The sequence below is a fragment of the Diprion similis genome, chromosome 4 (genome assembly GCF_021155765.1).
Source record: "Diprion similis isolate iyDipSimi1 chromosome 4, iyDipSimi1.1, whole genome shotgun sequence".
Classification (NCBI taxonomy): Eukaryota; Metazoa; Arthropoda; class Insecta; order Hymenoptera; family Diprionidae; genus Diprion; species Diprion similis.
The window spans coordinates 26,168,282-26,290,177 of record NC_060108.1 but is presented as its reverse complement, the minus strand read 5'-3'; the positions used below and the strand labels follow the sequence as shown (position 1 = coordinate 26,290,177).

At 40.6% G+C, this 121,896-nt stretch overlaps 1 protein-coding gene across 1 annotated transcript; it reads right to left on the bottom strand.

Annotated features, from left to right (window-relative positions):
• Positions 1-252: 252 nt before the first annotated feature.
• Positions 253-62,402, bottom strand: LOC124405858 (serine/threonine-protein kinase 17B-like). The gene is made up of 6 exons (XM_046881114.1): positions 61,916-62,402; positions 14,509-14,721; positions 14,065-14,203; positions 4,638-4,764; positions 4,264-4,492; positions 253-2,379 (listed from the first exon to the last, which is right to left on the bottom strand). Exons 1-6 carry the CDS (start codon positions 62,047-62,049, stop codon positions 1,299-1,301), a joined length of 1,923 nt encoding a protein of 640 aa, XP_046737070.1. The 5' UTR covers positions 62,050-62,402; the 3' UTR covers positions 253-1,298.
• Between the last annotated feature and the right edge of the window lie 59,494 nt (positions 62,403-121,896).

Here is a 121,896-nt window from a genome sequence, read left to right as displayed (position 1 = left end):
CCATTTATGAAAAGTTTCTACAATATATATATATTTTTTTTTTTTTAATCAATTAGTAATTTTAGTTGACTCGGAGAAAAAAAAAAAAAAAAGAAAAAGAAAACAAAAAATAAATATAATCACAAGCTCCAAAAAGTAAGCTTTTTTCCAAAAATGGATCTAAAATCGTTATCAAAAGATGATTTTGAGAATGGCCGTTCTTCCCCTTGTCAAATCACATACGCTTGCAATTTTTGTTATTCTTTTTTTTCCCTTTAATTAGGTTTTATCTTATTTGGATGTTTTTTCCAGGTGACAACCTTGATAATTGACTGACCACGGAGTTTTGTCACTTTCCTTCCAAGTGAATCATTTGTTCGTGTTTTTTTTTTTTTTTTTGTTTTCGTTTCTTCGATATTTCTATTTTCATTTTTCCTCTACTGCGTGCATCTTTTCACTATATAATATTCATCGTATAAATTTTCATCTATTTACACATCTTACAGAATCAGCGATTTAAATATATATGTGTTATAGAAAAATCGAACTTTATTTATAGTATGTATTATATATCTATGTATATAAATATATATCTAGGAGCATTTGATATTTACATTAAATCGTTCCGACCGATACACCTTCGTTATAAATCATTACGGTCTATTCTCGGAGTCTCTAGCTTTCCTCCTCTTTCTCCTAGATGTACACTTCGTTTACAACTAATTTATACTCTCTTTCTCCAAATGTCGTTTTAGCACGTTGTTAATGAAAATATCCCGGTGTAATAACGTATCTTGGAGCCAATAAGCTGCCACGACTTACGTCGTAAGTAAACCAGAGAAATTCGTTTGTATTCATATCCTCAATCTCTCTTTTTACAGCTACACAAACCTATCCTCACACCATAGAAAATCGACGATAGCTAAAGCGACCTCAAACTCTCCTATACATATTGTATATAATATATATGTATCTCTTTTTTCTTTCAACAAAACGCAATTTATACAAACAAAGAAAGCATAAGAAGAAGAAGAAGAAGAAGAAGAAGAAAAAGAATAGAACAAGGTAGAGAAAGAATCGAATACCGAGAGATAAATGACAACAAACTGGATATGCGGTAGATCCCCTTTCAAACGAACCCGGCAAGCAAGTATATAAAAATACTCGTCATCTACCGACGATCGTTTGGCGCCGAAATAGAGACACATCGGCGCCTTTTCCACCGGGAAATAAACTCCTCGCGAGCGCTCGTCTTAGCGCGAAGGCTTTCGCGTATTTATGTACAGATCCTGTCAGGAAGAGCCCTCCGTTTTCGTATTCTACGAGGCCCCGTGAACCTGGAACCGGCGGATCCTCGCCTGAACGGACTCGCACTGTACCTCGCTGTACCTGGTGTACCGTCCGGCCCTGACGGGTTCCCTGATGACGACAAGTTCTCCACCCCTCTCCCTCATCGCCTCGAGACTCGCCCTGCCTCTGATGCTCGCCGACGGCGTCGCCCTCGCCGAGTGTTTACTCCCGGTGGTTCCGGGCTCGGAGGAAAACCGGCTCAGAGCCTTGCTGACGACGCCGCTACACTCGCGGGGCCAAATTCTCGGGTGCTTCTGCTCCCAGCGGTCGGTGTCGGCGCCGACGAAGGGGAAGCTCGCCCTGCTCTGGGTCTTGCCGTATAGAATAAAGTCGAGAGAGTCGTCCGAGTAGATGCTGCTTCTGTCGCTCGAGCTGTCCGTCGACATTTCGGACACCGTGTCGCTACCGCTGTCGCAGCACTGCTGCTCCTCCCCGAGAATGAAGACCGGGGTGCACTTGAATATCTCGCCGGCCGGCATCGTGTGCGTCGCTGTAGCTCGTCGGTTGCTTTGCCCGCCGGAAGTTGGCTCGATTATCACGATTTCGGTGCTGGATGAGAACCGCTGTGCCAGGCTGTCCATGTTCTTTTTGAAGGTGTCCCGCCGGTCCGGACTCAAACCGATCCGCACCGGCATCGAGAGTCCCGCGTTTCCGCTTCCCGTCACCGTCGACGAGCCGCTCTTCTTCTTGGCGTAGACGTTCTCGCAGGTGTAAGACGACACCGCCCGCTGGACAATTGTCGATGACTTCGTCGAAGCTTCCGGCTGAGATTGGGATTTCTGCGTCCCCGTTTCCGCCGCGTTCTTCGGGCTTTTTCGATCCTTCGCTGCGTCCTCCGTCGGCTCCGAGGAACTCGGTGCGAACTCTGGTTTATCGCTCGACGGACTTGGGCTCGTCGGTTCCGAGGAACAAACGGAGGAGGAGGAGGAGGAGGAGGAAGAGGAGGAGGATGATGATGATGAGGTCGTTGTCAAGGCCAGAGGAGTTTCGGGGCCGTCATGCGCCGAGAACCACGGATGCTGGAGGCATTCCGTGACCGTTAGGCGTTCACTGAAAGATAAACAATAGAAAGAGGATTAGAATACGGATGTTTACTGAAAACAGTTACATACCTACAATCTTCTAAAATCATACTTATATACTCATTTGCTTTTCATACAAAACACGTACATCCTTACAAGTATATTAACCGCCTGACCCAACTTCCGGTTACCACATGTAATCATACAACAAAACTGGATGGCAAATTTTTCCAAAATTCTATTATTTTAATCACGAAATTCAAAATTAAAGAATTACTTTATATACATACTACTACTATTCTATAAATTTTTTCATTTTTTTTCCTATTTGTAGACTAACGCATTTTCTGGAAAAAATTTTAAATTTAATATCTACATGCGGTTGACCTCACCCAATTATCTTAGTTGCTTCGATAATTTCTTTTTTATTTCCCGAATAAATGTTAATAAATAAGATCTGTAATGCGTATGTCACGCACTTCCTGTTGATGCATATAAGCGCAATATTATGCGTATATACGAAATATAAGCGTCCGTTTTATATAGGACGACGAAGAGTTGCGCAACATTTGCTTGCGCGTGACCGTGTTCCGTGGACTCCGACGCATTTTCGATAGCGTCGAAAAAAAAAAAACGCCTTTGAATAATACGTACTGCGTTATAGTATACGGACCATTGAGAGATAAGGACCCCCAGACTTTTAAAGGGACTAAGAGATTGTCATTTCCTTTCAGCTGTTGATAACGATTTCAAAATCTCTGTATGCATATTACGTCCACGCATGTACACATGTCATGCTTATTACTGCACCTACATCCGCGAATTCGTCACTTTGATACTCGTTGCAGGATTTTAGCTATTCAATTATACACGATCTTCTTCTTGTTTTTTTATTAATTTTAGAAAGTAGAGGAAAGTGATGAAGAATTAACAAACTTTTTGCCTAACGTATGGAAAAATCATCCAAGAAGTGGTCAATTCCGTTAGTCAATATATATGAATATATATACAATATATGTACGTATAATACTTTTGTCACAAATATTGTAAGAAATCGTTAATACGAGTTCGTCGCTCCGTCAATCCTACAATAATTACATCTATGTCGACAGACAGGAAGTACGCGATGACGTAGGTACCTACAACGGGTCCATAAATAGTTGAAAATTCGTCAAGAGAGCTTGAGACGGTATTGCGACACGAAGTGCGACTGTGAACGCTTGTTTGTTATCATCTCCTCGAAAGCTCTATGTATAAAGCATGCATCATACTTGTCCACCGATAAGTGAGTACGTGATAAAAAAGAAAACTCACCAAAAAAAAAAGAAAAAAAACTAATAGATTCGACGAACAATCGAACTGCCCAAAGTTCCTCTGCGCTACACATGATTTATAATATCAAAGTGATGACGATATGTGTGTTTAAAATCGAACGTTAACGATTACGCATCGATAATTACGCAAGCATATATGTGAACGACGATGTAATGCCTGTATCTTGCATTGTCAGTGAGTCAGATGTGTGCGAATTACCGTTGTGCTAGAGAAAATTTTTTATTTGTATATATGTGTGTGTGTTAATTCGATGGTATATTGAATAAACATCATCGACATCATCGTCGTCGTTCTTATCCCGCATACAAGACGTTTAAATTTTCATTTATTTGTCACGCGAGCGTCTACCTATAGATTTCAAGGTTAACAATCAACCTCCGACTAGATGCAAAAATTTATACATCACGTTTTGAAAACACGTGCAAGACAGACAGAGATGATGATGATTTATTTATTATCCCATAGCATGCCTTTGGCAAAAACGAAAAAGCAAATATTACAAGAGAGATAGAGAGAGGCATCCCGACGAAGTGGATGGTTGATTAATTCGATGGGCGGATGTCTGGTCGCTACTCACCTCGGATCTTTAACCATGAGCTTGCGCATGAGGTCGCGAGCCTCCTCCGAAACATCCTCGAATAGGTCGTCAGGGAAGTCGAGTCTGCATCGGCTTATGTTGCAGAAAGTCTCCTGCTTCGAGTCGCCGCCGAATGGCGAACATCCCGTCAAAAGGACGTAGAGCAGGACACCGACGGACCACATGTCCGTCGCCAGGCTTATCGGCTCGTAGTTGAGCACCTCCGGGGCTGTCGGGATCGATCGAATTAACAAATTAGCACTCGGCTCTCGAGCTTGTAAACTATTATCCTTGGGTCGCGAATTGAATGCATGAATATTTGCGCACGCTGCGAATATATCGAGATGCGATGCTGCGGTTAGGTAGGTACTCACCGACATAATCGGGCGTCCCCAGGATCTCTCGGATGTCTGCTCCTCGGCTGATGTATCTCGAAATACCGAAGTCGCAAAGCTTCACGTCGCATTCGGGAAACTCGCCGGTTAGGACCAAATTTTGTGGCTAAAAATAGAAATTTAATCGATCCTGTGAGCGTTGTGTGAATATAGAATATATACAAACATTTTTTTTTTTTTTTTTTTTTTTTTTTTTTTTTTTTTTTTTTTTTACAAAAATTTCTTTACAGAATCGTTACTGATATTTTTGTGCAAAATATTTTTTCATTCAGATCCGTTGAATTAAACCTGATGATCAGTAAAGAAATTATATACGCTCTTTGAGCTATAAAATAATGGCGGAAGTTTATTTCGTATTCTTTACGAGGGCCTCTGATTCGTTGTAAAGAAACCAAAAAAAAAAAAAATGAGAACACGCCGAACCGCTTCTCGAGGTTTCGAATCCCATGACCGCGTTAAAGTGAAACAAATGTGTTTTCGAAGGCTATATAACACACGAAGTGGAGCAAAAAACCGTTTTACGTCAAACTCCGAAAGGGATCGTTTTGGGAGGAAAAAAAAGGAGGCGAAAAAATAACTTCTCATTAAGGGTGCCGGTTCTTTTCTCCCGGTAGCCCACCGTTACGTATTGTAATGCTTTTATAACCGCAAACGGAGTACAGTGGCCGAAGGGGAAAAGAATATAAATGAAATTTTTGTACACAGATACAAAGTGATGTTGGGAAAGAAGAAGAGAAGAGAAAAGAGAAGAAAAAAAAAACTAACCTCTCAATAATAAAGCCTTGTTAACGGGAAATTTTCTTTCCAAGAGTCACGATTTTGTAATCGTAGCATCTCGTTCGTCAGCATATTTTTATTGTTCGAAATTAAATAAAAACAAATTTGAAAAATTTATTATTCTAATTTTTGCAATAAACCGAGTAAATGAATATGTGTTAACGCGTACCGAATGAATGAATGAATTGTTGTAAAAAAAAAAAAAAAAAAAAAACTAAAAATAAAATAAACAGTAATAAAATATTTTAATCAGTCTTGATCGATAATAATAATCAGTTGTATATAGATAGACGTAAAGAAAAACGTTGAAAAGTGATGAAAACGCGTGATTGATTCGCTGTACAAAGCAAAGGCGAATTAAATACTGAAAAACTAGGACAGCCGAACTGTCTGGATACATTTCTACCAGCTTTGCTCAATTTCGCATGGTGCTCGCGTTCGCGTAAAATCAGTGTAGTGAGGTAACGTAACCACGCAGCTGCAGCAGCGGTGGAAAGTCGATGTGCAAACTCTAGCTATATGCATATATTTCCTCTCGAACCAGCAATGCGTGAAAATTAGAACTCGATATTTTTAATACAAATACGTGATCAGAAATAATACGTGTCTTGAAGGCGTTGGGTGCTCCCCCCCCCCCCCCCAACCACTTTCCTCTTCGATATTTAGCCAATTTTCCAGAAGTTAATTCTATCGACGAATTTTCTAATATATATGTATATATATATATATATATATATACTTGAATTTTTTTTCGTTTTTTGCTCCGTTTCAGAGATTTCTTTCAAGTCTGCGCGAGACTGCAGAGCGATACAGCTTTCGAAAGTTTAAATTCGCTTTTGTCTTGATGCTTTTCAACTGAATTGTGTGAGTTTTTAAAATTTGTAATTGATGGTTAAAACGAATATATGTATATATATATATATATATATAGTTCGTGTGTAGGTGAAAATACGCGAAGATAAGAGAGAGAGAAAAAGAGAGAGAGTGCTATGGAAATGGTCGAAAGTGGTTAGTTGGGTTGAAGGAGGTTCGAATCAGTTGAGGATTCAGTTTGTGAGTTGCATTTCGCTGTATATCGAGTTACGAGCAAGACGTGACCGGGGTTCTGCATGAGGCGAGCGAGACGCCGAGCCGAGGAGGAAGGAGTTTCAGGACCGGACGCGCTAATGGCTAGATTCGAGCAAGAGGCATTGCACACCCACCCACCCACACCGGAGGCGTCGGTGAGGCGAATACTAAACCCAAAACCTGCATTACGAACGCGAGAGACCTTCCCCCACAGCATTCCGGACGAAAAACAAACCGTTACGCGAATTAAGCTTAAATCCGGGATTATCATCCTCGAGACCACTTCCATCGAACAATTCTGCTGCTTCATCGACAATAAGTGCAAGTGGATAAAATTTCTAAGCTGTTATAGCTGTGTCACAACTATTTCACACAAAATTCATGCCAATTCTTAAATTATATGTACTTTTAAGGGTGGCGGAAAAAAACCGGCTATTTTTTTTTTCTTTTTTTTGAGTCTCGTGTGACAAAATGTTAGTTTTTGATGTTTTAAGAGCCCACTCCAAAGGACAGCTCAAAAAAAAAAAATTTTAAGAGGTCGCTCTGAATTTTTTAAAATGTGAAAAATCGTCAAAAAATTAAATTAAAAAAATTGTATTTTCAGTATTTCGTTTGATTTGTAATTCATGTCGTGGTGTATTGTTATCGATTCTTTCTTACTAAATTAAAGAAAAAAAATTTATGAAATTTTAATATAAATATTAAAAGGTCGCTCGAAAAGATCTAAAGAAATGCACCAAAAAAATGAAAAAAAAATTATGTGCGGCCTTTCAAAATTCAAATTTTGAACTGAAACCTTCGGAAACTTATTTTTTTTTTTTGTCTATAAAATTATACCGTAACGAGAAAAAAAAATTAAACCTAAAAAAAAACATCGATTTTTGACGATTTCTGACGTTTTAAAAAATGTGGAGCGATCTCTTGAAAATTTTTTTTTGAACTGTCCTTTGGAGTGGGCTCTTAAAACATCAAAAACTAACATTTTGTCACACGAGACTCGAAAAAAAAAATAGTCGGTTTTTTTGCGCCACCCTAATATATATGTATATATACCGTTACAGTAAATTCGTCACGACGATTATACGTGCAAGTTTGTACAATAATGTGTGTAATTCACTCGCTGTCTCTACTTTATGACAAAGCAGATGTTATACATATATGTACAATATCCTCTTTGCGCGGCCGGTGAGCCGGAAGTTAGAGGATAAGGACGGGAAACAGATAGAGAAAGAGAGAAAGAGAGAGAGAGAGAGAGAGAGTAAAGCGGAGTGGAGATAAAGAGGGAGAAAAGTGAGATAAGGAATATAGGTATACCTACGTATAACATAAACAAGACTTCTCGGGGAGACGACAGCCTGAAGTAAAATAATTGAGAAAACTTGTGGTGTTGGGCGGGGTGGAGGAGGATGCGGAGTGCGTTTGCGGCCATACTCGAAGCGTGTCGGTTACCGCAACTTGTGAGACACACTCCGATGAGCTGGCTCAACGTACTTTTCTTGCAGCGAACATGAGTAGTCGGATTGCGTGGGTACGCGCATTAATGTAAAAAGCAGAATACAAGCAAGACTGACGAAGAAGCGGTAAAATTTAGAAATGGAAATGCGAGTTTCTTATACACAAAACAATCTATTGTTTACATAGTCCAAGGAGAAGAACATAGGTATATAGTTATACACAAAGAGCATTGGAATTGGTTGATTTTTTTTTGTTTTTTTTTTTTTTGTTTTTTGTTTTCAGGAAAAATTCAACACTCATCACTCTTGTAAATCAAGAGATAGCGGTAATCGGACGAGATGCATATGTGACGTGAATAAGCTGGAACGATGCTCCGGCAAGTGTGCAACGGTGCACAATAAACAGGAAAACTGGCTGAAACCCGGCGACGCACGTGCGTAGAACAAGGAGTAAAGAGCGAAGTGCTGAGGAGAGGAGAGGAGAGGAGAGGAGAGGAGAGGAGAGGAGAGAAAAGAGATTCGAGAATGAAACGGAGCGACGGGAGGGGGTGGATGACCGGACCTCGTGCTCATGTTCATTCAAGAGAAGCCCGTTGCCAGGACAACGAGTGCATTCACTAGCGAAGCTGCTGCATTCAAAAATATATGCATCCTACATCTACATTATAAATAATATACATATACATACATAATGTATAGTATATATATATATATGTATACTATATATACTGTATTTCAAAGAGAGGTTCAGCGACTTTCCGACGCCCAGATCTTTTAAACTAGTATAGGCTGTATAAAAATAAGTGAAATAAGTTTTTTCCCTTTCTTTCTTTCTTCCTTTCTTAAAGTAAAGAAATATCGACGACGACCATTGACCAGTTTGAACATTGAGAAAGAGGAATGAATTCAGATTCGGACGTCAGGTCACGATGTGGACTTCATTAGTTGAAGGAACACGTAATCCTCTTCTCCGGGAAAGGTTATCAATTTTCTAGCGACGTTTGCGTAGATCAGATTTTTGGCCCACCGTCGTGAAGTCGGTAAAGAAATAAACTAATAGCTCTTGATTTTTTTTATTTTTATTTTTTTTTTGTTTTTTTCCAGATAAGTTTTACGAAGATCCGTTCATCTCTCGGTACAGTATATATACATACATATATCATTGCAACTTCCGGCGGGACTAATTCAACACTTAATCGTTTATAATATGCACGTATATATAGTAATGCAGCAACGCCTCTGCAGTTATTCCATTCGTCGACGACTGTGATATGTACACTTACGTTTAAAGTTTGATTTAAATGATACTTGAAATGAATTGGATAAAAAAAAAAGAAGAAGAAAGAAAGAAAGAAAGAAAGAAAAAATAAATAAAATAAATAAATAATCCGGCTCAAGGAATAAATCGTGACTCCGCATGCTGATTGCGAGTAATTTCCTTACACGCGTCTATAAATATTCGATCATTTACCCTCGTAAGTACGTAGCGTCTTCTCGACACTTTGCTCCACTTAAGTGCGATGGAGTTGCTCGTACGAGGTTACGAGTTTACACGTCTTGTCGTGACTAATGGGATGATATCGATTAACGACCTCTTGGAATATAATTTCGCGCCGATTTAGCTTCCGGGAAAGTTTGTTCCACATATACCATGAATTGATAATCACACACCGTGAGAGTATGACTACAAGTATCCGGACTTACGCGACAGACGGAAGCTTTTCGTTGTGTACATACAACAAGGTAGGTAGGCAGCTATATACACGGTGTCGCATTGAATTATACACGAGCAGGATATGCGCGGGTAAAAAAGAGAAGAAAAAAAAAAAAAAAAAAGAAGTTCACTTCAACTCGTTTTTTGTCCAAAGAGAAAGCCAAATTTTATGTCTCGAGTTTGCGATTCGTTTACAGTAACTTAATCGTATATATATAATATATATATATATATATATATATATATATATACGTATACCGCACCGATTTAGTTTGCTCGAAAGAAAAAAAAAAAAAAAAAAATTCTGACGGCGAATACCGCGGTTCGGAAAATCTACTTTTCGAATAACATTCCTAACCGAGAACGATCGTCGCAGAATGTTGCGTAACATCGCGTTTAATGGTGTACAAGAATAATTAGCTGCACCGGTGACTCGAGCTCAAGAATAAATAGAAGAGTAAACGTTATTTAGCGTTGGATTAGATTATGACTGGCTTGCGCTAATCCCCCCGAGCACCGCGGGGAGAGTTCTATTTTCGAACGAACGGCATTCTTCGACCAAAAATATCCCCCCTGCAACCTGCAACTACGGTGCAGTTGACCAGATAAATCGCGAGAATAAGAAGAGGCACATTGGCACTGGTCAGTGCGGAAACCACTGGCCGCGGGGCCTCGAAAACGGATTAAACACGTGAAACTACAAGTCGAACAAATATTTCGCGGCGGGGGGGGGGGGGGGGGGGGGGGGGGAGGTAAGGATTTTCTCACGCTCGCATAATTGAATTGGAAATAAATTTATGCATCATAGAGTGGGAAATGAGAAAAGAAAAAAAAAAGAATCGATGATTCGTACGATATATATATTCTCTGATTTTAAAAGTAAGTCATGAGAAAAGAAAATGTGAAAATATTGATGGTAGAGAAAAATTGTATAAAATTCGACAAATCAAATGATCGAGTCACCCGTTAGACGTTGATGGGCGAGGGCCAAAAACCGCGTTTGGATTTTAGCCAGGAAATTTGCCACTGCATTTTTCCATTCATAATATAGTTTCACGGAGAGAGAGAGAGAGAGAGAGAGAGAGAAGATAAAAATTGTGGAGGATCTATATTTAGATCAGCGTATATTATCGGAGGTATTTATCATAGTTATTATTATTATTATTATTATTATTATTATTATTATTATTATTATTATTATCATCATCATCATCATCATCTTCTTTTATACAAAGTTTTTATCTCGAAATTCGGAGACTTTTCGTTCAACGTTATACATACTCGTAGTTACTCGAAATAACTCTCGAAATTAGAATCGTATAATAACAGGTTAGGTTCGCTTGCACACGACTATAAACAACCGCAAAGGCAAAGGCAAAGGCAAAGGCGAAGGCTAAGACGAAAAGGCTATCTCAGTGTGAAGTTACGTTTTTTTCTTTTCTTTCATTTCTTTTTCTTTCTATTTTTTATTTTTATTTGTTTCTTTTTTGCTTTTTGCTTTTTCATACCGATGTCGACCTTTCCCGTGAACTGTAATCAACTCGTTCCCTTGTACTCCAAACAAGAAAGCAACACCGCGGAGGCTAAACGCGTCATGAGAGGCGCCGAATATAACCCGACCGGCTATTTTTCCTTTGTTAAAATTCTTCTTTCCCCGCAACGCGAATTGCATATGTGCGAAACGATGAGATGACCCGCGCGAACTTACCGGTATACATACATATATACTTTCGTGCTTTGCTCTCTGTTGCGTCTATAGTACAACCGTGTGTAATAAATGACGGTAATTGTTTGCACGGAAATGTTAAACGCTCGATTTCCAAGGGAAATTAATAATAGCAATTCAAGGCATCTTATATATAATCTATATAGACGCAGTTTTTTTTATCCTTCTTTTTCGTTATCGCAATTGTATTTCCATCGCGTGTGTATATGGAATAATAATAACAACGACAAAAACAACAACAACAATAATAATCATAATAATAATAATAATAATAATAATAATGATAATAATAATAATATAAAGTAATGATATTAGCAATAGAGAATAGAATGGCAACTACTCTTATTAGTCTAATATTATTGTCAGTATTAATATTATTCTTGACTATTGTTCGGAAAGACAACGAGTCTGTATAACCTATAATTCTTAAGAAGTTGATTTTCTATACGTATATTAAAATACCGGCAATAGAAATGAAGAGAATAAATCGAAGTAAGGTTTCGTCAGTTTGGTTTTGTTCGCGGATGAAAGAATAATTTCAAGAATGAAAAGTATGGCCTGGTTTTTCGTTTGAAAAAAAAAAAGTAACATCTGTACGACGTCTATATACACAAGTACATATAGTATATACACAATTATATTTATACACGTTGTATACACCGTGAGATAATTAATTAACGGGAAGAAAATGAGAAGAGATGAGAAGAGAAGAGAAGAGAAGAATCAAAGATCACGTTGCGTTTCCGCTTGGCTTGAAATCTGCGAATCATCATTCATTCGGATAACCAGCGATTGCAGGATGAGAAGGAGCAAAGCAAAGGGTTTTAAGAAACGCGCGAAGAAACCATCGAAACCGCGTTGTAACAAAGTAATGAAATACTACGTGCGGTTGAAACAAAGTTGCCGTTACTTTTACCCGGAATAAGAAAGAGAAAAAAGAAAGAACGATATTGAGAGAAGAAGAACTGACATGCAGCAAACGAACAAACAAATAAATGAGTAAAAATCCGTAGAAACAACGAAGACGCGTTTATTACTCAATACATCTGTGGTTTTCAATTCTGTTCTCTATACCTACAGGTATTACAGTTATAGCGCGTATTTCAATTCCAATTCCAATTTTCGACTTGTTAAGACATACATAAAAAAAATCATACGAATAATAAACTTAAATAAGAAAAATCATACAACATTATACACAAATATCTTGAATTTGCAAATTCTTCAGCGAATTCTCTAAACTCTACACCAAAGTTAACAAATTCGTACAATGTAATCTAGTAATTACTCATCCTTTAAAATTCTCAATATTCTATTTATTTTTTATTTCCATTTCAACGCTTTTTCGTTTAGACTATACACACCTGTGATGGCGTCCTTAAAACCCCTAAAATACATACAATAAAAGCTCCGTGATGATGATAACGAATTATAAATCCAGCTGCTGCTGCTTTATAAACAAGCGTAAAGCTTTTACCACGTACCGGTACCGGTATATGTATATAGAATGTAATACATATAACAACTGAATACGCCGGCGTTGATAGCAATTTGCGAAATGTGTCGGTAATTGGGTTACGTAACGTCGTCGCTCGGTGCGGATTACAATCTGAAACGCGCGTGAGGCGAGGCGAGGCGAGGCGAGGCGAGGCGAGGCGAGGCTGAACTACCGAGAGTTCCATGAGAGGAGAGTCACAAGGATCTTATAGCTACACATATATAGGTATAAGGTATAAGGTGTAAGGTATAACACAGTGTGAAACGAGGCGAGGCACGATGCAAGGTAAGTCAAGCGAACGACGTTATAGACGTCGCGACGCGTCGCGTCGCCCCGACTATTCATCAGTATGAATATTATTATGATATATATGTAGTCATAAGGCAAATACGAATAACCGGCTTACCTTGATTCGCCAGTATCGATTACCCGGCTCCTCGTAATCGGTAAACACCGGCGCTTGTTCATATCATAGTTATTTCTATTTTTATTTATTGCCCTGTTTATACTTGCAAGATTTCGCATTTACACGATCTGTGTACTGAAATTGTCTGTAGAAAATTGATCGATGAATAAAAAAAAAAAAAAACACGTTAGAAAGAAATTAAACCATGAAACCCATGAATTTTCCTCGCTGATTCGTAATCTGATTAATACAATTCATTAAATATAAATATGAATATATGAAAACAAAAGTTTTTTCGCGTGTTAATATTACTCCTCCGCGAATTTGATCGTCGTCGCAAGTATGCCTCTATCGATATCTTCACGACTCGGCGCTAATCCGTTCTAATCTATATACCTAAGAGTTGGCAGTGCCTAACCGCGTATTTACATAACAATCTGGGTCGTTCGTTCCGTAGTTTGCTCTAAGGCAGTGCCTCTGTACCTGTGAATACCCGGCGCTACAAACAGCGACGTTCGTAATCAGTGCCAGAAATGTCGCTCAACCGACGAGTTCTGGTATTTCACGAAGCCAAATCGCGTCCTGCACAAACAGCATGCCAAAATTTCCAACAAATCTCGCACGCCGTCGACGGATGAACTTTATAATTAAATCCCCTCTAGGAAGACGGAGATTGTTTTTCATCAATTTCGTTATAAGTGGGATGGTATTGTTGTGAGAAAATGAGATTTCGATACGGATGATTAACATTGTCGCAGCTTACCTTGATGTCGAGGTGGGCGACGTTCAGGGAATGGAGGAAGGCAATGCCGTCTAAAATCTGTTTCATCAGTCTGGCTACTTGTCTCTCCTCTGGTACTTCGTCCTTGTCCAGGATCATCTGAAGTTCGCCACCTGGCGCGCTGAAAATCCAAAATGAAAACCATTCCCTTGAATAATTGGCGAATAATAAGAGAAAACATAAAAAGCTTTGCAAATTTTTCGAGACTACGAATTTAAAGATATACCCTCAAAAACTCTCGACTTTAAAAATTCTGCTTCAAACTTCAAGTGTAGATTATTGTTGGACAAAAAAGGAAAGAAGAAGAAAAGTTGGGGAATAGAAGTGAAAAATTTCTATGATTAACAGCTTTGACTACTATTGTGGTTTGAGGTGGTTTAAAATGGACATTTCCAGAAGTCCTGATCGCAGGTTTGTTATACTTACAACTCGAGGACTAGGACCATTTCAGTCTTCGTCTCGAAGACTTGGTGGAGGGAAACGAGGCGGGAACATGTTGCTGCGGCGTCCAGCACCGCGACTTCGTGAAGTGCTTCGGCGCGAAGTTCCTGCGCCCTCCGTCTCTTCTTCAGGAATTTTGCCGCCCATTGTCTGCCGCTTGACTTCTCCCGGCATCTTTTTACCGCCGCGTATTTTCCACTGTGTAACCGAAAACAGAACAAAAAAAGAAAAGAGAAAAAATTAGTATCATTCGTTGCATTCGTCTATTTATTTTTTGCTCCTCAAAGTTTCATATATATATATATATATATATATATATATATACACACATACAAAGAATATTACGCTAAATTGCAAAACGAATACATGAGAAGAAAAAATCCACAAAAAAGTTTACAATTCCTATCAGCATAAAAATTCAAATATAAATAAAGAACGTTTCAATCGACGAGGCATCTAGATGATCAGTAAAATCCTCGATTCTTCGTAATCATCTCGAGATAATAAGACGTGTATATACCTATTCTAGCATCGAGAAAAACGTAGCAAATAATTTAATCAGAGCTTCTAAATTGTTCGTATACATTTTCAACACCGTTTGATATTCCAGTTTAATCTATGACATCCGCGCGTCCTATCAGATAAGGGAATTAAATTGAACGAGTTATATACGGTACTGATTAGATCGTTCTTTTCTTTGCTCAATAGTATAAGAAAATCTATTAACCCGTAGGGTAATAGTAATAGTATGTTGAATCCAGTGAAAGCGTATGGACTATAGATATATACAATAATAATACATTAAATTATAACGATACGCAACGTGCGTATACATATTATATACGTGAATCTATTGCGCAAGCGAAACGCACGCAAAGAGAAATTGAATTGATTTTTATTGATTCATTGCCCCCCCTCCCCCCCCCCAACATGGGGTTGCATTCCTGTGACAAATGATTCTTTTTCGGGTTATAAAACGGTCGCATTATTAAAAAACTGCGTGTAATAAAAAATGTCAAAAAAAGAAACGAAGAAAAAAAAAAAACACGGATACAAATTGCAAAACCAGGAGAAGAAGATTCCAATGTATTTTAGACAGAAACGGTACATGCATAATCGTTCGGTCAGCTATCGTGCAAAGCTAGAGAAAAAACCAGGGTTCTGTTCGTCGCAGGTTATTCTTTATTCTAGCATTTATAGCTTAGAGAATAGCCACCGGACAGCGACCGACCGCATACCGGAGCGTAATTTGGGCAGATCGAAATGTGTGAGAGAGAGAGAGAGATAGAGAAAGAAACTAGAGTTTGACGGCGGTATTCGCGAGGATCGGATGAGAAGGAAGTAAAAAAAAAATATTGGCATCGAGTTTCATTCTCGTTTCTTTATCCCGATGTTTTTTCACACAGTTTCATAGAGGTGCGGATAGGTATTTAAGATTCATGAAGCATCCTCAGGAACAACGCTGTTGAGCTGGTCAAGGCCCGTGCCATTTGACACCGATCATGCAGCGCACTATCGGTATATAATAACGCCTGATCCTCTCCTTCCGAACGCGAGGGTTTAAGGTTTAAGGTTTAAGGTCATCTTCCCCCGACACGATCTAACGGTACCTCCTTCAATCCAGCAACGAGATTTAGTTTAAGCTAGCCAAGGATCGCGATCGAATCTCTTCTCTCCGATCGAGCAAAGGTTATAACGTATCAGCATGGAGCGATTCCGTTTCCTCATTGTACTCCCAGGAGACTCGAGGGTATGACGGACACTCTAGGTATAAGTGGGTATGAATGTAGGTACGTATACTACGTAGGCATCCTTGTATCATCGCGAATTCGTTTATTTTCTCATGAATTTAGTCGTTGATCGCAAGTGTGAAAAAAGAAAAGGGATCGTTACACGACGTCTCGGTAATTGATTACAACATCATTCAATTACAGTTGCTGGGGGAGGGGGATTTCTGATCGCTTAATGTCGCCTCGGACCAACGAGAAGAAGAAGAAAGAAGAATTGACCGGCGGTTCTGTTCCTTGGCACTGACAACCGGATTGGCGAACGCCCGATTCAAGACCGGACTTACCGAGAGGAAAGGAGAGGAGAGGAGATGAGAGGAGAGGAGGACGTAGGCGTGGGTTGGGGTCTATTCAATGTGGTGAAGTAGTTATCTACGTTCTAATTACGTGTTGTTAAATAGATATAACCAGGGTTCGGTTTGACAGCTCTCTATACATTATCGACGACCTCATTCCCCATCGCACACGTTATAAGTGTAATGGTACTGCGTAATGCGCCTCGTGAATGCAGGTATACAACAGAAGGTATCGCACATCGGAGGATCATCGTTCAACGTGGCGAAGTGGTCTTGAATTTAATTTCTCGAACGTTAATCGTCGTCCAATCGACGATTCCATGTGACCAACACCTGGAGACTGGTACGTCAGTCCTGCTCATCTTCAAAGCACATGCAGCACTAAAGAACACATCAATTGACGTGTCGAGAGGTCACGTGAAAAGATACTTGATCTGTGAGAAGAAAGTTGAGGAAATAGCGGGTGATTAGGAAAAGTTGAAAAAGGTGGTTCGAACGTATTCGAAGTAGGAGAATCGACTACCGTCAGAAACGCTCTCGACGTCCGAGGTCAAACTCCCACGTTTCCATATCCGTGCAGAGGCTAGAAGATTGCGAACCGCAAATGCAATCGACTTGTCTTTGACCCCCTCGTCGTCGCAGCAACACCACCACCACCATTACCATCACCAGCAGCAAGTCGAGAGCCGCACATGCAAAGTCCTGGCAGAGCATGAGAAAGAGAGGATTGGGTCTCTTTGTAGGCCTGCACGGAGCACTGCGGCACAGCTGAACTTTCAGCGTTTATAAACTTGGTGGAAAGGTAGCGCCGTATTTCTCCGCCATCTCCATCTCCATCTCCATCTCGTTCCAGTCTAATGGTCGGCTAATCGATCGATAAACTGAGCGCTAAAGGGTCTCTTAGGGAGTTTGATCACCTGTTTATCCCTCACTGCAATCATTTCCAAAGACTCAATAAGAAAGGCGGTTAACCGCGGTTACTTGGAGGCATGTTTGCAATCCAACACCCGCGTTGCAGTGGATACTTCGACTGACTTGTACCGCGGCAAAGGTCAACCTCGGTTGGGTATCAACAGGGTCACAGATCACCGTTAAAACCGGTGAAAAGAGTGAAGAGAAAGAGAAAGAGAAAGAGAGAGAGATCGTAATGTCAGCTAGTCACGCCTGTCGAGTGTTTCACGAAGATGTGAAAAGATGATGAGAATTCTTTCCAATATTATCTCAACCTCTACATTACTACTTCGTTTTTATCCACATTCGTCAGATTCAAAGATCAGGATATAATGAGTTCAAAAGTTACACAGAAATTTCCACCAAGTCCATGACAACGATCTCTTAATCTTTTAAGCTCAAAGACCGATCGTAATCCAATTCTTTGAACTGCTTCAAGCTTGTAGATACATATGTTAACTATCTTAGCAGTTTAAAATTCCGACCATAACCAAGGAACCGAATTTTTTTCTATAAGATCGATCAGACTCTGATTACAAGGCGATTAATACTACCAGTATACTTCAGACGATCGGCTAGACCCGGTAGTGAATTGCGGTGATCAATGAGGAGATCTATGCATAGTTACAGCGACGTAAATTCCGTCAAGATACTTTAAGATAATGTTTGACGTAGCGACGCTAATCGTCGATGATTATCAAGCCTCCAGGCGGAATGTGACGATCGAACATTCGCCGAATCATCGTGGTTTCTATAAGCGCTGCTATTTTCGATTTCGATTGGACAGGTTTTCGGTCTACCGAACTTGACGTGAGACACTCGTTTGTACGGGACGAAAGTTTTCAACAAATTCAATCATAATCATGGGCTAAACCTGGATGAGTACGAGGTGCGCAAGAACGGACAACGATTCGAATATCGTCAAGGGTTGGTGCACAGTTTGATCGATAATAACACAATATAAACGTTCCGCATTGGTGCGTACGTGAAGAGAAGGGTTGACCACTTGAATGGTTGAATATTATATCTGAACACAAAGAACGAGTGTAAGACAAGTTGCTTGTTGGAGGTGATATGATTTCGCGGCCTAACGACGTCTGGAGGGTGCCAAGGAGTGCCATGATTGCATCATTAGGGAACATAGAAGGATAATCAGGCAGGCAGATGCTGGCGGATCTTCGACATGAATCGAACACTTGCTGGAGCTCAAGATCCTCCGCGTTGAGTGTCGAATAAGAATGGTAATAACCGATAATCGATATCGTAAATTACCACTCGCCTGAAATACAGACGAAGAGGAAAAAGTAGAAGAAACCAAAAGAGAAGAAGAACCAAGCGATAGATCCGTAGTATAAAAATCGCTCGGCAAGGATCTCCGGCAATTAGTTCATTTATATTTATATACCTACTCTAGTTATTTCTCGGGGCGGTATACCGACAAAAAGTTCCTCTCATACCAGCTAGGTCGCAATATTCCCTTTGATTTTGCCGATGCATTGCAGCAAGGTTATCGAAGCTCGTCGGCGATGTTCGCCAATAAGCGTAAAAAAAAGGGGAAAAAAAACAAACGTTTAGAAGGAAGAATAAAAAAAAGGGTAACGTCGAAGCGGGCAGAAAATCGCGGCAAAGAACCGCGAGGTTTTCTGCGATTTGACCACCGGAAATCATCGCTATATATACATATAATATACATACTGCTTCTGGGAAGATCCGAAGTAAGAGAAAGAAAAGATAAAAAATTTTCCCGCACTACTATATATATGTATATATGTATATATGTATATACCAGGTGGGGGAGGGGAGGGTCGTCTTTTTCCCTTCCATGAGCATTTTCTCTAGCTCATCGCTCAGCTGCTGCGGTCTATGGTGTATAGGTGTAATAACGCGAGAACGATTTTATGCACCGCGAGACTTCCGAGCGTGCACCTGTGCCTGCACAGAAAAGATCGTAACCGTTGCGTTGTTGCGTTTTGATGAGATAACGCGCGATTGTTATGTTCCTTTGTTCATGGGCAGAGGAATATAAGAGAACCAATAGCAGCTACCGCCGCTGCTGCTGCTGACCGAGAAGATCTCTTTCCTCCTATTCGCTCTTCTTACTCCCCTCGTCGTCTTTCGAGCGCGGGAATCCACTTTTATGGCTATTTTGTACGGAATTTCTCTCAGCTATTTACCCTGGGAAAATATATTCGGTACATCGCGCTTAGTTATTACAAATTTTCATCAATTTTCCAATATTCTCTCAACTCTATAAAGATCGTCAGAATTGTTAAAAAAAAACTTTCGGAAATATTTCAAAGTGTAGTCCGTCAATTTTTCCGTTCTACAAATTTCCTCCAACGGTTCAAAAAAGCAGTTCATTCATAAAAAATTTCGTTTCAATTTACAAATTCTCTCGTCTATAGGGCTCGAGAAGACGAGAAACTAATCCTCAGGTCCTAACAGTGACTTAAACTTAACACTCGATCTTCGGTCGGTTCTCGCGCGGATGGTGTGGAGTCTCGAGTGAGTTTGTCGTCATCGCGATGCAGATGCCGTAGAAAGCAGCCGCAGCCGCAGCCGCAGTGCAGGTATCCGTATCTATACCGCGCGCACTTTCTCCGCGAGATTCGAGGCGGAGCGCGGGAGGAAAATACCGTCGCGTTTAACAGCCCCGTAGTCAGGTGTGCAAACCTGTAACGTATGTATCCTCAAACACCTCCACCTCCACCTCCACCCCCACCCCCACGAAGATGCCGCGTTTACGACGCGATGCATCGATACGTTCGCTCGCTACACGCGGTATTTATACGGGCATAGAAGTCAGACCGGATGGATAGGCGCAGTTCGAGGGCGGAAGCACGTGCAGGTGTAGTGACGAGCCGCTGCGGTTCGAACACCATGACTATCGCTGTAGGATCTTCCGCGACCTTTGCCTCCTCCTCCTCCTCCTCTCTTCCTTTCAGAATCCTGCACAGGTTCTCTACGAGATGCGATTAGAAAATATTCTGGGATCAATGGACTCTCGAGAAGAAAATTTTCACGCATTTGCATTAATTAATATATTATATTATATGATGTATAGGTCTCTTATTTTGACCAACGAGTATAAAAGAGAAAAACACAAATCGTTAAAGTTTATTTATTTATTTAATTTTCTTCTCAATCTTTATTTTTGTTCTTATAACTATTCAGGCATAGGTGTAGAATGTATGTATGTATATAGTATATATCCCAGTGAAATGTCTAGATACACCCGTTTCTTCAATCGAGAGAAATTTATACCTACCTAAGGTTTGGAAAACTTTCAAACCATGCACGAACGAATTTCATCTCTCACGTGTATATACATCATCTTATGTAAAACTAGTAGAAAGAAAAATAAATTTAATACGTTTACTAGATGAGAACGAAGCAAAGACCGTGAGTTGCAGAATATTGATTAAAATCACCAATCCAACCTGCAGGTAATCAAATTCCCACTGATTAATTGGATTCTTATGAAACATACAATATCATGACAATATAATCGGAGAAAAGTTTTTCCAACGCAAAAATTGCGTATATATCAAAAGAAAGAAAATTAAAAGCAAATATCGTCGTAGTTCAAAACGATTATTAAGATCCGCAAAAAGATGATAATAAAATATCCAAAGAAGAACCTCGAGTCATCGTCGCAGTTCGTTAATGACCGTTACGCACGGGACTCGCGAGGTTCATTCAATGACTTCAATGTCGTGATAATATAATTTCACTGTTATAACGAACGCATGTCGACAAGTTGTAGTCAGTTTGTCGTCGAGGTCCGGGGTTTCGTCGTCGCCTCGTTACTGCGTAGGAAATATAAGATAATTTCGTCCGATCTCTGGCCAGTCTGATAATCATCCGTCGACGAGGAGGATCCTTGCTGCCGCCTTTTATTGTTAGCCTGCCTGCAGAGTTTTTCGCCGCTCTGAGTGAGTTCAGTTCGAGGGTCATTGACTCATACACCTCTGGCTGTTTGTCGGTTTGCCTGGCTGCCTGCCTTTGCCTCTACCTAGCAATTATGCACGCCGTTTCGGTAGGCCACTTCTGCTACGTCTGCCACTTTCAAAGATAAAACAAAACTGACTAATACATGTATATATATATATATATATAACCTGCTGGCAAAATGTAAAAATATTTTTTTTTGCAAATTGAATAATTTTATTTCCTGTAATTCCTAAGCTTGAACTATTAGTCATTTACATTATTGTTATATTTGTATTATAAATACTACTATTTACCTTGTATTTGATACAACTTTTTCCATTCAAAATATTCCATGATGTAAGAAATTTCAAAGAATTGCTACAATTAGTAATTATTTCATGAATAAATATTGCTATTGCTACATCATATGTGGTGGTGGTGGTTCACGGTTGAACAACTGATTAAAATGTATTTTATACCGGATGTGCGACGAGGCGAGTCATAAATTTTACTGATGTTTGCGGTACGAGCATATGGATCATATATGTTTCCACGAATCTTTGTATCTCCCCGATTCATTAATCAAATCCGAATAAACAAGAATGCCGAGGTAAAAAAAAAAAGAAGAAAGAATGCGACTCGCACTGCAATGGAGTTTTATAATTGATATACTATGTATAAAACATAATATTATTACACGTATAATGCACATACCGCGAAACGTTGAAAAACAGGATGACTAACCCGAGGAAAAAAAAAAAAAAAATCCTTCGGAATTTTTCCCTAAAAATATTCTTCTTTCCCTGTTTTTTTTTTTTCTCCTATTTTTTACTTTCAAATGCTCTGCGCATAAAGATCATGGTGAAAATCTGCACATTGCTAATACACAATTGACTAGAGATCGATTGAAATATTGCTAGAAAAAAACGGGAAAAAAAAAAATTGAATTATCCATGACAAAAAAAAAAAAGAACGCACAAATTACCGAGTCACCGTTAAAAGATTGTCGAAAAAAACTACTCAATTAGGTTTCCCCCTTATGTCTACGCATTTACAATACCGAGGTATACATACACTGTATGTGTTACATACTTAATTAGACTTGGAGACGCATCAACGCGAGATAATTCCATTCTCGCGCTTATTAGCTATGTAATAATTTAAATTTAGCCCATGTACCCATTATTGCATGTGTGTGTGTGTGTGTGTGTGTGTGTGATACGTAGCAGCACGGTACGTTAATTCATCTTCGTCGTTCGTGGTTCGCACTATAATAAAATGACGAAATGATATTTAGGATATTTCGTTTGTCGCGTACCTAATATAAGCTCGTTTATTTTTAATCAATTTATCTTTTCTTCTTCGTTTCAGATTTGCTTGTGTACCTGCATGTGAGTTTGTATATTTATTGAACATTTTCAATGTCTCTATGAGGAGTCGTGGTCACGTTCATTCGGACAAAAAGTAGCATTCCATTGTCTCCGGTATACTTACACAGCTTTCGATTCGCCTCGTTTATATCGGAGAGCATGATATTATTGTTCGTGTTAAATCGGTTTCTCGCTGCGGTACGCAGCTGGCAGGAAAAAAATCTCAAGAACCAGAAAACAAGGATGGACAAATAAGGCTGAAAGAGGAAAAAGAGGAGGCGAATGTGAACGGAGTGAAAATAAAATCGATAAATATATATAACTATATACATATATATATATATATATATATATATATATATATAACTGGGAATGTGAGAAAATAAAAATAATATACAAAAAATCATAAATTTTTGCAAAACTTGATCAATTTAAACGATTCAAACGATTCTCTGTTATATAAATATCTCGTTTATCGATATCCTGCACCGGTTCTGGATCGTTGCTGCGATGTATATAACATAAATTTACTCCGTGCACTTAGTCGCGTGGACATTATATGCATATGCATGTGGGGGAATAGAAATACAGATATACATACGTATATACATATAATACCGCCGAGTTATTTGACCTCCGTATTCTGTATTTTATTTGCAAAAGCTATTCGAACCGTTGGAGCAGAGCCGTCAGGTTCGTTTCTCTGTTTACATTTCTGGGAGAAAATATATGTCGCATTTCGCAGCTCAGTTCGGAGCTGTCGCTGCAGTCTAGACTGCAGACCATTATCGTCAATTTAATAAAACCGCGAATAGCATGCATAAAATAAAAAAATTAAACCAAAAGAATTCTCCAGAGGACGAAGAAAGATTTCTTTTTCGATAAAAATTTGACGTCTTTTTCTTATCTTAGTTTGAAAACTGAAAGATTTTTCAAAATTTCTCTATACCCACTACCCGAATCTGTTTTCGAAATATAAAATAAGTAGTTTACAGAGTGTTAAAACAAGGATGCATTTCACGGGGACTGTTAGAAGTAGTACCATCTCAAAAAAAGAGCTCGCGTGAAAGTTTCGCGTTGTTATAGGATAATGGACGGATAAACACTGTGCTTATTGAACAGATACGAAGAGATTCGCTGATTTAAAAAGAAGTTAACGGGAAGCTGGAAAAGTATAAATAAATTGAGTAAACGGAAAGATACAAGAAAAAAAGAAGAAACCAATCGACGTAGCGCTTGTGAAAACGAAGAAAACAAATATTAATAAATAATCAGGAACTTGAGTAAAAAATAAAAGATAAAAAAAAATCATATATAGTCTGATATTATGCGGAATCGGTGAAAGATTATATACCTCCACAATGTCGATATATATATATACGAATCAACTATCCACGTTTCAACACACGCTGCATATCGTGCCGGTTTGCCCCACTTTTGCTTTACCTACAACTGCTGCGCTACGTTATAATGCAAGTTGGTACGTACACGTATGGAGAGACAGATAGATAGATAGATAGATATTATATGTCTGTCCGCACCCGATGTGCAGGTGTTCATACGCGTGCAACGAGCACTGGTAGGGTAATGTCGCAAATCATTGTGTAGATATATACGCACTTTTGTGTCTTGAAACGAATACGCTGGAAGTTAATAGCTGCAGCGTACAAAAATCAGTACATATCATGAATCGGGGTTACGCTACTGCTGTGTACCTACGACAACTATATGCCGTAGATTGAAAAGTACACTCGTGATAAATAAATCGTATAGCAGAATTTCATTTGAAAAGTTTGAATAATACAGTTATTCTAGCCGATATTTACATTATACGGATTGAAACGGGTAATTATAAGCGATGCAAGAAAAAAATAAAAATTACTTGAGATAAGGACGAGAAAAACGAAACGAAAACAACAATAAAAGTGCATATTTGAAGAACAAATGTGAAAATGGCAATATGGCGAGGAGATACCCTTGACGCTTGTCGAATTTCGATACTAATTTTCGGGTCATCGACTCCACCAGTCCCGTACACTGGATCACTACCGCCGGCTCTCCGTCCTCGAAAGTCCAAAGAAGAAGAAGAAGAAGAAGAATAACTCGCGGTGGAGTGCATTACATACGTGGGTATATCGAAGGCCCAACAACCGGGCCCCGACAGGGTGCTGCTGCCCGCCTGAAAACCCCGTTGACAAGCAAATAAAGCCGTGCGGAAAGAGGACCTCCCCCCCTCCTTTCCTCTCCTCTTCGCTCTTGGCTCTTGGCTCTTGGCTCTTGGCTCTTCGCGATTAGGTCCGCGATGGCCGCAAGGAAGGAAGGAAGGCAGGCAGAGACCGGTCCCCTCGGTCACTTCTCGACGCCGCCGATCCGACAGCACGCGGCAACGCGAATCGAAACTGCACGGCATGGCAGAAGCGTGACCAGCGTGTACAACGAGATCGCGATCCGATCCCCACCCCGTCTTCACCGCGTGTGGCACGGGAGTCATCCATCGTTTTCGAAATATCAAACGCTCGATGGCGATATAATTCCGCTCGTTAGGGATACGAGCCTTGCAAGAAAAATCGCTGAAACCAGAATCCCGCGGAAGTCGTTCGATATCGAAATGCGAGTGTCACCCGGTTTCCCAGGTTATTTTTTACTTTCTGGTTTGTTGCGTGCTCCGCACCAAACCGGGCAGCCGGGTCAGCAAACTTTGGCGGCCGCCGAAGGACGCCGCGACGCGAGGGCGAGAGTCCGGTCGTCGGTTTAGTGCTCCCTTTTTAAAGTTCGAATTTTCGAGTGATCGGCCCCGCTGAATCCGAGCGACGCCTCCGACGTTTTTACCCCTCTTGTTCGGTTATTTTTAGATACCTGGAGGGCATCTCCGATTGATCCTCTCGCGAAAAGAATCTCGTCCCCGAGAAGCTGTCGGTGATTTCAATCGATTTTAATCGATTCAATCGGCCAATACCCAACGTATATCGGATTCAGCGATCGAAAATTTGACCGACACGATTCGATATAAATGTCCCCCTCCCCCCCCCCTCCCCTTTTTACACAAAGAACAAATAAATTATTTCTCCATGACTTTGCAGACTCGATCGTTGCGGATAATTCTCGGGCTCATGTATTTCCGTAAATGTAATCATGATCGTCTCGGAACTTTGCCTCGCAGTCATTTTCAGCCCTGTATAGTCTATGGCTGTATAAAAGCTAACAATCTGCGCCAGCGCTGCATGGGTTCTCTCATAGTTGATGATGAATCATAATTAACTAAAGAATATGTTGAATTAAATTAAGGTGTGCCCCCGCAGGATAATTCCCGCGTGTTACAGGCAGAGCAGGCGTTCGCACAAACCAAATCAAGTCAGTGTGTGAGTCACGTCGCGGGGTCGCGGTAGCGTTGCAAACCGCAAACTTGACTTATGAAAATTTCTCGCGCATGAGCGTTCGCGTAGACTTTACATTTACGTATTATAAATGTACGGACGTGGGCGAAATGAGAAAAAAAATTGCGCAAAAACCGACGATGGTTTAAATGCCTGCAGTGTACCTTATAACTTGTCGTTTGAGACAATGATGATTCATTTGCTCGAATGTGTGTCTGCGGTCAAACAACGACTGTCTGTATCGAGTCAATAATTCTCATTCGTCGGAAACTCTATGAATATCAATTAATAGAGCCAAAAAAATGTATTTCTAATATACATATATATGTATATGTATTTACTACAAAATCAAGGTTAAAACTTATGCATCCGAATGACGCAAAGTACGCAATTTCTCGACAGATTTCTAAAAAAAAAAAAAAAAAAAAGAGTCACCGAATATCGTCGGGTAAAATGAAAACGTTTATCCTTTGATTGTATCTTTATTTTTGCAAACTCTCCTGGATTAGTCCAACCAAGTTAGATGCCTAAGGTTGATAAAAAATTGAAAAATAATAATAATAATAATAAGAATAGAGAAAATAATTTAAAAAAAACCACCTCGCGACTGCACTTGTAAATAAATTTTTTGCCAAATAAAAATTTGCATATATATATATATACAGACGCGTTTCAAAATAGCGACAATTTTTTTGTACGAAAGAATAAGAGTAATAAAATTTTGCGGCAAATGCTGACATACAAACACACAAGCACTCACACGCACACATTTAAGTGGGTAGAACCTGACCTGAGAATTGCAGTAAGGAAATCGACGGAATTCCAAGCGAATGAATAAGAATCTCGTGTCTCTCTCTCTTTTTTTCTATACATATACTGTCACGCTACGATATATAAATATAACCACACATACACACACACACACACACACACACACATACATGCAGGTGATAATCCGTTCTGATTATAGATTGCGTCACGGATCGACAACGACGAGCCGTATTTGGCCGGAGCATAGAGATAGGTAAGTAGGTATATATAATCTGTGGAAAACCTGCTGAAGTGACAAACCGACCGCCATGCACGATCGTCTGTTATATATGTATACATTACATATGTATATATGTATGTATGTATATGCATGGAATAACGGTACAAATAGTTAATTATCATCGTCAGATCGACTCTTTACATTTTTATTTTTCATCTATTTGCGTATATTTCTTTTAAACTCATAATGGCATCAGCTTGCGATAAAGATGAGAATTCTATACGTCTACATGAGATAAGGTAAACTAGAGCAGCGGTTTTAATTTGCATTAAAGATCATCGCGATTACTGATAGAAGGAATAAAACTTTCGCCAATTGAACACGAATTGAGACAATTAATGCACGGATTTTACGTACGTGAATTAACGATTTTGACGCATAGAAATAAAAAAACATCGTTTTTTAGTCAATTTTCATTTGAAACAACGTATTCGTCTCAGTACTATCAATTTCGTGATTGAGAAACATCTAAATTTTTATCATTTTGCAGTTACGACTTGATTGCGGCAATCGTTAATCAGGTCAAATTTCTCAAGAATGTTGAAAATTTCTTATCATGATTTATATCACAGCTAGTTTAACGATAATAATAATTATTATTTTGATATCGTAAATTCACCTGCTACGAGAAAAAGAGAGAAAAAAAAAAAAAAAAAAAAAAAAATTGTCAATTTATCTTTTTCACAATTACTATCTGTATTCGATACTCTTTCTACAAATAATATTAACGAATTTCAATTTGATTCGCAGAGTTCTTAGTTCGTATAATAATTCAATATATTGAAATACGGTATAAATTTTCGTTACATGTAATACTTTACTCGTATATTGTATAATCCCTGAATCTCCGCAAAACCTCCGAAACAACCTGTAGACCGAAATAATGTCAGCCTACACGAAGAGGATATAAGCGATCAACGTACCTGAAACAGAAATAAGAGAAACGACTAATTAGTTTCATTTTCTATAGCTTGAAAATAAGAAGAAAACAAAAAAAATCAAAATCAATTGAAACACTTTGTCATCTTCGAGTAACTTCGAGCAACAGTAAATATTAGTAATAGTCGTTGGCGACAGGTAGGTATACGAAACAGGTATTTGTACATCTAATGCGTCTGCGATTGCCCGGGCGTTTATCGACCTCGTGTATAGTATATTGCATTAGAAGGTTAGAAGTACACACAAAGACAAAGAGACACGCATGCGCAAATTCACAAACGATCATCTTACGATCCTTGCGACGGCGGCGTGTGTGTATGGAGAGAAAAGGAAAGAAGAAAATATATTCATAATACTACACGGTATATGAAAAACATCGTCGCGGTTTACACATGTTTATTATTTAGAATTATTCGAGACACGTGGGTTGGTATCCACAGCCGTGTGGATAGACGCAAATCGTGTAGAATCCACCACGTCGGTGTCGCGTGTGGCCGTGCAGCAACATATAGATAGCCTCTCTGACGAGGACGAGCTATCGAAAATCTCAAATCCCACTAACCTCGTTGGCAGCGTACCAACGAAGGTTGCCACTTATGTATTTATTCAGAATAAAAAAAGGAAAGACAAAAAAAAAAAAAAAAAAAAAAATCAGACAAACTGGGAATGCGATTTATCGTACAAATTTCTACCTCAAGTTTACAAGCATACGATATCAGTCGTTGGTTACTTCGAAATCTCTTTCTCGCTTGGTTAAAATTTTTTTTTAATCTTTACAGGACAATTTTCTCCTTTATCCTTCAAGACCACCTATACATATACACCAATAGGTATATATTACTATCATTGGAGAGGAAGATGAACTGGAGGATAAATTAATAAAATTACCATAAGAGCAAAGGTCAAATTTTGTGAAACCGAAACGCGTGTCTCTCGTGAACGTTTGCGTAGAATATAAGGTGTGCCAGTGCAGTATTGAGAGCGCAAAACACGAGAGAATACTGCTGCAGGTATGTACATTAAAAGCCTTACAGAAGCGGTGGGAGTAGTAAAAGCAGCAAGCGATTCGTGAGAGTTTCACCCAATTCCTCGGTCAACTTCGTTCATGCCAAAGGCGATAAGGCGAACCTCGTATACACACGGGAATATAACATAGAAACGTTGTGTTTGTAGTTATTTTCGATACATCGGTAGTGAGACGTATGTACATACGTGTTCGTTTGACGCCTGTACCTTGACGTTAAACGGATAGCCAGAAGCGAGCAGTCATTCAAGTATATCGAGTTTGTTGTGCTGAGAGTATGCACAAGGTATACTTAGTACAAATACCGCAGAGAGCTTTCGAGTATTCATCCATAGCGTTCATTCGGTCGGTGGTCAAAGAGCTCTAAGTGTGCAGGTATTGGTGGCTACACGTATACATTAGTGATAGGTTCGCGACGCGACGACACGTTGGACCGGTGACCTCAAATCTAGACGTCGAGTGTCTCTTGTGGCTGTAATGCATGGTAGATAGCGTGAACCACGTGGTCACCAAGCCATAGGAAATCCCACAAGACCGATGAATCTTCAGGGACTCGTTGGAACTTGGAAGTTGTTTGCAAATCACGAGTTTAGATCATGTAGTATTATTAAAACCATTTTGAAGCAATGAACTGGATCATCGTCAAGTCCGGTAGTGTAAGTGAAAAATAAATGAATAATTAGGTAGTCTAATAAGTCTACAATCTGAGACTAAATGTAACAAGAGTTCGATTTGTCTAAAGACGACTATTCCACGATTTGAATTGACTTGAGGTTGATGTCGCGAGGTGAATAGCCCCGAATCTAAGCCCCGGTTTGAAGTACCAGTAAGTCGATGCGAAGCGCGCTCAAAAGTCTCGACGTGTGTAAGTAAGTCTAAGAGTATGTATAGTGTTATACGTATAGGCATGAATACAGCGCGCGTCGAAGCAGGAATAAATAAGTATAAAGGAGAGAAGAGAGGATCATAACCTAAGGTTTGTAGGATGGAATATAAGGGTCAGTAAGGTACCGAGCGGCAAGCGGTGTATATGAATGGTCGCGCAAGTCCTTTGTCGGTGGCGTGACTAATCGTTAGAAAAGGAGAAGTAAGGAAGAAAAGGAGAATGAGAAGGAGCGGCAGACGGCGGCGTTTCGACTGTCATGATCGAGGCGCATTTTTACGGCTCTCTTTCTCCGAGATCCCGAGAATCATCATCATAATCATCATCATCATCATCACACGAGAGGTCGCGTCATACGTATATGCATACGTATATATATCCCTAAAAGCGTCTCTTTGCGGCGTTCAACGCCGTTCTACGTCACTTTTCTATTTCTTGTTCCCAGTTTTATCTCTCTCCACGCTGTTGCAGGACGTGTGAATGTATGCGTTTATACATGTACGTTACACAGAGTTACCAACGATTCACCGTCATCGACGAGGTCATTGACGGGACCCAAAGCGCGGCACGGCACGTTCGTCCTCGTTTCATCGCGGTTTGTCAGAACCACGAAACCCCTACGTATATATGTACGTACAACGTGTAGAAGTCGAATCGTTGAAAGACATTGATGGATTCGCAGAAGGTTGTGAGGAGAGTGTCACGCGTCGTTTTTGCAAGACGAGATACCACTTTTTCGCTTGCTTGATGTATGTGTCTCATGTGACGCGACGTCCAGCTTCACCTACGCCTTGGCACATATGCGCAACCGTACGTACCTAGAAGACACCGCGTTCACGGTGACGACGTCGATAAGTGGGTCACCGGGCAAAGGTCTCGAATCGTACTCAATCAACTCGTCGGGTTTGTATCGTAGGAGAAATATACTCTCAAATGTGACCATCGTCAGGCATGACGTCATTAAAACGTTGCACGGCATCGGCATCCTTTCGTAAAACATCGTCTCGGCTATAGCTGTGTGTACGCATGATCATGATCCGAGGTACGAGTATATAGTAGAATAAGCTTCTACTAATACAGACTAGCGTCGTTAAACGAATTATCTAACAATCCTCCATGATGCAGGCTCTTCCACCCGTGGGTGGGTCGGTGTGTCAAGTCCGTTGCGTGGTTACTCGGTCATAGCCTCATCGTCTACGTAACGATCATAATCTCGATTACGCGGTTCGTTTCTATCCCCTCGGGTATCTGCATTTAAATTCATCGACGGACGGATGAATTATATAGGGTGCAGTTACATGAACGGTGGGTACCCAGACGTTTGTGGTTTCAATGTCGTTATCGTTATCAGGGGGGAGGGGGGGGGGGGGGGGGGGGAATACCCTCACAGGACATTCGTGTTCAACAAGATTATAACGATGATCGATTTTTCCAACTCCGCGGGACCAGGATTGCGAGCAGGACGAGGATCAGGATGATTCGCATCTGAATTTAAGCCGCGTGAGGCGAGGATGTTCAATTAAAGAAGTTCGTTAAAGCCCGAAGCGGGCTTCTTATCTTTGATTGATACGCTACTCGGTTGGAAATTTCGTGATACTCACAGCGGTATTTGCGGACCGGTTTTATATCGCGACAAGAGGAAAAAGAAAAAGAAGAAAAGAAGAGAGTCGAGCTTTACATGATCGGCCAAGCGGGTCCGTGGTTCATGGTGGCATTTCTGCGACAATATGCATTGAGTTGCGATTAATTCTCATCCATAGGATTATTCGGTTCACCTTGACTTTGGCAAAGCTAAAAATCCTAGACACCGCAACCTGTGTGATTTGAAATGCGAATCAGGACCAAATATACCAGGTGAAAAGGACGATGACGTCAACCGAGAGTTTGGCGAGTCGAAGAAGCAGAAGCAAATCGATGAACGGAATAAATTGAATTGAAAAAGAAAGGAAGAAAAAAAAAAAGAAAAATTTCGGCGTCACTGCGAATTCTGCGGCAAGAAAGGAATCGGAATGGCGCATGAAAGAAACGACCAACGACGAGAATGTCTCGTCTGGGGTAGGTAAACGTTGGCGTCTATGAAGACAGACGCGGGTTTTTCCTTAGACTCAGGAGAGCTCGAGGCCTCTGCAATTCTTGAGGATAAACAGGCATTCATGGATGAGTGAGAATTCTCGGTGGGAACGGGAGCGCGTTATGTGGAAACTGGTGTTGCGAATAGGTTTGCAGTTGGATGAGGATTGCGCGGCAACGCAACATTCCTCAAGGAGTTGGCCGCCAGGAGGACGCACTATTCCAGGAACATTGATCGACGGCCCGTTACCTGAACGCGATCTTTTCTTCTACATCTGCCCCTCCGCTTCGCCCCGTAGACTCTGTGTGCAAGACCGACTGCACCTTTGGCAAGAGTTAGAAGACTCGAATGCAATAGAAGAAGAACCGATGAGGACTGCTGCAGAAAGGAGACCAACCGGCACTAGGCGTCCACCGGAAAGTGGTCTTTTCCATTCGCATGTACGTACCTAGGTAGGTACATTACGACAAGCTTCTTTGCAACATTCCAGCTACTGACACGTACATTAAAAATCATAACAACGATCACTGTAACGGATGATAAAGTTTACAGTCCTTCTTTTCACTTCGTTTAAAAACTAGGATAGTTTCAGAAGCAAGGATACCCGAAGACTTTGGAACCATCTTTAAGACACTTCAAAGTCTTTTGAGAAAGTTTCGAAACTGTCCGTGAAATCAAATGCACGGACTGATTCGTCGGTCTTTGACCCGTTGACCTGACCTAAGTCAATTCGTTTCGAGTACTGTCCATCGATCTATGTCCACTTATCCTGAATCCCTCCAATCTCGTTGTCCATCTAATTTTTCTTCTTGATCTTCTTCTTCTGTTTCGACGTGTACCTGCGATGATGTAGTCAAGTTTGGTAAGAGAAGCAGCGTGCAACGAAGCACACGATTGGAATTAGAGATAGAAAAGTACATTTCCGTGAATGGTACGTTGCTCATTGTCAGAGTTCGCCGCGAATTCCTCGGGCGGAATATCATATACCGTACAAGCAAATCAGTTTTAAACCAGTCGTCTCTTTCTCGTCGTCTATCCGTCGGCGTTTCTTTGAAAGGCCACCAGCACCACCACCTCGTCCTTTTATGTCTTATTATTCCACACCGATTGAACCAGGTCGTTCCTTCGTCTCGAACTCGTCGCGATTAGTTCTCTCTCGAGTCTCACAGCAGCGCCAACACCGTCGTTGCAATTATATTTTCGCCTGCAGCACGAAGTTCGCTTATCTTGGGGCCTCAAGTTAAGACAGCTTGGATCAGTATGAACGAACTAACCAACTTTGGTCAGGATGTGGAACTGAAAGGTTCGCCGCACTTTTCTTATTTGTGGGTATCGAGATTCGATAATAAGTCTACACGATTCTCTTTCGTATCGAGCGATCCAAGAACTTTTCCCATGCATTCCCACCACTCCTCCACACACACCATAGCGTAAATCCCTGTTTTCTCTCCACCTCGATAGAGCCACGATCGGTTTTCGAGCATCAGTGGACGAACCGATCGTTAATGCCGCCTTCGTCGCGGAGCTAGAACTCGGTGTGGAACAACTGGCGCGAGGAGAAACAACTTCCGGTGCGAGACAGGCCTTGCTTCCGGTCGAACGTCGAGGGGTTCTCGGTAAGTACGGGCAGCTGGAGTGCAAGGAATGATATCGTTGTACACCCGGCCCGTCAGTTTTCACGCGGTGTACAAACGAGTTCTAAAAAGTAATTCCCTGTACTCAACATTATATTCATAACACCAGCATATTGCAAAAATTATACGTATTATACACCAAAAGAACGTTTATAATTCATAAATAATTTATTATTCGTAGTATACAGAGTAACAAGTTAGGGTCTGGTTCTGTGTTTCCCTTTCTCTCTCTCTCTCTCTTTCTCTTTCTTCACCCCTTTTTTATCTCGCGGCTATTTTTACCCTGCATCCATTCCCTTTTCCTTCTTCTACTTGGTATACACGAATCATCGTCGGCTGGGAACTGCTCGCGGACACGTGTAAAACACGCACCCACACAAAAGTCAGAACAATACACATCGATCCAGTGTTAGAATCTCCGTATATCCTCCTGAGAGTTGGACCGACTAGAAGAGTCTGGACAAACTTAGGCGTGTCTTCGAAACGGTATACACAACACGTTGTTTACTCCCTAGGTTAGAGAGTAGCAGCTCGAAGAACGGGCACTTCTCATCCCCGCTGCGCTGCATGTCTGCACTTATGCAGCAGGCGGACCACGGGACCGTTTTAAAAATCCCACGCCTCTTTCGCCCGAGCAGGGCCGACTTCAGGACTCGCCAGGTCGTCGGGTATAACCATTTCGGTAAACAAGTTCATCCAACCTTTCCCTTCCCATTATACGTGTAATATGGTGTACATATATATATATATATATATACATATGTGTGTGTGTTTGTGTACATATATCCTACGCTGCGCAATTTATATCATAACTGTTGATTTGAGGATAAATTGTATTTGCAGTCATAACGACAAGTAAAGAGTAAAAAAATCATATTATTTATCTAAAATTATTATCATCATAATCTGTAGTAATTTCTTTTCATTTATCTACCGTTTCTAATCATATTCTGATTTCGTCGAACTTGAACGATGCACATAATTTAAGAAACTCAAATGCTTGCACAGCTGCTCGTTAAAATCCACATTTTCCCGAATCGAGATAATTTTACATCTCAACTATACTGACACTCGTGTGATTTAATCATTATTCCCCAAGTCGTGTCTATATATATACACTATATACTGTGTGTGTATATATATAAATACCCACATGCCATGTATAAGCAGACACGCTCCGAAGATGATAACGCCGGAATTTCATTGATGCTTCTTAGCTACTCAACGGTTTGCTCGATGCAACGCTGCAGCTGCAGCTGCATCATCAGACTTCTCAGATGAATAAATACCGCATCTCTGAATGAATACGCGGGAAATCGTCGCCGTTCATCTCCAACGACGTACTACATATACAATTTTAAATCAGCATTTTCGTAATATATCGCTGTTGCAAATTCGCTGCACTTCGTCATCCCTATTTGAAAAAGCTTGAATAAAATTCACGCTCATTATATATACAATATAAACTGTTTACCGTAATATTCTATAACAGAACAGTTCATTTCTCCTAATTTAATTCTTCTTCGGTACAACATACTAATACAGAAATTGAGAATTAACTATTCAAGAGTAAAAAATCCAGAAAAAAAATGGACAAAAATCACGACAACCGTCACCGAATACGATGATAATGATGATGATGATGATGATGATGATGGCAGCGTGTCGAACACCTTTCGGGTGACTCACCCAGTATGCAAGGATCTTTCCGATTGTGAGCACGATGCGAGAGGGCTGCCTTTCAAGCAAGAAGCAGGTTGAACTCTGTGCAGCACAGAGAGGAATGAGGGAATGAGGGAATGAGGGGGAGGGGGAGGGGGAGGGAGAGGAAACGAAGGCAGAACCCGGAACGCGTGCATGTAGGTACCTACGTCTGGTTCGGCGCGCCGCGTGCCTAGTCGGTGAATTCGTGACTCAACCACCGCGGGAGTCAGTAACCTGTCGTTGGTACTCATTACGTGTATGTATATAGAGGTACACGCATCATTATACATACACCTATGTGCACACGGTATATATATATATTTATATATATATATATATATATGTTACACCTGGTCGTCCCAACCTGCGTATATCATTACAAAGGCATTTCGTCTTCTATGCATGAGCACATGAATTTCAAACAGGCTACGCGTGAACCTGGAAAATGGAGGAAAAATTAAACGATCAAGAATAATGATAAAGAAAACCAAATTTTGTCGATCTACTGATTTTGGACTTTCGTTGCAAGAATTTCTTTCGCCATCTCTGCACTTCGTCCCCGTGGATATCCTTATTCGCAAAGTAACAAGCTTCGAAAACGAGTTTAGAATAATCTTCGCAGTGATTTTACGACGACTCGTTTATAACTAGCGTTAATATTCGGGTGTCGTTGGATAGCCGTGAAGCGTTGAAGTCTATCCCACGTATAGTTATATACACCTATACACATTCTACGTGTAGCGTACATAAAATACCTTAGTTCGTAAATAACTCGAAGGTTTTGACAGGGGGGGGGTTTCACCGAAGACCGCCTTGTATAGGGATCTTAAATCCTTAAATCTTTTGGCGGTGCAGGCGGCTTATTTCGAAGTTGATCGTTTTAAAGACTCTGAAGCAAAATTTGACGACCCATGCAGTAGAAGAAAAAAAACGCGCGCCCCGATTGACCATCGCAATATATACATATATGTATAACGATACGTATATATACACATACAACAAAGGGTCATCGTCGATCAAGTGTGTTGAAAATCCATCCATATGTGAGCTTTTCGCGAACACATACAAATGCTTGTAACGAACAACCACAATCCGCATGGGAAACGGGCATGTGTCGTGAGATATGTGACGGTTAAACTTGGCCCCTTACGTAAAGAGCATATATCTGCTGTGTTGCACCGGATACTACTGCAGACGTACGTGGATACACGTACACGGATCCACACAAATGCATGGATATGCGGCGAGATACCGAGATACCGAAGAACGTGGAACGTGGAACGTGGAACGAGGACTCGCGATGCCCCAGGCCAAGATGACCCAGCTGCTGACACAAATTTCTACGTCTACATACTCATTCAAGATGTTTGGCGGCGGCCTCTCGATGCACGAAATATGACATATATTCTCAGGCATTGTATAAATACATTGTGAGATGCCGTTTCGTCGACCCTTAAACACGAGTGCGACGGTAAATTGAAAACGAAAAATGTAATAAATTTGATTAGAAGAAGAAGAAAAAAAAAAAAAACAACAACAACAACAAGCAGGAAATTAAGCGGAAGTGAGATGTGAAAGGAATGATTTTTAGGTTTATAATTTTTTTTTTCCCTCTTTAATTCGGTGAAATTTTTATTGCCTCACTCGTAGGCACAATCATTTTTCATTCAATATCGAATAATAATTTATCAACACCATTCTGTGGTGTATTTATTTATTATTACAAATCCGAACTTATAGTACATATTATATTACATTGAAAATAAATGAAAAGAGTTTTAAAAATAAGTAGCAGTTTGTTTTTTTTTCTCTCTCTCTGTCTCTCTCTTGCGATTCTCGAGTCGAGTTTGATGATTCATATGATCAAATCTCGCCAATTTCTCGACGCGCATCTCATTATAATATGTGTCGGAAACTAAAAGAGTCATTCGGTGTAATAACGGTGTAATATTCCGGTACGTATATGTATGAGTTGTAACGTGTAAAATAAAATTTTTAAAGCCGTTATAGGCTCAATGAGTAAACTGTGAGGATTCAAAGGTGGCAAAAAAGCGTGGCAATCGCAATGGCGATGGGGTTGTAATTACATAATGCGAGAGGTGATTCGCTTAGGGCGTGAGAAAGAACGTTCCATCGCATGCACGCGTATAATTATCGGTAAACTGAACTTGGTAAATTCTTTGTAAATTTTCTTGCTTGAACCCTTTTCTCTCTCTCCTTCTTTTTTTTTTTTTTTTTTTGTTCCTTTCTTTATTTCTTTAAAAAATAGCAGGCGAGTTACCGATCGGTAAATAACAATAATGGTGGATAAATAAATCTAGCTCGGTATTATTTTCATTTTTTTTTTTTTTTTTTTTTCGGTCAAATTGAAATGACATTGATCAAGAGAAATGTGACCATATACCGAAAACTGTAAAACGTAATTAGAGTTTCACGTAGGTAATTAGTGAATACGGAGTCTCCGAAGAACGTACGCATAAGGATCCAGATATCGATCTTCGTCGTTAAATTTCAATCGCGATCGTCGGGTATAACGAAAAGTGCTAATAGCATGCTGACCAAAGAATACCTAATTAACAGCTGATGTTGAAGAGTGACAAAAATTAACGACTAAGTAAATAGCGATTTATCAGAATGCAATGTTTAATATATGTCTACATACCGTCGCAGAAGAATTGCGTTATGTTACATATTACAACCGGGTCAAAATTGCGTGCTGTTACACAGACAAAACAGGCGATAAACCTATATACATGAAATACATATATATATAAAAATACGCATATAGATACATACAAACGTATCATTGCATACAAATGCATGTACATATAATTGCTGGCAGGAAGACCCACTTAACCCGCAGTAACTGCACCGCAAAGTCCGCGCCTCCGTTTCGCGCAATTTCATGTCCGTTAAGTCATAAACCGTTGTTGTATTTGACGGACTAAGTATTGCAGACGTAGCTGTTGTTCTTACGGCTGAAGTGCAATTTCAGAATGAATTTTTCAAGGAGTTGACGTTTCAAAATAGATATATGAACGGACAGAAGACAATCCTGAAAGGTGCGAGGTAACGACTTTACCTAAATATATATTGTTACAGTAATCGGTCAGTGATTTAATAATTGATTCCTTGCTATGACTTATCTCGCACAGCGTGACGTTGGCTAATCGTGCGAAAGTCAAGGCTCGAGATATTTTACGCGTACAAAGGAAGCATCGCCATTTCTTGGATATCATCCAGACTCAAGGTGTATATACTCATTCATAATTCATCAAGTTTGGATGGTTCTCTGACCGATTTTTGGTTAAACCGTTTAAGCTCTGTCAGTTTTCATCGATAATTGTATTAGCTGATCCGCAAATATGTCAAATTAATTTTACCAATTTTCCATAGTTTAAAAAATGAATTTTTGTCCACTTGGACCGATATTTCTAATAGATTTTCAACGATTCTTTGTACCATTTTTTCCAACAATTTTTAAACAATGTTCAACGATTATTCTCAAAATCTGCTAACTTTCAACCATTCTTAAAAAATTTCTACCGATTTTCATACAAAATTATCCAATTCTTCTCGATTTCAGCCGATTTCGAAAATAATATCCGACAATTTTATTGCATCGATCGAGAAGCGAACGGAAAAAAAAAAAAATTGCTTGCTCCAAAAAATAAATCGAAAACGAAGAAGCATTATTAGATACGTGTATAAATAGGTAGACGAGTGAACCGAGGGTGGTGAGAACGGGAGATTCGCATGGCGCAATAATGTTTCCTGGGTCTCTTTCCCATCATCGGCGTCAGCGTCAGCATCAGCATCGTCGTCGTCGTCGGGGACCCAGAGACCTGGATAACCGTAGCCGGCGGGCCCCACGGGGCAGAGTAACGGTCCCCAGATCAAGGTTAGCGCTTATAACCACCGCCGCTGCCCAGCGCGCTGGTTCAAAGCTGGGCAAAAGATTGTAACTCCATATTTCTCTCTTCTCGTCGTCACTCGATGATCGCGATGAATAGGAGGAGGAGAAGGAGGAGGAGAAGAAGAGGAAAAAGGAGGGACCAAGACGACGGACTGCAAAGCGATCGAGAATCGGCGCGGCGACACAATTGCGGAATCACCTTACATCGATCAAGATAATGATTTTACGATGACGAAAACGAAGAGACAAAGACGCGGACAAAGATGACGATGATTAAGCTTAGGATGATGAAAATTATTACAGCCGATTACACGGACACCCGGTTTTTGCAACTCGAACCGTTGAATTTACCTGAGTTTCGGTAAAAGACCGGTCACGATTCATTCGCTGATTCATTTGTATTCCATTCGATAAATTCGTTCCTCCATATATATATATATATAATCGCTCGATTACACCTCGTTTAATTAATTTCTCGCGATGATATTCTTCTGCTTCTATACTTATATAGACACACACACACATATATTTATTATATATATACATTTATTATACATCTGGTATAACTGGATTACAGATTACAGCGATGCCAAGTGTGGCCCCGTTATATCTTCACCAGGTGTTCATAGGTATGCATACATACATACGTACGTACCTGTGCATCCGCAGGCGTATGCATGCATGCATCTATGTATAGTGCGTGTACGTAAATATCGACCATCGACGAAGCTTGTAACCAGTAATTAATCAGTAACGGAGACATTTTTTTTTTTTTTTTCTACACATATGAACATTTATAATAAACTTTTGTTTTAACGGAAAAATCCTTCAATGAATTACACCCGTAAATCGAACAAACTTGTACGAAAATGATGAATTGTTCTATCTTTCATTTTTGTACAATTCAAACCCAAATCCGTAGAGATATTCAATTTAAATATATCGACCGACGATGTAAGCGATGATGTATAAATTTCACTCTTGACTTTTGCACACGACGATTTTATACAGTTGAACAATCTATTGTTCGACAAATTAAACCTGTACATACTTTCTGTTTTAAAATTTTTTTATATACGATTGAAAACATTGCATAAAAAATTTCTTGTTTCATTTCTGTGCACACGCATGTGAAATTGTGCAAAATTAGTATAATCGCATTATGCATTATCGAACGATGTGCATAAATGATGAATGAACGATGCTGATGAATGAAAGCGTAATTAATCAGCGACCCGAAGTAGGTGATCCGAGCATTACGATCGACGTTTCTGACCCAAATTCGATCTAATTCACTCCTCGCGATCCCTCAGAAGCCTAGATCATTAGATACCAATCTGACGAAAGATAGAAAGAGAGAGAAAGAAAGAGAAAAAGAGAGAAAGAAGGCTGTGTCCACACATTATAGTCACGTACCCACACTCGCGCGTACAATACGAGTCAGGATCGAGGCTACGATAAGATCTACGATAGATGTCTGCAAGTTTCAGGTATGCATACATGTATATATGTATATGTATACATCTGTGCATACCTGCGTGTATTTCTAGGTACGGGAAAAGGTCTAGATGAAAACGGTTTCGCCCGAGCCGCGTGGGTGGCCGAGATGCCGCTGAGAGAGACAAGTTCCGAGATCGCGAGAAGGGAGGAGGGAGGGTGTGCATATAATATACTTGTGCAGTTGTGCACACACACACACACACGCAAGCACGCAGGATGTCACGCAACTTCGTCGTCGATCCATATAAGCGAATTTTTCGTCCAACGTTTGATAGGGATACGTGTGAGGGGTTCCTAAGGGGGCGATGGCCACTAAAGATAAGCTGAAAATAATCGATGAATCGATTAATCGAGTGGAGAAAAAAAGAAACACAGTCGAACACGACTAGATTGAATCGGTAAAAATTAAACGATTAATCGATTACTTTGTATTTTCTTTTAGTAAGGATGCATTGGGAAAAGTATATAATTATAATTTATATAGTTTCATTGGAAATATTCTTCTTCAATTTTAGGTGAAAATATTCATTCATCTTTCACTTGTTACATAAAACGAGTACTTAGTAAGTAAGACAACGATAACAATCGATACTTTAATCGCATTGCGATGTTCATGGAATTAAAAAAGAAGAAAAAAAAAAAAAAAAAAAAAAAAAACCGATTGTAATGAAAAAGAATGGAGTTTGAAAAATAATTGATTAGATTCGATTAATCGGGGAAGAAAAAATAATCGACTTAATCAAAAATCGGTTATTTTTGGTCATTCTTAGTTTGCACGAACGAGGAAAGTAAAAAAATTCGTTTCACGTCGCGAATAAGTGAAAAATGAGTAAAAAAAAAAGTATGAAATTTATTCCTGAGCCTTGAGTTTAAGGTACAATTTAAGTAAACTCGTATATCCACTGGGCGTTTAGCGAGTGTTTAATTTGCGTCGAGCAACGAATGCACGCAGCTTGTTTGCTCGCCTTCCTCGTATACCGTTATCAATCATCGTACTGATAGCGAAAGGTGTCCACTGATAAACGCGCGGATAATAAACCGTTTCAGGAAAGTAATCGTGTGGGTTTTCCGCTACTATATGCTATATACATATATTATACACGCCTCGACCGATGTGTTCAAATTATACCGGCATGGCTCATTAATGTTACAGAGATTACCAACCCACCAACCACGAAGCAACATTTCTTGCCATACGTAAATTCAATATAACGTGTGTCCATGAGAGAAGTAAGTGCGTACCTTATGCGCGTGCGTCAAATCGTTCGAATTTTATTGGCCGACAGTTACCGCTTGATTGAGGAGAAAATGTCCCTAGGAGTCCACCATTAGCTGTGGGCTCCTAGGGACATTTTCTGCGCACTCAAGCGGTAACTGTCGGTCAATAAAATTCGAATTTTGCATTTTCCACATGGACACAGGTTATATAGAGATATAAGAATCGAGTCGGTTTCCGAAATAAATTTCAAACTGTATATTTTATGTTTTGAAATAGAAAATCGATAGAGAAGGTAGATAGGTACGATCGGAAAATTTTTTATTTCGTTACAGCTAACGCGGAAGTTTTCAAGTGAAATTGGTATCGTTAAAATAACGTTTAAGTGCTGTCGAAATTGCAAGAAACTTACACGGTACAAGTATATAGCTAGCTACTCAGCGTGATTATCGTAGTCGATAATAAATTTTTTATCAATTACAATATTATTATTAATATGTTTGTTTAATTTACCACATTTTTTTTTTTCTCTTTTAAATAAGCACTAAAATAATGTTATTGTAACAGTTAACTCGTAAGGAAATATAATAAGAGCTATGCACAAGTGCCTCGAGAAACGAATACACGGTACAGTAAAAGCAAAAATAGTATTTAGATTTTCTGCAATTATAGCAAAAACAAAAAAAGAAATGAAAAAAGAAGAAACTATAAATTTTTCATTTCGGTTATAATTAACACAAAAATAAAAGCGTTCGCAAAGTGTGCGCTAGATTTTCTCATAGTTTTTTTTCTTTTTCTATGTAAAATGACTGCAGACATTGTCGCCTGTGACTGCAACTCAAAGTATAGTACCAAGTGTATGAAAAAAAAAAAAGAAAAAAAAAAGATGCTTTCGCCTTTAAAATTACCTCGCCAATGCGAATGGGTGGCAATAAATTCCGAAACGAAGTAGGCAGCCATGAGGCAGGCATGCACAGGCAGCTGAGGTAAGTCTGTCTTCCGTTGTGCCGATGCGCAACACATGGCCGCCACCTTTCTCCGTCCGTCTGTCTATACTCTATACTCTATGTATTCTATGTTTCTATGGTGTGTAGGTAAAACGGCCGCTGCCTTAGGGCATGGTCAAAAGCTGTGTGCCAACCGTTGGAGACGTTGCTTGCTGCCAATGTGGTGGGGAATTCGGTGTGCAGGTAAGGCAAGATGGTGGTGGTGGTGGTGGTGGTGGTGGTGGTGGTGGATGCCGGGTAGAATATAATATATTTCGAGGCGAAATTCCTCGAGGATTACTCACGGCACAGAGCAGCGTCAGAGGTTCGGAAATTGCCCGAAGCCGTTTCTCAGGTAAGTACGTTACGAATATTCGACGTCTGTCCTTCTCTCGTTCCCCGGGTTTATCTCCTCTCTGTAATATACGTCTTTTATCTGACGTCTGCGGTAAGGAGGAACAGACGTAAAAGAGGATGTTTCTCACTGTAATGCTGGCGTGAATAAAACGGCTTACGACCCAGTCGGAAGTCAGAAAAATTATATATTTTTATTTATTATTTATTTTTGCAATTTCTAGAAACTCCGGATTCAGGAACACGTTGACCACAAATTTTTGGAAATAATTACATGACATTTCCAGATTTTTCCAGGACCTAAAACCTGGTTTTCCTTGACATTTTCCCAGTCTAGTTAGTTACTAAAACCTCAATTGTTCACAGCTAACTAACTCTGTATTCGGTTAAATTTCAATTGGAATTAAGGAAAAGTATAACGTAAAAAAAGTCAATTTGAACGAATTTGTTTTCTCGATGAAAAAAAATAAACTTCTTACGACAGAAAAGCAACATTTTCAGTTTTGTTTCCATGAGGAAATTAAAAATCCTCTGAAAATTCTTCAGGTTTTTTATAACCGCTTTTAAATTTCCTGAAATTTCCAGATTTTCCAAGTATTCGGCCACCCTGGGGGAAAAACCGTGTAAGCAACATTGGCAAAGTCCAATTCATCGTTTCAATTGTCTGCACAAAAAGATGTATGTGTATAATGTAATGTATATAATGTAATTGAAGTACGATTCTGCGAAATGTGTAGCATAATTGTTATCTAAGTCAGACGATCTTCCTTCCTTCGCACCGCAACCGGCATTTAATCCCCTCCGCGTATATACACGAGGAGATAAGATATTATCTTGATATTTTACCACGTGATTACACACGTCATTGCATACGATGTTCGTTATTGTATTCGATTATAATAATGCGAGAGTAGCGAAATTTAGTTTACGTTTTACTAAATTAGATTGTACTTTTATTATTTTTATCTATCAATCGATTCAACGAAATTGCAATAATGTGCAAAAATACTAAACGTTTGATTGAAACAATTAACGCAAGAAATATTGCGAGAAAAATCGTTGCAGCAATTAGGTGTAAATTTAATCGACTCGTTACGATGTGTGAGTATCAAATTAGCTATGCAAAGCTTGTGAAAGACACGTAGAGAAAGAGAAATGTGAGATATATAAATAAACAAAGTAAAGAATTTTATGTCTCGTAATCCATTGGGAGATATTTAAAAATATCTTATTGAAATTCATGTCATCTACCATAAAATAGCGGATTGTTATTACGAATAAAAGTAAATAAAAATTTCAATCGTCACGTAAAAATTTAAGAATCGAAAACTAATTTGAGAGTTTGAATAAATTTTTGTCTCATTGACTCCTCGGGCAGATTTTTACCTTCTTTTTCCTTTTCACGATCGAAAACCTGATTCCTCAATCGATTTTCAACCGAACCGGTTAGAATTATTAATCGGGTCTCCCGCTGTTCGACGGTTCGCCAAGCTCGGACAAATACTTGGTTATAAAATCGTGTCGAATGACTAAGGAATCGATGATATCTGCCGAATTAATAACAACATAATAACTGCGAATTCGAATCAATTCAATTCGAGCAAATCATAGCGGCGACATTAATCGTAACTCCGAGGAATATAAATAAATATATCATACCAGCGAGTTTCAAACAAGGTTTAACGCTCCTTATAAGTTTCTTCCTTCCTCCTTTGTCTCTTTTCTTAACCTGACGACTCAACTGTTCACTTATCACCACATTTCTTTTCTCCTCGTTTTAATCCTCTCTTAACAATTAATTCGCCTGCGCACAAGAGACTCTGTACAATATTGTCACGCACTTAATCCGTGTTACTCATATACATTTTGCAACATATCCTTTCCTCATGCGTCTTTTTTTTGTCACATTGTATTATTTTATCATTCTTTGACATAATTTTATTCTTATATTAATTTAAATTAATTTTCTCTTCATCTTTTTCATCTCGATTTTCCAGTTCAGACCAAAGAGTGTATGTGGCAAAAAAAATAAGCAAATTTTCGCGTCTTTCTCTTACGATACCGACGTTTCTCGACATATCTCGACGACGAGTGGAAAGTGATCCGGCCCTCGCACGTCCTTGTCTAAAGCGCCTCCTTTTTCTCGCTCTACTGACTCTCCACTACTGATCGCTATATATCGTGTACCGTTAAAGACGGGTAAAAAAACGACGGAACACGCCACCGCAATCAATTTGTTAAACAATTACCATCATCATCGCCATATTGCCGTGCCACAAATTATACTTTTCATAATTCTAGCATAAACAATTGTTTAAATTTATTATTTTCATCAGTCCTGAAAAATCAGAAATATCAATTTTTCAAAATTGTTTACAACGAAAAAGCGAAGTAAAATATCGGTTAAAAATCATTATTATATTCCCAAAATTTTGTACATTCTTTTTTTTTTTTTTTTTTGCAATTTTCGCTCAAACTGTAAAATATTTCAATCTGAAAAAAAAAAAAAGAAAACTATGTCAAGTCAAGTCTGCGTCGTAGTTAAAATTGGCAATGTACAAAATGCTTTGTTGTGTTATCAAAATCGATATCGTTTTTCAGATGGCATAGATAATAATCGTAAGTGGCGTTTGTTATCCGCGTTTTCTGTCTGAATCATCGTCTCACGTTTAGCAATTATACATCATATATATATATATATATATATATATATATGAGTGACGACGTTCAGATGGCTAACGGAAAAAAGTCTTGAGAACGGAAAAAATATCGACGCGCGGTGAGTAAGGGGGCGAGGAATTCGTGCCTCGCAAAGTGTAAACGCCTACCTATGTAAACACGCACAACGAACGCAACCTGTTGTGACTATGAAAACTTGGGCGGTCGGTGCAACCGGAAACGCACACCTTCTAAAAAAGATTTGGAAAATGAAGAATAACAGAGATCCTAGAGAAGCGGCCAGTTTTCGCCTAATTTTCGAATTCGAAGAAATGAAAAAGAAGAAACTAATTTTTTCGCAAAATTCATCAGTTTGAATTCGGCGATAATCGCGGGTTAAAAAATAAAAAAATTGTTTCAGTAGATTTATATTATACACAACAAAATATCAACGAATGCAGAATTGCTGGCTAGCGGTTATTTTAATAAAGCGAGTTAGTTTCTCCGCAAAACCACGATTTTTCTCAACGGAAAATCCGAAGACTACACGATGACGATGATGATGATGATGACGATGATGATAATGATGATGATGACGATGCACTCGTTATACGCGACTGGCGCCACAGCGGTAATGTACCGTGCATGCTGTGCAAGATGAAGAAGGAATGCGATTTCCGCGGCGCGGCGTCGCAGCTTCTGCCTGCATTCGTCTTCATCTTAATTTCATCGCGATGAGATATATTCAGAGTAAATTATAACGACGCGCGTCAATTCATTTAAATTATTGTAATTTTTCTATTTCATTGGTTTTTTCGTTGCTTTTCAATCAAAGATCAAAGAAGAAAGAAATATTTTTACTTCAAGATACCTTTCGTTGAATTCAAGAAAATTATACTTCCTTTTTACAAATTCGATTTAACTCAATTATTCTTACTTACATACACAAAGAAATATACAGTTGTAATAACACAAATAATTGAATACAAACAACAAATATGATGAATAAAAACTTGACTATACGGAGAGAAATTTTTTACTGTTTAGCAAAAGTGTGGAAAAAACTTGCCTAAAATCGGAAATAAAAATTATTATTTCTTCTTTGAATGTAATGACAAATTATAATTCTTGTTTTTTTTGTTTTTTTTTTCCCCCTTTTACCCACAACATTATAGTTCCAGTATGTATTTAATTAAATTTTGGTGATTGGTAGTAAAAATTTTGAAAAGTAGGTTACGAGGTTTGTTTTAAGTACATACATATATATATAAGATAAGTAGCAGCGAAAACACGTGCGAAAAGAATGTATTTCTAAGTTTCTTTTTCTTATCCACGAACAGTATAGATGAATTTCGATTTTTGTAAATATTGATTAAATATAAATTTCAAGTAATATATGTGTATAAAAAAAAAAGAAAAAAGAACGAAAGAAATAGCATACATTTATAACGGTCTGTGAATCGGTGTCGTGCCACGAATTTCTCAAGTTTCTAAATCTAAAAATTCTCAAAGTCAAGATCGTACTCCAGACATTACAGGGCAGCGCGGCGCGGCGGAGGGTTGAATGAATGCAGCGGTGCAATAAACAGGATATCCGAGAAAAATAAAATGGCAAATATGAAAATAAACAGGCGGCGTTGCAGGGTTCCGAGTTGTTCCATAAATAGCGTTCAACGAGTGATTTGGTGGTAGCAGCAGCGACCGAGCGACCAACAAACCAACCAACCAACCAACCGGCGAAGAAGGCGGCGTCGCGACGCCACAGCCGCGGTACCATGATCATCGCGTTGTCACGTGTTGGATTCGGGATATGCACCTAAAATGCACAGGCTATATACGAATATAACGCCGCATATCCGGCTGCTAGTTTTTACAACGAAGAACGTTGCGATCTATGACCCCTCCGCAGCTGCGACGCGCGTGAGGATTCATAAAAGCGAGCCGAGTTAAAAAAAAAAAAAAATGTAAAAATAAGAAATTCCCGCGAATTAAGACGAATGAAAATCTTTGCCGAAAGAAGAGAAGAGAAAGAAAGATTATAAAAAAACAAAAGTTTCCAAATGAATTTCGAGAATAAATAATTGTATATGTACATCAATCTGAAGGATCGATATTAATCTATATATGATATATATATCGTATTATGAGGGAGGAAAAATTCACATAGCTTAGTTTTGAATAGAGATTTTACTTTTACGATAGACGAAAGTCAGCTGTTAAACTATATGTATGTATGTATGTATGTATGTATGTATGTATGTATAAACATCGCGTTAGTAGTCAACTCTCTCGAGTAGATATTTATAAACGAAATCAGCCGATGCTGTTCGCTCGGTTTCACATTAATCAGGGCCATCGACTAACTAGGATCGATGCAGAAGTAACTTGCAGACTTACTTGCCTACTACCTACATAAACGCTTGCATCGAACTGCTTGGATATATCCAAGTTGACCTGATGCCAGTTTGAAAAGCTTCCCCTTTCAATCGAGTTTTATTTTCTAGGTGAATCTCACCACCGTTTCTATATGAAAACAAGGTATGCAAGAAGGTACCTACCTACCTACCTACTTATATAGCGTACTTCCATAAAAAAAGCAACATTCAATTCCGCTACGTTTCGCAATTTAATTACTCGAGAGAAAAAAAATAATATAGACTACTATTTTCGACGCAAAGTGTTAATTAATTAATTAATTAATTGATTGATTACAAACGCGTTCTAGAATCGTATCGAAAAGATTTTCTATTTCACGTCATGCAGAATGGGTTTAATAAACTATCCCACAAAGTTTCCGAACGTTCGTGTAAAAGTATATATGGTATACGTAGTATATATATATATATATATATATATATACATATTAGACTGTATCAAAAAAATTGACTATTTTTTTTTTTTAATGCTATACTGAAAATATTGTTCAAGATGACGAAAAAGAAATACCATAAAAATTTCAGATTTTAATATTGATATTTAGATGTGCCTCATCGCGATTTTCTACTTTCCATAAGAATAACATGGCAAAAATGGTTTTTGCTCCTTGCGATTTTTATAACTAGATAACGACGCGTCGTACAGAAAATTCATGAACATGTTTTTGTATGAAATTGAACGTTCCACAAAAAAGGTCTCCTGTCATTTTACGATAAATCTACTCCTTCAAAAGTTATTTGAGGTCCTTTGTTGATGTTTGACTGTATATATATATATACACAGATGTGGTGATGTTACGTGTAAGAAAAGTTCAGTGTGCATATGATGTGCAATAAAGAGAATGCGAGCGAGGGTAACGGAAGAAACGTCGAGCGGCGCCACGTCTGCGTTCGTTCCTTCGATAATCGTGCCCGTTTAACGCGCGAATATACGTATATAAGTTACACATAAATACATATATACAAACATATATATATATATATATATATATATATTAATACACATGCAATGCGTACGTTATTTACTAAAGCAATGTATGGAGCAGCGCGTTATGTGCATGCGTAAAATGCACTCACTCGCTACTATACTCGAGGAGGAGGAGGAGGAGGAGGATGAGGAGGAGAAGAGCTGCTGGATGGATAGAAGAGAAATCCTGTGCTTATAACGCGATTTCCTCCGTTCGTCTGAGCCGCGTTAATCATCCAGCTGCTCTGCAGGCGCCAGATTCTGTGTCTTAACGAAATTCGAGAGCATATATATATATATATATATATATATATATATATATATATATATGTATTTATACGTGTGTATGTATGTGTATATATTATATATTAGATTTAGAAATTGAATCTCGGGATTCAAAAATTGTGAATTTCACTGCACAATTTGAAGAAAATTAGTATTCAGAGGTAAGAAATTATCGGCGTGATAATCGAGATCTCTTTCTATCATTATTATTGTTGTTATTTTCATTTAACGAGCAATAATTATTGTCACATTATAATAAAAGAAAAGAATAATTGGAATTGTTGCAATCGTTAGTTTTTTTTTTTTTTTTTCCATTGTTATAATAATAACTGCCGATTACAACAATGGCATTTACTCTTACAGTTGCGACAGATTTTAAAAAATCTGTATAAAACCCAGCCTGATTCGATCGTTGCTTATATTATAATATCCAGATAAAAATATCTGTAAAATTAAAAATACAAATAAGTTTGAATTCTTTACGAACACTTTAATCTGTACGTTAAGTAAATAAATTATACACACGAACTTTAAAACGACGAAACGCGAGAGTTCATCAGTCGTCGAGAATTATAATCGCCAAAGGCGGAAGAAGGCGAATTGAATTGATTGTGAGTTGCTGTTGCTGCAGGCTATAATAACTGACGCGAGTCTGCACCGTCAAAAGAGGAAAGAAAGTTCGAAAATATTAGCCACGTGTATATAAATTTCCGTTTAAAATACGTTTGAAAATGAAATTCCGCACATTTTCGTCCGTCCGTACACGATTTTATGATAATATATACCAAAAGTTATGATGGTTATTTATTAATAACAACGCTCATGTATTGATAATGTAGTAATAATCTTTGTATGTAGGTACATATGGGGCATTCCACGCCAAATAAATACCCAATACATATATACATGTATATATTAGGCGTCGTCTCGACGTCAAGCCTCGGGGCAAAAATCCCGTCCCACAGAAAACACGACGACGTTTCACTGCATTCAGGTCATCGTCATCGTTGCTGCTTCTGCTGCTGCTGCTGCTGCTGACCAACCCACGTGAAAATCATTTCACTCGGTGATCGCCATTCGAAAATTTTTACCGGATGATAGTTTATAATATTATTGTATCAACTGCGCGAGATGAAGAAATTCCAAATAGAAATTATCTTTCCGTTGATTTTCTCCATATTTTTTTTTTTTCTTAATTTTAGAAAATTTTTCACAGCGTCGTAATGTATCGTAATTGACGTTTATCACGCCGCGCCGTATCGAAAAGAAGAAGATAAAACGGTGAAAATCGATTAATTAAATGTCAAACCAACTTTCTTGTGTTTTATTATTCAGCTGCCATTTTTTTTTTTTTTTTTGCAGGTATGACACAATACGTGTATAATACAGCTGAATTGTTATGTCTGTGAAATATACGTGGACGGTCTTCGTCAGCAATAACTATCGATGTACTATTTTTATTATATTGTTTACTGCGGACATTCATCAAGGTATAATAATCTCTGATAACAATAAAGGATTATATACGTGTATGTGTGTGTGTGTGTGTATAATATATATATATATATACACACGTGTGACAGGTGCACGAAAGCCGGGTTATAAAGACGGAGAAGCAGCTTTCTTCCGCGTATAGATAACGACCTCGATAATCAATCGATTATTTATCTAATCATCACAAGTCTAGTTATTTATAACAAAAAATTATATATATATATATGATCTGGGGATGATATTTATTGATGATGTGAAGAAATAATTGATCAGTTTCGAGTAATGATGAGAAAAAAGAAATAAAAATTATTAATAATAGTAATAATAATTTCAAACAATTTCGCATCAATCAACGTGGCACGATTTTTTTCTTATTATATTATATATACTGTATACGTATATATGTATGTACACTTTGATGTAGTATTAAAAACGATAAGAAATAACAAAAAGAGAGAATCGAGATACGACGGCAGTAATGATGGCCGCAAAACGACGCGACGCCACCCAAAGAGAAAGGATTCTTACTAGGACTTTGTATCATCAGACCGACAAGAAGACTAAGAATAAGCAAGCAAGCATGAAGCAATGTGCCGCACCTGTTTGCTGCTGCAATGCCTATGCTTCTCATATCACGGGAGGAGACTGTCTTCACGATCGTAGGAAAACAAATAACAAGGAGTATATATATATATATATATATATATATAGCGATCTAATTTGTGCGAACAAATCGATTCGCAGATCTGTAATGGATATATAATAAATATTTCCGTTTTGCCGATGTTTAACGAACCGGATAATAAACGCCGCGAGAGAAAGAAAGAAATAAAGGAGATTTTCTCCTTCGTCACGGATGTTGGCTGAAAATGCAGCGCGGCTTATTGCATAGAAAAGAAAAGAAAAGAAGAGAAGAGAAAAAATCACAACGATTTGTATCAAATCTTCCGTAAAATTTCCGTTACTATATTATTATTAAAGAGAATATTTCCTCTTATAAAAGTGACTCAACTTTTTTTTTTTTTTTTTTTTTTTTTTTCATCATCAACACCCTTAAATTTCACAAAAATCTCTACATTATTATATACACATTCATTTATCGCTGTGGAATTGTTTTAAACAAATTAAATTCAAATTTACCGCAATACATTATAATTTCATTGCAAATTCAAATTTCCTTAACTGCAAACTTTTTCCAAATAAATTCCGCGACGAAAAATTAAGAAAAAAGAAAAAAAAAAAACCACCACGTCACTTGTTCGATTGTTCAATTCAAAAAAATTGCTAGTGATCGTGCAACCTTGGCCGTCACGGTTTCACCTCGCATAGCCCGGAGGGCTTTCTTCGTTCCTCGTTTAGTTTGTGTGTGTATATATTATATATGTGAGTATGTATATGTATATATCGGTCTTTGAAGAGATAATTCCGTAGGCCGTTCCGTCCGTAGTATAAATACAACTTCAACAACGTATCGATTTTATGAACGTGAAAAATTTGGCGCAACAAAGTAAAATAAATAAATAAATAAATAGTTACCCATGGTTGTTTTAATAAATTTAGAGTAATTTATTTGAGAGGTATAATAATAATAATAATAATAATAATAATAATAATAATAATAATAATGGGCGCGGGTTAATTTATTATATTTTGGTCAAAAACTATATAGGTTGGAAAGAAGAGAAAAAGACAAATGATAATTGTCAAATTAAATGGTAGTATAACAATATCTCCGTGGAAATAAAAGGAAAATCGTAATAATATATGGGATAACGGGGGTCGTAAATTGTGCTTTTATGAGGCGCCATTGAGGAGCTCGTGGGTAGGACAAAACTGCCTGTTGCATGCAGGTTCGTTTGCTGCCTGTAATACCGGCGGGATTGACGGGATCGGCGGCATTCCCTGCAGGAATGACCGGCCAATAAAGTCTTGTCTATAATTATAACAACGCGGCAAGAATGAGAGTCGACAGCGAGAGGAGATCCTGGTTTACATTAGAAAGGAACTTTGGAGTGGGTGTCCCTGTGTTGCTGTTGCTGTTGCTGTTGCTGCTGCACGCCTGCTATGTATGTATAATAAATAATAATCAGCCGATTCTCGATGGCCGCGAATTCCGATTCCAATCGCTAGAATTATATATAACTCGTATAGGATAAATATTATGTAAAATTTATTTGCAGGTTATTCGGTAGTCTCATCGAGCCTTGAAGAAAATTATAAACAAGCTTAAGCGTTAGGTAGTGTGCGATAAACATTGATGTAAAAAATTATTGCGATATATATATTGGACTTGATGACTAAAATTTATACCATACAGATGTGCACAGGAATTTGCAAATCGGTTATTTTGTCATATTTTTTCTTTTTCTTTTCTGAACACTGCAAAAGTGAAACATTTTCAAAAAGTGATTACGAGGAATCGGGTCTCAGTCATTCAGTCAGTCAGTCAGTCAGTGAAACGATGAACGAATATATAAATTCGTAGCATTTTCGCACGTGCAAGCATATATATATATATATATATAACACAAAGTTCTCCTGCAGCAGGTAACCAAGAAGCGAAGAAGGAAAGAGGAGGAGAGGAATGTGCGTACGAAGGAAAACAAAAGTTCCCCCCAACGACAAGAGTGCAGCCATGCGAAGCCCGAAACTCTAATATAAGCAGAATATATTTAACCGTCACGAGTATAACAATATTAACAACAACAACAACAACAACAATAATAATAATAAAGTGGTAGTAATAATAATAATAAACAAAATTATGAACGTTGAATAAGCCGCGGCGCGACATCCGGTGTCGAGATGGAGGCGATACTCGAATGGAATTTTATTTTCAACTGCGGTTGAGTAAAAATTCATCGACATTTTTCATTCCTTATATATATTTCCAAAACGCATTTCATCAGGTCCAATGTAAATTGCTGCGTTATTGAAAGTGAATTTGTGAAAATGATTGTGTGAAAAAAATTCTGTGGTAAAAGGGAGAGAAATGAGGTTTGAAAAAAAAAAAAGGAAAAGTAAAGAGATAATTATATATATGAAATGATAAAAAAAAAAAACAGAAGAGAAAAAAAAAAATAGATTTTGCTTTCGCCAGTCGTCGAGATCTCGAGACACACCCACGTCTCTTGAGCATTGGAATCTCAAGGGCATCTGTCGAGCGGAAATATTTCAGCACAGTTAATCGGTTCACGTGTGTGTGTGTGTTGGTATCTCATGCACGGATGCTGGAAATGAGAAGGCAAAAGTCTCAAAAATTAAGGGAATGAATTGAATTCGTGAAAGAAAAGGAAACGAGAAGATGAGTAAAAGGCTGCGAAGAAGAAGAAGAAGAAGAAGAAGAAGAAGAAGAAGAAGGATAGAAGTGAGGCCTGAGAGAACGACGAGATCTTCGAGAGATATCCAAACCTCAGTTTCGACCCGCGTTGGTCTGTTGACCGTAAATTACAACTTGTAACTGCAACCAGCGAACCGGAGTAGGTATTAATAGCGGCCGTAAGAAGGTATGAAGGTGAAGGTCGGCTTGCAACGGGAGGAAACACGACGATCACGATCAGCTAATGGTATGACGAAAAGGAGTGATTGATCGATCCATCATTGATCGAGATGTGCGTGGACGAACGAAATATCGATCAATCGATCACTCGATTGAGGACGATCGCGTCCCGTGATTCGTTCGTTTCGTAATTCCAAATAACTCTCTCTCTCTCTCTCTCTCACTTAAATACGTTTTATACTTACAGTCTGTAAGTGTTACAGCGTTTACAAAAGCACGCGCTCGTTCGGGCCTTGAAACTAGACCGAGTCGAATTGAACCCGGAGTGGCAGCAGCGCTGCGCCATGATCTCAAACTTTTAAGGATGTGTGGTCCGTACACTAGAGTCGAAAATCCGTGTCGAGAGAGCAGAACAAAAAAAAAAAAAAAAAAACATGACTGTAAGACGGAAGTTCGCAAATAATGAAAAGATGAAACTGATAAAGTCGAAGGTAAATTTTATTGAAAAACAACTCGTTGCATTTACAGATATATATAAATAATGTACAAAAAATTTCCTAAAAATTATTCTCGACAATTTCTATTTTCATTTTTCTTTTTTTTTTTCTCTATAAATTTAGCTTATCAGTTGGCGAAAGAATTTGATACGCACAATCGTTATTTTATCCATCATAATTTTGTCACGTTGTACACATTTGATGCATTGATGTAAAATTTGTATTATTCAATACAGATGTTCGAACTACTTCGTTCTGTCGTTATTTATACCGAGTCACGCTGACCAGTCGTTAAGAAAAAAATTTCATTCGAACGCTGATTAATATCGATTCAATTCGTACATACTGTATGATATTATGGATTATCTAACACGTCTATAGTTGCTACCTTATCTCTGCACAGACTGCGATGTTTTTTCTATAGTACATATAATATATATATGTATATATATGTATATTGCCTCTTTCGAATTTAATTTTTAGATAATTATTTTTACTTTTCTTTTCTTCTTTTCTTTTCTCTTCTCTTCTCTCAACTTATTTGACGCACATCAACGATTAGTTTAATTCATGAACAATTTGAATCAAAGAAAAGAAATCATCAGATATTGCACCCGTCGTGACGTGTGAATGACAAAACTTGTTAAAGTTTTATTTTCGTCTCTACCGTCATTATTGTCCAAAAAAAAAAAAAAAAAAAAATGGCGTTTACTAAAACCTCGCTCTCCTCGCCGTTTATTACACGCAACTGACAAGTGGCCGCCGGTCGGCACATGCGTCATTTTTATTTCATTTCTCTCTCTTTCTTCTCTCTTTCTGCTTTTTTTTCAATCTCCTCTTTATGTCTCTGGCGCATCCGCTCGATCCCGCAGGCTAGCTTTCAAGAGAGGTCCCATTCATAACCGCGCGAGAAAAGATCGAGCGGAGTCGTAGAGTTGAGTGGACGTAACAAGCGAACGAACGGCGTGGATTCGACTTCCCAAACGCATTTTCTTTCCCTCTTTTTTCTCCATCCCCTCCATCTCCTTCTCTTGAATATATTTTCTTTTCTCCTACTATAAGTATATATATATAAAGTGTATAATTTACGTGAGTACTTCACTTTGGACTTTAACAAAAACAAAAAATACAAAAAATTCAACCATTGCAGCATATCGACAATATATATAAATAATGATATATATACTATATAAATAGCTGTAACATGCGTGGGTATTTCATTAAAAAAATTGTCGTCACGTCAATAATTACAAATAAAAAATAATGAGAGATCGGAAAAACAATAATTGATATTATTCATCGATCGATGGGAGATTGAGTGAAAGAATTGAACCATAATTTTCATTCTCTTTCATATATTGCACGATTTCTCTTAGCTATTGAAAATATAATAAATTATCGTACGCTTCAGTACAGTAGCGTATTTGTGTTCGTGTGTGTGTGTTTATATGCGTAAACTCTATGCGTGTCACTTGTTGTTCTTCCGGCCGATGCAGAGGCTGAACTGCATTGGAGTTGCTGCTGCTGCTGCTGCTGCTGCTGCATCAGTTCAGAGCCAAGGAGAGCTAAGCTTGTAATGGACGTGTTAAGTCACGTAACTGCATTCCTCTCGGACGTAACACCGTAAGCCGTCTATTATTTTATTTTCTTCTCACCAGAGGCAGAGAATGATCCAGAAGCTGCAACGTGCGTCCTATACGCTATTCCATTCGTATTCTCGTATCGGTTTATATAGAATATATTAATACGATAAACCAGGAATAGATTATAAATAAACCAAATGTTGTAGATCGAATTGCAGGATGTAACGTAAATTATATGAAAAGATATTATTTTTTCTTGCTTTCCTGCTAATTTTTATGATTCAAATTTTATTCTCGTTGAAATATGTACATAGTATATATATATATACTCTACAGTCTATATTAGTAAATGAAAAAAGACGAAACTATAATCAATTTAGAAACTGGTTTCACCGTTTCGCTTCGATCAAGAATATAGGTATATATTACTATATATAATATGAGAAAAACGGAATTTAATCTATACGCAAACTTTTTATTTTTCAACATTTACCTACTTATACCGGGATGGTAGCGACTCGTTAGCGGTATACGTGATTAGTTTGCATAATCGCGTGTTTATTGCGTATTCTGCCCGCATATAGTATATATATATATATATATATATACCTAAGAACAGAGACACAAGAAGATTGTCAACCAGCCGCGGTTATCGCTTGGCAGAAAAATAATTACTTAAAAAAGAAACGTTCTTGGTGATGATGTTCGTCGTCGAAGATGGAGATGATATTTGGCAATAGGTTAAAACTAATTTTATATTATATTATATTATATATATTATATTTTATATTAGCAATAGCTAAGGTAAAAAAAATTGCGAAATTCAATAATATACGGTGATGATCTTCTTCCCGCCGCGTTTACAAAGATCTATAATATCTATACATATATATACAATATTATCTACGCACGATCTATACCATATCGTAAAATCACCAGAAGATGCTTTTTCTCTCTTCGATATTGTATGTAGTATACCAATAAGATAGAAGATAGGAGGTCATCTGGATCATTCGCGATCTCGCTATGATCTATGGGTCACGATCCTCCTGTGGCCCACCTTTACCCTAGATCACAAAGCTCGCCTTTCCTTTGTGTACCCTCACGATTTCGAAATTCGTTCGTTCGGTATATACATAATATATATACATTAAAGGTTTATAGGTGGCTCTGCTGTTGGGTTAGGTTAGGAATAAGAAACATAATTCACGAGCCATGCTGCTGCCGCTGTTGTTGCGACTTGCGAGACTTTATACAGTTTTTTCTTATCGTTTCTTCAACGTCATTTTATACACGCAACAAATACCGAAAGCAATTTTTTTTAAACAACTAAACAGTTGCCGTCTCTTTTTTTATTTGTATACTTTTCTACAAACATCATAATACGTCATTCGTTTCTCATTTTCACGTATAATACACGCAAGTATATCCTGTTATTGTGATTTGAAACAGTTTTTTCCTCTCCCTACGAAATTTGTTCGACATATTCATAAGATTTTTATCATCACCTACATCTCGGCTCCATTATTACACGCGTTAATCTTGTAGTTGTTGCCAGCTGACTGGAGGCACGAGCCTTCGAAACCTGACCGAGCTGCTCTGAATATATGATGCATATTTATTATAGGTGCGCCCATGACGCACACAACGAAAGGACGAACAGCTGTCAGGCTCAAAACGACGCGGCAGCAGCTGCATCTCGCAGGATGTTTGATACAGGATCTTCCGTAGCCGTGTTCAGGGAGAAAAAAAGGAAAGAAATAAAAAGCAGCCCCCCCCCCTCCCCTGCCTTATTCATAGTATACCCGCACAAGCAGGAATATTCGATGTACAGAGAGAAAGCTAAAAGTGTATCAAGCGAGAAATATTTATTGAGCATAGTTTATTATTATTGTTATTATTTTATCACCAACTCGCTAAGAATTCCGAAGAAGCGCCTATATTATTACATTATACATACACACGAATATGATTATTGTAATTCATTAACCTTGAAATCCGGTCTGTACAACTTTTTCGAGAAATAAGAACCTCTAAATTCCATTCCAAATAATCATCATAGTCATTATCATGTACATTGAATTAACAAGAAATTGTAGCGGTGATATCAAACGTTGGGCGTTAGAGCTTATTTCCCTATAAAATACAAAGATCACCGAAGCAGCTACACGCACGTCAAAATCTTTTCCCAAATACTAAAACTACACAAATTTAATATATCGTTATATTCCAACGACATAAAGAGATTGTCGAAATCGCTATCTATAAGGAATTACACTCGACGTCTTTGCCTTTGCCGCTGTGGTGGTGGTGGTGGTGGTGCAGTTCTAAAATAGCCCCCTGTGTCTGCATAAGCAAAGGGGCAGCATTCGGAGACCGTCTGGTATGCAACGACGACCTGATATTTATACCCTCTTATCGGTGCGGACATTCGCACGAGTCCTTTTTTGCCAATAAGACATGGATAATCGTCGTGAAGAGCTTGAAGCTAGCGCATCCAAACGTGTTAAGCTTTTTGAAAATAGAAAAATGCAGTTCGGTTTTATCCTGATAATTCTATAAAAAGTATCGTGACTTTTAGGTATTTGATTTTCGGACTTTTTGACCTAATTCGAATGAATATATTACAATGTTTGGCTGCTAATTCTGGCTGTGCTAGCTTCAGCAACGTATGCAATCGTCGTACACATATTCGGTCGTATCGCAAGACGAAAAAGCGACTTATTACTTACGTTAAAACGCGAAATAACGAAGGGAAATACATTTTGAAAGGATGATGACGATGAAGAAATGGAAGAACGAGAAGAAGAAGGGACGCGTCTCTTCACTTTCTTAACGAGACGACGCGTGCCGAGGAATATGATTGCAGCTGCAGCAACGGCAGCAGCTTGCAGTGAGAAATGATTAGCTGGCGCCGTTGCTGAGAGAGCACCGGAGATCCAGGTGTTAATGAATAAGTCATATACACACGCGTGTATCGGAATGCCGCAAAACACCACCACCACCTCCTCTCTTCGGACGGACGGACTGCGGCGGTTCGCCGTCTTCCTAGACTTGTAACGACGACGACGACGACGACGCGCGACGGCGCCATGCATGCATCGTGGACTGCACAAACACCATCACACCGACGTGCATTTCGCTTCCCACGCGTTTCGCGACTCGTATCATACGGATTTGCAATCAGGCTGTGAAGTTTGCAACGTTATTGCAACGATGCATATTCGAAAGACTAGTTATTACACACAAGTTTAGTATTAATCTAACATTTAGCAAGAAATTCAATAACTTTAAATCCCGTCTCATTTCACAAGTGACTGGTCGAGTTATAGATTGATAAAAGGAGGAATAAAAATGTAAGAAGCATAATTAAAATTGGTTGGTGAAACCAAAACTCGGTTTACGTAACGCGACGGCGGTTTATCATCGCCGGTATATCATACGGAGGCGAATCTCGAAGATAAATCTTCCGCTTGCCTTACGATTTTAACAATGCCGAGAGACACCACAAACTCTCGAACTCGATTCGGAGAAGTACTGTTACGCAACGAACGAACGAACGCGCCGATCTACCGCCGATGATAATCCGTCGGGCGGACACACAGCGCTACCAGAATGAGTCGATCGATCCATCCATCGATCGCGCGTTGCTCTCGTCGAGAGGAGAGGCCGAATGTAGCACATCTTTTGGGCCTCCGGGTGTCGAGGAGCAAACAGCAGCAAACAGCAGCAGCAGCAGCATGAAAGAGGCTTTCGACTTGGCGAGGCGAAGCACGATTCGGGTATCGATTATCTACGAGGTTGAAATTGGCAACGAAAGATCGGGAAAAAGCTGCCCATTGTCTGATTTTTTTTCAAATCATTTTTAAGGGACTAAGATTTAGAAATATTCGAATGTGTTTTGCGTTACATTGAAATTCAGATAATTCCAAAATCGCGAAGTAGAGCTTTTCCCTCTCAGCACTTAATTCGATACGATAATTAATTATCCTGTAATTTCGCTATCGAGTAAGGGAAAAGTGAATAAACGTATCGATATCGAGCCTCTCTAATCAATGGTCGGAAAATGGCACTCGAGCAAATCGAGGATGAATGCGGTTGATCGTGACGATCTGACCGTGATTCAATCATCCGAATTCTGCGGAGTAAATCGTTCCGAGGTGCAACAGGCTGCGCTCCTCTTCGCATTCCTCGACTTCCTGGGCTGCACCTTCGTAGCTTCTTTTTGTGTAAATATTTAATTTTTCGTTCTTTATTTATTCGCTTTTTTTTCAACTTCTCGCGACGAAGAAAAAAATTTCACCTTCGACGATCGCAAATTTCGCGAGATATTACTCACACGTGTAGGTATACGTAATAACGTTCGTTTTACAGTTGCTCACCTTTCTCTCGTATATATGTTTCTCGACGAGACTACCGAAGGAATTAGCGTTGTGTGCGGGTATATAATGCGTGTGTTATACCATCTACACCGACGATTATTGCGATGATTTCTACGTATCTTGTAAAAATAAAACGTAAACGACTATTAAGAGTTGTTCGAAACATTATAGCTTACGTTAAACATGTTACGTGAAAGAAATCACTGATGCGATTCAAAGATCATTAGGATAAACGTGTAACGCGGTGAGAAAACAAATATTCCTCATCTTCAAAACCGTTGTTTTCCCTTCAAGTCGTGTAGGTATGTACATCCATACATACGTGGAATGTCGAATTACAATAAACACCAACCGCGTCATCGAATCTCGTAAACTAAAAACCGACAAAAGAAACGCTCCAAAAACATTCTGCGATTCTTTTTTCTTCCCTAATATCACAGGCATAAGATACAGGGAAGCACAAGCCTCGAATATTTCCCGAGCGTAGTGTAAATACGCTGTAGGTAAGGTAGGAAATCATCTCAGCCGACGCGACGTAAACACGAACCGTAAGCTGTGGGTGGTGTGAATTCACTTGAATAAGTATCATCTCTTATCTCTCACCGTGCGAAGGGCTGCTCCTCGACTTCGTAGAGCTCTTCGAGAGGCTGTTTAGAAAGAAGCCTCTCCAGCCTCTGGGGCGTCGGGGCTAGATGACCCGGGGTGCTGGTGGGCTCGAACAATCCGTCGGCAGTCATAGCTGAGGAAGATGACGATGACGACGATTTGTTAATAATTTATCCAAACAATCGTCGGCGCACTTCCTTCTCCCCACGATTATCCAGTTTAATCGGCACAATTCACTTACCGACGGAGGTGAAAATTTCTTTTCGCTAACGCACGTCACTATGTGGTTAATTCACGCGGACAACTATTTTGATTCGATTAATTTCAACGGGACAGTTTCGTTAATGTTATTATAGAGCATCCGAGAGAGAACGATACGGTACGTTTGTTGTTACTTCTACCGTCACCCTCGTAATCATTATCATTATCTATCCTGTCAACGGTCTCATCGAACAAACTAACGTTCGACTGTGAATAAATTCGATTGATAGAATTATTTCTCTCTCACTCGCTCTACGATCTTCGATTTTTTTTTTGTCTCAATGTGACAAACAACGCACCACGTCACTGCCCGACCGAAAGATAAACGATGGCATTTTACTCCGTTCGTTGTTGTCGATTATCGGAGTACAAAATGAAAAAAAAAGAAAGAAAGAAAGAAAGAGAAAAAAAAAAAGAAACAGTTGAAACACACTCGCGACTGGATATCACGTCGGTTACAGTATCAAAATACCGCTCTCGCTTCTTTCTGACTTCACGTACTTTCGAATTCGAACGCGGACGGTTCGAACTTGAAACAACCAACCGTAAGAGTGAGTAACGTTTTCCCTGAAACTGACGCGTGCGCGAACGCCGTGTCCTCTCTCTGCGTGCGGGCACTCGCTACGAAGGTTGACTCAGAATTGAAGAGCAGGCCGCGGATCGCTCGAGTCCCCTCCATCGACTGGAAATCGAGGCTGGAGTTGGAGTGGCGAGCCTCCCCCACTCCAAACTTCGTCTCCTTCCTTCTTCCCCCAACGAGTCCTTCCGAGGGGTGACGAGATCGCCCGACGAACCGTCGTCGCCGCACTCACACAACCGTCAAGGCACCGCGGTCTGAAGTTGGCTTCGCTTGTGTGTCCCTGTCGCGTGTCGCTGAGCGCGTTCGAATTTCGAATGCAGCTCGCCGCCTCGCCACCGCCGTATGCTTAACGCACATGCATCGTGCGAACTGGAGGACAGAAAGACGCACGCCTCGCTCGCGGTTGGATGGTCGAGGAAGAGCTCTGCGACGGAGTCTCTTATTCTCTTCACGCCAGCGGTCGATATGGACGAAAAGAATACCGGAAATTGCAATTTTTTAATACCACTGTTTTTATTTTTTTCATTGGTAGTCGAAAGGTAGTCGAAAGAATTTTGATCAGAGCTTTTGCAAGGTGGCGAGAGATTGGGAAGACAGGCAGAACCGAGAATATCAGGGAATTTCGTCTTCGGGAAAAGTCTGGGAATTATGATGGATCATAGGGAAGAACGTATTTCTTTTATGAACCGTTTTCAAACTTCAGATATGCTTCGTAAATTCAGTTGAGCCAACATTTGGATACGATATTGTTCAATTTTTAATTGTTGGTGTGAAACTGTGTGTTTTTTTTTAGATACAAATTTATGCAGTCAAGGTGCGCAACTTCTGGAGCTTGTGGTCATAAAACAAGTCATAAAAACTGCCGAACGCCGCGATAAGTTTCGTAGTAAAACGTCAGGGAATTTTAATTCAGCAAAATTGTTGCCACCCTGCTTCGGCGGTCATCATGAATTTATAATTGAAATCGGTAGATATCGATCGCAGAAAAAAAAATTTTCATCAAATTTTCTACAACTTTAATTGTGATAATTTTTAGTAAACAGTTGAAAAGCCGAGTTATTCGGCAAGGACGAATTCCACCATAAATTCAAGATGGCCGCTGAGGCTACCGTAGAATCTCGTCGAATTTTCGATCTAGACCACCAATGACCCCCAACGATCAGAAAAAAATTATAGTCTAAAAAAAAATTGCAATTTCCAATAATTTCAAAGATCTTTTTTGCCATTTGAGATCTCTCGAATTTGCCATCATTTCCTACGAAGAAACTGTCCCTGACTATTGAACAAGGAATGGCGAATCCGACTGCTCGTTACTCCAGCGTTGAGTTTTACTCCAACGAACCGGAAGTGAGGAACGTGTTTTACGTTAACCAGGGAGGCTGAGGTGAAGCATCGTCATTTTCCGATCGTGTGTGCACCGTGCACTACACGATGCCGTGACGCTGGGGGATCTTGGGTGCATTTATGTACAGCCTGCAGAGAGTGTCTTTGCCGCCCGAACGGGATGACAAGCCTTTGCTGCTTTGTAGATGGTTGCGTATGGCCATGCGGCAATGGAGCATGAATAATGCAATGCATAATTTATCAGTTTTGCGAGATAGGATATGCCTACCCGGCGCTGCGGCGACGCTGCACGATGCGATATTACGCGGACCTCCTAATACGGAGATCTTTGAATATCTCGTAGATGCCTTACCTGCACGCGCATGCATGAAACGTGCAATATCGATATTATAACGTCGACGTGCGTCGCGTATAATTTCGTCTATATTATACGAACTGATCCGAGAGCTTTCCGATTCTCCTTTGCCCCCTGATCCTTCTTGGTGCAATTTTCTTCCACACTTTGTCTCATTTCTAACGCGCATCCTCTAGTCCCAATTCCCATGCCAACTTCACGCCGGTCTAGTATCCCTGTTTTTCGAACTTCACACAGGTGTAAGCATTATTACACAGCCATATGCACAGATAGCATTCATACGTGTAAACTCGATTTATTCACGTCCGACTAATCCATGCAGGCACGCTGCATGCGGCGCCTCTGATTCCACGCTAACTTCCCACTTCTAATCCCACCGGCTGCAACGATCACTGTCAATTCTAATTAGTCCCAGAGAGTCGAAAGGACGGCGGTAGCGGCGACACGTGAAGCATGTAATTCGGATTGTAAAGCGTTCGCATTTTTCCCGTCGAATTAAGGCCGGCGCGGCGGTTTCCGGGTCTCTGCGCATGCGTGAATTATCACGAGGTCTGATACTCTCCGTGCAGCCGCCTATTATCGTCGATGAGGGTCCTAGAGAACCACTTAACTAATTTCTCCGCCCAGAGCTGCGGTGCTCATTTGACACGCCGAGATAAAGATCGTCGAGCGAAACAAAGGGGGAAAGGGACAGAGATCGAGGGGTCGGGTATAACCCGGCTACCAACAACCAACTACCGGGTGATGAATCTCCTGTCACGAAGATGCGACTTGTTTCATTCTTTGTATACCTGCCCTACCGTCAGAATCGCTTCCAACATTTCTTACACTATCTGTCACGTTATGATCCAAGCCCCGATTGTTTACTTCCTCAAACGATCTGCTTACCATGCAGCTTAGAATTTAGATCGAAGAACCGATTCTCTTCGAGGAACCTTGGGATGGGTCGAAGAGGCTTCCGTTCCAATCAAGATCGTAGCGGGATCCACGTTACACGTAGATCTGCTGCAAGAGTGTAGTGCATATAAGTATAATAATGAGGCGTGTGGATCATTGACGTCATATTCCTCATACGGGACTGATTCAGACCGACGAAACAATGCCAATTTACTGCTGGGATTTCCGTCGAAAATAGATACGCGCATTCATCATGTGCTATATACATAGATACGTATATACATGGAGTTTTGAGCTTGTCACCGGTTGCTCGAGAATCACTCTTCGTTTTAAGGACAATGTAAAACACTCGAGTATGTGCTCTGTATACAGGTGCTGCTCACAAAGGAGGATAAATTTATACATCTGTTTAGCATTACGATACGTAAGTGGTTACCAGGAATTAAAGTGCAAAGAGATTATAGCGATTGGTCACGCGATATAATAGGTTTTGTAACATTTATGGTCCCAGATATTTATCTCTCTCCAGCTCTCTCCTTCTCTTCTTCTCTTCTTCTCCCAGAGTAAATCAGTCATTCCTTCCGCACGGACGTAAAACGGATAGAGAAAGAGATAGATCGTTTTTTTTTTGTTCTTATTTTCCATTCTCCAAACACTTGGCTCCTTAGCCACACCGCAAAACAGAATTGTCTTTTATGCTGCAGTCAGATTGAAACCCGATTGCGAATCTCGGAATCGTCATTGTTGCATATATTTGAAGTTTTATAGATCATCGACGCGCCGATCGAATCGATGTCAAACTCTTCAATGTAAATATAAGGCCGTTACATAAATTTATGGAATTGTCGATTCTGACATGTGTGTTCGACTACACTGTGAAAAGTGACGGTGTGAACTACTATAGAAGAATTTTTGTAATAAATTGAGAACTTGAATGCCAGATGGTATTGGATCGATGATGAGTAGTATTAGATTGACATCAAATAATGTTGGATTGCCACCAAAAAAGATAACCGGTCAGATAAATTTCTGCGATCAGTAACACGTAATAATTTCAATTATCTATACTGGATCCAAATCGAATTTGTAATTCCGATGATTAGATTCGAATGAGAAGAAAAAGATGTCTCTGAACTTGTCGAAAGAATTCAATCTTCCGCCTGTGCTAGAATAATTGTACACATACAAAATACAGCGCGTGAAATTGCGGTTTACAATTGCAAAACCCCGTGGAACGGGAATATTCCATAGATCTATTGATTTATAAACGGCACGCGCTGTACAGAAGCGTTGTAGATGGCACAATTTTTCTTTCCGTAAAATCGTATACAAGTAATTTCTCAAGAGAGATGATGTAACATCAGCGAATCGATATACAATCCTCGATTCTTAAGCCCATTAAAAAATAAAAATAAACACCATCACTGATATATGAAAGTAATCCGCGAACGGATTTGCAACGATAATATTTCTCCGTTCACGCGCGATTCGGTGTGCGTATATCCATCGCAATATTCTATTTGTACATACAACACCGTCCTGCAAGTATAGTATTATAATATTATGGGCATGCTCCCGTGCGTTTAAGGCGCACTAACATAAGCTACGGTAGGATCAACGCCTAGCGACGCAGCGCAGCGGCTGAAATCACGTTTGTAACTTTCCCTCCCACGCCGCGTTCGTTCGTTTCGGAGTCGGAGTCGGAGCCGAAGTCGGAGGGAGCAGTGAGTAACAGTGAGTTTGCGAGCCTTTCTAATCTGGCCTACCGTTGCCTACCACGCGGGGCAAGGACGATCGAGGCCGCACGGAAACTCCGAGGCGAGAAACGGCGCTCTGGCCGCTGCTGCTGCCGCCGTGGCCGTTGGCCTAACCCGCCTAACCCAACGCGGTGCAACCTAACCTAAACACGGTCTTACACGGAGGCCTTCCAGGTGTGGGTTTCGACGGTTTCGAGAGTGGTGTTAGCGTACATGGTGTGCCTAGGGGTGCAGTTTCTTTCTCGAAAAACAGTTTGAGTGACTAGTGTTGCCAGATCAGGGGTTTTTCCCCTAGATTTAGGGGGTGTTGAAGCGTCTAGGGGGAAATTTAGGGGAAAGAACCTTCAGGGGTTTTTATTTTGACCTGATAAGCTTTGAAATCAAGCATTGCCTTATTAGTTAAAATGGATTTTCGATCAGAATTAATGTCGTGTTTGGATTGCTCGTCTCGATCTTTGCTGCGACAATGAGTGCGGCAATACCTCGACCGCATTTGTTTGGGCTTGTCTCGGCCGTCTGCGCTCAGCGCAAAACATGTGTAATATATTCATAATGCCATCCGTATCCGCCATTTTATCGGGGAAAAATCTAGGAGATTTTTATTTCCAATTAACGGGGATTTAGGGGCAATTGTTGGCAGACTTGAAGGGAAGCTGATTGAGCCATCTGGCAACACTGACAGTTTCTCTCTCGCGCTGGACTGGACTTAAGTAAGATGTGTACCAATGGCGGAAAAATACCCTAAGATCGGTTGTGATTAATTGTTGTGACGTTGAATCTGAGTGGGGAAAAAATGTAAGTCCGTGCTCACACTACAACTCTACATGATGGCATTACCGAGCAGGGTAGCTTTCAATTTAATTTTATTCAGTTGAGATCTGCGACACCGAGAAGTTCATACACATTCCCAAGGTAAGGTCGAGAGATCATTGTTACTAACCTTTAATTTTCATTGTTTTTCGTGACAGTTCACTTCTCTTTAGCCAGTTCTCACTTTCATTCTTCTCTTTTCATATTTCTCTCAATTCTAATCTAACCTGTTGTATCTAATTTTAAGTTTATTTTATCACATTCCTTCTGTTTTAACCAGCTAGTTGGCTGCTGACAAATTTCTATCGATCATTATTTGGCTCAATTCAAATTTGATAAAATAATAACGAAAACATTTATTTCACCATATGAAAATATACGTTTGTTAACAGCAAAGAAACTCTTTTCACAGCGAAAAATTGCTTGTTTATTGGTGAGTAGATAATTTGTTGGGATCCAAGGAACTCTTATTGAACTAGAATAATATCGTAATCATTTAAATCTTTCCCTGCGTTAAGTAAACGATACTTGACCGATCTAAATAATCAAGTCATTATTTATACGGATCAGTCTGATTGTTCGTTCTCCGTGTATATACGAAGAGAGCTGCGATTTTTCTCAAACAACTCGATGCCTCTCGCCGTACATTTTATGCTCATTTCCTTTACTCTGTTTTGATTTATGTTGCGAAATAGGTATTCGACTTTGAATATGACGAACGTTTCGGGAATCGGAGATTCAACTTCCGTTTCTGGGGAGGACGGAAATCGTCGCGCTATTCATGCTGATACGAGACCGCAGAGACGTAGCGTCGAAAGTTCGAAGTCACCGAGCAATCTAGCCGCTGAGGGTGACCCTTAATGGATTCTCCGAATGTATGTATGAACACATCATATTACATGCCAATGTGAACGTAAATATGGGAACTCCGGCGGGTCGAAGAACCCGAAATTGCCGTTTCGATTTCTAATACAAGTCGAAAACGATGACGTTTCAGTTGAATGAAGTTACCGCCGAAGAATTTACAGAAATCCAAAATGTATCAAGATTCAAATTTTCATATTTTCATTCTCAATGTAGAGTCTTTTGCGTGCAAACTATAAGAATTTTTTTTCTACTGCATTTGATCGCGTCATTGGTGTGACAACACATCGCGCATTAGTGGCCTGACTAATCAACCTTTATTGTTAAATGAAATCGTCTAACATGACAGAGACTCACCGTTTTTGCGTATTATGAGTTTGAAATCTGAATTCGTTTTTTCCCAGAAGATAACAGGAAATGTATAGTAAGTTAATAAGTGGAGATCTGTGAAAACATTTGTTTTCAACCATTGCCTGTTTGTTTTTTCGTATTTGTTGTGCACGATGTACACAGAAATGGTAATTTTCTTGCGAATGCAAAAAATTAATAAATAAAACAATTTTATCGAAACCACAGCTGTCGTAAGAAAACCGCCAACCACGGGCTATCTCGTAAATTGATTTATACAATCGATCGACATTATATAAACTTGTCTTACCTCACGTGCGTGGATGAAAAAACTTACCTACGCGTTCTTGCATTTGTTATAATACTTATAATTCAATAAAAACTCTCATATCGGGTCTAATACTTGATTTTTGAAACGCATAATTTTTTCCAAGCGATTTGACGATGAAAAGCAGATATAAGATTATAGATTCGGGCTGTATAATAAAATTTCATATCTATATAAACTGATCGGAAACGAAATGGATCGCGAGCATAATTTAACCGCGTCGTAATCATCGCGTCGCACGAAGCAGCGACTAGACGGGTAAATTTAAATTAAAAAATACACAAGATCGACAAAGTAACTAGTTTCGGATCTTCCTTCTTTCTTCTTCTTCCTTCTCATAAATCGGTCCAAGCGATATTATAATTATTTCTTTAAAATTAGTCTTTATATACCTGATCCGCGCGCAAGGTTGAGCGAGTTTTATTCTACTAAATACTAAAAATACTCGAAATTAAGTGTATTATACGATCAATTCGCAGGAGTTTACGACATAATAATATAATATGTGTATTCGATTTTACCGACTCGCGAAGGTATAATATTACAATATTTAAATCTAAATGCAGATAAATATATACGTACAACAGTTTTAGAATAAAGAAAAACGTCGTAAAAAAAATGTTGCAAGTATACATATATACCTGAATAGTTGAAAGTTTTTATGCACAATGTATCACGGAGTGCAAAGAATCGCGCTTGGTCAGCTCTTGGCCGGCTATAATATATAACATAACTGCAACTTTCGAAAGATATAATATCCCATGCGAGCGGTTGTAAAACCGCTCGAACGTTCTTTGGCATATACGAGTCGGTCTCTTAATATATATGGCATAAAATGAAGTGTAAAATGGGATAAAGTATGAAATAAAATTCATGAAAAGTGAAAGAAAAAGAGAACTGCTCATATTATACTTAATTACGCCTCCAATTTCACGTCACGTATATATATATATATAGACACGTATCGGTTGATCTAGGCAGACTGCATGTATTAAAAATATCGCAACATTTTGCTTTGATGAAAAAATCGGAGAGAAGGAAGACAAGTAATTGCGAAACAATTATTGTTGCGTATATGAACGAGGGGTATTTTTTGCACAATAAAAACCGGGCAAACCTGCCCCTAGCCTGCAATTTTTCATTGCTATGTGATATTACGCGCGTTACTTACAGTGGTTAGGTATAACATCGTAACGAGTGTACCATTAACTAGGATATATCGTAAATTTTATTACGGTCAAGGAATGCTCCGGCGAATGCGATGCCGCAAATTCTATATTTAAGTGCGTCGAAGGTATTCCCGTCTCGTTAAACAAGGATTTCGACATCCCCCAGGACACCTCGATCTTTTCCCTTCAAAGCGATCGCCCACGCGTGGCTAAATCATCTCGCGAAACATTTCTTTCTCGATCACAAAGTGTAAAATAATCAAGCATAATCAGCGGATTCGTGACTTTTCTAAAGAGACTCTATGAGAACTCGGCTCCGAATGCAAGTGTCATGGCGCAGGATGAAGCACACAAGTCGGCTTTTCTACGCGATAACGAACCGACCGACAGATGGGCTATTCGCACGATAGAAATGGGCACGTGGGGCTCTTCGTGTCAATTATTATACACTCACCTACACCGGGTGAGGGGATATTTATTTATTCCTGAACTCATTGCATTCGCGAGGGTCAACGCTCCTCTTCTCCCTTCACGTCCGTTTTTACCAAATTTCATTATGAAATTTTCTAAATTTATAATTGTAAGATAAGCAAACGCATTGCGTTGTGTTTTCTTAACGTGAAGTGGCGACGAATCGTGATTGAGACTTAAATGTACATATATACATATACCTCCATATAAATATTAAACTCTGAGCTTTCCCCAAATCGTGGGATCTTGTACTAAAAATGAAAAACGTTAGACGCAATTACACAAAGAGATAGAGAGAGAATGCAGCTGAATTTAATCATTGCATTTATATTTTACGTGAGAGTAAAATTTCAGTCAATGATCAAGTTTCGCTCCCCTAGGAGTTTTCAATTCATAGATAGACGAAGGAGGAGCCAGGCTTACGTTTATAGCCAAGGTTCAAAGCAGGCCAGGATCCCTAGTTACATACGTATATCACATCTGGCAGTAAATCACCACAGACGTGATTTCGGCCTGATCGAAACCGGTGCTCGAGGAAGATCTCATCTCATCACGGGGTTCGCGACGTTGTTTGCACTAGGAATTATACAACGAGCCAGATAGCTGTTAGCCTGTTACACACTACAAAGCCGTTTTAGTCCAAGGCTGCACCGCAACGCGGAGAATAATCCGCACTCTCTGGATACTTCGGTTATTGCATCGAGGGGCATTTCCCTTCCCTTCCCTTCCCTTCCCTTACCATGCACTTTGCGATTTATGTGCTTGAATGCTAGGCTCCCACACGCGATATGCGCTGTCTTCGCCAAGCGTGGCACACGCGTCCGAGTGCACGCGGCATGGGAACAAGGGATCTGCACTTAAATGCATTGATACCTTGCGTACCGACTGCGGCCGGAAGTTGACCCCGTCGAAATCGCCCGGAACAAACCTCCTACCCCGATTTATACCCTCTGTTATTCCTCACTCGCTTCCGTTTTTTCAGGGCTTCTTTCGTTCCGCGCGTGACTCGTTTGTAAACGATTTACAAAAACACATGGCCATTTTCCACGCGCACGGTATTACAGTTATGAATGGATTTGGATATGAATTTGACACTTAGGCTTTAATAGTTTGTATTTTCTGGTGTAAGATTCGTTTTTATTTTTAACCCGTTGAGTCGCACGTTATTGTGCTCAAGAAAATTTTCTCATAAGATAGTGTTCTGTGGTTTTTGAACTCACTGCTTACGAATCTGATATCAGATTTTGAAAATTTAACACATTGGATTCGATATGGTGGATGAAATTTTGAAGTTCCATTTAATGCGGTTGAAAAACTGCGTGCAGGGAATTTTTTAAATCTGATTTCAGATTCGTAATCAGTGACCCCAAAAACACAAAATTTATATAAAACATGTGTACATGCAGAGGAGTAATTTTTTCGGAAATGAATTATTACTTCAATTCTCACGATTTTTCTCGATCAATTTGTTTCTAATATAAAACAGGTGGTGAGAATACTTACTACAATAACTTAAAGGGTTAATTGTGAAAAGAAGCATGATAAAGTTACCGGTTTCATGAATTTTAATACAAGGTCTGCGATTGGTTTCCAGACGCATCTGCATCACCGTTTTAACCCCGAAAAAAAAAATCCGAAAAAGTTAAAATAGGTATGTAACATGCAATCGTAATTTCACTTGAGGATACCGTAATTCGGTGTTATATGTATATGTATATACAAAGTAACGTGACTTTGCTTGCAATTGCTGTTCGATTGAAATACAAAACAAAGTAAGCCGAGGTTGTGTTACGTATTTATTATACGTATCCCTGTAACGTCGTATTGTTATAACTATCTGCGGGCATAATCAGTAGAAACAAAAAACGCATTGCATCACTCAATGCTCGATGTATAATACATGTCGTGTATTACATGTACAGATTTAGTTTTTTAAACACGTTAACATGTATGTATAGTTATTATCTATATATATATATATATATATGTGTGTGTGTGTGTGTGTGTAGAATCTATTTGTCGTTCTGTCTCTTCGTCGAATTATCTACTCGTGTAGTTTTACACGTGTAGGTATCACAGGTGTTATCTATTATATAGAAATATAACAATATACATTTATAGTGCTACTTTCGTAACAAGTCTTCGTCATCGTCGTCGGTCTGTGAAGGGCACGATTAGACTTCTTTCTGGACAAACGTTGAACCAAGCAAGCATGTGTAGCATAAAATTTTTGGGTGGGGATAAAAATATAGAAAGATAAAAAAATCGAAGGGCTACAATATCGAATTTTTAAAAAAGGGAAAACTTAATATTACAGAATTTTGAAATGATGGAAGTCAAAGTATGGATAAGTAAAAAATTAAAAAGGTCAGAACATAGAATGCCGAACTGTGGAATCGTCAGAATTCCTCTGGATAATATAGAATCGTATACAGATTGAACTTTACACATTTTTAAATTTTATGAATAACATTTTCGCGTCTATGAAAATTCGATATTCTAGTTTTTTACTCCTATCCCATTTTTTTTTTTTTTTTTTTGATGAGTTACGGTCGCCATGGTGTAAAAAGTTTGGTACAGTTAAGAGTACTAAACACTGTAAGATACTTATGGCGGTGAGTTCGGAAATCCCGCGATGCACGACGCACTGTACGACGTATGATAATGTATTTGTTCTGTCGAATTGCGTGTACAAATTTTAACGACACTGGGCATCGTGAACGTGGGGAAAGTGCGTCCTTTCGGACAGTAAGTCAGTTAGTAGTGAGTTAGCATCGGCTTTCGGAAGCACTTTCGTCGCTTCCGCAATCGGGGTTTCAAGACCCAATGGCAAAGGTGCAATGTTCGTCCGTTCCGTGCGACGAATAACCGAAGCTTATAATATTCTTCCGTTGCAGCATTATAGGTAGGTACCTTAACTCGCAGGAATTTGATATACCCTGGAAAAAACCTAGAAATCTCAAGGAATTTCGTGTCGTATCTCGAAGATACTAATTTTCATTCTAGGTTCATGAAAATTTAGTCATTTGGTGAGAAATTTTTTTTTTTTTCTTCTTCAACTTTCAGGCAATGGTCATGAACCAAGTCCTGATTTCTTGAAAATTGTACGTCCAACAATGAGCTGTGCAGTAGTAAAAAATAAAATATTCTTGTACGTATAACTATTGTAAGTATTTTACGTTCATTCTGTACACCAGAACAACCTGAATAACTAATGATTCTTGTCTGAAAAACCTGGAATTCTCAGGAAATTAGGTTTTCACAAATAACTCTCCACCCTGTTATCGTTTCGACAAAGGTTTTGAAAACGGTACAAGCACTCGCAGTGGATAATCTGAAGGATTTCCTTCATCGTCAGCAGCGAGCTCAAGTTCCTGCGAGTCGAGCCTTCCCCCATTCTCGCAAGTAATTTCGATCATCTGACGGGTTGTTTTCACCCCAGTGCAACAGGACGTGAAAAACCCTTCGAAAGGGAGGTGGTTTGCAGTCAGCAGTGCATGCACAGTTGGCAGATCCATTTGATGGGACGTCGAGATGAGGTTCGACGTCGTCGAAGGGTGCATTATGTCGAAGCTTTATACGGGCAGGAATTGGGGCGCCCTAAATTCGAGGGGTCGTAAGTTTGCTCAGCTAGTATGGCACGAAATTGCGGGGGCAGTTTTCTGCCTCGTGGTTACGTTACGCTAAATTACGATAAATCCACACCGAATAAGGGGAGGGGAGTTGCTTTTGTATTTATAGGGTCAATTCAGTCAATTCAATGAAGCACGTTCGGCAAACCCGCAAGCTTCGTATAATCGCTCAAGTCACCGTTTTCCCTCTCTCTTTCTTTCTTTCTCTCTCTCTCTCTCTCTCTGTAATCTAGGCTTTACGCACCGTGTGTATCAAAGGCAAATCGAGCGTGTGTAATGAGCGTCGGAGTGGCTGCAGCGGCTAGGATCGATAAGAATAAAAATTAATGCGAAAATAAGCGAGGGCTGAATCACCGTACGATTTTAAACAAGAATGTGAAATCCATGACACGCGTGTCGTCCGACGCCTCGCGATGACTATTCTGATATTATGTAACGAGGCGTAACTCGAGATACCAGCTTATAATGTGTGTAAAGGTGAACGCGCATACCTGCATAACATATAACTTATTCTTCGTCGCCGATCTATGGAAGAATGCCTAAAACGATCGGTGAATGGAAGAGGTTTTATCGATTTTTGTAGGGGAATAATTGATATTTTTTTTTTTTTTTGTCTTTTTTTTTTATATTGCCTCTTCGTTCTTTCTATTTCATACTTACGAGAATAAGTTTGTGAAAAACGAGAACGATGACCTAGTTATTTGAAACGACTAAAAAACAGTTTTTTGTACAAAGACATTTTCAAAATTTTTTACCCATGACGTGTTCACGCGTCGTTATAACGGTTCGAGACTTTGACGTACAAGATCGTCGTAACCGTAATTTAAACGAACTGCTGCAACGAGTTTATTCCAAGCTTCAATTTTTACATTTATGTGTCTAAAGTGTTACATAAATACCCTTTCTTGACTCAAAGTTGTATAAATTATAGGCGAATATATACCTTATCGGTAAAATCTATCAAAGCGAGAAACGTGGGTGAGAAGGAATGAGGGAAAGAGAGAGTGAGAGGGAGAGGGAGAGGGAGAAAGAGACAGACTATGCCTCTTACTCTTGGAAGCCAGAGATAGTTAGACAGCTAGTCAGACTACCGGTAGCCGTTGTGAGGCAGTACGCATAAGACATTATGCCGTATTACTCATATGGTGACGTGCCTCGAGTATCCCGCCTATTAATACCGCAATTCATTGTCAGCAACACTCGGTAGAGTCGCTGCAGGTTATTCATCTAGATATAGCTGGCTAAACGTAATATAATATCACACTTTCGAGAATAGTGACTTAATAATAATATATCGACTGTTACTCAAAGATTGAAATTTTCTCATCGATCTACAAGGGGTCGCCGAAATTTCACTTCTTATTTTAGCTTATAAAGTCTATTCGATTCCGTTCCGCTATATTTATTCTTTTCCCCTGCGTGTAAAAAATCTAAGCATTAGAACGTAAGTATACGTTATAGGTATAGGTATATATACTATAAAAATTTTGAGGTTTAAAGTTGGGGTTGAGGAACCAGATGTAGACAGAAAAAAAGAAGAAAAAATTGGACGGTTGCATTTGAAAATTCGCACAAGGCTTTGGCTTTCCACGCTCTTAGGCGTCGTGCCTAAGCTTTTTCGCGTATTTTCTATCGGCTGGAGAGGTATTCCATGCAAATGTGGGAATATGCATAGCGACGTAGTCAGTCTGTTCTTTGGTCCGTCAGTCAGTCAGTCAGTCAGTCATTCAGTCGACCGGGGGTATGTATGAGGCACTTGGCGTGTCCATTAACTCGTTTCGTAAAAGCTCTCTATGTGCAAATGATGCTGCTGGGAAACAAGGAGGAGGAGGTATTTCGCTCGCATTCGACGTTGGATCTTTTTATATAAGTACATACCTAGGCGTAAAAGGACGTGACGTGAAACGAGCGAACGCATTCCCATCCCATTCGTCGTTGTAAGCTTTCAGTTTATCAAAGCATTCGTTCTCCGCCTAGACTCCACGTCCCTGTTTCACCCCTAATGGACACATCGGATACACAAATAGAGCGAAACTCTCCGCCTACGTCTTCTATGAGATGGACTATAAGCTTGTCCTTACAAAAGCTGCCAAATTCGCATCAATTATCACGATCATCAGCAAATTTTATTGTTTCTTTTTCTCTCTTCTGCACCGTCAAGATTGCGTTTCTCCATTCTCGATGGTTGTGGGATCCACGAATTATAACTTGAGCTTAGTCAGCAGTTGGAAGTGATTCGGGACGAGGAAGGCACGAGATAAGAAACGAGCCTCAGCTTTGCCTGGAAACACGTGTTCAAATGGAGGGTTGAGATATAAGCTAGGATGTTTTTGAAAGGATACACGGACACGCCACGCAGAGTCGTCAAGATCCGTCAAACGTACTAAAAGCACCGAGAAAGGGATGCGAGTATTTGTTCTTCCGTCAGGCACAACATCGTATAAGCTACATAAATATTGTTCAAGGAATTTCGTTCGACGAACTAAGTTACGTTGAATTTGATCAACTTTCCTTAAGGAAGAACATTATTAAGCCTGTATTTATACTCGCATTAATAACTTTCGACCACCACGAGATATTACATTTTTGTTATTACGGAAGAGGAAAGTATACTCGAGTGATTCATTGGTTCATTTATACAAGGACTTCGACGTCGTCACAACGTTTTTATCAGGATATATACACACTTGCAACTGTGCAAACAGGACAATCGTTGATTTCAACGTGCGTCACGCAACTGCCCATTGCTCAGGTGATAATCTCTGTGGAAAAAAAATTTTCCAAATTTGCGACGCATGGGATAATTTGAACGAGGCGAGGATGCCCATGCAATGGCTCCTTAGTCCTAATCTTTTCGAAGTCGTTCTCGGTCATGTAATTTATACATCCCGGTACATTTGACACATTGTCATCTTACCACCGTGCACTATGAAAGTTTCTGACTTTTCGTCGAACCTTCAGTGTCGCAGAAACGAAATCGAATACACATTATGTGCGTATAACGCGCGGTAAGTAGCTAAAATGGCAGCGGCAATATTCCCATGTCACGAAGAGTATAAATATTAATTAACACGCGTGTTAATATTAATTACACGCATCTCCCGCGAGTGAAAATCTGTTGCAGGAATTAATGTCATGGTTCACCGATGTATTAAACGGCAATAATTTACCATTCATACATTTGACGTCGTTAAGACGGTTGGTTCCCAAGTGAATAGTCATAAACACCCGCGTCGTCGGTGATCGTCATTCCGCAGGATGCTTATTTAGCGACTAAAATCCACGCTTGATTATACATCGCGTGATCATAAACATCGCAGCATCTTCGTATTGCACAAAATCCAGTAGCAGATATAATACTGAAATCAAATACGTAATTGCGGTCCGAAGCTTCTGGATGAACTCCCCCCCCCCCCTCGAAAAAAAAATCGAACTTGCTTTTTCATTCCCCCTAAAGCGATCGGCTAATTTCCTTTTCTCTTGAAACTAACTTCACAATGTCTTATTGGAATATAAATAAAAAATTATTCACTATACAGAAAAAAACTTCCAATAAAAGTTGTAGAGAATTTTATTATCTACGAAAACAATCTGTACTATTTTTGTCATACGATGTACGGTTCACGAAATATTTGATATAATGTATTTTCCAATATGGCGGCTGAAGTTTCACCCTCCCCGTGGCACCAACTTGAATTTATATTCAGGGAACACCTCGAAAGATTGCATTATGCAATGAATCTGCTTTTTGTGCTCTGGCTCTTGGCCTAGAGCTCCGTAAGAGCAGAGAATCGACCCTGAAAGGCGGAGAAGTTCAAACAACCCTCACGATAAGGCCTGTATTGTGCTGCCTCCAGGCAGAGTACCGCGTGCACCCGGAATCCTGGGAGCTGCAGGAAGTGCACTCGGTAGTGTGGCTTATCGCTGACAAGCCAGACCAACTGGCTCGGGAGTTGAGTCCGCGTTGCTACTTTAAGAGCGAGTGTTATTTTTACGGAACGATAGGCGATACGCGGGGCGACTGGCTCGTGATACGATTCCTGGGTCAGAATTCCCGTGGGAAAATTTCTGAGGTAGGTACACGAGGTTCGCAAATGGACGTTTGTTTTTTGTCTGTAGGATCTTTTCATTGACGTAAAAAAAAAAAAAAACGTCACGGGAATTTTTTGAGACGAACGATTCGACGATGAGCTGAAAACACTTCTTACTTGAAGACCCTTCGAAGATGGTAACGGCCTCGTGATTTTCTCACATACGTAGTAAAATTCAATTAATTTTTTATCACAAATTTTCATATTTTTCCCCCAATTTTCTCACAGAATTTTGCAAACTTCTCGCGCTATACCAACATCCTTGGTTGTAGTGGTGCTCGAGGTGTCTGTCCGTGCTTTCGTGTTTACTGAGGGTGAGCACGTGGCCTCGCATCCCTCGTTGATTGACGAGAAGGTCCCTTGAAGAAGTTCCCCTGTCAAAGCGGACCTTGCAAGTGAATATTTATGGCTCTGAAGGAAGGCTCGGATGCTTCTTCACCAGGATAAGCTGTAACGACCGCGAAGACGACGCGTGGCGAATGCCAATCGTCTCCTTTATTCCCACGCACAGGTGTAGGTACTTGTGAAGGGAATTTTAGGGGCCTGGGTTTGGGTCTGATTCCCTGGAATTAAGAGGGAATCAGTATCTTTCCAAAAGCGAGTATTTATGCGGCAGGAAAGTAAACGAGAAAGTAAAAGTAAACTTTATTTATGGACCATGAAATCATGGGAATGGCAGTTTCCGGCGAGACGTAGGCATCATATTCGTGATGATGAAGGGCTCACCAAAACGGGCAACATCCGAGATCCTGTCTTCGCGTAATTATTGCACGCGGATGTTATAATGACGCAGCTAATGCAAGTAATTCTTCTCGTTACTCGGCGTGTTTCACAATGTTGCCTTGTCGTGGCCGAGGCGTATCGCTTGCTTACACGCGATATCAGTCTGACATTGACACAGAAGTCAGAAGCCGTTATAGATATAACGGATCATGAGACTCGCTGCTTGATACATCGGCCAACCGCACGCCTATATAACATTCTACGAAGGAAATGTCAAACGATCATTTGCAACCTCATTCGATTTCAATCTCTGCAGCGGACAATTTCGCGATTCGGATATGCAGATTTTTAAACTTTTTTCTGTTTTTAAGGTGCCACTTGAAAATATTTCTTACAAATACGGGTAAAAAATTATTTTTATCTACTCACCTTGCGACTTTATACATAGGTATGTTAGTTTTAAGACAATTCTTGTTCTTTTTTAGTATCTGTCACAAATTTTTCTAGTAGTTAAAAAATGAACCACCCTAATATAGATATATAATATCTGTCAGTGATGACACATTTCGAGGATGATTCACAAGCGTTCAGTTTTTTCCTCAATATCCGTTCCAGGTACTATTGTCCAAACTGGAACATTGTGTGCCAAAAATGCTCGGTAACATGTGTCATCGGGTTGCTAATTGTTCGTGGAAAAACTCGTAGAGTCGAGTCAAAAACGCTGTATCTCGATAAGGGGACGATTAATTACTGCAGCACGGTGCAGGGCTCGAAGTAGTCGGTGAAAAAATACGCATCGTTCAAAGCCGAAAGTGAAGGCTTGAAGCAGGGCGGTTAAGCTGGTTCGTTTTTCAGTCTCGCATCATGGTGCATCAGTGCGGTGCATCATGCAAAGTGCAGGTTCTTCTTTTCACCCGGCGACGTCGCGACGCCTGGACGACACGCTGCCGGCAGCCAATTCTTGTGTTATATCAGGAGGGGGAGGACGAGGAGGAGGATGCGGAGGGGTTGTCCCAGCATCGCTCGTCAGTCGCGAAGGAAGTGCCACTCGGATACATGGCGCCGTATGGATCGCCGGGAATATCTCTCGTCTGAATCACCCGTGTCTAGTCGTCTGCAGCAGCAGCAGCAGCAGCCACTCGCTTATAGGAGGCACCATGCTATGCACCATGCGGATATATTGAGACGCGACCAGAACTTTGTTCCAGTAGGTATGCATGTAGGATATCTCTGTCGTGTAACACACACGCCTTTCTCAAGGAGGAGGAGGAGGAGGAGGAGGAGGAGGGACGAGGATCGGTCCATTGGGTGTGTGCACGGAACGAAAGGGACGTCAGAGTATCCCTAGAAGATAGCACCGATGATGCCTCCGTCCGCGCCTCTTTTGTGCTCTCCGTTCTGGTATTCCGCTACAACGAAGAGAACACGAGTCGACTTTCCTCGCTGGGTGGTGACAGGTTACATTTTATACCGTGTTTTATGATACTGAAACGAACTCACGTTTCAAATAAAAGTGGGTTCGTGAGCTTGATTAGCGGAATCAATATAAAGGGCGAAAAACAAAATGTTTGGAGAAAAATGCTTTTCATGGCAATCCGTGTTTCTATAGTTTAAAGTCTGAAACAGGACTGTTTTTACAATAATAGTGGTTGATACAGCAACCCTATTCATTTTATGACATTAGAAGGCTTAGTTTTCTTGCGTCACATGCCGACTACTAGATCGTTAGAAACGGGGGTAAAAGGGGTGATTCTACCCTTTGTAACAATACCATTTTGCTAATCCTAAGTCGAACAGTCCGTTTCGTTTTTCGGATTTTTGCGCAGTTATATGTGTGTGTGTACTTGTCAGGTGTACAGTCCTGTCGAAACGACGTTTGAATTAGAGAATCACGAGGTTGAGACTGAAAATGAAGCGTAGCTGAGGAAGCGATCAAGTTGAATTACATATTAGATGAAAATAATTTACCGTCAGCGTGGCGAAGCGATATAGAAATAGATTTTTTCATGGAAAAAAATTATAATTAGTTGTTCACAACTTTCCAGACATCTTGCTTTGCTGACGTTTTTTGCTTTTAGTTTGAAAACAGCAGCGTATATCGAATTTCAACGAATTACAGCTCGTTTTGTTTGGCAGTTTATTATAATCTACAACCTTCCTGAACTTGGATTTTTAACGAGCTTGGATTTTGAAGTTGCTGTTTTATAATTTTTTCCACCCTGGACTGTACACCCAATCAATTGTTTCTAAAATATCTTCAACATTTGGAAGAAGATAAAAAAATTTCCCGTTAAAAAATATTCACGTTTATCATTAATACACGAAAAATTCTTAACCGTACATTTCGTTACAGAAATCGCCAAGATGAAAAGTAAACATCTCGTATCCGCATGTGACCAATATTAGGTAGATTATACGTGTTTCATAAGGGAATTTACCGTGTGTCATGCGGTTAGCAGGCAAATTTACCTGCGAGTGGTCACGTGGTCTAGCATAATAATACTATCATTGCTCGTTGTAAAAATAATTGAACTAAAAGAAACAAAAATGACAGGGAAAAATTGCTGGCAAGTTCTCCTCGGCGTAGAATTTGCGGAAGCAAGGGAAGCCCGGGGTTCGGGATATGAGGCGAATGACGAAGACTGCAGCTGATGGCTGGGAGAGGCTCGGCCTGAATAGGAATCCAGGTCCCGTGGCTGCAGGCGGTGGACTCGATCCGAATTTCGATCGGCTCACCTAAAATTACGCAACTGCATTTAGCGGGTGATTCAACCGGTGAAAAGAGGAGGAGGAGGACCAGAAGAAGAAGAAGAAGAAGAAGAGGAGGAAAAGGAGGAGGAGGAGGAGGAAGACGATGATGAAGAAGCGGCCTCCGGCTCCTGAGACGCGTGCGTGACCGCCGCGGATCTCCCGACGTGATTCATCCGAGGAACGCGAAGAGCACTTCTATTTGCGACGAAGCGCGCCCCGCGTCTCAACTTCGCTCTGTTTGCTACCGCTAATAGACGCTCTTATATAGCCGACCACAGAATCGCTAATGTCAGGTTACATTCGCAATATACGAAGATTGAGGGGCCGATCGATCGCGCGATTACTTTGCAGTTTTTCAAATTATTACAGAAATCGCGAGTCTAATGGCATAAGGTTGTATAACCGTCAAAAATGTGAGTTTAGTGACAAAGGGGCGTGTAACCTCCTCCCACGATAATAATCAAAACATTTCAAATCACACAAATCACAGAATCAAGCATTTGAACATATAACGGCAAAAGTTTGTCTGTTTGGCAGATTCGAATTTTTTCCCATCTATAAGTACATGTAAAAAAAAAAAGATCAAAACGAAACAAAAAAATCTGAACGTCGTAACAACCATTTTTTTCCCGCTATCGGTCTGGAAAACGTTGAAACGAATAGATAAGTTGAAATCTGCAAAAATCTAGAAGTGTTATAAAAAAAAAAAAGCAAGAAAAAAAATATGCCAAGGAATGATAGGTATAACAATAACAAATGTTGGCGGTCAAAATCTTATGCAATTACCCATTCAACCGTATTAAATTTTATGAGGATCAAAACCTTTTGTTTTTAGCTGATGCATTTATGCCGACCTCATTCACGCACTACTTGCATGAGTTTCTTAGATTTTCTTTTATTTGTCTTTGGATTTAAGACAAGGTACACAATAAGTACGTCGTGAATAGAGTCCAATAAGTGCATTGAGGGAATAAAAGTCGATTATTCCCTTGTGACATAATGTAATATTATTTTTTTCTTTTCGGCGCAAGACTCGATCAAATGTTGTTAATCCAATTATCTGCAGTATCGGTGCGAAATCTGAGACTATAGGGAAATATAAAGCGAGGAGGAATTTCTCAATCTGTTGTAATGTATTATATGCGGATAACGGACGTGAGTCAGACACTTTGGCCACGATTCTATGTAGGCACATCTCGCGTATGAGAATGACGCGCCAATTTATTCATTGCGCTTCCCTGTCGCACTTTGCAATCACGATGAGGACAAAAAGACTTCTGAACACGTGACATCAGCTGTTGAAGAAATTTGTGGCATACGAGGAATCAGGCGATGTGTTAAAAACATTTGGCGATAATGCTTGACCCGAACGATTTGAACGAATGGATTTAGTTCTCGTAAAAATCTCTAAAACCAATTCGATTAATTTGAAACAAGAAAGGAAATAAACAAATTTGTTTTTTCTTCTTTTAATTGTTAAATTCTGCACTATATTCAGTCAATAAAAAGTACAAGGTGGTGAAAAAAGTTTGAAATAATAATTAAAAGAAAGAAAAAAAAAAAATTAAATGATAAAAAATTTAAACTCATTGACCTTAAATTTGATAATGCATGAGGAAGAAATAGAACATTTCTACCTGCAGAGCTAGAAATCGTTGTAGGCCATTCTCTTCGTGGCTTCTATTTCCGTCGAGTATTTGGCAGTCGACATACTTGCAAAGTATTCCTGGGATGCTGCTGACATCTTGCATAGCACACACACACACGTATATACATGTACTATATAACATACAAGTATTGAAGTATGCGAGCGAAGGAAGGAAGGAAGGAAGGTAAGATAGGTGGGCAAAGATCTGCAAGAATAATTTCTTCGTTGTTATATTACAATTGTTATGTAAGCGGGAAAAAGAGTAAACTCTGCGAAACGAATTATGGGTAAATAAATAAATAAGTTACGTGGAAAAACCGATGCAACTTTTATTGTACAAAGTATTTCAGAAGTTGAAAAATAATTTCTCCGAATTATTATTATCATTTTTTTTAAATATTACGCCACAAATATTACATTTCTGTAGTTTCTTCTGGATGTTTTGAATAATTTAATCAATCGCTGTTAAAAAATCATTAGTTGAAATTTGTTTTGGGTGAAATTTGGCGTGAAAATTTACCGCCAATTGTACAACGAAAGTAATTCTTGTAGAAGACAATTCAACCAAACCGCATGTATCTCAAGTTATCCAAATCCACGTATGTCAAATGCAATAAGGGCAGAACAGCCCCATTCTACATGCAATTCTGAACAAAACCTCTCCTACAAATTCTCATTTAATGCAAGAATAAAGAAACGGCATGAGTTCTACGAAATCGTGATAGTAAATTCACAGAAATCTTACTAGTTCGACGTCCATACGATAAGGTCGAAATCGAACAGGTCGCCCCCTTAAATCGTCAACGTGACGCGGTACGAACTCCGTCATCGTTGCAACGCAACTTCCTTTGAGATCGAGGTAATTCCGTGAATCTGAACCACAGATACGGAAAACGCCATGATTCTTCATCACATATCTGGTGAACAATCTTCATTTATATCTATGGGATATGTTTAACGGAAAATACGAGAAAAAAATCGAATTGTAACGGGTGGCGAAGGCGAACTCGATTTATACTTTCATTCGACGTTCTTGGGAGGAACCCAGTTTCGCGAGGAGTCAAATCGGCGCGCAGCGAGCAGCGGGCTTCCGGTTTGGGGCATGGGGGCTTCCGGGCGCCATCTTTTCAACACGAATCACGTTCCGAACTTCCGGCAACTCGTACGCCGACACATCGAAACGTGCAGCAACGAAGAGAATCGGTCGCTTCAAAAGCGCCGGATTTCTTAGACGCCGGACTGAACCACCGAAAAATCGTTTTACTGATTTTATGGGAAAGATTATCGCCCGTTTAGGAAAGACGTCGGGACGCTGATCGACGCCTCAAACGTGTTAGCGACGAGATATTTCGTCATAAAGCAATTTATATGCACCGAATTTCATTGCTGCAGACGGAATAATTAGCTGGAGGTTTTTTTTTTATATCTCTATGTAGGTGTAAGTAGGTAGGTAGGTAGGTACCTTTACTTCGTGATAGAACGAATTTTTACGAGACGATTATTTTACCATAAGATTACGTATGGTCTTTTCAAATTAATAACGACGATGCAATCTTATTCGTAGATTTTAATATTTAAAACTATCTGTTTCTTCGATGTTTTGACACGATTTATCTTTTTAATTAGGCGATTTAATTTCCAGGGAATTTTGTTTTATGTTTTTCGTTGTGCAACAAGAGAAGGTTTAATACTGTTTAAAATCTTTTTTCAAACATCTTCAATATCGCTGTGCAAACACAAGTAAAATTTTCGTAAATTCAACCTGACAAATTATCGCCAAAATCTTAATTGAACGAATGCTTATAAAAACCATTGAAATGCATTCACGTCAAAAAAAGTAATTACTTACTCTAAAACAAACCGTGTAAGAAAAATTAAACGATAATAATTCCATAATTTCCTGCAGACTAATGAACCGTTTACGTTTCGCTTTCGTACGCAAGAATAATTTTCTTTTTATAAATTCAACCGCAATCATATTTCCAACCCGCAATACATCCGTTCAGAAAAATTGAATCGTATTCCTGATACCTAAACGAGCCTACCGCGATTAATTTTTTAATTTAAACTTCGTCAAATAAACGTCAGTAACTTCCATCCAAGCACGCGTAGCTTTTTACTGAACTTTTCATTTACATCGGCAAGTGTATTTGTCACGAGAAAATTCACGAGACATTCGCAAAAGTTACAACATTCCACACCATATTAAATTTCTCAGTAATACAATAAGATAAAATATACTTCAAGTATTTATTTTCGAAGATATCTCTGCGCACATATTTATTACATGCATAATGTCCGTATACGTACGATGATAATGTCGCAATTTTCCTCGTTTTTTATGGCGTTGAATCCACCGCATGCAGGTGTTATCACACGACATAGAATCTCGTTTTCGTATCTCCTGCTGTCCATTTCTTTGTCATCGTGGATGTGGATCCGAATCGTGTGTGCTCCGCATACATCGACGCACCTATATTTACGTCACGGCAACTAATTTACGCCAAATACCAGCCCACCTCGACCCCGTGGAATTCCACATTGGTTCCTAAATTACGTAAAACGCATTAAGCCAGCGGCACCTCTTGAAAACCTCCTAAATTGAAGACCGAACAAAATAAAGTGATTATAAAAATAGCGGCGGAGGGGGGGGGGGGGAATACAAAATTTTTTTCGAGTAATCCTCACTGCGCAAAGACGGTGAAAATTTTTGCCGCATCGAGACGAGTCTCAAATGTTTCTTCAAAATAAATGTATGTATGTTATTTCTGTGTGTTTACACGTGGTCGAAAGATACGAGAAACCCGGAAACACGCGTGCAGACGTGCTGATTGCTGATACATGCACACACCCAGCCTTAAAATTCGACGTATTTATATCGAATAAGTGACAAAAAAGTATGTACGTTAAAGTATGCCTTGTATATGTATGTATACTTGAGTTATTTTATTTATTGATGAAATATTTGCTCGATCGCGGTTCGCGCGCGTCACGCTAATTTATATGTAGTTATAGCGAATCGTTGAAATTTGTTAATTCCTTCTTATATACGATGAATTATATGAATTTCATATATGCCACAGGCGTATATCTACCTGTGCATGTACCTAATAGCGCTTAACCACGATCCATTATTTGCTGATGATCGTTAAACGATGTAAAAATAGAAGAAAAGGAGCATTTTTTTTTTACTCCTTTTCTTTCCTTTTTTTTTAAACTGTCCGAAAAATGCTGCGCAATGTACGCATTTCGGCTAATTTATACGATGTATTTAGTTAAAAGTTTGCTTATAGCCGAAATTGGTTGAAATATTCTCGTTGTGAGATATTAGTCCTCGGAATTGCGGTGAGTCTGATATTCTTTTTGACTCTGGAATCTTACATTTGAAAACTTATTTGCAATCTATAATCAATCCTATTTTTTCAATCATCGATGGTTGTAAAGTGAAAATTGAATGTTCAGATCGCAGAATTTATGCAAATAAATAATTATAAACTGTTCTTCCTAAAGGAATTCTTGAGTCCTGTTTGTGTTTTTTAATGATAAAATTTCGCAATCTGTATCGCAAAAGATAGAACGAAAAGAAAAAGAACAACAACAAGTAGATGACATGAAAATTGTGGAATCGTGAATTATCGATGGCGGAAGCCGAGAGGCTTCGAATTAACGACTGTTGCAATATTTTGACCCGACGAGGCGTGTATGGCTCGAGGTTAAGTCTCGTCGGCGATTCCGAAGCAAACGTTGCCCACGAAGAAGTCGGCGGTGCAATGTAAGTGAGTTAAGGCCGTGTCGAGTGGAGGACGAACGAACGGACGAGGATCAGTGCGGGACTTATGTAACGACTCTGGGTAATTACGCCGCCTTTCGAGTCTTCATTTGTTTATGTGCCTTGCCAATTTATTAAGCCAACGAACCAACCACCTGCCCGCCTCTCGGTTCCTTTTTATAACGCATGTACGCAAGCGGCAAGCTCTGAGGTACGTCCGTACCTACATGCGGCTGATTAAAGCGCGACGTACCACCGAGAAGTTGATACTTCCTGGGATGTTGTTAAGGATGTCGGTATGTGTAAAGGACGCGTACAGTCGGCTCGAAAATCTCTGTTAACAAAGACGTGACGATCGAAACGTTTTCAAACGATTTGGGAAGTAACGGAAAACATTTACAAGGAAGCTATCCCAGGTCCTATTTTTTTTACCTGCCACTCAACACTCTCAAGAGGTGAAACCAACGGCTAAAATAAGGGATGTCAAGAAGTGGTTTGCAAGTTTTCTTTTCTTTTTTTTTTTTAATTGAGAAAATTACATTTTTCAGTTCTCGTTATGACAAAACTTTTACAGTTGGATTGGTTAAAAAGTATTATGTTCTTGCGGGTAAAACTGCCAAGTCGCTCCTTGATATGGTTTACTTTGGAGGGTGGTTTCATCCCCTTGGAGTGTTTATTGGCAGAAAAAAAAATACGTTTTGCTTAGTTTTTAGTCTAATATAACGTATTACCAAAGATATAAAATTCGAAAAATTCATGCAATTCGTTGAATTTTGCGAATTGTTCGAGGCAGTTTTTTGTTTTTGGTAAACTCATGTTTTGAGTAAATAAATCCATTATTATTATTAAAAATCTAACTCATTACCGGACGATTATTTGAGGATGAATTTTGAAAATTTTTGTCACAATGACATTTGACTCTGAAGTCGTTGATTGTATAATCAATCGTTTGTAAGAGTTAAAGTTTAGTGTTTTTAAAATATTTTGTCTTTTACCACAGGAACTGTTTTAATTAAATATAAGCAAATCAGCTTCAGTAATGCTGCTTAAACTTTTGTTCGAAATTTTTTTTGTCTTGACTATACGTTCCATGTAATACTAGCGTGGTTACATGTGGCTGATTGTGATATTTCGTCGCATTTCGAGATTACCGCGGTCGGTTTACTTCCGTGTTTCCCCGCTGGTGACAAATTTGGCGTATATCGACAAGACCGAAAAATTCAGCCTTGAATCGACGCTCGTTTTTCGACGATTCCAACACGCAGTGTATCACCCGAGTAACCGTACACCTCCTCACTTCACAGTCCGAGATCTCAAACTTCCGTGAACATCGGATTACACTCAGAGTACATATTTGACGTCTCCTATATCCACCTTAGGTCGGCCCGAAGTGCACATATTTATCAAACACCTCTCGAAAGAGTGTTTTATTACACTAGTCGTCGCTTCCGTAGTAAAATAAAATAAAGAAAGTTGAATTGTGATTTCAAACAATTCATCTTTCGTTATTTTATCTTCACATGTTTAAAGTTTCGATGTATCGACCATTCGCAATATTAACCCTTCCAAGTTTTCACCCCCACCATATAAGAACCGATAGAAATCCTACGATATTAATCGTGGCAAAAATCTTTGACTTTGCGATGAGGCATCAGCGGATCAGAGAAACGGCGAACCGCATATCAGAGAGTTTATTATCTCCGAGGAACATTAGCCAATTACTCGTTCCTTGGACAGCAGCAATGTGTATGGGAGGGGTAGTGAAGGGGCAAAAAGTAGGTAAATAACGAAGAAACGACGCCGGTATATAAACCCCATGCTAAGTATCAACGAGTGGAATAAATTAGACGTCTAAATTAGCTAATTGCCTCTTGCGGGGAGAATTTTTATCCCTCGTGACTGCAGCTCGGATCGAAGAGGTAGGCACTGAAAGCATCGTCCGATGAAATTCTATCCGCGGCTGTAAGTCGGCAGGCGATATTCTTCAAGTCGGGAGTTTTTAATCCCGAGATCACTGCTTCCGTCTAGCTGCGTGTCCGACTCGTCATCAGGCGGAATGTCGAGCCTGCGACTCGGCGTGTAATTAATATAAACTCCCTTTTTACCTTCGAATTATTCCTCAATTTATCACGCAGCCGTAACTCGACTCGTGTAATACGAAGCTGTGATATAGTACTTGGCGTTTTTATTACACGTAATCGAAGTAGAGATTCCTCCAAGTTGCGCAAGGTCAAGTCCCTTTCAGAGAAGCCTGCGTCGAATGAACGGCGCCATGTTGGTTGATTTTTGATACCAAAACCGGGAGGAGTTTGAGCATTCCGGATATAATTAATTGGCGGATCGAGTCGATATATCGAGTCGGCTCGCTTAACTCGATTGCGAAGTAACTCGCTTAAACGGCGCGACTGACGGCGAAGCTGTCGATGGAAGTGAGGGGTTCATTAGCGAGAATATACATCTCCATCTCCATCTCTATACTCACCTCAATCTCAATCTTCATCTCGATCTTTTCCCGTACCTTCGAAGCTCGCATCGAGAAAGACGTGAGGAGGTCCGATTCGAGTTTAAGATCCGCGGTGCGGGCAACGCGCTCGAGAGATAGATCATCATTAATTAAAGGCGAGGAGGGGACGATATAAAAGGCGGACGAAAGTCAGCGTTTAATTGAGAATTATACCTGACTGCTAAACAGTGAATACCGATGTGAGTGGGCACCATAAGAGCTAGTCGAAGAAGTCACGTGAAGTCAGACGTCGGAGTACAAAATCTCGTAGGTTGTTATTAAAGCAAAAGCAAAGCCGCGTTTCGTCCCGCTTCCTCCGATTTCTTTCCTCCATCATTCCGCCAGTTGAAGTGCCTGCAACTGAGATGATAAACCCGGTGCCTCGAAGTTGGAAGCGGCGCAGCGGACAGCATGAGGGATATTAATGAGCCCGAGGACCCCTGGTTCACCGCTGAAGACGGGGGCGAGAGCGTTTTGCAGGGTCTTGAGGGTTATTATCAGGGACTACGGTGGCCGTAGGAATGCAGCGCGTGTTGGTAAACGCTTGCCGGATGCGTGGAAGAGGAGAAGAAGCAGCAGCTCCGAAGTACCTACCTGCTTCATGCACTTATGCACGCGGTGGCTAAGTAGGCATGTCCTTTATGCACGCTCGCCTGCCTACCTGCCTTCGTAGGTAGGTACCTTATACCTTATACCTTTGCAGGGTGCGCCATTTCTCGTGTTGATACGATCAACCCCGTATAATGCAGCAATTATCATAGGCCCGGCATTATAATGTACCGGCGACGATGACGAAGACCACGTCTTGCACGGTTGTTTTAGGAATTCATAATTGACCGCGGAAATTATACCGGGTATGCTGGCTTTCGCGTGGCTTTTTCTTTTTTTTCTTTTTTTTTCTTTTTCTTTCTCTTACTACCCTCGAAGAGGGCAATTAACTCTGCTGTAGAAGAGAATTTTTACGATTTCAATGGTTTAAGGTGTAGCTACGCACTTCACCGTCGACGGACTTTCACGACTCATGACCTTGACGGTTTCTCCTTGATCACTGGAGAATTGAAACATCGATTAAAAATCCCACAACGATGTTACTTCTGGTCTATGTGATTGGGGTTGAAAATCATAGGTTCATTTCGACGAATAACGAGAACGAAGAAATCGTACTCTGCAATGCCAATTCTAATGCAGTGGACGATCGAAGAGTATCGATGATGAATACGACGATTCGGATCTTTGAATCACTAAAAAATAATAACGCGTAGATTGCAATAGCCTTAAAATATTTGTTTCGAAGGGGGGATGAAGAATAATAGGCGAGAGACTTGAACATAATTTCTTACATTCGGTCTTAAGTACGTCCAAGTCTTCTCTCCCCGATATTACACTCGCGATCAATCCTCTTTACAGCACATAAGTTGGCAATGATTGCCCTTTAATTTACCATCAGCAAGAAGAATCACGAAGCGATTCGCGGAGGCAGGCTTAGTTAACCAGGAGGGCTGCAAGGACCGCACATAAGCGCAACGTTACCTTGGAAAGAAGTCAATCAGCTTCCTCCGCGATCGTTGCAGGTGCAGGAATACCCGAGTGCGTTGGATCACACGTAAGAACGTATGACAAGAAACTGCGAGGTTCTTTCTTTCCACTTAAATCATAATAAGTTTCGTCGACTTCAGCGCAAGGAGTAGGTACAAAGTGCTCTCGCGGACTTGGACTCGTTTCTTGGCATGTAGGTACCTAACATCGAGTCTCGATCATTGTCAGACCAACAAGACGCGATAAATCATCCCCCTTTTTATTTACAACGATCCATTCCCAGGACTTTCCAGAGTCATCCACGGCAGTTATCCCCGAGGACCTTGACGCGATTCGAACATCATCTTATGGTGCCTTGGACTTGCTTTCTCGAGATGCGATCGTTACGAGCCTCCGCCAAAGACAGCCACTCAATCCGAGAGTAAGACGATAGTAGTAAAGTCTAATACGAGTCTCGAACGACCTTCCCGGCCGCTTCCGGTCGGCCGCGGTGGCAGTGGCAGCTGCTGAAACAGAATATCCGTTTCTCCCGACTGGCTGTTATACTGCCATCCAGGGCGTTCCCCGCGGCGTTTTTTATTCCAGAGGTAGGCAGGTAGAAACCGAGCGTACCAAGCCTAGAACGTGAACTTGCAGATCGCGTGTCGGTAACGGATACTCCGAGCGATATTCTGTCCATGTTATGCGTCCGGCTGCTGGATTCCGCTTCGGAACGTTATCCAAGACAAGGTTACGCTACACGCCGACTCTCGGAGACTCCAGCCTTGACGATGAAAGTGTTAATCCAATCTCTGACGGGCACCCCCGTCGTCACGCCTCCTCCACCAGCTGTAGGACCCGGAATCGGAAGAGAAAACTTCTCGCCGATGGAACCACGCCTCGGAAATCGTCGTTGGGAAACCAGTGACGTAACACGCGTTCGATGACTCGACAGGTGAAGCTTTTCACCATGGTCGAATGTGAGCTGAATAACAGAGCGAGTGAATCCCGATGATGTTATTCACCGGGAATGAGTCGCGAGTCTTGGCGTATAAATTCAAGCCTCGAAAACGTGACTGTACAGCGAGAACTCGTAGTTTTGCGTCAGGTTCGTCGGTATATTTATGTATAAGTACACGTGGCTGAAAATGACTCCTGATATAACGGTTGAAGTTTCCCACACACGACTCGCGGCATTCCTAGAGCGCGCATTTCCTGTCACCGCTAAAGTGCAGAACGAAGTAAAATGCATATGGATATATAACGCATGTGTATATAATTATATATGTATCGTAGATTACGTTTACACAAACGTCTTCGACGCATCTTCCTTTCGTTAAGTTATAGTTAATCAGAGAGAATCGAATTCCAGTGCTCCGGTTCGATTCGATGCTCGGATGACTTTCGTCGTTCCGAATGCTGGACTTACCGCAATTAGCGAGTAACGGTACAAGTTGTGGAAAAAATTATGACGAACGACAAAGCTGCTGATGGAGGGAAAAAAGGAAGATACCGAGTCGCCACTTATTTTACCCGCGAGTCAAAAGCCAGGGTTGACCATTGTGGCTGCTAAGGTTGCCGCTCGTCACGGCGTGACGGTCTTTCGAGTCTGAATCGCGGTTTCCCACGAGCCAGAAGATATTTGGCATTCCTTTGGACTCGCCGTAATGTCGGCACTTCGTCCACCGGGCGTGGGGAGGTTAACAAAGGCTTGTTATACGCTCTGCCAAGTGGTGACCACTCCGTAATAATAATACGAAAATACAGTTTTCAACGGTCACTCTCGCAGGTGGTCGCACCATTGCGTAAGTCCCGCTTTGGGTTGGGTTTGGAAAACCCGTTCGGAATGCCCGAGCAGCTACGACTCGAATCCTCTTCGCATCAACCCTCCTGAATCTTAATCGGAACTCACTCTTTCTTCAGGGATCACGACGCGTTGAGAACGTGCCGGAAATCCATCGGTTCGACCTTGGCTTCTGTTCATCGATCGTCAGCCAAAGGTCGCCGAAAATTTACTTTTTTACATACTTCTGGTAGGTACTGGAAACCTATTTAACCATTGATTTAACCCTGATCGTTCACTCTGCGTGAATTTCACCTGAAACATTTTTCAAACTCCTTGTAGTAGAGTCTCTTAGGCGCGGAAATGGGCCTCTTGGCACCATTTTTCATCCTCTTTTCTATATTTTTGGCATTTCCTTTGACTTAACCGATGTTTTGCAATATTTAAACAATCAATTTTGGTTAAAAAACCCAATCTTACAGTGATCTGCACGAGTATTTTCGAACCATTCGTGGCCGAATCATTTGTATTTGATGGATCAATCGATGGCCAAGAACGGTACGTTTATCCTGTTCTCGATCAAGAGGAGGCAAAAAGATGGAAATCTATTCGTCTGTCGTAATGATCGACGACGATCGAGGGTCACACCTGCGGCGGGTGCAGCGACTCCCGCGTGACGCACGCGTGACATTATGCGACCAGAGAACACGCCCCGGACGACGACCGGTGGAATGACGGTGCACCTCATCGTCAGCCAGGCGAACAGTTCTCAGCTGTGGATTTGTCTCGTGCTAATGCGAAACGAGTTTCGTTTTACAGTTTGTCCGTGAGACAGCGAAAGGAAAACCAGGTTGAAGTAATTATTAAGGTTGACGTCGTGAATTATCAGGAAGAAATTCATTGTTCCGTAGCTTTAAAGTTACTTTCAAGGAACTGGCTTTTTTGACAGATATTGAAAATGACAATATTTTTCAACCTGATTCTCGATTTTCCGGATGACAAACTTGATTTGAAGGGAAAAGTCAAGGCCTTCAATTCTGAATTGAAACCTGAATGTTTACTGGTCATTTTGGAGACCGGAATTCAAGAAGATCATTGACTATGGTTAATAATCATGTGACTAAATTTCCTAAATTTCTGCCACTTCAAAATGATTTCCGTCACGGAGAAAAAACCCCAACTTTGGTGTAAATTCTCATCTCCAACTCATAGATAATACTAATTTCCAAAAAGAAAAAAAAAAAAAATTTGAGGGTGCGAGTTTACACCGAAGTTGAGGTTTTTTAAAATGAAAATTCTATACCCACGCAGGCTCTTTTTTAAATTTTCAGAATCGTTTTCTCTGTCAACAGCATAAATTCCGAGAAAATTCGCAGGGAAGAGGAATATAAAAATTTATCTGGTGATAAAATTGTCGATAAATTTCGATTCGCGAATCGCGAACCTCTAGGTTAATTCCGCAATGCTACTCGTTACCGTCTCTACTGTTAGTTAGGTATACGCCAGTGGTAATAACGGGTCTCGAAGGGCATCGGCCAGCATGGCGACAACGGCCAAAGACAATGCTTCGTTTCCTCCTCCACTGCATAGAAAACGCGTACGCGTCGCGTGCGAACTTTGCGTTTGCACACACATCCGCATATCGTGCGGTCATTTTCCCAGTGCAGTAACGAAGACGCGATGCAATACCCGATTGATTTATCCGCAAGAGGAAAATCTGGAGACTGAAACCATCGATTTATTGGTAAAACCGTACAAATTAACGATTTCATTATCAAATATCTTCGCGATTTGATATTGACACCGAAGACAATGGTAACCAAAATTTTTTTAAACCTGTCGTAATTTTTACATGATCAGATTACAATTAAAACTGAATTATAATTATTATTAATTGACGAAAATGGCAAAGAAGATATTGCATCGAGATATAGGACTTTACTGCAAGTCTAACAATTTCAAACTGCACCAATAACTCTGTCAACTTTTTTCTTTCTTTCGCACTCTGTGTGACTGACCGTCTTCTTTGATTTTTATTTCTCTTTCGGATTGCCCTCGGATTTGGAGAGTCGCGGACGTCGAAAGTAAGAAGGAATTTCACTCCGTTTCATTGAGACTCGGGGGCGAAGTCTCCTCAGGCTCGCCTCGACTTTTAGCCGTTGAGCCCCGAGCCTGCGGTGGCAGACACCTAAATTACCTTCCACCTCGAGTCGCGATCTGTTCCCGGTCTGTTCTCGGCTCCTCAGGAATGCACCTCGCCTTTTTTTTCGCCGGAATTGCTCGCGACGAGACTCACCCGCCCAGGTGGCAACCGGGTTTCGATATCTCGGATCCTGCGTGCAGGCCGCGCCTCATTTCGCCTTGCAAAACTGCAATCCGAATGCAATCCGAGGAGAATTCGGGCTTCCTTTTGCTGGATGTGAATTTCGTCCACGTTTTAAAATGTAGGTGATATAGATATTCGATTATTTCCTCATTGATTGTAAGTAGAAATTATATAAATTATAGGTGAATTGCGTTAAGTCAAGATTTTTTTACAGAGTTACAAACCAAAAAAAAAAAAAAAATATTAAGTAAGCAAACGATTGAAATAAATTTTGCGAAGAATAATTATTCAGGCTTATTGCAATCTGTACTGAAGTTTATCGTTAACTAAACATCGTCGATTGATCATCGACAAATATATAATTATACGGTAATGCGAAGATTAAGTCATACGAGATATTCCTGCGGATAAACACATAAAATCGTCAATATTGTTTCACGAAGTGACTCAGTTAAGAACAAATTGAGGCAGAGCTTACTTCCTTTGAAGAGTACACACGTGATTTCAAAATATTTTGTTCATCAGTTCGAAGACGCTGGAAATGAATCGTGCAGCTTACGATCAGAAACGAAGTGAAATCAAATGAATTATCAGCTTGACATTTGATAAGCGATTTATCGTAGATTTCTGATCTAGCGTTATAAAGTCAAAAAGATAAAAAAAAAAAAAAAAAAAAAATCGCACATGCAATCATAATTAATTGATCTTTTACATTTTGAATCAAGTAATCAGCTAAAGTATGTTAATTAATTTGGTTTTGATCGTACGATAATGATCGGTTAAAAGAAAAAAGAATTGAACAATAGCTTTATCACACAGTTTTTTATTTTATTCTCATTATTTTTGAATCGTCTCACAATAAATAAATCGTTAATTACATTCAATTTCGATACCTATCAAATTTTCTCTGCTATAATTTCTCCAATTTTTTTTGTTTCGTTTATACCGTTAACGAAAAATTCTCGCGTTTCGTCGTCGGCGTAAGAAAGAAGAAAAAAGAACAACATTAAACCGCGACTCAATAATTTTGTAGAAGCGAGGCGGCGGCCGCTGCTCATGACGGCTCGTCGGAGTCCATCGTCGCCTTGACGAGGCCGTTGATCCTGCGACACGTCGACGTGCGTCCGTAGCTATAAACATACGTGTATATGAATTTTTTCAACCTTTTCCCCGTGACTTTCTCGCACGATCCTCATCCACCTCGTCGAGGTTAGGCGGTGTCCCAGCCCCGTGACTCACGACGCGTCGGATGACGTCGCGACGCAACGCGACGAGACGAAAACCCAGAAACGCAACGACGCTTCTCCGAGACGCACAGGTATTGCACCTTTTTCGCCTCCTGGCCGTGGGCTGCATTCCTCGAGGGTGTTTCAGTTCTTTCGAACGAATGATTCACCCTGGGCGCGTTGCCGGCGAATTCTGCATCGCGAATTTTTTTTTTTTTTTTTTTTTTTTCAGTGCTTTCGGAATTGGGCTCGGAATTTCGGAATCGGCGTTTTTCCTTTTTGTATTTCTCGCCAATTCTTCTGTCTTTTAATTTTTCTTTTAATCTGATGGCTCGTGCAGAGGCAATTCATTTATATATCGTGGCGCGCCTTCTGTTAGGGGCGTGTTATCTCAATTAGGGCAAATTCACCGTTTTTCCCTTCGTTAGTTTTTTTTTTCTTCGTAGTTTTTCCCCCCCCCCCCTCTTTCTCTGGGCTATAATGCACGGCCATTTGTAACCATGATCGCCGCATGTCTAGGCGTGTGTAGGTATAGGAGTTGGTTGAAAAACTGTCCCCACTCGTTAGACAAACAACAGATGCCTGCTAAGTTCGTTTAAAATGCTGCTCGATGCTATACATTATTACACCATAAGTGGGAAAGAAAAAGTTTGTATATCGTATACAGATGCCGTTTATTACCTCTGAGTCATTTCGAGTGTACGTATAAGGCACGTAATAACTGGATTACGATGACAATTTTATGGAGCGAATTATTACCGTAGGTACAAAAGAATCACGGTAAACCGAACTGTTAATTCGTTGTAAAAAAATTGTTAAAATACTGTGAATTTCCATCGTTGACTTTCTTAAAATTATTTTTATACAATCTTCCTTGCAATTGACAACGATAAGCATCGATGCATCGTTTATTTACGTAATTTTGTATATTATACCCACACGCGACACGGTTTAAACGTATAAGATTCGAAAAATTCCAAGCACCTACGATTTGGTGTCAAAGTTCGACGTTAAATAAATTTGGAAGTGACATGTATATGTACACGTCTGTCCCTGGTTCGCCCACGTCGTCGAGTCGCGGTGCATTTTCATTAAACCATACAAGAATTCCCAAAGCCAGACGCTAGTTCCGTAACTATCCAATATATGTATACGTACAAGCATATGTGCCCACCTTATATGTATATATATGTTTAAAATGTTTATGTATAATGTAGATAAAGAAATATGCGTAGAACAAATTCGTCGACATTAATCAGAAGTCGTCGCACATTGGTAAAACTTTTAATCAACTTTCAAGAGTCGACTAATTGTAAGTCTGACAATAAGCATTCCTATCCGGACCTTTGGTCGTTTGGTCGGTTTTGGGGTCGTTGCATCTTATAATGCGGCTTAGGAGTGACTCGAAAAAGAAAATAACTAAATGAAGAGGTGGGCGGGGAGAAGTGGAGGGGGAGGGAGATGAAAAAAAATCGTCGACCCCTTCCTTGGCGCCGGCGATATCGCCGAGGACAAATGGCTCTCGAAAAATTTTCTAGCTCCTCGCTCATGAAGCGCTGGTCCGGCTATATTAAACCGGCCCGGGTTATATTTAGGGTCTGTTACACGCGGCGTTCTAAAAATAGCTGCACCGAGGAGGAAGAAGAAGGGAATGGCCGTGTGTCAGCTGCAGACAGAGATGTATGTATATCCGATTCTTCCGTCGACTCACAATCGTCTCCGTGTTCGCCTGGACCATTCGAATTACGCGGTCTCGGCGCCGCGTCCTTCTTCTGTTTCTGGACGCGCGAAAATTTGAAACAGATCTCGAAGGGAGGGATCCGCGCGGTGCGTCGGTAAAATAGGAAGCGATAAATTTGGAATCGTTGCTTTGATATCGTCCGCGTTGGAGGAAATAAGGAAAGTTTGTGCGTCGCACGCGAAAGTTTACGAGCCGTGTTGTTTTCTTCCGTATCTTCATTTTCTCGAATGAATGTAATTCCCGGCGGCTTGGTCCGGCGCCAGGAACCTAATGTTGCCCAATTCTCGTAAGCGGGATCGACAAATCTACGAGAGTCGTCTTCTTCGTTCATGAGATAAAGATGCACGAGAGGAAATAGGAAGATAGAGAAGGAGAGAATTAGAGGAGACACACGTGTGCCGCGTGGGAGATATTGTATCCACGTGCAGGCCGAGCAGTAACGCGATGCAACCGATCGTTGCGAGTTGGGAACCGCATTCCAGGTGCTGTCTGGCGCCACAGAGATCCTCAACTACGACGCGACTTTTTTATTATATGCTAATCGGACGGAAGCTGCACCGAAGATGCCTCGAGGAACTGATGCTGCATTGCTGCTCGTTCACTCTTATACCTATATATACGAGTAAATGGTATCAGGATCAAGCGCGCTGTGTTTTTCTCACTTTGAAATCGGCCAATTTCTCAACAAATCGCGTTCGCTATATTCCTAGCTCTTAGAAATAGAACGTCAACGTAAAAGTAAAGTTACAAATTAAATGTTGACACGATAATTTGAACGTTATTATTACAAAAATGTGTATCATACTTACCAACATAAATGTAAAAAAATAATAATTTCGGACACGAGTCTTTGCAAAAGGATGACACTGGGATGGGATACGGAAAGAAATGTCGTTGTGTGTGAAACTATAGCGCGAGGAGTGCTCGGTTGTCGTCTGTGTGATGCTAGTCGACCCGGGATGGAATGGGAATATAAATTTCTACAATATTTATGCCGCGTGGGGGCCTCGATCCTGCAGACGCTGCACGCACTCGATGTCGTGCTTGTTGGCGAATCGTATACCTACAGGGTGGATCCTAAATTGCAACGCGTAAAGTTAAAGTAGAACCTAGAAAGATAGAGAAAGATACGAATCTAACGTTGTATTATAACAAAGTGATGATCAGCGTCCCCTCAAATAGTCGACGACTCTAAAAGCACGAAGAACGAGAAAGAGAGTCGATCAATTAATTATCCTTGGACCGTAATTCGCGAGTCACCGTGTATATACGTCGTTGATCGTGAGTGGTGGGTATAATATGTGCGTGCATCGAGCTCGTGCGAGCACATCTCTATATTACGTGAATATACTCGGCGGATTATTACGAGCCGGTCGTTTATACGGGTCTGCAGCCAGTATGGAGGGTATGTGGTATACTATATATATACGTATACGAAGGCACACGCCGAGTCTGTCAATCAGAGGTTTTTAATCGTGTGTATAGGTAATTATGATCGTGAATATAGTAATGCAGGGGCTCGCCGGTTGTTTGCTGTCGACGCGCCTACATCGCGGGATCACGTTTTATTAATTGTTCAATCACGGAGATCCAAGCCGCGCGGTATAAGAGGAGGATGTTTATTTTATGCCTCAACCCGTCCTGACCCCTCGTTCGAATTCTTTCGTACGAGGATATAATAATAAGTTTCTCCCGTTCTTCTCGTCCATCTCGACTTTCCTCGCCAGCTTCGCAGCGTCTCGACCGGATCTTATTTCGTAGGCATGCCGGAGAGATACGGACCCTCTAGTTCGCAGATCTCCGAGAGCTCGACCCCGCCTCATGCAACAACTACGGCACTGCCCCGAAGGATCTTGCCCAAGGAGGATCGGCCGAATGCCAGGGAGAGAGAGAGAGAGAGAGAGAGAAAACCCGGTTTGCGATAACGTTAATGCATTCTGACGGGCGTCTGGAATGAAATGGACTGGGCAGAGAATAGAGATTGATGAAGGGGGGATTTCGCCTCTCGTATTCCACAAATAATCTTATTATTACAAAAGGGGTGTAATTCGTTTTATACCCACATCTGGAGGCGCTCGATCCTTCAAGATCCTCGCGGTTATACCTGCATATATATGTATCTATGCATGCATAATAACGCTTGAGGGACTCGAGAGTGTGTAACCAAGGGAATAGGCACGTGTACGCAGTCTGACGGTGCTGGTGATTTATTAAAGCAAGGGGCCTGCGCGACACGGATTATCGCATTTACGAGGATATTATAATTCTCGACGACACGCCTGACACTAGACTCGAAAGTCTCGGCGAGGACCGTTTGATTACATCCGCGATGGACACGAGGCTTCTTCTGTCATCTTACTTGTAACATAGATTTATCAGTTGTGCGACTAGTGTAGACATGGGTTTTCAGGCAGATATGGATCGCCCAGGGTGACAATATACTCGGATAACAGACACTTTTATCGCAGCTGTGGCGACTGGTCTTTTCAAGTCGATTCTCTTAAAAGTCAGAATCTGTGAGATACAGTTGTATCAACTCCGTCAAAGTCGGAACAGTTGTCGACGCCGATCAGGTCGACTGCTCCGTTGTTTGGATCTCCGATCTTCCGTGCAGTGATCGTTCGGATACGACGTCACTCTCAGAGGAATGTGGAACTTGTTCATTAGTCGATATTCGGGGAAAAACAAACGATGTAATATCCATCAAAATCAATTTATTACCAAATTTTGTGGATACAAATTGATAAATGGACTTTGGATTTCATGCTCCAAAGAACTCGACGATTCTTATTTAACGAAAGGGTCTGTCTTCAAGATCTTTGGACCAGAAGATCTTTGACAGAAGGGTTGCCCAGTTAACTCGATTCTTGACGACGGCTGTTTTTACTTTGACATTTCACAATCCTGACTTTAACAGGATTATCATACTTGGCGAGTTTGCTCAAGCAGCGTGACCAGCCATGCATTCTCCAAGGGATGCACTTTTGACACTTCTATTCCCCGCTAATACCTGAGCACGGGTGTCGTCTCGTTTGAATGAGGTTGAAGTTTCGGCCAAGTCAAGTTCTGACCTGAATTTCGAACAGACGCGGTCACGAGTATATAATATTTGAAAAACGACTGATATAAAACGAGAAGAAAAGTGAAAGAGATTACCCAGGGACGGACAAATTTTCTCTGATCTCTTTGGCGCGGACCCTGGATAAGCGGTGGCGGTGCGGTTCTACACCTCGAAACAACAGCGTCGGTGGTGTTATTATTATTTCACGCGTGGCTCGTTTCCAAAGGCTCAAGGCGAAAGGTGGGTATCCTCCTTTTGTAGGAGCCTGAATAGAATTCTCGCACCAGCGAGTTGCCGTATTCAGCTGCTTTGTCCGATACGTACAACAGCCGAGAGAGGGAGCGAGAAATCGAGAGGACGGAGAGAGCTGGTCCATCCGCGTCGTAGGATATGGCGTTATAACGCCCATGGGATAAAATTCCCAGTCCACATCGAGGAGTCGAACCACGGCCAAGGAAACCAACTAGCCATCCGGGCTTCGCCGAGCATCCCGAGATGCCATCCGTATCGGTCCTTCTCGTATCCCAGCTAGTAGATTCCAAGATATGAATCCGGTTTACCTGCATCACCGTATAGAATTCAGTGACCGTTAAGTTAAAAATAGAAATCCTTATACACCATCGGGCCTGCCGCTGTATGCTTCCAATAGAGTTGTCAGATGTACGTTTTACCATGCGCATTGTTCTGCAACAGCAGCAGCAGCGAGGCCGATGATCATGAACTTGACCATTGTTCATTGCCACCCGTCTTTCCGATCCTTTCGTTCTCTCGTTTTCTCGAAAATGAATACCCAAAAGGATGAACGCGCGCGCGTAACGTATATTATATATAATATATATATATACATATATATATATGTATATGCAATACCCACGTATGATATACATATATAATAATCGGTGTGTAAATATGCAGAGGTTTGATATACCCGAGCGTATGTTTGCATAGCAGTCTGGAATGCGGGCATTTCATTATCGGAGGAGCCCAACGTCTTGCGCGTGTCCGCTAACGCAAGTTGTTTTCAATCTCGCTGGAGTAGGTATGGAGCCGTTGGTGGGCGGAGGAGGCTCGGAATCCTCCGCGAGGTCGTACGTACTCGCCAGCAGCGGTTTCGTCAGTCGCAGGTGAAAGTATAATCTAACTAGTATAACACTGCAGCGTACGGGATCCGGTGCACCGAGTCAGACGACGACGACAGAGGCTGAACGCATCTGACTTAAATGCAAGGAGAAAAGAAAAAAAAAAATCATCTCCTCGAAGGGCTAACCACCTCTGATGTCAGCCAGTCGGAGGTGTACCCTAGTATATACGTAACATCTCTTGAAGCCATCAACTGAACGCTGTTCGACTCACTTCAACTCATTTTCAATCATTTCGATTCAAGAGCTCTTTTGTAATATTTCAGGCTTGAATCAGTCTGCAGGAGTGCTTGAGCCCAATCGGTTGAGCGACCGACTCCGCGCCTTCAGCATTGCATTTTTCTTCTCTCGATTGTTGGTACCAGTCGATGCATAGCTGTACAGTATAACAGAATCTTTTTCCTAAATCAAGTCTAGGCACTTGGCACTGGTAACCTGGAGTCATTTGAAACCGTCTCAAATCGAGAGGACTTTTGTAGTCTGATCAGTCTTAGGTGAGTAACGTGAGTATGCTGGATTCGAACGCTTGATGAATTTTTTTTCTATAAATTGTTAGTCTAAGTATCGATGGATGACCGATTAACTCAATGATTAGGACAAAAAATACTTTTAGGTTCAACCAGCATTTCTTTGAACAATCCCATCCATTTTACGTACGACCATCATCGGTAGCAGACGCAACTGTTGCTATAATTATTTTCAATGCCGACTATTATATGTATACCAAGCTTCAACTTAAACCAGTACTCTCTGAAAGAAGAGAAGCTCGGCTGTGAGGTCCGTGTAAGATATTCAATTACCAGTACCGAAGCTGCTCGTTGAGCTACAGACGAAGTCAGGGAACTTGTGGGAGGCTGTAGAGAGACTCGGATAGACGCGCGGGTTCATGGTTCACCGTGAACATCGACTGGAGGATGTCAGCGTTGGATGTAACGCTGCGCGTTGCTGACTTTTCTGTTAGTTAACGTTGCCGTTTTGTATTCATTTTTTCCTCCATTCCTCCTCTTCTTCTTCTTCGTCTTCGTCTTTTCTCTGCCGTTGGGGGGTGAGCGTAAAGTCTGATCAGCATGACCGTCAGCTGGACATAGCTATACGCACGCGGTGAAGTAGAATACCGGACATCATTGGAAGGTTCGTAACGTAGAAATGCCTGCGGAAGAGTTGTTGGCGCAAGAAATCGGTCTTATATTTCATTAGCGGTCGTTCTTAAGTGTTCGCTGCCACCCCGCACCGTTGATGCAGAGTGAATCCGCACGATGAACTATACCAGCATCCACTGTACCTACGTGGTGCAAATGATGCTGGTATAGGTATAACATAAGCTCTCGCGAAGAAGAAAAATGAATGCAACGAAATGAACCGCTTGTAACGAGAATCAGGCCGTTGTTCGGTCATTAAGTAGTTTGTAACAGATGTTTTTGCAAATCGTATGTATACCGTAGACACTGGTGTCTACCTACACCAACATACCCACGTATGGCTTCCACTGCGTCTCTTCGGTCGCGTTTAAGGCCTTTTTCATACCGACTTCACCGCGTGGTATCATTACGAGCGTCCTCTTTAATGCGGCCTACAGCAGCCACCGTACGTCCCCGCAGCATCACGCGCATACCTACATCTTACATTCTTACATACATCGACGTTTATCACCGTCCATGCAGCTCTGGTTGGAATACGTACGGGGCTAACAGGTGCCGGCTGCCGACGATTACCTACAAACTGCAACAACCAATCACTCCGCTTCTGCTGCTTCTGCTGAATGATGAAACGAAAAAGTTCACTTACGATTCCCTCAAACTATCTCGGACGCGCTCTAATTACTGACTGACGATGAGATCCAAGGCAGCGTAGCGGTTAAACCATTGAACCAAAGAGTACCTACCTCGTTTTCAAGAGAGATTCAAAGCTTTTTTCCCCCTTTTCGAATTTCAGTATCGAAGACACGCATTCCTAGGCATCCTCCGCATAGATCGCAGCATTCTTTGGCATCCTGGGGCTTAAGGATGGGCATAAATGAGTTCGCGATTCGTGACGTGGTTCCGCGAACTTTGCATCCCGTTTTCTAATGTCCCAGGTACGCACTGTGCAATTCCTTCGAGTGCTGGAGTGAATTCCTTGCCGACACGCGTTCGTCGTTGAGTTTGGCGTGTAACGAGTGTGACGTATGATCTTTTCGTTCGATCCGTGAACTGTTTATTCGTACACGCGACGACAAGGCGAGGCTGAAGTTGTTTAAACAACGAACACTTTCCGCAGGAATTCCTCAGATTCAACGCCAAAGCACGCTCGGCACGTGCTTATATTTACGGAACAATACGTCACTGCGCGTTGAATTAGTCAGGCGTAATTCGACGGGAATCGCACGGTCGCTGATCTCTGCATCAGGGCAAACAAACGATCATGATCGTTCGTCTTTCGGGCTCAAAGAATATCCTCGACCTTGTCTATGGAATTCGCTCGGCTTTAGTGTAGATTTTATTTTTATTTTTAACCGTGCTGCTTGATTCGGTATCCTGAACTCGATCGGGTCTTGCACAGTTAATCTTTTGCGATTGCATTGCATGAGAGTCAAAGAGAGTTCGACTTCGAGGAGTTTCTTGCCTTGTTCGTTCAACATTTTTGATCTCTGACGTTGTTACGGCGATCGAAATTTATCTGAAATTCTATTCACGTTTTCTTCAAGCTTCTTTATAGTTCGATGCCGTTCATTTCTTAGCATATTGAGTCACGGGCATCATTACACTTATTGTCAGTGCTGCCTGCATTTTAAGTAAGCATATTGACTAAATTCTTTTTCAATTTTTCTTGCCAGGAAATACTTGACATATTTTTGCGGTATTACAATCAACAAGATTCCGCAATAAGAATTATATCACAAACGCGAGTAACAATCTTCTTAAAAGTTCGTTGAAATATCGTGACATAGTAAACAATTAATAAAAAAAAATAGTTCATTTTCATAATTGCTAGAGTCAATGAATCCAAGTTAACAATCATTCGCGCGACATTATTATCGATTATTATATAAAAAACGAGGCTGTACTCGCGTCTCGCAAATTCTTTAATCGTGGGATATCAGGCGACTGACTTTCCTGCGACTTGGTCGCGGCTTTAAAAATATCTCGTCCTCCTTAGCGGGGCTGTTATTCATGTTTGACAAGTCAAGACCTCCGTGCTGGTAGTTGGGGTTTCCTATCACTTCGTTGCCAGAGGCAATCCACGCAGGAATGCCGTCGTCTGCATCACAGGATGTCCGCAGGCTTGTATTTCCTTATCACAGTGTGCCGTCCCTGGGGCCCCGCGTATCAGAGCGCCTTGTCTGGGCCCAAGCGGGGGCCCAGTAGTGACGTAAATTGTCGGGGTCCGCGTTCTTTACAGGTAATTTCCGGCCTCTGGTTCAGCCTCTTTTCCACACAACTTTTGTCGACGCATTGGCAGGTGCTCTGCGTTTCGCTGCTGCATAAAGGTGCGACTGGACGAAAATAATATCGATAATTCGACCCGTTGTGTAAGAGCTACGTGTGAAGTATGTACATACATACATACATTCGGCGACATTTTATCAGCATATCTTTTGTAACAGGTGTGAAAACAATTATAAGCGTGGAAGAATACGAAGAAAATAGAAAAATATAACCAAGTAATACCTCGCGGTGAGGAACGCGTTTCGCTTATTTGGCTATTTTCGAAAACTAAACGATACAAGTTCCGCTTAGTACGACTCGTCAAACGCGTGAAACTTTTGTTTTGCCAATCTACGCTCTTTAAACATTGTTTTCACACGCGTGGGGATGTCATTTATGGACTAGATTCGTTTTTCGCAGCCCAGCCTTGGTCTCCTTATCTAGTTACGCCGCACTGATTGCGATTATATATTCCAAGTATTTGTATCGGACGTATTTTTTACGTATGTACATAGATATATATATGTTTAAAAGCATATTCATATCAATTAGCGACTCGTGCATTTCAAACAATGGGATAGTGAATATTTCCTATCAAGATTTAGATTATTGCTAATTGAAACTGACTTAATTAACTCTACTAGACGTTAATCGGTTCAGTTTTTTTTCTAACTCATTAAATCTCCAACGAAAAAGATAATCAAATATCGGTCATCTGGGTGTGCAAAGTCTATTGTTTAGACATACAAGTGAAATGAGGAGAATCGAGGCACAAAAATAATGACAATAATTTTGATATGTTCTCACAAACAAATAAAAACTTTTTTGCGTCTAGTGTGTAAAAGGGACTCGATGCCACGAATAATATTATTATTATTAGGTATTATTATTATATTTTCCTTATCTGAGTCGTAATTGTGAATTCTTCCGCAGTTGATTTATCGTCTGTGTACTTAAAATCTTCGAATAACAAGCAACAATTTATACGACACGTGAAAGATTTATGAACCAGTTAGGGGAAGAGAGAATTCCTGAAATTGCGCTCCGCCTTGCTTTAACGGACCTCCTGTTTCGAAATTTTTTGAATTTCGGCAGCATGACGGATCGAAAATATTTGCGGAATACGCGCCCGTCACGCAGAACGATAATACCGAAGAAGGTCGGAATTTTATTTTCGAATGTGGGAGGCGGAGAAGCTCGTCTCATCGGCAGCCCTGGAATTCGCATTTAAACAATTATTTCGCGCTCCTCGATCTTCACTCGCGGTGACGACGTGTTTCAATTTGGTTCACTGGGTCACACGTAATATCTGCGCACGTGGCAGTCGAGGCGAATATAATACACGTAATTATAATAGTGTAACTATAACATCGCTCAGAAGCTGCAGCAATTCTACTGAATAACGATGTCGCTGGGCTTTTGAGCCCGCTTACCTCTGCACATCTATTCCTATGCAGGTATATGCACTGTATGCACACTGCACGATGCACAAATACTCCCCTGCAACGCTGGAAGGAGGCTAGATCCACGTAATTTGCCGATTCACCGAGGTAATAGTGCATGCATGGTAATTGCCAACTACGGGACAACTTCGCTGACCTGCAAGCTTGTTGTATCGCGGATGGTACTGACTCCCTGCACTTTTCCCAGGCTGTCGCTCTACGCCTCTAAGCCATTCTATTCGAAATTCAATTCCAAATAGGTAGGTATGTTGTAATTGACTTCTCACCTGCTAATTTCGTCGCCTCACCTTCGACTCGAGAATTATTCAGCGTTCAGTGAGGAGAGGACGTTTCCATGTGTTCCAGAATCTGCTCTCGACGTTTATCTGGTTCAACACTTTTCTGAAAGAACATCGAGCCAGCCAATGCTTCTGCCCTCAGCTCAGGAATTTATCTCAAATTTTGTGATTCTGGAGAGCGAAACTCCGAATTTGATCTTACTGTTATACATTTTGAAAAATACTATGGAGAATGCACGCTGAAGTGAATATCCGGAAAGTACGTTGTCATCATCTAAGGAAAAAGTCGGAAGATGTTCGAGCTGCTCGCACCTGGACGTAATGCGAAGGTTTACAAGTTCTCAACCTTATTCAGTGGACTGTCAACCTGCATTGACCGCCTTTCCCATGCAAACGTCCGGTCAATATGCTATAGATAAGCAGGTTATACCCTGCCGCACTTCCACCACGTACCTAAACGAGTCCCGGTCGAGATAAGATGTATCGCATTCTGCACGCACACTTGTGAGCAACTGCATTTTAGTGCCCGATAAATTTGCTCGATCACTTAACTGTGTTCTAAATTACGAAGCTCAATCAGCAGTCCCGACTAAATTGCCAGTAGGTACATAAAAGTGGTAACTAAGAAATGTTTGTTCCGTTAATTTCTTCCATCGCATCAAGAGGCTGAAACTGTACTTTGAAACAATTATACTCGACGAACGTTTTCTTCGCCGCGAAAGTAATCGAAAGTACAAAGCATTCCTGAGCTTTTCTTCATCCAGGCACCTGAGGTGATTTTTCAAGAAAAAGAAAAGTGCCAGTGAACGGCAGGCATGCAGGTAAGAGGTACACGTATATGCAAACGAGCTCGCAGCTGTTGGGCCGGTTCAACGCTTTAATTGGATTAAATTCAGATAAAATGACCAAGCTTGTGGGTACCTGCAAGTTAACAGCGCTCGTGTGGAGGTGCGTAAGCATATCGCGAATGCGCGGATTGTATGGTAATGTTTGACATTAATCTGGTATGCGGAGCGACCCAATTACACAGTCTCCATACGTCTTTGCAGCAGCGCTATCTGTACCTTCGGCTCTCTTTCCGATTGCGAAATACAGACTGTATTATACCTGCATAACGTATCTCTCGGGGTAGACTTTCTGCGAGAGGTTATATACCGTGCGGATCAACGAATCGATTCAATTTCGTGATTATAGAATAACGTATTCACCCGCAGCTGCAGGGAGAGTCGATATTGATGGACCGAGAGTCGATTTCCATTCGCGAATATAACTTTTCGCGACTTGATTGGAGGCAACTGCACTTTCTTCGTTGCTAGAACCACGTAGAGGTCATCAAGATATTATTGCCAGGGAATTGGCTCGGCTCGGCTAGTCAAAGGTTGGATATATATACCGTATCTGTCAGGCTAGTAAAGCCGCGGGGGAGGAAATTAAACTTTGACTCTTGTGCGAGACTTGTGAACTTTGTTGCGAGCATCGAGCTTATGGGATTACCTAGGCGACTAGGTGTGTCGCGAAAATTATTGCCCATCTCTAGGGTAAACGTGAAAAATGGGATTCGCTGTTGCGGGATGCATCATCGCGCACCTCTCGTTTTGCCTGATGTGATATCCTGTGTAATAATGTGTAATATGTGATTGCCTGATATCTATACGTGAAAGCAATGTTTTCACAGCGAATAGCATTCGACTGACTAAACATCTTGGTAATTCCGACAACGACGATTATTTCATTACGTATAGAGATAAGTGCCTCTTATCTGTCTCGTGAGCTCTATACCATGCACGAGCAAACAACGCTCGGTAAATATGTGTGTATTGCCAATATAACCGCATTCCCCTTGTGAGCTAGTTAACAACGTATACCTATACGTATACCTATACGTATACCATACACCTGTACGTATAGACATTGTGTATGTGTATAAATTTATACCCGAGGTGCTAGGTATAAACTTCTCTTGATACAATATAATAATTCATACGCATCGTATCTCGTATTCGTCTATTTCATAATTTTCTATAACCAGGCGGTAAAGTTGGCGCTGAGATTCTTATCTCGGCATTCACCAGTCGCGGGACTCCTTCTCTGACGAACCATCATCGGCGTGGACAGTTAAGAGAGGAACAAAACGGATACAAAAATAGAGAAAAGGTGACGCAGAATACCATGGAGCAGAAGATGAACGGTCGTTGTCGAAATGACAAAAAAGTAAACGAAGAGGAACCGGCCGAGAGAAGCAACAGCAGCAGCAGCAGCAGCAGCCACAGCTTAGCGATAATAACACAATCCATGTTGCACTACGGGACAAGGCTTCAGGTGTCTCATGTGTCTTCGAGCTCTTCTTCACTTTTACGACTCTGCCACGTGGCTCTGAGCTATGGCAGACAAATAGACTGTGGCTCTGGCTCAGTAAGTCTTATGCTGAAATAAACACGCTGGTATTGTCCCGAAGTCGGCGGGAGGTTGACGATTCCACGTCAGGGTGCTTGGCTGTCTCCACCTGATCCTCGATCTGTCACCTTGCGGGAGTTAAAGAAATCGTTCAGGACCTCCAGAGTCTCGGTGATGAGCCGAAAAAGTTTCATCACTTCCATCGGAGTACCTGAGTGCTTATTTTTCGATTTGTCACGAACACCTTTAGGTGCAGGGCTGGTATGTGATGGACGAGGAGTCAGGACTCGAGGTAGAAAAGCTAACAAATGGCTACGACTGGGGGGAAAACGACGCTGGGTTTTTGCGCACTCGTGTAACGATGGCCAACCATCTACGACGGTATTAAGTCATTTGTATATCATATTCTCGCACGAGGCTATCATCGCTTTTCATCTCCTTCTCCTTCTCTCCGCGTTCCGAGATGGACGAGAGATTATTGCAGATTACAGGGCGATAAGGGCGAAGAGAGGATCGCGTTGGAGAATTTCTTTCTCATCGAGAACGGAGGGAAGCGCGACAATTAATCGCTCTTCGTGTGAACGTCGAGGTAACAGGCATATCCTGGCTGTTGCATGGCCCTAACGATCTTCTACCGATCGCCGCGTGATTCTCACCGGCCATAAACTAAGATTCCTCTAATTGCGATCGTCGCTGCATTCCTTTTGACGAGTTACGCGCTACTTCGTTGCGCATCGTGCGCTAACACTGCGCAGCCGCCTCGCTGCCACCCGGGTGGAAATCGTGTATCGAAAAAGGCTATTGGCTCTTCTAGCGTTAACGCTCTTTGCAATTAATACGACCTTGCTGGCCAGTCCGACGATACTTATCGTCAGCCGGCAATTAAATTTTATCACACAACCGTAATCGCTGGAAATATTGGACGCGAGCTTCGCGATATATGCAAGCACTTGAATATTATGTTACGGTAATTTTTTTACTTCATATCGGTACGCGGTGCCTTTGTCGGATTGAATTTCACTGAATGAAAAATTCTTTGAAGCTCATCGAGGATAACGTAGAGTCGTTTGAAAAGTGCAAAGGGAAAGTAGAGCTCGAAGTTTCCTCTTTGAAATACTTTTTCTGGATTCTGCTTAGCACGGAAGTAATTTATCGACGTGATTCTTGAGTAAACTTCGGTTAGCTATTCGGCACAAAGCGGCTGTAAAACGTGGTCGATGAATTTATCAGAAATAGTCTGAAACGTTTATAATTCAACGACGAAATATCGCGGGGTTAATTCCCTCCGAATCTCGCTTACACGCAATTTTGTTTCTCTTTTTGCGCTCTGCAAAAAACGGTAGTCGATTATCTCAGGAGACAATTAAAATGAGAATAAAATATTGAAGATTGCAAATTGAAGATGTTTTATTTCTCTCATTAAAAGATGACGAAAATTTCAGAGACAGAAAAATCTCGCGAGCCTTCTGAAAAGAAATTAACCAAAAGATAAGTGCATATTAATTATACAAAGTAAATTGAAATTAATTAACTTTGCTTTTTGATCAATTACTCAGCATAAATTCTTACGGCAACTGTAGATGAGATTGATTGATTAAGGTGCACGATGACTTTACACCCCGGAGCGAAGTAACATCATATTACAGCTATTCGTTTCTCTATTTCTGCATCTAGTTTCCCCCGTCCAGTTCTCTACAATACGCACACCAGGTACGTTACATCTACATGCACGAGTAAGCATAAGAGCAGTAATAAATTTACAGTTCCGTTCATCGTCGATAACTCGGCTGCTTATAAAAACCCGTATTGCAGCATGATTGGGTTACATGGAAAGTATGCGCATGCAACCGGGTCGTCGCGTCGTAATCGCAGCGCTTCTCTGCGCGGCGCATAGTTTTATCCTGAACTGCGCAACTCTGGGACGTACAGCAGATTGCACAGACGGTAAATAAGTGCGCACCGATTGCGCGACAGCTCTAGTATGCGCACTGTTAAAAATATCTTTATAGAACTGCATTCACTGTGTTGTTAAAAGTTTTATTCACATATCGAAACAGTGAATTCACCATACATATTGCTGTTTATTCAAATTACTGTTTCGTATTTGTCTTATAAATTTAAGTAAAATCAAAAATTTATTATCGTAAATGTGTAGTAAATTCCAAATAATTTTTAACAGCACGCGTTTCATTTTAGCGCAAATCCTTGCAAGTGTTCGAAACGAACATGCATGAGGTACTGGAAAATTGATATTATTGATAATTTTCTCATCCGCTGATTGGCGCGCGTCCTGCGATAATAAGTTCTGGAATCTGCATCGTCGTGGATCGGATCAACGGGTCTCGATACAGCAGATATACCGGGTGGATTCAAGACAGCTAATCAAATACCGGATGAGACGTGGGGCACGGGAAAGCGAAGCGAGCATGCAGCAACAGACGCGTTGCGCCGTTGCGCACACGAGGGCAATGCTACCGGACTCGTCCTTGCCTTGCGTCATGCGACCTTCGCAGCAGTCGACTTGAGACCGCGCGCAGCTCCTCGAAGCCTCCGTCTTGCTTCCTCCAATCCGATCGCGCTATTCGCTTCTCGCTCGCCGCCGCGCCGCCGCGATCGTTTCTCATCTTGCGCGCACGCGTCTCGACCGAGGCGATTTGATCCGATGTTGAAAAACAATCCAAGCCCGAAGATGGCAGTTGGAATATAGGAACGTCGATGCGGAACGCGTTTCGTTGCCCAGCTGCTCCGTTCTTGCTTCCCTTATCTTCGATCGAGCCTCCGGTCGAAACGGTTTTAGGTAAAACTTTTATTCTCAAGACATTCGTGTCACTCGATTATTCTTCGTCCTTTTTTCCCTCAACTTCGCCGATGTCACAATCGTTTCGTGACTTTTTCTCAGATAATTTCAGCTTCCGAATCCCTGGAAAAAACTGTCAAAAAAAAAAATGTGGCGCATCTTGATCGTTACCAGTCAACTTAATCCAAAACTGATGACAATAATTTTCATCAAATTTCTTTTTCTTACTAGAAAAAAAAGAAGAAAAAAAAAAAAAAAAACGTAAGGGACGTTAAGAAACCGGAATTGGCTCAAATGCTTCCGATGTGAATTCCGCACGAATATATATAGCGAGGCCGTTGCCACCGGAGCCGGAGGTCGGTTTCATAATCACTGCATCTCTTCGACCTTCAACTCGAACCGAGCCTTCGGCGTTGCCCCATGGCATCGCGGTGAATCCTGACGCGTCTTCGTCCGAGAAGCGTTAAGAGGATGACGCTGGGTTATGAAGAGGGTATTTCGGACGGCACGAAACCCGTCATTCTCCATCTCGACAACACATTGCGGCGAAACCGAGGAGAAGAGTGTGACTCGAAGGTATAACCGAAACCGAGAGAAAGCAGGTTTTTTTGTCAGGGGCCCTGCCGAGGTCGTTTCTCCTCGACTCCTTCGTCTCCCGCCTTACGGTCAGGTCCTTTTCCTCCTCCACCTCCTCCTCCTTCTCCTTATATTTCTACTTCCCCTTCTCATTTTCGTCATTTTGTTCGTCTCGACGTGATCGCAGCGTCGGCGTCGAGTCGCCCATGGGCGTTTAAGGGTTACGTGATTACAGGCTCCGCAGCTCGTTCAACGACGGTGAAAACACTTTCGTTCCTTTTTTATCGCCTCACTAATTGGTAGATACTGCATCGGCCGACGAATCTTGCACAATGCAGTCATAGGAACGCTGCGTATCAACACCGAGACCCGTTTACACCTGTTTTCTCTATTATTGCAGCTAGTTTTAAGATTCTAAAAGTGCATCCCCTCAATATTTTACCTCGGTATTAGATTTTGGAGAGAATAACTGGGAGTTCGGTTAAATTGTTTCAAAAAAGTGTTTTATCTCTAACTACGAGAACCTCGATTATTTTCAACGGTTAAAAATTTCGCAATTTCTGAAAGTTGTTACCGAAAGTGGAACGGAAGTCGTTTCCTTTTTTCCTTGCACCGTTTAATCTCCCTCTTATCTTCCTTCCTCGAGTTTGTGATTTTTTTTTTTTACCTTTTCGTTGGTCGCACGAGCATTAGCATGGGAACGGAGTTCCACGATGAAGGTAAAAAAAAAAAAAAAAAAACTGCGAAAGATTATTGTAAAAACGGAGCTGGGACGGGAGTAAAACGCGTTTTGTTCGAGCACCTACATAACATTAGATTCTCTCTTGTTGTGCAGCAGCAGCAGCAGCAATGAGAGTCGACGCAAGGCTCAGATAGGCGATCAAATGAGTCTCGACCTCTTTCTTCCTAGCTTCTTCGTCTTGACATTGTATGCGCACAAATTCAGAGTAACAGAGACGACCGAGATGATCTTTGTAATAGAATTTACCGTTGTTTTTCCGTCGCCGTACAAAACGCGCCCGTACAATATACACGAGATCGATGTAAGCGTACGCCTAGGAACAACCATGCATGTAATCTCACGTTATACGAGCACCGGCTGCTCCTCCTCGATTCTCTCTCTCTCTCTCTCTCTCTCTCTCTCTCTCTCTCTCTCTCTCTCTCTCTCTCTCTCTCTCTCTCTCTTTCTCTCCTCCATGCCTATGACAATAACGCGATCCGGCAATTAGAAGCGTCTGACTTGCGACCGACCTTCCAACCGACTGCTACCTACGTAAACGCCGAGAGGATCCTTTATTCCTAGTTAATTAACAGGTGAAATGAGCCAGGCAAAACACATCTTACTGTACGCAGTCGCAGTCCGCGTGTTAGAAGCTTTAAAAATTTTGCCGCGATCTCTTCTTGGATCTTTAGGTATAATTGCTTGTCTCTGAGACCCCGAACCTGCAGGCTTTTATGCAATTTGTGTATTCCGGGTGTCGCAAACATCCACGTGTATACTTTGTAATATCGTAATATCACTTATAATATTTTATTGTTATTTTATTATATTATATAACATTTATCTATCTATCTATATATCTCTCAGGCGTGTATCGGAATTCTTGCAAAATGGCTGCACGGATAAACAGAATAATTAACGCCCTCCGTTTGCCCGGCCCAAGAATGTCGACTACCTACTTCCGGTTGACAATTAGCGCAATTAATGCAATTAGCATCGTTAGTTACTCAGAAGAACGACGCCTCCTCTCAATTGTCTGTCTCTTAACGCATACGGCATACATACTCCTGTGGTCGCGTGCGTGACGGTGTGCGAATTTGTTGATATTTTTTGTTTTTGAAAATACTGTGACGATGGTTGTATATTTTTTTGTTCATTTTTATCCAGATACTTGTTTCCAATACGCGGATGTTGCGATCAATCAGAATTACGTTCGAGAATTATAATGACACTGCGCATGTCTCTTGCAGTATTATGCAATCAATATATGCTATGAATGACAGATAGAAAGTGGGATTTTTTTATTATTTTGCCTAATTGGATGGCGTCAGGAAAGAGAGAATCGTATTTTTCGTGCCTTGGGGGCACACTGCAGGGTATCCCCTCACATTTTGCACTTTTATTCCGACAACTGATTAATGCCAAAAATTATACAACCATTTTAAAAAAACACAGTTATTACACGTAGATATTTTGGACGCTCTTCGTCTTTTGGACAGCTTATTACTCGTGTTTCCTACTGTATCGCATTAAGCTTGTCCTTATCGCGTTCAGCTGGCTAAATTTAACTCTGACGATAATCCGATCGACCGTATAATACACGTAAGACGGAGACACAGGCTCAAAAAAAATTCGCCCAAACCAGGATGATGATATTATTATAACTCACTAACGCTTCTAAAATTTTCGAGAGTTCGGTCAATAGAGAAGAAAATTAAGACGAGTTAAATTAAATCGAGACGGGATGAAAAAAAATCTGGAATTCCGGAATCAAATCTTGCACATCCAATCGATGTACCGATTTTTTCGTCTCAAACAGTTATATTCGAAATCCGCAAATTACAGCCACATTACTATCGCACATTATCGAATTCGATGGCGTGAAAGCAGGATCTGAAAACGTCTGTCCCACAGCAAAGAACTCATTATCGTTAAGCGTTCAATCGTTTAGCATTTTAGCCATGCAGTTGTAAGAGCCCAGCAAACTGCGGATAGCTGGAGCCGTCGAGAGTGTCGAGATATTTACACTGCATCGTGATAGTTTCCGATTGTACACATTACGTGGGATACGCATGCACGCTGCATGCCTGCAGCGCGTTATGAAGCGTTACATATATCGCCTTCGGTCAAGGCACTCTCGCAATTAGACCTCCTTGATTTCTATCCGGACTTTATCGCTCTGCCACGATTCTCCCGTAATTAGAATCGGTAATGATCCTCCAGTTTTTCTCCTTTTTTCTGTTTTCCTCGTCCTGAGGTTATTTTTCATTTTAAAATTTATATGAGTTTGAGAATAATATAGATTCCGATAAATAATAATAGCGAAATTGATTATCTAAGGCGAGTCTAACTCTAGTATTGCTGAGATTTTCCGATACAGCTAAATAATTGGTAGACGTTAGGGGTATGATTAATTCTTGAAAAAAAACGACTCGTGTAATTATTTCGCCCGATTTTAATCTTGCGAATCTAATTATTGAGGAGGAGGAGAAGAAAAAATCACACGCACGTTTGCAAGCAGATGAACAAACTTCCGTTAAATCGATTCTCAGCTCCCTTAACCAATCCGTACGTATCTCAAGGGATCCGTGTATCAGCTGCTCAGGGAGAGAAACTGACGAGTTAATTTCAATGGGAAGGAGTGGTCGTAACCACGCGATCGACTGGATGTTGAGATTCAGACCCGCCTGCGAACAAGGAGGATGTGAGTAAGCGCGTATGGCATGCATGCGAGTCGCTTATCGAGGTGCAGGACACGAGCTACATTCCAGGCATCCTATCGTCTTGACGCTGCAGGAGCTGAACGCGAATCGCATGCAATCGGTGCACACGCGACGATTATGAAGGAGCAAACTGCAAATCGAGGATTCTATGATCGCGGTTCCGAAACGTCGGAAATCGAGAGGCCATTTTATTCGAGGAAGTCATAAACTTCACTGATCGAAATCGAGTTTTACTGTATTGAAGGAATTTAAATAACTGAAATATTTGTTGAAATAATAGAAATTATTGTTTGTTGTGCAGCAAACGTTAAAAATCGTTTCAATTCGCGATCATTAGATCGATTTCTACTTCGTCACATGCTTTTCGTCGACTTCGAGTAAGACTATAAGTGATTACCATTGACTTCCAATGATCCCGTAGCATTCTGGATGATTTACATTGATTTCCTGTGATTCCAATCGAATCCGGAAACCGTTGGAAATCAACCGGCGTCACTCGTAATCGATGTTAATAAATGGGAATGACTCGTTTAATTTCAAAGCGAATGGTCTACCATGTGGCTCAAAATTCAGGCTCATTCTGCAGCGCGTGCGACTCGAAATAAACGAAACACCTTCGGACCGGATGTCTCGGTGATTTATTATCTCGCAATCGGACCATTTTCCTCCCTCATCCTCGATCTGCCCACGCCCAGGACACCCGGCGCGAAACTGCCGACTCAATCCTGCCTGCAACGCCGCACCTGTCTGTGGATCGTTTTATCACTCTAGCAGCCATAAATAAAGATATTAATTATACCGCTGTGCTCCGAGTTTAGGTCGTCAGGCTTCCAAGAGACCCGTTTCAGCGCGTCAGTTTATCGCCGTGGGTAGGTGGTTTTGCGGGTTTGTTCGAAGTTTGTTGGAAGTTCGAGTGGATTGAAGGTTGTGCGGAAGATAGTTACTCTGAAATTTGATCGGTTAACGAAAACAACGGTTTACCATTGGTATTAACAATAAGATGGACTTAAATTTCGCGCCGAAAATCTCTGAGAATTATCTAACTGACTAACGTTCTAATGAATTACTTCAAACCACCTAGGACTTGTATATAAATAGTTGTCCCTCTCAATTTAGAGATTGAATTGAAAGAAAATTTTTTGTAGATTTTACATCGCTCATTGTGAATATACGGACACCATTTCTTTCGAGTTAAATCTACAGCGATTGTAGCAAGATTTACAAATCCAACACAAGTGATATAGATTTGACTCCAGAGACGTGTTATTCATATATTCACGACAAAGATATGAAATCTACATTAAATTTTCTCCGTGTAGAAACAAAATACCGTACTTTTCCCACAAGAAAGGTCTCCTTGATTCAAGTATCTCGATCCGAACTTGGCTACTACGTCGCAAAAAAGTCCATTCCTGAGAGCATGATCAAGAGTTCGTCAAGGAGATCACATGCAGATCAGGTATCCTTCAAACTCCTTTCAAAACGATTACCGGGCAAAACATACCTACCGTGACTCGATAACTCTGCGAACGCTGTACGCGCATTTTAAACAGAATGGATAACGGGGTAGACCTCAAGTACAAATAGGTAGAGAACACCTACATGGGGTTCAGTGAATTTTCTAACCAACGGATATGCATATACATTATACATAGCTGTGACGTGCTTCGTAACCTTTACACTGGTTGGGAGTAACAGTCTCAGAATCACCGTTTCGCGGCCCAGCGGCCTGCAGAGGTGGTGTGGATATTATGCATCATGGCCGCAAACCATGGTACGTTGGTATCACTTTCGCCCGGGGACAGATTCCGTATCGTTAACCTGTGACCCGCCTTTCCCCATAAACAATGTGACAGAGGTTCGACATAAATATTCAATCGGTATCGTGACGGGTTCTTTGTCTCTTATTCTATCCCATGTGGCTAACCATGCTTTCCTAATTAATTGCCCGTGACTGCGCTCCGCGCTGCTGCCAGGAACCCCATGGTGTGAAATTCAACCGCCGTTTAAAGCTGCACTCCGTAAGTTATAGTTAGGAATACGATTGCTAGCGAGTATACTTACGAGCTTGCAGGCGAAAGTTGGTTCAACCCCGTGAAATTTTTTTCACCTATAATACAATGCAAAGTTGAAACAATTCCAAGTTACCGATATATGAATAATCAGGATAACATCCCACGGGATATGGGAAGGGTCCAATGCTTGAGACGCTGTGCGACACGCCTCGAGGAAAGTGCAATTGAAATAATTGATGCGTTTTGTCGTGAGGTGAAGTGTGAAAAGCAGGAGGGGGATTCCATCGGGGAATTAACAAACCAATTTAATTGCAGCTTACACGAGTTAATTATTCTAAAAGCGCCTTTATGCTACCGGTTGATAATATCTTGTTTGACATCTCGCACGACTGTCCGGCTCCACAGGCTTGCCGTATGAGGCCTCGACGCTTATTGCTTGCTGCGCTGCTGACCGGCTAGTGCATGGCGCTTTGAAACTGCGCGCATTCTCTCGCCTCTGCGCTGCGCTGCGCTGAGAGCCGGACGTAAATGGACTGCGGGTTGGCTTAATTGATTAGCTCGCAAACAGGTTGCGTTATTAATGTAACGCGCACCGAGTCGCCTCGCTGCACGGTGTTGCGCACGGCGTTATTTCAAAATCCACGATATTTTTAACTTTAAACTACCAAACTTGCGAAAAAATTAAAAGAGAGGAAAAAAAAACCAACTAATACAAAAATAAATTTATTTATATTATTAATAGAGAAGAAGAAAGAGCAGATTTTGCTGAAAACGTTCAGGTAAAAATCGAAACATCATGGTTTTTGGTAAAAAAAAAATGCATATCAACTATATTTTTTACTACATAAATGTAGCAGATTTTACTCTGGTTCTACAGTAAATTCTGCATTTTATCAAGAAGTAGGTATATTTTATCGAAAAACCTGATGCGTTTCTGTTTTCCTGCAGTTTTGAGTAAGATCTGCTCTTTTATTCGCTCCGTGACGAATCGTAGAGAAATCGTTTTGTCAGCTTCAACTGCAGCGACGCAGTATAATGCAAATTATCATCATACCAATGTACGCTTGAATAAATTGCACATTATAGCGTCTAGTCAACAAGTTGTCGCTGCACGATGTAACACATGTTGTTACAAGCTCGCGAACTCTTGAATGTTGTTAGCTCATCGGAGCCTAGAGCTTGGAGACCTGTTTATCAAATTTTCGTTTCACTCTCGTTTCTCGTTTGGCATCGTAACTTCGGCATCGTTACGATATTGTAACGTTTTCATATTATAATAATGTGAGAAACGCAGTGAAATTCTGTGTCGCTATGCCACCGTCACGCTTATACAGTGCATAATTTTCGTGAGAATAATTTGCATACTGTTTGGCTATATCTTCTACACCTACATTCGCTAATATTTCTCTGGAATTTGTGCTACGTGTCGCGTAGATAATACCTTCTTGTCTGGCACAGTTTTAGAGTATTTCAAACATTTTTACGACGCTGATAAACACCCGGTCTATCCAGTATGTTGTATAATCGAGGCGCTGCGCTGGTTCTGGAACGCGGCCAAGAAGAAGAAGAAAGCGGACGACGTAGTTACCACCGTAATATAAGGTTGCGCATCTATGACGAGGATACAAATTTAACGTATATAACCGATTCGCCAAGATGCTTTCACGCGACGTAAAAGCGCACTTGATGTAACAAAAAAAAAAAAAAAAAAAGAAAGAACCCATTTTTTCATCTTTTTACCCAAAAAATAAGGAGTGTTCTCGTTTTTCTCCTTGCTTCCAAGTATTCCTGACCAACGGATGTTTTTGCTCCTTTTCTTCTCGTTCGCCGAGACGTCGAACGATTATAAGGTAGGAAATGGAGCAATCTTGCGGTGAAAACGTCCCGGAAGATTGCGAAACCCTCCGGCGAAAATTAAACTGGCTGGTAAGTAAGAAGAACCGCGGAGGAAACTGCGGCGTTTTATGTTCGAACTGAAACCACCGCCTTGCGGTAATTTTCCTTTATCTACATGCAAATCGATCCAACGGTGGCGAGTGCTGAGAGGCAAATGATGATGCGAAGTATCATAATTAATTGATTTGTAATAGTTTCATTGCTTTGTGTATATACATTTCTCCGACGTATGATTTTATCGCATCGACTCCGTCCGGTCGTCTGATGCATGCGACAATAACAGGCGGTTGAAAAACCCCTGAACTCTGCTTCCTTGATAGTGAAGTAATTGTTTTCCTATCAAACATTTTTCCCGATATGGAAAGCTGCGCGCAGCGCAGATCGACGACAACAGCAGCAGACAGCACGGCAGCATCAGAAAATGCCTGCGACTCAATTTCCGACGCAACAATTATAATCGTTGATCAACTATATCGCGGGTGCAGCTGGCCTCGACATCCGCGCTTTCAAATCTGCATCAGCCTTTTGACGATAAGCCCTGCATGCTGTGTAACGCATCGGGATCCCAACCATCGTCGTTTCGAAGCCTCGGACTATTTCCACTGCAATCGTGAGGACG

Coding starts and splice junctions, on each gene's coding strand:
- LOC124405858 (XM_046881114.1), bottom strand. CDS start 62,049: ATGACTGCCGACGGATTGTTCGAGCCCACCAGCACCCCGGGTCATCTA. Junction 14,722..61,915: donor GAGGAGCAGCCCTTCGCACG/GTGAGAGATAAG, acceptor TCGGTTACACAG/TGGAAAATACGCGGCGGTAA. Junction 4,765..14,064: donor TCGCCCACCTCGACATCAAG/GTAAGCTGCGAC, acceptor TTCTATTTTTAG/CCACAAAATTTGGTCCTAAC.